This window comes from Rosa rugosa, chromosome 2, assembly GCF_958449725.1.
Source record: "Rosa rugosa chromosome 2, drRosRugo1.1, whole genome shotgun sequence".
NCBI classification, from domain to species: Eukaryota; Viridiplantae; Streptophyta; class Magnoliopsida; order Rosales; family Rosaceae; genus Rosa; species Rosa rugosa.
In genome coordinates, this window is record NC_084821.1 from 14,522,395 (window position 1) to 14,630,039 (window position 107,645).

At 37.4% G+C, this 107,645-nt stretch overlaps 7 protein-coding genes and 3 long non-coding RNA genes across 15 annotated transcripts; 2 read left to right on the forward strand and 8 right to left on the reverse strand.

Annotated features, from left to right (window-relative positions):
* The first annotated feature begins 7,587 nt into the window (after nt 1-7,587).
* Nucleotides 7,588-10,324, forward strand: LOC133731775 (expansin-A6). Its single transcript, XM_062159182.1, has 3 exons — nt 7,588-7,817; nt 7,906-8,224; nt 9,574-10,324. Exons 1-3 carry the CDS (start codon nt 7,667-7,669, stop codon nt 9,881-9,883), a joined length of 780 nt encoding a protein of 259 aa, XP_062015166.1. The 5' UTR covers nt 7,588-7,666; the 3' UTR covers nt 9,884-10,324.
* A 792-nt stretch (nt 10,325-11,116) lies between these two features.
* On the reverse strand, nt 11,117-14,500 carry LOC133732092 (uncharacterized). Its single transcript, XM_062159556.1, has 4 exons — nt 14,192-14,500; nt 13,966-14,030; nt 13,556-13,713; nt 11,117-11,807 (listed from the first exon to the last, which is right to left on the reverse strand). Exons 2-4 carry the CDS (start codon nt 14,021-14,023, stop codon nt 11,313-11,315), a joined length of 711 nt encoding a protein of 236 aa, XP_062015540.1. The 5' UTR covers nt 14,024-14,030; nt 14,192-14,500; the 3' UTR covers nt 11,117-11,312.
* A 20,856-nt stretch (nt 14,501-35,356) lies between these two features.
* LOC133732295 (uncharacterized) lies at nt 35,357-39,160 on the reverse strand. Of its 3 annotated transcripts, XR_009857035.1 has the most exons (7): nt 39,044-39,160; nt 38,737-38,768; nt 37,860-38,536; nt 37,321-37,437; nt 37,130-37,219; nt 36,056-36,188; nt 35,357-35,606 (listed from the first exon to the last, which is right to left on the reverse strand). XR_009857035.1 is itself a non-coding variant. In XM_062159818.1 (6 exons), exons 2-6 carry the CDS (start codon nt 38,759-38,761, stop codon nt 36,111-36,113), a joined length of 987 nt encoding a protein of 328 aa, XP_062015802.1. In that variant the 5' UTR covers nt 38,762-38,768; nt 39,044-39,160; the 3' UTR covers nt 35,829-36,110. The 3 variants fall into 3 exon arrangements, 1 of the variants encoding a protein (XP_062015802.1); XR_009857036.1 differs by lacking the exon at nt 37,321-37,437; XM_062159818.1 differs by lacking the exon at nt 35,357-35,606 and having other exon boundaries at nt 35,829-36,188.
* A 636-nt stretch (nt 39,161-39,796) lies between these two features.
* LOC133730868 (uncharacterized) lies at nt 39,797-42,012 on the reverse strand. Its single transcript, XM_062158378.1, has 7 exons — nt 41,963-42,012; nt 41,724-41,761; nt 41,355-41,479; nt 40,970-41,038; nt 40,722-40,871; nt 40,180-40,403; nt 39,797-40,080 (listed from the first exon to the last, which is right to left on the reverse strand). Exons 2-6 carry the CDS (start codon nt 41,752-41,754, stop codon nt 40,260-40,262), a joined length of 519 nt encoding a protein of 172 aa, XP_062014362.1. The 5' UTR covers nt 41,755-41,761; nt 41,963-42,012; the 3' UTR covers nt 39,797-40,080; nt 40,180-40,259.
* A 14,067-nt stretch (nt 42,013-56,079) lies between these two features.
* On the reverse strand, nt 56,080-57,355 carry LOC133730403 (factor of DNA methylation 2-like). Its single transcript, XM_062158002.1, has 4 exons — nt 57,264-57,355; nt 56,833-56,972; nt 56,748-56,761; nt 56,080-56,548 (listed from the first exon to the last, which is right to left on the reverse strand). The coding sequence occupies exons 1-4, from the start codon at nt 57,264-57,266 to the stop codon at nt 56,286-56,288; spliced, it is 420 nt and encodes a 139-aa protein (XP_062013986.1). The 5' UTR covers nt 57,267-57,355; the 3' UTR covers nt 56,080-56,285.
* Nucleotides 57,356-64,154: 6,799 nt separating this feature from the next.
* Nucleotides 64,155-67,404, forward strand: LOC133733764 (uncharacterized). 2 transcript variants are annotated; one of them, XR_009857885.1, is made up of 5 exons: nt 64,155-64,779; nt 65,059-65,147; nt 65,246-65,481; nt 65,809-65,972; nt 67,082-67,404. It is a non-coding gene; the product is annotated as an uncharacterized LOC133733764 (long non-coding RNA). The 2 variants fall into 2 exon arrangements; XR_009857884.1 differs by having other exon boundaries at nt 65,059-65,127.
* A 1,649-nt stretch (nt 67,405-69,053) lies between these two features.
* LOC133730404 (WEB family protein At4g27595, chloroplastic-like) lies at nt 69,054-72,810 on the reverse strand. Its single transcript, XM_062158003.1, has 6 exons — nt 72,441-72,810; nt 71,435-72,314; nt 70,956-70,987; nt 69,756-70,048; nt 69,393-69,461; nt 69,054-69,311 (listed from the first exon to the last, which is right to left on the reverse strand). Exons 3-6 carry the CDS (start codon nt 70,978-70,980, stop codon nt 69,054-69,056), a joined length of 645 nt encoding a protein of 214 aa, XP_062013987.1. The 5' UTR covers nt 70,981-70,987; nt 71,435-72,314; nt 72,441-72,810.
* Nucleotides 72,811-80,927: 8,117 nt separating this feature from the next.
* LOC133733765 (uncharacterized) lies at nt 80,928-83,241 on the reverse strand. The gene is made up of 3 exons (XR_009857886.1): nt 82,785-83,241; nt 82,075-82,150; nt 80,928-81,196 (listed from the first exon to the last, which is right to left on the reverse strand). It is a non-coding gene; the product is annotated as an uncharacterized LOC133733765 (long non-coding RNA).
* A 2,552-nt stretch (nt 83,242-85,793) lies between these two features.
* Nucleotides 85,794-89,454, reverse strand: LOC133733763 (factor of DNA methylation 4-like). 3 transcript variants are annotated; one of them, XM_062161402.1, is made up of 7 exons: nt 89,229-89,454; nt 88,509-88,573; nt 88,207-88,415; nt 87,407-87,463; nt 87,039-87,311; nt 86,487-86,693; nt 85,794-86,225 (listed from the first exon to the last, which is right to left on the reverse strand). In XM_062161402.1, exons 2-7 carry the CDS (start codon nt 88,564-88,566, stop codon nt 85,998-86,000), a joined length of 1,032 nt encoding a protein of 343 aa, XP_062017386.1. In that variant the 5' UTR covers nt 88,567-88,573; nt 89,229-89,454; the 3' UTR covers nt 85,794-85,997. The 3 variants fall into 3 exon arrangements, with proteins under 3 accessions (XP_062017386.1, XP_062017387.1, XP_062017388.1); XM_062161403.1 differs by having other exon boundaries at nt 88,509-88,581; XM_062161404.1 differs by having other exon boundaries at nt 86,165-86,303.
* Nucleotides 89,455-94,169: 4,715 nt separating this feature from the next.
* LOC133728272 (uncharacterized) lies at nt 94,170-95,738 on the reverse strand. Its single transcript, XR_009855763.1, has 3 exons — nt 95,536-95,738; nt 94,853-94,925; nt 94,170-94,506 (listed from the first exon to the last, which is right to left on the reverse strand). It is a non-coding gene; the product is annotated as an uncharacterized LOC133728272 (long non-coding RNA).
* Between the last annotated feature and the right edge of the window lie 11,907 nt (nt 95,739-107,645).

Consider the following 107,645-nt stretch of genomic DNA (forward strand, 5'->3'; position numbering starts at 1 on the left):
AGAAAGTGTATTTGAGAAATCCAATGAAGACAATTACCTCACTCTACTCGAAGGTGCCATGGCACCATACTAGGAGAGCCAAGGAAGATGGGAACAAGAGATGAATCAACTACTAACCACACATGCTGCCAACCTAGATTTGTTGATGTTCTTGTGACTGAACTTTCTGTTTTTAAAATCGCTTTCTGATAATGAAGTTTAAAATTTTTCCTCATATATCAGTATAAAAAGAGATTTTAAGTTGTTAATAGTTATTCATGTATAGTGTCACATTTTATAGAACACTGAATTTATAGTATGAAATATTTAAGTTCTCACTACTTATTGAATTTTCCCATATTTTCTTCAACCATTTGTTTAGAAAAACAAAAATTTTAGCCGACTTGCTTTTTTGCCCGTTCTTTACACTCATGTTCTTCATGGCACCATTTGTTGCCTTTGTCTCTCGGTATTTTTCAGTTTGATCGGTTAGGATCTAGTTGTTTTAGGCTTTTATTTGCAATTTACTTTACATTATCAAAAGACAAAATAAAAATAGTTCATTTTTCAAAACAATTTGCAACCTTACATGGGTTAGAGACCAGACCAATGGTTTAGAGGGTCAGGTCAATCCTGTACAAGTTGGCTCTTCTGACTCCTTTTTTTTCTTTCAGGGAATTTCAAGATTGTACCTTTGACTCTTTGAGTAAGAAAGAATGTAGACCAAACAACTGCAATATTAATTTGTCTCAACAAATTGCAGTTTGCAAGTCATGGTCTGCATTTATGGCAAATCCAACAATCAAGGCTGGATTGAAGTTAGAATTGTCCATATTGATCACCTGCACAATTCTCCCATAATCAATGTTTGAAAAACCATCTAACATGGATTGTGGGTCTTTCCACCAAGTTTCTAGATAAGTCTACCAAAAAATGGGAAAGTTGATTAAGAATTTTGCACCAACCATATAATCTTTGCTCATGAATAAAGATTGTCCTTAAGAAACAAACAGGATGTCTAACGATGCATACGTACTGCATTTTATTTAAAGGTACTGATTGTGCTGACATAAATAATCTATTTAAATTTTTTTAAAAATAATACAGTGACACTGTAATACGATTCAAATATACCTAAGCAATATGTGATTTTTTTTTTTTTTTTTTTGAGAAAGAAGCAATATGTGATTATGCTAATATTATTAAAGCATGTTATGTCGATGAGGGTGATGAGTAAAATGTTGATAGAGACCCTAATGCGCATATATATATTGGCGGTGTATGAGGACGATGGATTTTTAAAATTTAAACGATAAGTAATGAAAACAAGTTTATTAATTAATAAAGCAATTTGACAAATCCCCACATAAAAAACAAGAGGGAACTACATTGTTACACATACAAGAACTTAATATGCTCCGGCCTATTATAGCCAAATCGAAACGTTCCAATAGCACAGGTCAAACACTTTATTAGTTAGTTATAGAGCCATTTATATATAATAAAACCCTTCATATTATAAGATCAAACTAATTAGAAGCGACCTCCATAATATATGATGACAAAAAATAAAATGGGATTAAGCATGCATAGTGGGTTGTAATTAAAGAACCAAGCTATGAAGATGTCAACCCATTTTTAATTGGGGATCAATTTGAACAATGCAATCTTAATTATAGTTGACCTAATAAGATCGTGCTCTGATTACTAGCATTTCATTATATTATCGACTTAGGATAATATAATTGCATTATAAAAGTATGGTTTTGTTGAATTTGTTAAGCTTCATTCATGCATGAACGAAAGCATTTCAGTTGAACGATACTAAATCCAGGGCCGGTTTTGAGGGTATCCTAATGAGGCAATCACCTTATCCTTCAATTTTGATTTCAGAACAAGATCCCAACTACCACAGATTTCAAATATGAAATCTCAAATAAGCTTTTCTAAATTATGAAAGAGGGTCTAAATATTTTATTTTTATTTTTTAAAAATCCTTAGCCCACTGCACTCTTACATAGTCAGTAAGAATCAAACACATGACCTTTACAATGTTAGAATTATAATGTACCAACGGATTATAGTTCACCGACAGAGGTTCTAAATATTTAGATTTAACTATTTAAGTCATACATCAATCAACTATTTCATCATAGACCTACATCACAAAAGTATAGTGTAACTTGAGACGGACAAAAGCAATTCCTTCAAAATGAAGCATAGTTCCAAGTCAATAAAATCTTTGTACGGATCGTATACGCCTCATTGTAATTGTTTGACTCTAAACCCGAAAGTTTAAACATCAATTTTATACTAAGCGGGTTTTATTTAACATCACTTTCATTGTTATAAAATGAGTATAAGATACTTGCCTCCTTCATGATCTAATAATTACTTTTATAATTGCTCTTAATAAGATTATTGTAAGTAATGCGCGTTTGTTTTGTTTTTGGATGAGAGGGGGTTTGATAATGAGAAAAATGTTCTTTTAAATATTTCATTAAAAAAATTTAAAAAAAAAAGAGAGAGAAAAATTCTGTTGCATGAATTTATGAAAGAAAAGATTTTCAAAAACAATAAAACCGAAACTCTTCAATCTCATTACATTTGATTTTCTTGCTATTAGATAATTTTCATTTCGCGATTAAACGAGACAATACGTGACTAAACAATGCTCCAACTGTTGTATTGGATGCAAATATCTATGAATGTATGATTACAATCATCTTGCTTGATCAATACAATTCATTTTTACTTAAAAAAAAAGCCAAACCAATTCGTACTCATTATAGTTTAATCTCCACTCCACTAAGTGGCAAGAAAAAACAACAATAAACATCTTCAGATTCCACTAGAACCAAATGCATATGTTAAACTAGATGAGCAATCAGAGTTTAAGCTTGTATCGAAAAAATCAGGGTTTAAGCTTAGTTTTACTAAAGATCCAAATCCCTTCCTTCCCAAGAAAAGAAAGTTAAAAAAAAAAAAAAAAAAAAACCTTTTGGGAGACAATAGCAAAGTGCCAAACACTGAGGTTCACGTGGACGGCTATTGTTGACTTGCAGGGGCTACAAATCAGGCAACAATAATTAAGGTCACATGGTTGCGAGTGACGTGCACGCTCTAATCAGAGCACATCATCAACCCAATGTCAGGCTGGTCCCGCATGCATCAAATCCTTACCCCCACAACGTCATGTAAGATGCCTGACGTGGAAGATACCTATTGGCCGCCCCTTTAGGTCCGCGCCCGAAATAAAATTTCTAGTGTTGTGTTGGAAGCACATGGAGCTAAAGATTCGTGGATGTGACTACCCAATACAAATTTTCATCTTACAATTAGTGATGTATGATTTGATACCATTCTGTTGTGATTTCAGGTTAGGGTTTATAGACGTGTTTAGTAACGTTTTGACTAAAAAAAATGCAATGATCAAGAGAAAGAATAAGATCTTAGTTTATATACCAATTATACAAACGAATACTCTAATGTTATCATCAATTAAAACCTACACTACTGGATTGTGGCATGCGCATTACTAATCTACGGGGGATACATTGATTTTCATTGGTGGATTTTGTTAGGGAGTTTCCTTTGTACCTTTCATTCATTAATCTTAGGTTTTACGTACTTGGAAGTGTGGCAATAACTTCAAGGTTCAAATTCTCCCACCTTCATTTCTTAACCTCTTTTCCACCAAAATTTGGACTACTGTAATTATGCGATTCGAATTTTCCTGCAACATACATGCATGCCAAGTCTACCACAAAATCCATCGTTCCCCATCTTTTGATGTAGATGCTAGACAGTTGCGATATGGTGACAAACACAGAAGGTTCCTGGAAAAATGAAGAAAAGGGTAAAAAGAAAATGAGAAAACCGAGAGAGGTAATCATAATCATCATCACCATTTACATTCTAGTTTCTATATGGTATCCAATGTAATTATAACTGTAAACTAGATAGACAGAAATGACATAAGGTAGGGTTTTCTTTCCTTCAAGCCGTTGCCCTTTGTAGATTTGTATGTTTAGTGGAGGATTTATGATTTATTAATCTTTTTTTGAATTATTTGAGTACATTAACTTGGGACTACTATTTTGCCCGTGATTTTTCTCATTATTTACTTGTAAAGTTTATGTTATATATTTCTATAAGCACGTTATACTCGGTTCATAATTTTATAAATCATAAAATGTAACGGTTTTTTCATAAAATTCGACTTGAACAATTTCATAAGTCGCAACTTAGGATTTTATAACTTAATTATCTAAATGAACAAACAAGCAAACCATTTCAGCTAATCAAGGAAGATTCTTGTGTAATGACAAAGCCCACCAAGACTCCGTCTTTGATCGAGTTCAACGTTGAGAACTTGAGATCATTTACAAGAATGCAAAGCGTTTATGTTGTACATACAAGATTCAAACATTTTTGTTTAGAACTCACATTGAAATTTTTAAAATTAATGCTAAATACATTGACGAATCTAGACTAGGGTGGTGATAGATACGGATATCTACTCTCTAAACCTTAGCTGAATGATTGATACTTTCTTTTATAATGTAAATTTTAATAATTAGACAAACAATTTTAGTTGTATAATTTAAATGATTACCATTTTTTTATGTAATTGATATCTTGAAGCTAGAAATTATAAGAATAAATGCCCCAAGGGGCCAAGACTACAACCCCAACTCTTGAATGTTCTTGCACTTGTGCGGATCGGAAACTGGGAACCTATTGCATTTGAATTTTACGAACCTTCCGAAGTTCACTGTCACTAGTGCGCAGTCCGTGGAAGTGCAGAGATTGCATGCAGCTAAAGAAAGTGGGACAAAACGTGACAGAAATTACATGCATAATTATGTAAATATATATGGTGGCAAAAGTAATAATAATAATAATAATAATAACAATAATAATGGAGTTTGGTCTACGAACTCTACTGAGCACTGTCACTGTGGGGGTGGGCTCGAGATTAACAAAGGTTACACTATTAAATTAACTTGTTATACTTGTACCCCACTGGTTAGTTAAAGCCAGGCAAGCAAGGCGGGGTATATGGAGTTATGGACCGATGATTACGGGATTAAGTGGCTCTCTGTACTCCAGCTGGATGCTTATTCGGATTACTCAAATACCAAATACATTACGTGACAATTTTTCAATATTGTACTTTATAAATATGAGCAATGCTACCGCCACCAAAAAATTATACCAAAAAGCAATACCAAATGACATAGTGTTTGAGTTGACATCTTACGTGTCATGACATTCAATTTAATAATTTCCAGCAAATTTCATTGATTTTATCTAGAAAACTAATTAATCAGCAAAAAAGAATAACGTGATTCACCAAACAACCAAATCTGCTACCACCCTTCCTCAAACAAAACAACCACATTTGCAAAATCAAAAGAGCAAGAAATCAAGTGAATAGCGCAAAGAAATTACATCAAATCTGGGAGACTCTATATATAATAGTACAACTATTTCTTTCTCCCTCTAACAATATGAGAATTCATATTAAATTCATTTAAAACTCATTTGAAACCCAGTAGAGATGGATCTGGCCATCAATTAAAAATTACCATTTCTCATTTACTCCATCACTATATATCTCTATTTCCAGCAGGATGAAACCCATCACCACTAATAGTAAATAATAGATCATTATTCAATTGTCAATGAACTAATGAATTAAGCCATACACAACTTTGTATTCTATTTACTCTATTTTGGTTGATGGCCTTTTCTTATAGTTGCATGTTAAAGTCTCCATGATTTAAGGGAACGTTTAGGTTCTTCATTCCGTTTGTTGTTGTTTATCATATACATTTTTTTTCTAATTAAACAACAATAACTTTTACTTATTGATCTTTCCATTTTAAAGAATAAAAATAAAATATAAGAATACATGCTAAAAATAGTTTGATGATATGGCACCTGCCACATCATTTGGTATTGACATTTGGTATAATTATTTGGGATCTCAAACATTTTTGTATAAATATTTAGGGTTTATCTCAAAACTTTCATTCGATTACTTATTGATTGGAATTTAATATAGAGATTTCGGGTACAACTTGAAACTTGGGCTACATTCTAAATTTGTCTTGAACGTTTTTTAACAATCTTTTATTGTAATGAACGAATAATATGTTAAATATATCATCAAACACGATCACATTTGAGATTGTTTGACCTAGTATATGAGCATGATAATTTATGAGGGTGAGATTGATCCTTTTTTATTTACAAGCCACACCCTCCTTCATGCATGACAGCACATGTTTTTTGAAAAATTACTTGTAGAGGATAGTGTGATTTGTATTAAAAAAAGAAAAAACTAAAAAAGGTAGCAATTTCAATTCTCTAATATATTTTCGTTTGGACACTTCTCCACCCACTATTAATTTTGTTGTACGCCTCATTCAGCGGGGCTTTTTTTTTTTCATTAGATTGTATTGCACAATTTTCTTTTGTAAAAAGTGTATTGCACAATATTCGTATCCCTGTCTGAAGCCCCCATGAAATCTTTTGTAGGGTCCCTCCCTGGAGGAATGTCATCAAATCCCAGCCGCATATCACGGCTCAACTCAAGAATGACTCAAAGTTACTCTTTCTAGAGAGCCTAGATCTATCATTCCCGCCCCACTTTATTATCACTAATTAAGGATTCAAGATTCTATTTATCACTTTGCAAGTTTGCATTGGCCTAATCAACTTTCGAGACTTTATTTTATGACCTCATAATATGAAAAATATGATATCACAGATCAGGTGTAAAAAGGTTTAACAATTTATAAATTTATACTAAATTGCGTATTCAATGAAGTATTTCACATGTTATGTTGTGTCATAATTAGTATCATAGTGTTATTTGCACGAAAACTATTTTTCAGTTTCTTGGTTTTTTAATTTTTCTACTTGTCGCTTCATGTGAAAAATTGAAATTGTATTTTCTGACAGCTTAAGCATTCATAGAATGGAAAAAACAATTAATGATTATGTACATTTATGTCTAGAATTGTAAACGCAAACCAACGGGGATAGTATTTTGAATCGATCTGATACACATGGGTTGTTCATCATCGATTATGAGTCATGATTTCATTTTTCCATTTTTGCAGGCAAGCTGTTCATTGTTTCCGGTTACGTTTGAAAAATCATGTGCTCTGCGCCAATGTGCTTTGACAAAGGACAAAGCCCTAAACGAGTTTTAGGTGTGATTGGAAGAAAAATTTAACGACCAAAAATCTTCCAATAGCAAAAAGGGGAAAAAAAACACGACCCTAAAAAAAGAGAAAGAAGAATATAAAACCACCTTGATCACTCGCCCTTTAAGAGCGTGCGAAACAAAACATCCCACCAACTGGTTTATAAAAGACTTGCATGGGCGTGGACCCACACTTATCCGTACAAAGGGTATTCTAATTGGTCGGTGATGTTACGCGCTAGAGATAGACAGATAGTGCAGAGGGAAAACAAGAAAAATATTTCTCCTAGGGGTATCGTTAATGTCTGAAAATTCCAAGCTTTGCCACTAAGGGCCAACCTCGACTCCTCGAGCTACCTCCATAAGTAGTCCCCAACCTCCAGCTTTAATCCCTCACCTTCTGAGCAGCTCACCTCTCTCTTTCCTTTTAGTGTTGAAACAAAGAAAAAAGAGTGAGCAAGCAAAATGGCTATGGCAAGTTTGGCTTGCATTGCTTCCCTGCTCATCTCACTAACATGGATAGCTGAGGCTAGAATCCCTGGTGTCTACTCCGGTGGTGCTTGGCAAGGTGCTCATGCCACCTTCTATGGAGGCTCTGATGCCTCAGGCACCATGGGTATGTTAACCGATACTCGCCTTTTGGCATTTGCGAATTTGACGACAATACTCTAACCAACTGAGCTGTTTAACTGTATTGTTTACAGGAGGTGCTTGTGGATACGGTAATCTTTACAGCCAGGGCTACGGAGTGAGCACTGCTGCGCTGAGCACGGCTCTGTTCAACAATGGCCTCAGCTGCGGTTCCTGCTTTGAAATCAAGTGCGCAAGCGACCCGAAATGGTGTCACTCTGGAAGTCCATCTATCTTCATCACTGCCACTAACTTTTGCCCACCCAACTTTGCTCAGCCAAGCGACAATGGCGGATGGTGCAACCCTCCCAGGCCTCACTTTGACCTTGCCATGCCCATGTTTCTTAAGATCGCTGAGTACCGCGCTGGGATTGTCCCTGTTTCCTACCGTAGGTTAGTAAAGCTCGCTTCTCTGTTTTTACTCTGTTTACTGCTCTGTTTTGGTTTTTATTAATGCTCTGCCTTGGCGCTTTTAAAGTGGTTAAATGATGAACCACCTTTTTTTGTTGTGGGGTAAATTAATTGTGGGCTGTTTTCACATCCAAATTTAACCCCAAGTGAAAAATGTGGAAGCTTTAAAATCTCTGTTTTTACCCAATGCTCTGTTTTCACTCTGTTTTGCCACTTTGGAACTCAATTTTGGTCATAGAGTGAACTAATACATGCTTTGCTGCGTAAAAATGTTGTTGTAAAGGCTAAATTTACTCAAAATACATTTTGATTCGTTTTTTCTTAAATGGTAAATGCTAAAGGGTGTATAGCATAGCGCACCATAGTATTGAGACTTATTAATTAGAAGCCAGTAAATGCGGTTCCATGGTGGCCAATCAGACCATTTTGTGAAGCGTTTTGTGTGAACTTTCTTTATCTTGTGGGTCAGACTCGTTCTGGAAATGTGCTGGATTCGGTTTCTGGGTAGTCATTGCTTTTGCAGAAGGTACCACTCTTGAGATTGACACGATCATCCATGGCCCAGATGGGTCTAAGCTTTCTCTCCAAAGCTAATTACTCATTTTGCAACTGTAACTGACCTCATTTGCCTTTAGTTAATGTCGAGTCATTTGGAAGTTTATTGGACACTTTCGGTTTTTTGTCTTTAAACCCATTTGGTCCCAAAACACTCAAAATCAAATCAACAAATACTTTAAATCTAGTTTTATCATAAGTTGTTTAGATTCCATGAAAATGTACCAGCCGTCATGTGTCAGCATTTTCCGTAATTTTGCACCTTTTGGTTTAGCCAATACAAACAGCATGCGCGCTTTCTTGATTATGACTTCTAGCCTTAAACGTTTAGAGTAAACACTCTTAACTATTACAGTTACGGGTCATAAATTTGCGAGTCTAGTCACTCATTTAGACTTTAGTGTCAAAAAAAGAAAAGAAAAAAAAAACTATAAATTATATCATTAGATAGAATTTGACTTATAGTCCACCAACTTACATTAGCGGTTCCAACCTGGCTTCTTTCCTTGATTGGTGTTGGGACTTCTCGTAAAATCTGTACCGTACGAAGTTTTGACCAGGGAATCTGACGGTACAAATTACGATACGGCACGGCATGTAGTTGTTTTGACCATACTAAAGCACAGTCTCCAAAAGTCCGAGACTCGTTGATTAATGTGAAAAGGGGCTCTTGATTTAGCCACGCCCACCTAGAAACACGGTCCGCGATCCACGTTATACTAACTGCACTCAAAATTACCATATTGTCCTCACTTTGTTTTGTCTTATTTCCTCAGGGTGCCATGCCGCAAGCGCGGAGGGATCAGGTTCACCATCAACGGCTTCCGTTACTTCAACTTGGTTCTGGTCTCCAACGTCGCGGGTGCAGGGGATATCGTGAGGGTGAGCGTGAAAGGGTCCAGGACTGGCTGGATGAGCCTGAGCCGTAACTGGGGTCAGAACTGGCAGTCGAACTCGGTTCTGGTTGGTCAGTCACTCTCCTTCAGGGTCACAGGCAGTGACCGACGCTCCTCCACCTCGTGGAACATAGTCCCAGCTAACTGGCAGTTCGGTCAGACTTTCACCGGAAAGAATTTCCGTGTTTGATTCCGGCGACATTTTTAATGGTTTTCCCGCCTTAAATGTGTTGTTTTCCATTTTTACCCTTTCTTGGCGCCATTTTGTTGGATGGTGCCTTTTGACTGGGCGTTGGAGAATGTGAAAGTGTTTCAGGGGACAAGTTTGACTTTTTGATTTGTGGGTTTTGGTGTGTACTTATGAGAGTGTGGTGTAGTAGGGTTAAGCCGTTAAGAAGGGAAATTACACTAAAGCCCAAAATTGTAGGGGGTGGTTGAGGCGGTTGCAAAAGATTGTAGCCCGCAGCCGTATAATACTAGTACAACCAAAAGCTGTAGTATATGTCTTATATACGTTTGCCATTTGTAGTAGTAACTTATTTTGTTGTTCAAGTATTTGGCTTGTTTCAATTGGCACTATACTTAATTTTGAGTACTTGCACGAGCAATGAAAAACTTGGTTTGTGTTCGATTCGAGACTTTCTATTATACACTGTTTATATTATAAATTGTTATTTTATCAGCGTAGTATATGCTTTTTATATCATGTACATGAAGCCTTCTCAACCGTGTGGCAATTACATACAACGTGTACATAGTTTTATTTTTGATGAAGGTAATGAAACAAAATTTTGAATCAGACAAATAATAAACTGAACTAAGAAATTTCCGATTCATTTCCAAAGAGTTTGGAGAAAGCTGGGAGAAAGTTTGCCGAAGAGAGCAGTTTCCAGTTCCTTTCCAATTTCAACTACTTCCATTTTTTTTTTTGAAAGGGGACTACTTTCAATTTTTGTACAACTTAGAATTTGACATTTGAAACCGAAGAAATACGACAAACTTTGAAGGAACGTGTATTTGACATTTGTATTTTTCTCAAATTTTTCAATGATCTATCTTACTTGAGCTTTATCATACAACTATTCACTTTAATATATCTTAATAGATTTCACACTTTAGCTACCAAATGGGTACTCATTGGAGTGTAATGAATGGATATATGGATTGACCAAACCTGCACATGGGTGGGGTTGGGTTTGTTGCTCTGTTGAGAATGCTGGTGGTTGGTTAAGTTCTTCAGAATTCCTGCACTAAAAGAAGAAAAAAAGGTTCTTCAGCAGTAGTATGCTTTGGATACCTCTTATGCAAACATCTTTGGATTCCTACAACCCTAAAAAGTAAAATCATAGACTTTGGGTACCACCTCCAAGTTTCATTATCATCAAGGAACACCTTTGGTCTTTTTTTGTTTTCCAATCAAAAGTCAAAAGGAACAGAAACTGTTTATTAAGATCCCCAGAGTTCTCACATGATATATAAACAGAATACAGAAACATACATCCCTAAAATAAATAAAATTAGAAACACACAGCCTCACTATATGGAAAGATGTCAATTGTTTGAATGAGCAAAGCTGGTTCACCTGTGTACAACTACTGCAATTACAAATTATTCTCACCCTAATTTCTTATTCTCAGCTGGCTGTAGCTACTCGTCCCAGCTCCATTACTTATCAATGCAGCAGCATCTCTATGTCGCTGTCCAGCAAGATGTTTATAGAAATCTGTTGCACTAATACTGACCACGTTACATATAGTACAAGTCCTTAAAGTATGGGGTGCTGCACCACCTTCAATAACCCTCCGTTTCTTAGTCTGCAAATCGTCTTCAGGTGGATAAACTGCCTTCTTCTTACTCGTTTGTCCAGTAACAATTTTGCCTTTCAATTTCCCCAGGTTCATCTGGTGCTTCTTTCCCATTTTATGCTTATCAAGTACCATCTTAGTGTCGCAAAAAATTTTGCATATGTCACAAAAAAGTTTCGTTGTGCTATCTCTAGGAGGAAGAGGGGTATTGGTGTCACTCCATCGAGGAGTAGTACTGTTACTCCTCAAGGTGGGATTCTGACTTGCAGGAGGGAAGTGCTGTGTCCCAGTTAAAGGTACTAAGATTCCCTGAAAGAGAAATGGTGGTTAGCAATGAAATTAATAAATAGATCACATGGCACTTCATTCTAGATGACGTCAATCATTTTATTTGACTACTAATAACACTTGGATATTCAGGAATGTAGACAACACACTAGATATCTGTTATGTAAATGATATGGATACACAAGTGTCTTCACAACCGTCGAGAGATTATTGGGTGACAGTAACACTATGCGGCAAGTTTACGTGGTGTTATGGTCTAATGAGATTCTCACATTTCGTGTAATGTTAAATTGGACAACTAATACACAGGTCTGCAATATTAGACCTTTGCCAGTACAACTCTGTAACTACAGTTATCCTAAAGACAAATACACGCTGTTGTCTTTCACTTGAACAATGAAATCTGCAATAGTTTTCTCTTCTAATCTCTTTAATAATAAGTGATCAAAGGATGTGATCAGAGAAAACCAACATACAGAGCCATCCACACATGTTCAACGTTAGGACCACAAAAGCATCAGCTGAAAGGTTAAAATTGAAACTGAAAAGCAAAGACACAAGAAGCAAAATAACTCTGAGAATAGACTGTTCTCCACAAAATCTTGAACCAACCAGTTGCTTGTTCTAAATTCGTTGAATGGCAAATGAACCCCATTCTAATCTTGAATATTAGGTTGCAACAGGTTTTGGGAAAGACCTGAACATGTACATGTGGAAATGGCAACCTGAGACTAGAACTCTAACTAGAGAGAATGGAGGCTGATCCACCCATTCGGAGAGGGGGAGCCGGGGGGGGGGGGGGGGGGGGGGAGTTGTTGGTAACTCAGGCACACTTTTCTATCCTTGAAACATGTATATGCAGTAGGTAACGTGGCAAAATCCACTTGATGATTTTGAGAGAGCTAAAGGATTGCATAGTTGTGCATTCTCTACCATGGTTCTGGGAGATTTTCCCGTTTGTAACGTCGGTTCAAACTGGAAATTTGGTTCATAACTTCAACATAAGCCAAATGCCAAAATCTCGTTAGATCATAACACCACGCCAGAATTCCATGTGTGCTACCAACACAACCAACTATATTGTGCTCCATAACAGTCCACACACATGAAAAGTGGCATGAATACAACCTATTAAACATCCTTGTATCCCATACAGGCCAATTATGGTGAAGCACCTCTAGACATTCAATAATGTCTTTTCTTTAGAACGCTCAAGTGTAGATATTGGTATTTTTCACAAAGGACAACATTCTAATCCTTTAACCAGAACCAAATAAGCCACAAGTGTAGATATTCAAGTCTTTTCTATAGAACATTTTAAAAAGAATCTTGAACTGAGACGTCCGGTCATCTCTAGGTTTCTATGTAAAACTTCAGAAACAACTCACAAGTAGGTTCCAAAATATTCAGCTAGCACATATGTAGAAAGAGGTTTCATGACAACGTTCTGATCCTAATGTCACTAACTTCCATATCACATTCAAAAAATGTTCTACCATAGAGGAACGATAATATGAGGAACATAAATTGAGTAACTGTGAGCCACCACTGCATTAAAGATTGGATTTTCTTTATCAGGTCAGTTGTCTCAACGATTACGCCAAGTCTGACAGTTGAATGCACTGGTTGCTCATAGTTGCTGAATTTAGGTACACTCATATAAGGACTTAGCATGCAGAATTTAGGGTGGAATTCTCAGCAGAGATTAAGTAATTGATCCAAACAAAGACAAAGTACAATTCATCACAAGTTGAGAACAAGAAGAATACCCTTTGTTGCAGTTGCAGACCACGCTGCTCAAGCTCTCTCGTATGTCCCGTCTTAAGATCTTTCCATTGAGCTTCAAATCTCAATAACGCTCTACCCTGCTCTAAAAATGCCTTCTCAAGGTTGTTCCGCAGCTCCTGAAAATTTTGTTGCAATTTTGCTATTTAACAACATAAAATGAAAAAAAGAAAAAAAAAAATACAGTAAGCTACAACAGCAAAGAAACAGAAAAAAAAAAAAAAAAACACACACACACACACACCAAAATTTAAAGCACCTACATTACATAAAATAAGCAACACAACCAATGCTACTAAGTGAACCCAATACATGAAATTTAACTTTCAAAAAGGCAAAAGGCAAGAGTTTTCCGCTTCGATTAAACCAGAAATCATGAGACTCAGTGACTCACCAATCGCAACGTCCATTTCTTCAGAGCACCGAGACATCTCAACTAAGGGCCGAGACATCTCAAATCTGCAATACACAAATCGAAAGAAAAAAAAACGCATGATCAAAATTCAACATATCCAAAAATCAACAAAGCAGTGAACTTCAACAGAGTTCGTCTAAAATTCTAATTGGGGTAATCTACAAAGCAGCGAACTTCAACAGAATTCTGAGCTGAATTTACTTACTACAATCGTCGTGTACATGTATACACTTCCAGAATTGCTAATACCCATTTGATTTTCTGAACTGCGAAGTCACGTTTCGCATTCCGGAGCTGAAACTCCGAAATCCCCAACTCAAAATCTGAATGATGAGGGAGCAAAGTAAATTGTTACTTGGCAGATTCTGAATTTGGAGATATCTGAAATTGAAGGTGGCAAAGTGGCTTGCATGCAATGAAGCTCTTTAGTCTTTAATCCAGTACAGCTCTGATTTGAGCTCTTTATTTGAAGCAGCCAAAAATAAAATAAAATGTAAATGCAGTGAAGGAAGGTGAGATTAGTGGTCGATACAAGCAAGACGAAGTAAAACAGTGGCGTCAACCATGTATGGGAAATTGAAAACAGTAACTTTTTGTTGGGCCATGGGCCTCTACTGGATAAGTAATGAGTCAGTGGTGGAGGAGATTTTACCAAGAGCCGATATTATTTCTCTTTACATCCTCCACCACTGTTTTACCGTCTCAAGTTCAAATTACTTATGGGTTAGATTTTTTATTTTACTTTTTATTTATTTATTTTTAAAGATTCTTAATCAGTTAATTATGTGTAATACCATGAAAACTCATTTTTGAATTGAATTGATTTTTCGATTACGCATAGTTGTGAACTATAGTTAGTATTAGTGATATTTTTAAGAGGATAACTGTGTGTGTATGTGTGTATTTACGTGAAAATATATGTATCTTTGTGGAATTGTTGTTATTTGTGGTGAAAATAGAATATTGGTGATTATGATCATATTATGATTGATGACTTGAATTCCTTTGGAAAATAATTTATTGCAGAAAGAATAATTGTCTTGCTACTTATGTATATTTGAGCAATGTGTTTATCTTTTTTTTTTGAAAGGATGTGTTTATCTTTTATTGGTGAATGTTGTTGAGTGATAACGTTAATTGTATAGTTTTCAATTGTGCAATTATGTTATTGAGTTTTTAATGAGATATTATGGGTCTAATATGATCTCTTTGTTTGTGTAGTTGGTGATGTGATTGGTTCGTTATGGGAGTGCCAGTGTGGTAACCAGTGTAGTGAGTGTAAAACGTAAAACAAGATTGTACTCAAACTAAGAATAGAAAACATAATTAAGATTAACACAAGCATAACATTAAGATGAACAAAATATAAATCATGTATACCAACTTAAATTAGTCATGATAGATCTTTTCCTCTATCCAATCCTTTATGCAAACTTTTATGGGGCAAAGTTTATGAATAGCGTGGTGATTGATAGAGCAGGGATCTAAAAGTTTTATAGGCATCAAGGACTAGGTACCTCCCAGAAAGGATTCTTAGTCCAAATTGATGTAGACTTTTGTCAAACTATTTCATGTTCATTTAGAATTACTCTATAATTAAGTAATCAACAATATATACCGTATTCAGTACTAATTATACATGAAGGGGTCATAGACTTGAATAATTATAGCGTTGTCTAATTACATATTCTGCAAATAAGGTAGCTAACTTGTTGTGGTCAATAGTGAACATTGATAAGTCCATATTAATTCTTACAGTGAGTGGTCATGGCAATATTAACTAGTTTGGTGACCTATGTAGTGAGTTGTCATGGCAATAACACTGTGGGGTGATCAGTGTGGTGAATATTGTGTGAAAGATTTTGGTTTTGTTGTTGATATAATAATGATTGTGATTGTTGCTATGGTGACTCGTTTTCTTTTAGATGAAAGAATATTGATTTGTAGATGAAAGAATATTGATTTTGGGATTATTGTGAGTGTGTGAGATGTTTGATTTTAGGGTCCTTGACCCAAAACACTAAAATTGGCCAAAATTATCTCACTTACCCCAATAACAGATTTTTATTCCTACTAACCCAATTGAAAGAAAAATGACAAATATACCCTCCGCCTAATTAATAAACTACATCTATGCCACTCACACACTCTCTCTCATCCCTCTCACTGGATCTGCTTCGGCGTACTCGTTGAAATTCTCTCTCTCTCATCCCTCTCACTGGATCTGCTTCGGAGTACTCGTTGAAATCATGTCTCGGAAAACGGAAAGTCAACAACCGCAAAGTGAGGGACTATGGTGGCCGGAGCGCGGTACCTCACGACCTCATTTGCGTGCGATCGTTGGCCGGTGACCGGACTCTTGCGAAGTCTCCTATAGCTTTTCTCTCTTCTACTCTCTCTCTCTCTCTATGTAACAAAGGGGTGAGGGTAAAATAGTCCAAAAAAAAACATAATTGGATATTAGAGTCTTCATGGGTGGGAATTAAGAAAACTTAATGGGGTAAGTAGGATAAATGACCCTAGAATTAGGGTAAAATGGACAAAATCTCTTGATTTTATTGTAACCTCCGGAACTAAAATCATATGCAGGGATTACTGTATATTTAAATTGTTTGATTTTATTGTAATCTCTTGAACTATAATTATATTCAGGAATTACTGTATGTTTAAATTGTTTGATTTTATTGTAATCACTTGAACTAAGAATTATGGCAAATTTCATTTTACCTCCTTGACCTTTATATCCTAAATCACTTGTGCCCTTGCACTTTTAATTTCATCACGGGTGCCCCTGTACTTACCAATTTCAATCAAACTGGTCCCATCTTTAGTTTTTTTTGCCAACTTTATTGTGTAATATATTTTGAAATTCATGTCATTTATGCTATAATTTTGCATTCCACATTAGTGAATCATCATCTTGCAAAGGATTCCAATAGTGCCACATTTTCAATTTACAAAATAATTGATGAAAAAATTAATAATTGGACAAAATTGATTAAATTGGAGAGCATAAGGGTACATGTGATGAAATTAGAAGTATAAGGGCACCATTGATTTAAGGTGTAAATGTCAAGGAGGTAAAATGAAATTTATCCAAATTAAATGCAGGGATTTTTTTTTTTTTTTAAAAAGGGTTGGTGCGGCTGCCCTCACGCCTTGATTAATGTAACTGTTGAATACATTGTGGGGGACATAAGACCTAAACCCCATATCAAAATAAGCGATGAGAGAGCATCCCGAATAATAACAGGAGTCAAGATAACCCATATCCAAATTTTTATACTTCTTTAAACCCTAAAATACCCCTACCTATTAAAAAAATACAGACCTCATTGACGTTATCAACAACATCCATGGACGTAGTAGGGTAGAAGGGTCAATTGACTCTCCTCAATGTTATAAGAAATCTTAAGTAGTATTAATTACTAAATATTGAATATACAGTTGTCTTAATTAGTCATAATCAGTCTTATTTATCCTTAAGCATTTGGAAAGGAATTAAAAAAAAAATTTACTATGTTAATTAGCTCAATCCAATTTATACACATTTTCGAAAATTTTTTCTTACATTGTTAATACCGTAATTTTAATTTTCTTTTTCTGTTAAGTGTGATCAATAAAATTAATACATATTCTTTCTCAAATTCCAAAAAAGTATTGAACATAATTTCAATTCAAAACATAGCACTCTCAGTTTAGCATAATATTAATGGTCATTCAATTTTCATATTAGTAAAAGAAATACAACAATGGTTATTCCTAATGGATGACTTTGAAGAAAAGGAGTCTAATATGTTAGTTGATTAAATTTGACCCCCATAGATATCTTTTCTAACTATGTCACTGATTGTATCCCTCCTTACAGCATCTCCAACCATTTAGTCATAAGCCAAAGCCATATGCAAAATTTGACTCCCCTAGAGTCATCACTATTCATTCAATTTTTCCATCTCCAACCATGTTTAGTCAAAAGCCAAAGTCATGTAATAAATTAATCATTTTAGAGAATTAATTAACTACAATATGAATTTATATATCATACATATTTTAGAACCAATTAATCTCAGCCTTTCATTTTAAATTGAATTAATGATGCATGAATCTCAACCGTTGATTTTCAGGACCGTTGGAAGCCCCAACGGCTTCTGTCACTGGAGGGGCCCAGTGTCGGTCATGTTATTGCGCGTGTGAGGCGCGTATAATTCCAACCGATCGTTTTTTTGTCCTTATGCGCGTTTGCAGGATTCAGTCTCCAGTTTGCGCGTTGCTTCTATCTGCAAAATCAATCCCATGTGCAGCTGGGGCCCACCATCTTCCGCCCTTCTCCAAAATGGCTTTCGTTCCAGCGAGTTTCGTCAAAATGACTCCCCTTTTGACTAATAAGTCAAAATGACTAAGGTAAGTGAATGGTTGGAGGTGCTGTCTTGAAAAGCCAAAGCCATTTTGGCTTTTGACTACAACCGTTGGAGATGCCCTTATGTAACAACTGATGTGACACAACCACGTCATTTACTGAAAGGGTTCTCTAATATGTTGGATTTGTGCTACATCAACTTCCACATAATTAGGTAGGATGCAAGTGGTACAAAAAAAAATAAATTCATCTAATATTAGTCTAATGAATTGCCCCTTCAAATTCTTCCATTTCTAACATGAAGTACTATATCATTTTTTTTTAAAACTTTATATAGCAAAAAGAAAAAAGAAATTAGAGACTTTTAGAAGTCAAAAACACTTGGCCTTCGATTCTTGTCAACCATCATGGTTTTTTTTTTTTTTTTTTTTTTTTTTTTTTTGAGAATAACAACATTTAGAAATATAAATTTATTCAAACAAAGAAGAGTCCATATCCAATGTAAATAGCATTGAAAGATCATCAAGAGGGGGAAAGGAAGCAAAGCAAAAGAGGGAAAATTGAAAAAATATGTTAATCATATGGATGGAATATGGTTTAGGAAGTGCAGAACATTAATTTGTTTTACATTATTCAACAAGACTGGAGGAGCTCCTTGATGTTCAGTGTTCAGATGCATGCAGTGACAGAAGAGAAGAAACAATTGATGGAGAATTTGCAGTGGCTTCTTTCACAAGAAGAGAGCTTTTGGAAACAACGCTCTAAAGTACAGTGGTTAAAGGAAGGGGATAGGAACATAGGCTATTTCCACCGGAAGACTGCTAATTGGAGATGGAAAAATACCCTATGTGGGTTATATGATGAAAATTGTGAATGGTGTGATGATGAAAGAGGTATGAAAAATGTAATTACCTCTTATTTCTCTTCTATGTTCACTGCATCTGACATTGACAATGAAGCCATGAATACTACCTTGGAAGCAATTCATCCTTGCGTTTCGCATGAAATGAATGAACAATAGTGCGCATAGTATTCTCAGGAGGAGGTGAAGTGTGCTCTTTTTCATATGTATCCAACCAAATCACCGGGGCCGGATGAAATGCTTCCCATATTTTTTCAGCATTACTGGGACACCATTGGGGAGACATAACTGAGGTGGTGAAGAGTTTTTTATATACAGGTCAGTTACTGAGGCATATCAATTTTACTCATATCTGCCTTATTCTAAAAGTGGCTACTCCTGAACATATGTCTGATTTACGGCCTATTGCTTTATGCAATGTGATTTATAAGATATGTTCAAAGGTCATTGCCAACAGATTGAAGCTTATTCTCCGTGCTTTGATATCTCTGTTTCAAAGTGCTTTTGTTCCTGGAAGATTGATAACTGATAACATTCTGGTTGCTAATGAAGTGGCTCATTTTGTGCATAACAAAAGAGATGGAAATGAGAGTTTTATGGCTCTGAAACTTGACCTTAGCAAGGCTTATGACAGAATGGAGTGGATTTTTCTCCATAGGGTGATGGAGAGGTTTGGTTTTGCTTCTAGTTGGATTAACATGGTGATGCAGTGTTTCAGCTCTGTACAGTACTCTTTCTTGGTTCGTGGGAAACGTTTGGTCACACCTAGTAGGAGATTGAGACAAGGTGATCCTTTATCACCTTATTTGTTTCTTATTGGTGTAGAGGGCTTTTTACCATTGTTGCAACAGAAGCAGGAGGTAGGATTTCTTGCCGGTATTGAAGTTTGTAATGAAGCCTCAACTGTTAATCATCTATTGTTTGCAGATGATAACATGATTTATGCTAATGCTTTGTTGGAGGATTGCTATCAGATCCAAGATGTACTTGAGACATATGGTACAGCTTCAGGTCGGTTAGTTAACTTTACCAAGAGTTCTGTTGTTTTTAGTAAAAATGTTCCAGAGTTTATGAGAGAAGAAATTACTAGTTTTCAGCAGGTGGAGGAAATGGAATCTCATGAGAAATATTTAGGATTGCCAACTTATGTTGGAAGGAAGAAATCTTCTACTTTCCAATACATATATTAAAGATAATTTGGCGAAGAAACTAGCAAATTGGCAAGGAAAGTTGTTAAGTGGTGCTGGAAAAGATATTCTCATTAGGGTGGTTGCTCAAGCATTGCCTACTTAAGCAATAAGTGTTTTCCAACTCACTAAATTTTTTTGTGATGATCTTGAGCAAATGTGTACTCGTTTTTGGTGGGGGCGTACTCTTGATAAGAGAAAAATTCATTGGAAAACTTGGAAGGCTTTGTGTAACCCAAAGGAGGAGGGTAGTATAGGGTTTCGTAGTTTGTCAAATTTCAATACTGCAATGTTGGCAAAACAAGCTTGGCGTGTGGTGAACAATTCGACTTCTTTAGTGGCTCGGATCTATAAAGCAAAATACTATCCGGATACTACCTTTTGGTTAACTGAGGTTTCTGCTTCTCCTTCTTTTTCTTGGAGAAGCCTATTTTCTACAAGAGTATTTTGAGACAAAGCTCGTATTGGCAGATCGGTAATGGTTTGTCTGTTGATATTTGGTCGGATTGTTGGGTGCCTGGAGTCCCAGATTACAAGCCGGTTGATAATGGCATAGCTTCGTTAGAGGTTAGACAAGTTAGTGAGCTGTTGAATCAAGTAGGGAGGTGGAATGAACTACTAGTTAGACGAATTTTTCCAATGGAGGAAGCTGAAGCTATACTGACTATACCTCTAAGGTCTAGACCTGTTGAGGATAGAGTGGTGTGGAGAATGGAAAAGAGTGGTAAATTTACAGTTAAGTTGGCATATTGTCGTGATTTTTCTATGTCACATTCTAGAAGTCCTTTTCAAGTTTTAGTGGGGGTAAATTTTTGGAAGAAGATTTGGAAGGTTGTCATCCCTAATTCTGCTAAGGTTCATACATGGAGGGCTTGCCATAATATTTACCTTCTCTTGAAAGACTTGCATCAAAAAGGGTGGTGTTGGAAACACAAGTGTGTGTTCTATGCTCTTCTGAATTAGAGTCCACGTTATATTTATGTCAGTATTGCTCATTCACAAAACAACTGCTTCAAACCAATGGAGTGTTATCTCAAGTGTGTTACAATCCTCATGCTGCTCACTTGGATATTCTTGGTTGGTTGAGTTTTTGTGTTGATGCACTTTTAGTTAAAGATTTGGGTGATTTGATTTATCTCTTGTGGGTAATTTGGAAGGAGAGTAACTGTCTGATTTGGGATAATAGAAGTGTTACAACTTCTGAAGTGCTTCTTATGTCCATGACTAGGCTGCATGCTTTTAGGTTTCACAATTCAAAACCTCATATTAGAGGTACTGTGAGGATGTCACGTTGGTCTTCTCCTCATTTGGGATGGTACAAGATTAATGTGGATGGTTCCTATAATCATACCACAAAATGTGGAGGAGTGGGTTTTGTAGTAAGGGATAACTTGGGCAACTTTATCGCTGGGGGAGGTAGGCCATTGCAGGGGTTATTATGCCCAAAGCATGCTGAGGTGTTGGGCTGCAGATTGGCAGCGAACTTTGCTGTGGGGCAGGGGTTTGTTCCTGCTTTACTGGAGCTTGATGCTCAGGTGGTATAGCGGCAATTGTTGCAGCGAGATGACCCTAATACTTCGGTGTTGGGGCAAATTTATGATGATCTAAGGTTACTACTTGAGAGTCATCTAAACTTGAACGTTGTGTACGTGAATAGGGGTGCTAACAAGGTGGCTCACCTTATGGCAGCACAAGCTAGTTCTAAAGCATAGGAACATTATTATTTTTCTTCTTCTCCTTCATTTGTGCTTGTTGCGTTAGCAGCAGATGCTACTTCTATGTAATTTATTCCAAAGTTCAATAAAATTTTGACCTCCTTTTTCTTTAAAAAAAAAAAAAAAACAAGACTGATCTATTTGTTATGTTAAATAAATAATTCGAATCAATGTATAGAACATATGCATTAGTATTGAATTAAGAAAAAGAAAACATTGCCTAGTACCATTTGGTCTAGTGACATAATTCTCCCTTTTGTACGTGGGAGGTCATGAGTTTTCGACTCACAATAGGCTAGTTGCTGTATATGAGTTGTTAATTTGATAAAAAAAAAAAAACATTTATTTTGTAGAATTGTTGGAATGATATGAAAAATTATTGGTGACTCTGATGTTGGAATGGAAGCAGTTCAAGTTATTGAGACTGTGGATGAAGCCTCTTATTCTTTGGAGGCTATGAATCTTGCTTCATTGGGGTCTGTGAGGTTCAGGGTATGCTAGGATTTGCGGAGAGCAGCACCTTACGATGTTTATGACCAGTTGGATGTATGTTTATCTTCTATTACTTTCATATACGATTATATATTGACCAGCTAAGCTCCACAACTACATACACCCTAAACGGAAATGCATTGGCGGGTCTAGAACATTTGCATTTAACATTAATTTAATTGCATCCATTTACAATTGAAAGTTAATCTTAAAAGATGAGAATTTAAAAAAGTGGATAGTTTTTTTTTTTTTTTTAATTTATTAATTTTTTTTTATTAATAGAGTGATGAGATTCGAACTTAGAAGGTGTACCAACATTTTCTTGAAAATAAATGCCAAATTCACTAAATCAACTGTTAGTTGACGTGCATAAAGTTGACATTTAAATTGATGGGTTAAATACTGTTTACTCCCTGAACTTTCAGGGAAAAAACAGTTCAGTCCCTCCCTTTTTAATTTCACACATTTACTCCCTCATCTCTCAATTTTGGACCAATAGGTCCATCCGTTAAGATTTGACGTTAAATCAAGGGTAAAAATGTCTTTTTCCTCTCTTCTCTCTCTCTATAAACAAATTCCCAATTTTTTTTTTCTTAGTCTGATCCCACCTCGGTGAGTTCGATGGTGGCGGAGTTGTGCTCTTCATCATCTTCCTCAGCCTCTTATGGCACATAAGACTTGTAAGCTCTTTATCTGCTGCAACAAAGAAGCCGCCCTCTACACCCGCCACTCCATCTACTCCAACTACCGCCCCACCATCTACACTGTCAACTCCGTCCTCGCCGCCCAGCTCCGCCAATCCAAGTACTCCGACCTCCTCTCCCTCCACCGTTAATCTAGGGTTTAGAAGCTTAAGCATGGTGGCTGAATTGTGAAGGCAATGTTGGTTGTCGTTTTTGAGCTATGAATTGGTCTCGGTGAATTGACTAGTGGAGAAAAGAGAGAGAGAGAGAGATGAAGATAAATGTTGCTCTTTATTTTTTTTCTCTCTGTAGAACTTGTTATGAGCTTGAGGCAATGAGGCTAATTTTGTTTGAGTGATGATGGGTTGCTTAGTAGTGAATTGCAGAAATAGAGGAGTATAGAATTGGATGGGAAAATGAGTAGGAAGAGAGTGAGGGGAGTAATGAAATCGAAATTGAAAATTGGGAGCTACAGAATCTGAAATTGATTTGACGGCAACGGTGTTGGCTGAAATGGAGTCAAGGGGTTGGATCCTGGGTCGAATGAGGGAGGTCAGAGATGGAGATTGGAGAGAGTTGTGGGGATGGGTTACTGGAGTTATATATGGGTTTTGGTAGAAAGAGAGAAAGGTAAGAAAGGGGGGGGGGGGGGGGGTACAGGAAGTGTTGGAGGTAGTGGCGGCGAGGGGAGTGTCGGAGGGGAACAGGCTTCGCCAGACAGACCCGCCGATGCCAGCGCCGACAATGCAGACTGTGTCATGAGCTTGGGAAAGTGCGGAGAGGAGCAAGAGAGATTAGGGTGAGGACAGGAATTGACGAGGACGACATGTTGTTGAGATTGGACAAGTCTCAGACTTGAAGGAGAAGGGGAAGGTTGCGGAGGAGATGGGAGGGAGGTATATGGAGTAGAGATAGCTGAAAGAAGGAAGAAGAAGAGATAAAAAAAATATATAAAAAAATAAAAAGAACTAAAAAAAATGGTGAGGGTATAATAGACTTTTTGACTCGGAAGGATTGCCACGTCACCAATTTAACAGAGTTTTTGGACGGAAAGTTAACGGATGGACCTATTGGTCTAAAATTGAGAGATGAGGGAGCAAACGTGTGAAATTAAAAAGAGAGGGACTGAACTGTTTTTTCCCTGAAAGTTTAGGGAGTAAACAGTATTTAATCCTAAATTGATTGTTTAGGTTTGTAAGTCTCTAAAATTTGGTAGGAAGGGACCCTGTCAAATGGGGAATGTGTTCAAGGAGGGTGTTTCCTCAACTATTTGTCAAAAGGAAGCTTGCTATAACAGTTAAAATAAATGAAATAGAAACTGTGCAATGAAATATTCCTTAAATATATTGATGGAAACTTTAGATATATTATTTGAATTATTTAGAAGGAAATATTAGAAATGTTATTTGAATTATTCAGATGGAAACTTTTGAGACAAACTAACATAGTAAGATACGATAGGTTTGGGTTGGTAGCTCTGTGCCAGAGCTAGCCCAAATTATTCTCTGTAACATATCAATGTAGCTTCTTCTCCAGCATTTAGCAGCCTTCACTTTCACTACTAGAGCCCAAAAACTCCAACCTCAAGTGCTCAACGACAGCTGCTGGTCCTTGATAGCTATCAACCTTAGTTTGTGAAAACAACCAAAAGCAAAATGTCAAACGTTAAGCACTCAACCTCAATATTCTCTCAGGCAAGTAAACAAATCTTCTTTTTCAAAAAAAAAAAAAAAACTACAAAACTTACATTTGCTTAAGCCTTTTTGAAATTGCTCTCTCGCATTCCTGAAGATCTTCAAACTTTGTACCAAAACAACCCTTTAGTTTTCAAACAAACTCATTCATGCATTTACATAATTGATTCAACCAAATGTCCTATATATATTTCAACATTAATGGAAAACAAACCTGTTCTTTTGCCCATAGTAATTTCTCTTCATTTCGCCTCTCAAGCTGAAACAATGATGTAGAGGAAAAATCAAAATAAAACAATTACTTCCACGATCCAGTTAGCCAATTAACCTATTTGTGGTCGACCAAAAAGATCCCATTTGGCCAATTAACCCTAAAACATATTACCATTTAGTTTTCCCATTTTTTTCTTTATTAAATTGAAGAGTGGATCATATAAAGATCAGAAGAATATTGTTACCTTTTGCAGCGCCACCAATTCTAGTGTCGCTAATTCATCGTCCTCCATCAATAACTTGTTGCGGCGCTCTTCAAACTCTTGTGCTTCCAGCAGCATAGCTAACAACGTGAAGTGAAGATCATAAATTGGTGTAGCTACCACAAAAAAAAAAAAGTAGAAAGAGAAAAATACCAACTTTAAAAGGCAAAAATTTGGGCTTGCCTTCTTCCATAGCTTTTTTTTTTTTTTGACGAAACTTCTTCTTCTTCTTCTTCTTCTTCCATAGCTTTGATCACCATCTTCTGCTCTTTCATGCTATTCCTTAACTTGGTGTACTTTTGAAGGATCTTAGATAAACTTTGCAGTACCTCCATGAGACTGTTCAATTACTGCACTCTACTTCTAGGCAACAAGTCAACAACCAGTTGTTAGATGACTGGGTAGGAAATGAATATTTTGGTTTTACAAAAACATGCAAACTCTTTGGTTCCTCCCTCACCCCACCAACCCTAAAGTAGTGCACATATTATATTTATGTATTAACTAGCAGGTTGTACGCGCGCTAACACGAGTTTATAAATAAGTTTTTTACATAAAAATACCATACATAAATAAATTTCTTGTTGACTGAATAAATTTATAGAATGAACTTGATTGGTAGTTTTACAAAAAAGATAATGCATAGGGGTAACAAAAGAAATAGATCAATATGGTATCAAATTAGCAAACTACATGTCTGATAAATCGTATATCAGTTAAAAACCAACTCATCATTGTAGGCATTACTTTAACCCCCTACATCGTTAAAGTTCAACATGTTGCCCTAAATATTGTTGAAATTCTGTGTCATTGTTACATGTGACATATACACCATTATACTGGTTGAATTAAAACTAGTTGATTTGTGACGCTTTAATTCACTCTGAAACGTGCCTATAAAAAACTGCCACCAAATAAGGCACAACTGGTCCGCCGAAGTGAAGCCAACCGAACCCTAACCAAAATGATGGCATGTTAAATGGAGATCAACCACCCTGAAATTTACTAGTATATTTGACATTCAGGAATTTTAAAGGAATCCAAAACTAGAGAAAAGAAAATGAAATATGTTTTCTGCTCAGAGTTTCAATAGCTAAAATAACTAACATATGGACCTAGCTTTGCTAGGGTTTACTTGACGGCGGCAGCCTTCGATAAATTTCTCCAGCATGGCCGACGGTGGTGAACCTCCGACTGGGCAAGTGGGGATTTGCTCTCTTCTTGCCTTTAGTTGTATTGAGGATTGCGGTGGCGGGGGAGTTCTTCGACGTATCTCTCTGAGTATTGTTTCCTATTGCCTTCTCGTTCCAATGGTTTGGTTGTTCGTTTGGGAATGATTTGGGTGTCGCTGAGGTTAAGCGACGGTTTGGTGATGAAAGACTTTGTCTCTGGAACCGACGGAGTTCTGGTGTTGAAGTCGGGTTTTGGGAGACTGATGGCGAGCACGATTATGAAGCGAGTTGCTGGATTACCGCCGGACAGGGTCGTTGACTCATGTTATTTGGCGGAGAAGGACGACGTCGGTGATTATGGGGGCTTTTTCTGGTCTGACTGCCGGCGGTCATGGTGATGAGGTCGAGAGTCCATGGGTCAGATGCGGCATCGGCGTCTTCCAGATTGGAATGTCTCTGACCGTGGGCGTCGACGGTGGCGTCACAAGTGGCAGGTACAGCCTCGGTGGTAGCTTTTGCGCCGGTGCTGATGCTGACACTTGGGTATGCTGCGTCTTAGTTGCTAGGGCGTCAAGGCTGAGTGGTTGGGCTCTAAACAGCAAGTTGGGCCTGATGGTGGATGTTTGCAATGTTCGCATTGATGTTGGATGTGGTGGTTCGCTGCAACGCGAAATTGGGCAATTTGTGGAGGCTGCTACTGCGGAGGGTGATGTGGAAGGTGCTTTGTCACATTCCACTATTAGTTTAATTTAATTATTGCTTGGGTCGCAAAAATCAGAGCCTTAGTTGTTTCCCTTTTATGTCTGCTTCGAGGTTTCTTGGTTTTTGTTAGAATAATTGTGCGTGGATTTCCTAAAAGGTGGGTGTATTCGGGATTTTTTGGGATTTTATTCTTCTAGAATAGGGTTTCATGAGGTTCTAAGGAACGATTGCTTTCTGTCGACCCCATAGGGGTGTTTCGTTTTTGTACTGCTTGCTGAATCTAATGAAAGGGCTGACCTTTTTTCGTAAAAAAAAAAAAGGAATCCAAAACTAAAAAAATTAGGGCACAAAAGAAAAAATCTTCTAAATAGAAGCATTAGAAATGCATTTGTCTAAAACATCCGCAATTTTAATTGTTCCTCCAACTGTAATTCAATGATGATATTTCTAATTTCCTATTTCAAAAAGTCCAGAATTTAGCGGAAAGAACAAAAACTTAGAATCTGGAGCTTATTTTGCCTAATTCCTTATTGGATTAAATTCTGCTTACTACCTTGTACTTTCAAGGGTTCATCAGTTCAGTCCCTGCACTTCTAATTTAATCAGAAAAGTCCTTGCACTCTCCAATTTCATCAAATAGATCCAATCTGTCACTATTTCGTCAATTTTCACTGCTAAAATGCTGACGTGGGATCTTCTCACGGGGAAAATCCCCAAACTATCCATCGCTAGGCAGCCCGCTGACGCGTCAGTGTTGTGAATGCAGATGGATAGTTTGGAAATTTTCCCTGAAAATTGACGGAGTGGTGACGGATTGGATCGATTTGATGAAATTGGAGAGTGCAAGGACTTTTCTGATTAAATTAAAAGTGCACGGACTGAACTGATGAATCCTTGAAAGTACAGGGTAGTAAGCAGAATTTAGTCCTTCCTTATTTTATTAAAGAAAAACTCACAACCTAGAAAAATTAAAATATCAAAGAACTTCACTCTCCACTGGTAGCGCACAATTCAATATCTATAAGAGCAACTCCAACAGCTTCCCCATATTTTGATTTTTCCTCTATTTTAGGGAAAAATGAGCCTCTTTTGCTCTAACAGATTCCTTATAATTATTCCCATTTTAGGGATAGTGAGGAAAAATAAAATCAAATTATGTAAATTTACAGTAATTTCCAAAATTTTGAGGAAGAATTATAGAGATTACTGTAAAATAGGGAATCTGTTGGAGTTGGAGAAGAAAAAGTGGCTAAAGTTTTGACTTTTGCTTCTCTATAATACAGAAATTATAGGGAACCTGTTGGAGTTGCTCTAAACACAGTTTAACCCAGTAAAATACCACAACAATCTCATGCTTCGGAATTCTAGAAAACCATAGAAACTAAAACACAAAAGAAAAATTCGGGTACCAACCTTGAGAAAAGTGCAGAAATCCGATTCTTCAAGAAGATCACACCCAAGTCAAAGAAATGTACAAAGTGCAAAGGCCACTTTTCAATAATCCAATCTTCGCAAGTAGGGGTCGTCAACAGGCCAGGCCGGGCCGGGCTTTATTATAAATGGCAAGATCCAAGCCTGGCCCTATAAGGAGGGCCTTGCGGGCTTTTTCGGGCAGGCCGGGTAGCCCTCGTATTTACGGGCCGGGCCGGGCTTTATTAACAAAAGAAGTTTTAAAGATATGATATTTTTTTTTAAGGGGTTTGGAACCCAACCTAGTTGGGAGGCTCATCCCCACGCCCGATTTAATGTATTGAAATAAAAAGACGGAGAATACAAAGTATAGGAACATTCCCAATTACAACTTAGAACAAAAGCAAATTATTAATACAACTTATATGCAGCGAACTTGGACTTCAATGCTTCTCTAAATGCAATGAAAGCTTCTTTACTCTTCCCTTTTATCATGTGCTTGCAGCCCTGCATAATTGGTATAGGAAGTTAAAAATTGTCCCTTGGTTATCAAACATAAATAGAGTAAGATACTCTCCAATCAAACATCTAATTTCCACCAAAAATGTATGTCAAAGCACATAAAAATAGTACCAGTTACTAAGAACTGGTACCAGTTATTAGAGATCACAATTCCTTGGTTTTCTCTTCCTCGTCCTACAATATTAGAGATCACAATCAAAACAAGAAAAAAAATAGCATACAGCAACTAGATTGTTACTAAGAACTAGTACCAGTTATTCATTGTGACAATAAGAGCTCAAAACATGCATAAAACAACATCTAATCATTCTGACCCCAACATCTAATCAAAGGAACAACTGGGTTCTTCAAAACGCATAAAAAAAATTAACTTTCAACTCCTGTCCAATAAATCAAAACACCAACTTCAAAAGAAAAATAAAAGGAACAAATAAGCCATAACCTTGATTCAAAAGCCATCGTTTCAAACTTTCAGTCCCTGCTAGATTGCAGATCTGGAGATGTGTTCAGGGTATCCTTGTAGAAAAGGGGAAGCCCCCGAATAACACTCGAACCTGCACATTACGATGATCAAAAAGTCAAACATAGAAATGGGTTCTTAGTCTGAGATTCGAACCGATCTATTTCAAGACAAACAGAAAATTGAAGAAACGGGTTCTTAGTCTGAGATTCGAACCTTGATCTGAGAGAAGAGGCCGCGGTAGTCGCCGGATTTGAGGTGATCGATGGCGTCGTTGACTCGTTGGGATTGCCGTAGAATCGTAGATCTACCAAAGCAGCGGAAGAGGGATGGAGCAGACTGGACTACTGGAGGGATGGAGGATGAAGGCATGAAGCGACGAGTTACAGGGAAATCGCCATATTGGGGAACGGCGGAGAGAACGAGAGAGAAGAGTTGTTTTTGAAATAGGTCAATTGTGATTTGTGAGTCGAGTGAGAGTGTGAGAGACTGAGAGTGACTGACCTAGTGGGTAAGTGGGGACGTGGGGTTGTCAGTTGTGGTCTCCACTTTCCAAATCCAACGGTAAGAAACACTCATTCTAGCCTAGGATTCTCTTTATTTTGAAATAACGGTAGGATTCACCGTTTCTTGAAATTTGTATTATATATATATATATATATATAATTTTATATAATATATATTTATTTGAGGGCTTTTACGGGCCAGGCCTAGCGGGCTTTTGGCGGGCCGGATCTAGCGGGCTTTTGGCTGGCCCGGCCTATAGGCGGGGCCGGGTTTCTAACCCCTAAACCAAGCCCGGCCCTCTACCCACCGGGCCGGGCCTATGGCGGGCTTTTTGGCGGGCCGGCGGGCTTCCATCGGCCCACTAGGCCCACGGGCTAAATGATGACCCCTATTCGCAAGCAAAGCTTTCAGTTTATCCAATTTTAAACAAGTTCACTGTTTGCAAAATTGTTGCAGCTGACGACTTTTCCCCCTATATTCAATCTTAGACCCATCTCCAGCCGTTGAATGAAAAGAAACCAGGCTGAGATCTAACCACGTGTTCTTTTGCTACCCTAAATGTGCAGTTCGACCAAAGGCCACCTCGTCGAAAATAATTGCAATAAATGCACTATTTCAAAAACTGAAGCAACCACAACTGCTCGGTTGCCAACCATTCATGACATGCCACAATTGGAATAAATATATTATATTTGACAAGTGACAACCAAGACCATACATATACATCTTGCCCTACGTTGTATTATGTTTCTACCCGTATAGGTATAGGCATAAGCAAGTAAATAGTGAACATATGTTCAATCTCTAACATATTGATTGGAGTCGGGTGTTTCCTTTTTGGTTATTATTTTGAGCTTGCTACATAAACTGAGAAAGAATGAAATAGAAGCTTGCATGCTATTATTAATCGCTTAAGCATTTGGATTACAATTACTTGATGATAGATTGTAAATTTTGAATCAAACTAACACAGTAAGATAAGATAGGCCTGACTCCTGAGTATGGCTCAGTACAAGAGCTATCTAGTCCAAACTCCAAAATCTTCTTTAACAGACAGACTCAGAATACTACCAATGTGATATCTGAAGTCTTAATTTGCCATCAATGATGTACTTCCGTCAATTTCAATCATGACTCTGTTAAAAAATTGACTCGGTAAGAACATGAAGATAAAAAAAAGAGTAAAGGACCAAAATAATCTCTTTGTTTTTTAATATTTTAATTCTATCTTCTTCTGCCCCATTTCTCTTTTAATATTCCCTTTCCAATCTGATCATCTCTTCTTCTTTTTTGGATTAAATACTTGTTACTCCTCAAACTTTTCCCTGAAAAACAGTTTAGTTTCTCGCCTTTTAAATTAAACAGGATAGTCCTTAATCTCTCAGTTCTTACACTTAGCATCCATGTCATCCAATCTCCGTAAAAAAATTATGTTAAGTTGCCAAAGTGGCAAATTCTACCTTGCCAGCTCAGGTCGATGCCTGCCACGTCAGTTTGAAATGTCCAATTTACCCCTGGATTAATTTCACCCTTCTTCATCCCAAATTCCTGCCAGAACGCCCCTAAGTTGTAAAATGTTAGTATGCCACGTGTCATTTCATGATTGGTTAAAAAAATAAAATTGAACTAGATAAATATAGGAGAACATATATGGTGGCAACATAAATGAAACCAAAAATTCAAGCCAAAGAAAAATATGGACAGTATGAAGCAAAAGAAAGTTTCTATTGGGACCTCCAAATCTGCTCACTTGACCTCACTCTATTATGAATTATTAAATGACATATATAACCTACTATAAAATGACTATTAAGGACAATAATTATACCAATTCAATAATATTATATTTATTTTATATAGACTTTCCAATTCAATAATATATATATTTTTTTGATCAAGTGAAATATCATTCATTAAAACTGCAATTACAACAATGCCGCAATTACAGCACCCAAACACGGGTTTACAATCGAGTAAAGCTGCAAGTGACTAGTACTACGCATACTTACTCTTAAGACACTACACTGATATGTCAATGATTTCAACGAGGAATGCTAAGTTGGATGGATTTCAATAATATTAGATTGTATTCCTTATTATTTTTCTTATCTATTTTCATTTTCCAATTTCACTACATAGTCATTAAAGCATTCATATATATTTAATAAGAATTAAAAATATGATTAAGATCATGTGACATAAAAAATGTATGATATATATGTTGAACGCATATTGGTGAGAGAAAACAAAATAAATCCTCTTATGATTTATGACCTAAATCTAAGTCAATCCATTATATTTGAAAAAAAAAAACTAAAAATATTTAAATAATTAATCATGTGGTACAAAAAATACAGAAAAAAAAATAAACATTAAAAAACAAGTGATTTTTTTTTTTTGAGAATAAAAACAAATTTTTTTTTTCATTTTTTTTTTGCACAGCCAAAATAGAAAAAAAAAAAACAGAATAGTTCATGACATTTTCTTATTGATTAGACATTAATTTTTAAAACTCAAGTTTGATTAAGAAATGTATATTTAGTTAAGATTTATAGAGTGATTAAATCATTGAAATGACTAAATTTTTTATTTTAAAGATAATAATTTGTTTGCAAATTATATGAGTGAGGTTATTTGAGGAAGTTTAGTGAGTAAATTTAGTATTTGAAAATTTGATAAGAGGTGTAAAAAGCGTAGAGGTCAAGTGAGTAAATTTGGAGGTTCCAATAGAAAAACTCGAATCAAAAATACTGATAAGATTCAATATAATCCCAAAAATACATATAAAACTAGTAACTTTACTTCATTCATAATGATCCCAAAAGTACAAATATTAGCAGCATAATCCAGCCCTAGAACAAAGCTCTAATTTACCAAAAAAAAAAAAAAATCAGAGCATTTCATCCTCAACCATTGTTCTGAAAACTAACGTAGTCCTAATCATCTTATCAAAATATTAGTGCTAGCAACCCAAGTGACACAACACAAGGTTGCCCCAAAAAAGAGGATATCTAATTCATTTGTTGGGTAGGCTAACTAGTTTTCCATTTCAACAACTAATTTCCATCTCCTTTACTTGAATTTTGCCTGATCCTTTGTGAAGACTTTGTTGGTGTTGCAGCCTTATTGCTTGATGCCCTAGAAGGTTGTGCAGGCCTTGAACTTATGCTGGCAGATGTAGCTTGTACATGGCTTGAGCTTGTAGAGGCATTTGGGGCATTTGGAGGCCTTGCTCTTGTCGGGGCACTTGTAGGTTGTGGAGGCCTTCCTCTTACAGGTCTGTTTGCATCAAGCCTCACTGCCTTCAAGGTAGCCATCTTTTTCTGGACACACATTCATTACCTTGCATATTAGTCAACACAGCCCATTACAACAAACAAATTCAAAACAATTAGACAATAAAGTGGAATGTTACCCTTTGATACTCAACCCTCTCCTTGGCTTTTTGCCTAAACTCATGTGCAGTCATAGGTGCTTTTTTCCCTTTCTTAGATTGCAGCAAGCAACAACCATATTAAATGACAAAAATTTGCACTTGAAATGATAAAACACATTACAAAGCAGAATCTTACAACTTACCAAATTTTGGGAACTTTATCCTTCATTAGTGTTGAGCTTCCTCTCCTTATTACCACCAGCAGCAATCTTCTTTCCCTTACTTGGCAAATGCCTCTGACAGGTTTTCACACCGTGACCTTCTTGGCCACAATTGCCACACGTAAGGGATCTTTGTATCCTTTCAATTTTGCCAGCACCATTGATGACCACCTCTGAAGCATTCTTAATCATTTTTGTCTTTGGCCTATTAGGATGCCTTGTATATTGTGCATGTAGAATACTTGGACCATCACCTCTTGAATACATGTCCATGCTATTAACAAGCTGTATGAGGTTATTGTAGATACTTATATATGTCTTCTTGAGATAGCAAGGTGCAACACAATCATCTGGTTCATGCATCATGCCGTTAATTGCCCAAATGGCATGCTTGCATGCGATTCCAGTTAAGTCACATCTTCGGCAAGTGCATGTCCTTAAGCCAATGTCCACAACATTCTTGGTGCCTTCAATATTTTTAATCTCAGCTTGGCCACCACAATTGAATGTTGTGATGCAGTCCTCGACAACCTTCACTTTATTCTTCTCAATGATATTCCTTACTTTGGGGTGTACATTTCCATGGTAAAGCCTCCATTTTGTCCCTTCTCATACAAATCCTCCTCATTAGGTTCAGACTTATATCTTCCAACATAGTCACAAGGGGCTTACTCCTTGCACCAAGATATTGTCATTGAAACTCTCACAACCATTGTTTATGAGCACGTCACAATCATAACCAAAACATAGAGAACGCGAATCTGTGTGAGAGAGATATATTGAATCTGAGTGGTAAGTTGTAGTTTAATAATTGAGTTGAGGCTAAAAGCGACATATACAACTTAAATTGGGTGAGTGAGAATTAAAATCTCTTATTGGATTAAGTGAGAGTATCATAATCCAACTTTGGGCATTGGGTCAAAGCCACATTGAGAAATACTTGTCAAATGATTTCTCGTTTAACCAAAGCGCTTTTAGACATTTCAAAAGCAGTTCCAAACAAACCCATCGTATGATAGAAGTGTCTGATTAATCGGATATGAACTAAGCAAACTAGTGTAAAAAACTTTGGTAATCCCCGTCCCAATGCAGTAAACTAAAATCTAAATCACATTCAAACTGAAGTAAAACATGCACTTGTAACTTTATAACTGAGACCAATTACAACTATAGGTTTAACTTTTCCAATGTCGGACAAACACTTCGAATTCTCATATGTTCAATGACACGTTAATTACACAACATATAGATACAAATTTTGTGGCCTTGAAGAATCAAATTGATTTCTAAATTGGAACATTGCGCCATTCATCTTGCTTCATCTTTCTTTTACCTTTGATTTGATTATGTACAATATCAGAAGGTAATTTCTCAAGACCCTTTCAGTATGTACATAAGTGGATAGCATATTTGAACTTAGCATCGATGATATATAGTTCTTAGATTCACTTTTAGCTTCAACAGTTCCCGACGAATAGTTAAAAAAATAAAATAATAAAACAATAATAATAATAATAATAATAAAGTTGTGCGAGGAGTAACTGCCAAATCACTAGAAGTATAAAGGATGACAAAACTTCAGAAGATCCAGAAAAGGAGGCAAAGTTAGATATGCCATCTTAAGCTTAACCCTATCTATTTACAAATATGAAAATGCATGCACATCAGGCTGGGTGTGCAAGTCAGTACAAGAGCTACTTGCTAAGTTTTCCTATCAAAGCAACTACAACTACTAGTGGTACTTCACCATTTAGCCACCTCCACTCTCACTGCTATCCGATACTCTGAAATGTAAGATACAGGCAGCTATTAGTATTTTACGATACACATGAACTTTGGAACCAAGGAAAGTCGAGGTGAATTTCAGAATCAGTGGTCAGCAATGAAACACAGAAATACACTTCCCCAAACAGTGTTGATACAAAAACTAGTACTGCTTTGGACCACTAAACAGCAATCCAATACTGGCCATTAGGAGTTTAGGACTACAATGGAAGATCAGAGGAGAATCCAATAGACTTTTCCAGGCCCTAAGGTATTATGTAATGCTATCACATGTAAACAATGCAAAAGATTTGTAATTAAAAAAAAAAAAAAACAAAAAAAAGATACATAAATATTACACACTTGAACAGAATTCTAGTACGAAGTTAAGAATTATCACTCAGATAAAGAGTTGTATATATGCAATTCACCATCCATTTGCCACAGGAAGTCAAATTCTAAAGCATACCTTCAGCTTATATCGCTTTCCTGCCGTTTTACACTGGTTGAGTACTTGAGTGTATTCAATACCCCTTGTAAACTTCGACACCCAACTCGTCTTTCAAACTTCTCAACCGTTCATCTTCTTCATCAACGCTTTGCTGCAACCACATCCAATAATTCCGACTTATCAAGGCAGATGGAAAGTGAGAAGTGGTTTATATATATTATGTTTGGTGGGCCAAAAGAAAGACAATTTCAATTTTGGTTCCTTGTGATACACAACTAGTACATAAGAGAAACACACTCTCCCTAGTTGCGGCTGCATAAAAATGATAAAGAAGTGGAAATCTTATAATAGAAAGGTTGGAATAAGTTGATGACTGGGAGAGGTGAATGAAGTTGACCAGATGAGCAGAAAAGGAAAGATGAAGCATGGATGTCTTGTATAAAACAATGCTCGTATCTGTAGGAATGATGACATGAATCTATTTTCAATTGAAGATGATACTGGTATTTGCATAACTAGCTAGCTAATGGTATTCTATTGATGGTATGATGGTGCTTACTAGTTAAATATGTACCTTACAATTCCAACATAAAATTATCTCCAAGTTAAATATACCATAATTTCAAGATATCACCCAACTATAGTCTGGCAACTAGATTAGGACAGTACTGAACATTGAAAGAAAACGAAGTTAGGATGTATACCAAAAAAAATAGAAAGAAATGCAAGGTAGAATTACTAAATGTTTGAACTTCAACATTAGGTAACCTCTATACCACCTCAAAGTATAGAACCAAGAAGAACAAGAGTCCCTGATTAATCTATGTTATTCTAATTGATAATCAAAGAACTGGAACAACAAACATGTAAGGCGAAACTTCATGGCAATGTTCTAATTGTCTGATCACACCCTCTTAGTTCTCTTCTGCTGAAATTCAAGTTCCAATGTCAACACACAAACTTATAATCCAGATCATATTTCCTTCTTTCAAATACCATATACAAGCCAGAAACAAATGCAAGTCACAAATAACTACAATATCTAAAAAGAGCCCAAGTCCATTGATTTTAGAATTGGAACAAGATATTTACCATTTGTTGCAGTTTCTTCTCCTGCTGCTCAAGCTTTTTTTCCAATTCATTGTTTTTCCGATGAAGGTCTTCCTTTTCTTTATGGCATAGCTAGTCAATCATAAACAACATTCAAAAGGTTATTATGAGTAGAAGATTGTTTCACCTATTCAAATTAATCTCCAAGTTAAAATAAATTATAGAAGACCAACCATTAGGTCTTCTGCCAAAAGTGGCATCAATTTATCAGCCAAAAGTGGCATCAATTTATCAACCAAAAGTGGCAACAATTTATCAGCTGTCTCTTTAACCAGGGAAACCCTCTCATTCTGAAGAAAAAAAGCATTGAATCAGCTTAGATTAAATGATAATTACAAACAGTATACCAATGAATAAAATTCTGTCAACAGATAGTTTGCAAGGAAGAGACGCTAAATGTCTTTTTTTTCCTTTCTATGGTCAGAAAAGATGCTAAATGTCAAGATTTTGAAGACACCACTGAGAGGCTATTAACCAGAACCAAGGAGGAAAGAGTTTCTGATAATCTGTGCTATATATTACATTGAAGTGTGAACAGGTAAAATGCAAAATGAAAATTCAAGAGAGGGTTTTGATTCTAATGTTGATGCACTGAGTTGAAATCCAGATCATGGTTACACTATCAATACAAAGTGGAAGTTTATGCCCGCCATAAACTGTTGTTTAATCCAAACAAGGTCCATAGATTTTAAGTTGAGAAGAGCACACATACCATTTTTTGCAGTTCCATCTCTTGCTGCTCGAGCTCCCTCTTCCGCTCATTTGCCTCTAGTTCTTTCTTAAGCTCTTTGTTTCGAGCTTCACTGTGTTCAAGCTCTTCTATGAAATCCTTCACTTTAGCTTCAGATTTTGACAAGTCTACATGCTGCTCTAAGATTACTGCTTTAAAGTGGTCACGTAGGTTAAGTAGCTGCTCAACTTCTTTCTTAAGATCTTTGCATTGAGCTTCAGTTTGCTCAAGAAATTTCTTACGATCCTTCATTTGTTGTTCATATTTTAACAGTGCTGTTTTCTGCTCTAAGAGTACTTCCTTAAGCTCTTCATTCTGAGCCTCCTTCTGCTTAAGTTCTTTGCTAAGCTCTTCTTTCTGAGCTTCACTCTTCTGGAGCTCTCTTTTTAGCTCTTGTTTTTGAGCTTCACTGTGGTCTAGTTCTTTCTCAAGATATTCCGTTTGAGCTTGTCTCTGCTCAAGAACTTTCCAAAGTTCATTCTTTTGAGTTTCATTCTCCACAAGTTGTTTCTCAAGCTCTTTCTTTCGAGCATCACTTTGCTCAAGCTCTTGCCTAAGAACTTTCTTTTGTTCTACAGATTTTAACAGAGCGGTTTGCTGCTCAAAGACTACCTTCTCAACATGGACGCGCAGGTCAAGTACAGTTTGATCGATCTTTCCTATTAATCAACATAAAGCAAAAGCACCTATTCAAGCTAGTACATTATAAAACAGAACAAAATATGTTAATCAAGTAAAATGCAAGAAGTAAACATGGCCCCCTTTTGAGTGCCTCAATAAAGGAACACATTTGGGCTTCTAATCAAAGTTGAATTAGAAATTCAAACTATAATTTAGAAAAAAAAAACCTCATACTCACCAAGATGCTGTTCTCCTGGAAACATCGCAAACCTGAAAGGGGAAGAGAAAAAGAAAAACCCAAGATTCAAAATTCAAAGCAACCAAACTAGGAAAGAAGGTACAAAAACAGAGAAAAAAGAATGAATCTTTACTGTTTTGGGCATTCTAAATACAATACCAAGAACACCCATTTGTTCAGTTTCTTATTTTCCTCGCTTTTTTCTCAGCATCCAAACACCAAAATCCACAACACAAAAGTCATATTTCTCAGCAAACCAAAATATGCAAAACCAGAAAGAAAGCGGTGTCTTTCAAAACTATCTTACCCAGAAAACACAGCGGCAAAAGAACTCTGTTTCCTTGAGAAAAATTCTCTCTACTGGAGTATTTGGGTTTCAAGGTCTTATGTCTGAGCTTTGTTTTGGTCTATATATTGATTTCAGACACCAGCCAATTAAGGAAATGTTGGTCACAGCAAATAGTGCCAGTGGTCAGTGTGGACGTATGGTCCACAGAAGACACGTGGAAGCTATCAGACAATGTGCCAATAGGCACGGGTGAAGAAGCTTTTGGACCGAGTAAAAAACCAAAACTGACATCATTCATGCTCAACACATCATAGCTCTTATATAGTGCTCCGGATTATTGATGTTTTGGTTAGATTAATTCAATGTATGAGTCGTAAAATGGAGAGCACTATGAAATCTTCGCACAACTCAAACCATATCATATATACATGTAAGATTAATGTTGCAGACACTGTGAGTTACCAAATGTTGTTCAAAAAAATTGTGTGATAATCTGTTATATTTTTGACGTGTTTTGCACATGGTGTAGTATAAATTAAGAAAAACATATTGCAAAACAAAAGTTTAGGATTCATCAAATCGAATTCTCGTTGTGACTGAGGTTAGAGCCGAACCATTTCAGTTATAAAGGAAATGCTAAATTCAATGAAGATCCGAACAGAGGAGAAAATCAAAGTAACAGCGACACTGGATAGAAAATTTACCTACTGCTAATCTGTTTGATTCAATTACAAAACTTAAAGAGGCTTTACAGTAGCAATTCTTACAAACTTGACTATGTTTTCCAGTCGGACCGCTTATTCTGCCCGTTGGAGCATTGATCAGTACTCCGTTTCCTTGGTTTCCAATGGTTCACAATGTAGGATACTCCCTCTGCTAATGATGCCTTTCTCCCGTCTTTGAAATTCCACAGCTCTAGCATTGGATACCTACTAGTGGGATTGTACTCACTCAATTCTGCCAAGGCAGTTGTCACAGCCTCATATACTTCATCACCAAAGGCCGTCTTCATTCTTCAAGGTCTTCAGTTTCTCATCTTCTTCATCAATAACTTCCTATATATGCAACCGCATCACTCAGTGTGACATGAAACCTATGTATAAAACTATGACATCAATTGAAGTATGAATTCTGCTTGATATTTATATGTATACCTTTGTCTTTCCTTCTTCGTCCATGATAATTTTGAATGGATGCCAACTCGGATCTCTGAGATTTTCCTCCCAGAGAGAACCTACCTCCATGGCCTTATCTGATATACTCTTTCAGAAAAGTTTATTGAAGTCATTCTCTGCGTTGCATCAATAAATGGTTTGGTGTCAAGGTCTGCCATTATCTTCATCCCAATAGAAGCATCGCTTGCTGATTCTTTCAAGCCCTGCACAGAAATTATTGGAACCATTTATTCTTGGCATTTCAATCTCTGAGAGTTAAACCAATTATATATATCGAGTAAAATGATCAAACAAGGAATTTGCCATAGCCTTTTGGTAAGAAATTAAAACATACATAAACCAAGTTGGCATTCAATCCTTCATTACTTTTTCAAAACAATCTTGTATAAATATATAGCCCAGAAAGGTGAATAGACATTACTTCATCGCAGCAGAAGCTTTACAGCCAATCAGAACCACACTGAAGGTAAATAATTCAAGATTCATGACACAGTCGAACCGGAAAAGACAAATATACCAACCATGATTAACGAATGACGAGCCTTGTGCATTTCAGCATTATGTTCATTCAGCTTCACAATAAGTACTTGGTTAAATGCTTGACTAGAGGCCAATTCTTCTTCCTTTTCCTTCAATCTTTCTTGAAGTTTATGCTTCTCCCTTTCCCATTTCTGGTCAATCATAAGAAAGAAACAACAGTTCAAAGGTTCATTCATATAATATGATTTGAGTACTCGTCTAAACAAACCTCCAATAACGGAATACAAACCTTTCTTTCTTCTGTCAACCATGACGCCAATTCATTGGCCTTATTTGTCTCTATGGCAGCTTTCTCATTCTGGAAGCATATGGCATTACATCAGACTCCCTTGAAATAAAGAAATTCCCAAAGTACTCAACAAATCAAATTCTGGCCAGTAAATTCATCATTAGCAGAAGGAGAAAACTAAACAACCAAAAGATTGTATATTGTAAATATTGTGCATTAGTCTTGCTAAGAGTTAATAAATCATCAATATAAACATTGAACAACCTTTGTCGACCTTAGTCACCTTACTGCAATGAATAATGGAATATCAATTTTAATAAGTCAAACAGAACCATAAGTTATTTGAAATTTAGTAATTGAGACCATCAATAAGAATAGTTAATACCAAGATTTGCAGTTGCATCTCACTCTGCTCAAGATTTTTCTTAAGCTCCTTCTTCTGAGCTTCACTCTGCTCAAGCTCTAAGAACACCTTCTCAATGTGGACATGTGCATTGTGTCGCAATTTTCCTGTATAACAGAATAACATGAAATCAGATAAGAGACAGAAAAAATTAAGTATGAAGTACCAGTCACGTACTATATAAGGAAAGAATCCAGCACCGGCAGATACAAGAAGCATGATTCAAACAGTCCTACATGATCAGTTGGTGCTATTCATACTCTTTTCAAGGGCAAAGACAACATTCATGGGTTGGCTAGCTCGAAAATTTAACCTTTAATTGAGACCAAAGTGTCATACTGTGTGACTTACCAATATCTATACCTTCTGAATAGGCAGACATATCAAACCTGAAACACACGATCGAATTGAATAATAAAAAAGGGAATAAGACTCACGAAAAGGAAAAGAATTGCTTATCTTTCTACCTAATTAATTTCTAGACGCATTTCAGGGGACCAAATGATAAAGAAAATAAGTCGCAGAAGACTAGTTTCAATTTACTCACTTTACTGTTTCTTCAGCCAAACAATCAAAAAACAACAACTTACAAGCACTAGAGAAGATATGCAAACCAGAATGTCCTTGGCGATTCCTCAATATATGCTCGTGCTCAGTGGCGGATCCAGGATTGGAACCTTGGACGGGCTGGATTTCTTAAACAAATATATATATATATATATATATATATATATATATATATATATATATATATTATGGAGAATCTCGACGGTGCGAGAGAATTTTATTAATTTAAAAAAAAAATGTACACCTAGTCAGGGGGGGGGGGGGGGGGGACGTAGTGAGCCTTACCCCTCAAATGTATATCTATACAAAACTAAAAAACAGAATAATCAACAACAAATAAACGTGCAATGCAATACAAGAGCCTAAACTAACTAAATCTAACTCTACGAGTTCCACAAGCTTCAAAGTCTTTGATCACCGATTCATTGTCAATAGATTCAGCATATTCCTTCTCAATGTGAAGGACCATACAATCACCAAGAAACTCATATTCCATCTTGTTTCTAAGTTTATTCTTAATGATGTTCATAGTTGAAAATGTTCTTTCAATGGTCGCCGTAGAAACAGGAATAGTCAAAACTAGACAAATCAATCTATAAAGCATAGGGAAAAATTCTGACTTCCTTGTTTGAACCAACATTCTGCACAAATCAGAAATGGATTCCAAATTCTGGAACTTTGGATCACTACGCATATCTTTCTCATAATATGCACACTCTAATTCTAGAGCAAAATTTCACTATCAACAAAATCTTCAGGATAAAACTTCTTTGCAAGATTGCATGCATCTTCAGTTTTAAAATTCCTGAAGTTATCACGAGGATCCAAGGTTGAACTAAGTATAAGAAGTTCTGATGTTTGGTCTGAGAATCTTCTATTCAACTCACTCAACTGAAAATCAACTAAAGCATTGAAGACATCTATATGGTAATGATGCCCAACTGTAATGAAACCTCTTTGTTGGCAACCACGACCTGTACCATCCTTATAACGAGCATTCATATCAGGCATATCAATATCATGCTTTTCACAAAAAGATTCTACATTTCTTACCAAGTCATCCCAACCTTCTTCTCTCATCTCTTGAAGAAGTGATTTTGTATGTCCAACAAACTTCATAGCATGTACGAAGTCAAGAGATTTTTGCTGCAATGTCTGACAAAGAACTTCAGTAATTTTCATCAATTTGTGCATTAGAAGCAAGCAGAACACAAAATCAAAAGACCTCAAAGCTTTAAGAATAGACAAAGCTTGTCCTTGCAATTCCAAGGGTGGTTGCTCAATCATATCATCAAGAGTTTTTTTTGTTGAACTAAACAATTCAATCAAACTCTTAATTGAACGAAAATGTGAGCTCCAACGTGTAGCAGCAGCTCGTTGCAAAGTACAAACTTGATTAGCACCAGTACCTGTTTGAAGTTGGCCACAAGCTACCAAATCTGCAATTTCTTCATTTCTCACAGCTTTTAATGCAGAATGCCGCTTAGCAGAAGAATAAACAAAATTCACAATTAAACTTAAAGTTGAAAAAAATTGCCAAATTTCATGCACCCCTTTAGCTGTAGCATTCAATGTCAATTGCAAGCAGTGAGCAAAACAATGCACATAATAAGCATAAGGACACTCTTCAAGAAACAATGCTTGTAACCCATTATAAATACCTCTCATATTGCTAGCACCATCATATCCTTGACCACACATATTTCTCACTTGAAGATTGTACATAGTAAGTACTTTAGAAATCTCATCTTTAAGAGTTTGTGAGGTAGTGTTAGGAACACTCACAATCTTAAAAAATCGTTCTCGAATAATACCTTGACAATCAACAAACCTCAAAATAATGGCCATTTGTTCCTTACTAGATGTATCTACTGCTTCATCAACAAGAACACAATATTTGGAATCTCCAACTTCTTCACGTATCTTGTTCCTCACTTTATTACCAAGAATATTTAGAAGTTGCTTTTGAATTGATGGACTAATGTACTTGGCATTTCCGGGAGCATTTCCCAAAACAACTCTCTCAACCTCTACACTCATTCTTGAAAAGGATTTTATGACCTCTCTAAAATGTCCCGCATTCAATGAGTCTTCAGTTTCATCATGGCCTCTAAAAGCAACTCCTTGATTAGCTAGCAATCTTACACTTTCTATTGAAGCCTTAAGCCTCAATCGATTGTCCTCTATATCTTTCACAGATTTTGACTGAAAAACCGTTTCAATTTGTTTGGTAGGATTTCTTATTAAATCCCATTTTTGCATTGCAGCGTGATGGGGAGAATTAAGGCCTCCTACATGCTTCATCAACACATTATCACTACCAGAAACCCTCTTCCAAGCCTTAAACCCATCAATGGTGAATGCTGGATGGTGATAAACTTCAGTGTCAAATAGAAAACAAGGGAAGCAATACGCCCTATCAAGAGCAATTGAATATTCAAGCCATGGATACGACTTGAACCAAGAAAACTGAAATCTACGTTGTTGACTCCCTTGTTCAGTAAATGGAAATTCTAACTCGGGTTGAAAAGGACCCAACAAAACATAAGTTTTTCGAATACTATCACGCTCATTATTCACTGGATATTTCCATATGGCACAACATAATCCAGGATCACGTTCAAGAGCGTTGATATTATTTTGTGGTTCAGGAATGGAAGGTTGAGGTTCAACATCAATATTTGGAGAGGATATGGAAGGTTCAGAAACCACATTTGAACTTGAAGACTCAACATTTGTTCTTTTAAACCATGTGTCAATGAATTTTGATCGCTTCGGTTTTGGCTCATGATTTGACATTTTACTCTAAGTCTCTAACACCTATAAATTAAGAAATTAACTTTGAATTAACTACTTTTCATAATAACTAATTTAACAAAAACAAAAGCCACAATATAAGCCACAATTTTATATGCACAAATGCACAATGAAAAGAAAAGAAACAAGTACCTTGGAAAACTTTCACAGATTGTAGCTACTGTAATAATGCAGTCCAGAAGTACTTCCATCCTGCACAACAGCACAAGATCACATACATTAATACATAGATGATAGATGCACTGATGCACACATGAACAACAAATTAAAACAAAGAAACCCCGAATCAGCCCACAGCCTACCTGATTTCCTCATTTCCAGTCTGCAACCTTCATTCTTCAATCCCCAATTTCCAGTTCAGAGCCCTAATTTCAACAAAATCCCCAATTTCCAGTTCAGAGCCCTAATTCAACAAAATCCCCAATTTCCAGTTCAGACTTCAGAGCCCTAATTTCAACCCCCAATTTTACTAAATCAAATCAGTAACGAATTGGTTTGATTAAGAAAGAGTACCTGGTGTAGTCGGAGATGGAGAGTTGGAGACGACGAAGTCTAGTGGTGAACTGGTGAAACTTCGAATAGGCCGTAGATCCGTAGTCGATGAGTGATTGACTGGACTAGTGGAGTAGGGAGAGCCGGCTGAGCCGCAGGCGGCGAGAGGAGGAGGAAGACCGAGAGAGTCCGTCGCCTAGTCTCGATGAGTGAGAGTCCGTCGCCGGAGAGAGTGACTGAGTAGCGATGTCCGTCGCGGGAGAGAGTGATTCTGTGACTGAGTAGCGTCTTAGGCTCGTAGCGTCGCTGCGTCGGTAGCGATGTCTCGATGAGACCGAGGTTTTGCAGCGAGACTGGGCTTTGTCTGGACAAACCCCTATTAAAAAAAAAGAAAAAAAAGAAGAGCATATATCTAATTTTTTTTTGGGCCTCAAAATCTCGGACGGGCTCAAGCCCGTCCTAGTCTATGAATGGATCCGCCCCTGCTCGTGCTTGCCCTCCAGCGTTAAATCTTCATCGAGTTATTAATCGCTGAATTGGGATTCTCCGCTCTATGTTTATGTTTAAAACTACGTCGTTTTATTATAACTTTATTTTTTTAATTTTTTTATTCCTACTACATCAATTTCTATAAACGTATAACCTCGACACCTCGACAATATTAATTTAAACAAACCAATAACTCACAGAGTCACAGCTGACAGCTCAGCTTCAGGCTTTATAGTTGACGAGATTCTCTAATTATTTTTTATTATATATATAACAATTTTTTTTTTTTCAATTGTCACTTTCATGCTTTTTTTTTTTTTTTTTTTTTTTTTGAGGTGGGGTGCCAATCAAATATAAAACCAAATGTAGGTAATATTATACAATGATTCATCTCAGAGGGGCTACGTCAGAATTGAATCATTGCCTAGGAGACCCTACGATACCCTAACATAACATCACTATAGGATAAAACTCTAAGTAACAAAGTAACCTGACAGTACTATGACTAAAAACCGACCAATTCAAGTCATAGTCCTAAATTATTCGTAATTGTAAAGATTCACCCTACGCAGAGGGGTTAACCCCGAGATTGTCTACATGCCTAGCTGCCTAAACTAAAACAAAGAGAGAAAAGGCCCAAGTGCAAAGCCCTAAGCCCAAAGCCCAGATCCACCAGACACTGATCCAGACCCGAATCATCACTAGCATCCTTGATCCGTGCAGCACTGTCTGTGCCACCACCAACGACGAAGTTGCTTGCGTCGACACCACCATTAGCAATCACACACCGCCAAGCTAGCATTGCCAGAATGGCAAAATCCACCCTGTTGGCCTCTAAACTCAGTGCAATCCCCAACAATCCCCCGCCGCCTCCATCCCCAAAAAGAATGAAGATGATTTTTAATATACCAACAACTAAATTTTCAATCATTTTTCACCGTCACGCTTTATAAATTAATGATTATTCTCTACTTTTTTTCTTTTTTTTTGAGTCAGGGAAAAATATATTCATCGCAAGCCAGAATAGACCGTTACATACCCTTCTGCTGTCGTTAAACATAGACAGACAAGAAGCTAGTGGTAGTACCCACAAGTGGTACGTACATATAGTCCTACTCATTATACAATCAAATACGTAGAGGTAGCAGAGACCTTCCTTTGGTACTACTCTAGAGGTGCTAGAGATATATAGAGTGCACACCAGTGCTTAGTGTCCTAAAAACAAGGACTTTATTGTAATTAGACAAGCTAAAAACACAAATAGAAGCCCAATAGGCCCAGAAAAAGTCAACCCAAGGCCCAAAGAAGTTTGTCAAGCCCAGTTCTCCATCCTTCCTCTTCACTGCTCCTTGTGCCGCAACCTTCCACCTCCGCAAAGCAGTCCATCGCCGGACGACCCACTATAGCAGCCAGCCGCCATGACCCGCCAAACACTACCGCCCCACCGTAAACACCTGGTTCACCGCCACGAAGCCACAACGTGACGGATTGGAAGTGCCCAGTCCGACCCCAAACGAAGTCGGAGCCCAGCCCGCAATCCACCAGCGAATCTTGATGTCGGCATCACCACCGTCAGCCTGCCCGAAAACTGGTGTCCTTGGTTGCCCCTCAACAGAGCGTCTATCCGGAGAACTGAGTCAACCAAACTCACTCAAAACCTCAAGTCGACAATCCCACAGGGCTATGGACTATATTGCATTATCATTCGTCCGGCAACATCACGACGTCGACGAGGCGACGCCAGAATGTCACCGGACGAGAACGAAATTTTAGAGATTGACTGCCGCTGCAACTAGGGTTTTGTCCGCTCCCAGCAGTCGAGAGCTATACAGAAATAATATACTCTTAATTTTTTTTTTTTTTTTTTGTATATAACAATTGAAAAAAAAAACAAAACAAAGATATTCTAACTCACTGCTTTCAATTTATAAAAATTAAAAAGAAGACAAAGATAGTCTAACTCATTCCTGTCTAGCTAGTTCTAACTAATCCCGAAAACCCTCTTCAAAGTTGAAGTATAAAGGTTTGTTCAACGCATAAAAATTTCTTGGTAGAATAAACTCTTGTTTTATATTTTTGCAAGATTTTAATTTCGATTTATGTGGCTGCAGTTTTTTTTTTTTTTTTTTTTTTTTTTTTTTTTTTTTTGAGTTGAAGGAGGTTAGAATTTATTGATAATCAAAGAACTTTAGGGTACAAATTTCTCTTCACCTATTACATCTTGTATAAAGAAAGGAGCATGAGCTACTAGAAGATGGGATACTTTATTGGCTTTCCTCCTAGCATGAACCAACCAAGAGTTTCGAATAGAGTCCAAATCTTCCCTGATATCGTCATACAACCTACCAATTAAGAGCTGAAATGTTCTGTATCCTAGCTTGACACAATTGTTGCTTCAAAGTCAAACAGTCTGTTTCAAAAATAACAGGATGAAGAGAATGAGTAATAACAAAACTAACTGCCTCTCTACAAGCCACCAACTCTGCATGTTCTGCTGAAACAATATGAGAGATAGCTTTCCCAACAGCACTCATGTATGTACCAGTATCGTCTCGCATAAAGAAGCCCACTGCTGCCCTGCCAGTACCACTATCAAATGCGCCATCAAAGTTAATCTTCAACCACCCTTGTGGAGGAGCTCTCCACTTAAGGACCATTCTCTTACTCTGCACTTTCTGAAGCTTAGAATTGTGAAAAATGAAGCTGCTTAGCGTTGTTGATGACATAAGAGCAACAACACTTGATGAAGTGAACTTATTCTCCCAAACCCTCACATTCCTCTCTTTCCAGATACCCTAAATGAAGAATAGAAGTTGAGCAAAAGCTGTTTTCGACAATTTTTCTGAGCAAAAGTTAAGCCAACTAAGGGCATCTAGATGATCAGAGTCCATACCAAAACAGTTTCCACTCAGACTATGATTTGTAGCCATCACTTCTCTAGTAAAGGAGCAATTGCGACACAAATGGATAATTGTTTCATTCTCAGTATTGCAAAGTACACAAACCTGAGATTCCACAGGAACATGCCTAGTAGCAAGTCGGTCCAGTGTTGGAAGAATATTCTGCCCAATTTTCCAAGCATTCACTTTTGCCGAATTGGGCATCTTAGCTTGCCAGATCTTTTTCCATACTCTTTGGTTTGTTACCACAGAAGGAGGAAGAGTAGAAGCTATTTTTGAAAATGCAAAACAATAGGCAGATTTTACCCTAAATATACCTCTTCTAGCTTTCTAGATGCCATGAAAGCCTGTCTTCAGGACCTCTAGTGCTCAGAGGGATTGAAAGAATAGCCTCAGCCTCATGATTGACAAAAGAGTCGCACACTTTTTGCTCATTCCACAAGTTAGGAGGTACAATCAATTCACTAACTAGTTCCACATCATGTTGCAAAACAGCAATAGCTTGTGGTTTATGCGAAGGCAGTGTAGGGATCCAAGAGTCATTCCAAATTGACACACTAGCACCATTACCAATCTTCCAGAATGCACCCTCCTTAAGTAAATCCCGAGTAGCAAAGATACTATGCCAAGAGAAAGAAGGAGTTGCATGTTCAGTTGCAGTCCAAAAATTCCCATTCGGAAAGTAATGTGCTTTGTATAATTGAGCTATCAAAGAAATCAGATGTAAAGCTACACGCCAAGCTTGTTTTGAGAGCATCGACATATTGAATTCAGCCAAACTTCTGAAACCCAATCATCTCACTTCTTTAGCATGACACATATCATCCCACTTCTTCCAATGAATCTTCTTCTTATTTGTGGTACTACCCCACCAAAACCTTGTACAAATCTATTCAAGGTCCTCACAAAAATTCTTTGTAATCTGAAAAACGCTCATTACGTAGTTAGGAAGTGCTTGGGCCACAACACAGATTAAAATATCCTTGCCTGCACCACTAAGTAATTTTCCTTGCCAATGCCTTAATTTTTCAGCTAATCGCTCCCTGATAAACTCAAAGGTAGAAGTTTTCTTATGCCCCATGTAAGTTGGAAGTCACTTTTCATAAGACTCAACTATTTCAACACCCAACAGATTAGCCACAACCTCTTGATCTGCCTCCACAACATTTTTACTGAAAGCAACCGAGCTTTTGTGAAAATTCATAACTTTACCAAATGCTCTACCATACACTTCAATGACCTCTTTTATCTGAAAGCAAGCTTCTGTGCTAGCCTGAGCAAACAACATACTATCATTTGCAAACAATAGATGATTAATATAAGGAGCATCCTGCATCCCGGCAAAAAGCTATCCCAGTTAATAACATCTGTTGTTTATGTTGAAGCAAAGCAGAAAAGCCCTGGGCCCCAATAAAGAAAAGATAAGGTCAGAGTGGATCACCCTCAGTCCTCTTGATGGGACTACATAGCCTCTAGGTTTCCCTCGAACAAGAAATGAATATCTGATAGAACAGACACATTGCATAACAATTTCAATCCAAGCTCGATCAAAACCAAACCTTAGCATTATACGGTCATAGGCTTTGCTAAGTTCCAACTTCAATGCCATGTAACCATTCTGACATTCTCTCTTGTTGTGAATAAAATGTGCAACTTCATTTGCCACTAGAATATTGTTGGTAATGAGCCTCCCTGGTACAAATGCACTCTAGAAGGGTGATATAATATCAGGAGGAATAGTTTTCAGTCTATTGGCAATTATCTTTGAACAGAGTCTATAGGTCTCAAATCTCCCATTGTTTCTGGTTGCTTCACCTTCAAGATCAAGTAGATATGTGTAAAATTTATTTGCTTCAGAAGTGAACCTATGTGTAAAAAAATTTGCACAGCTGCAATAACATCTGCCCCTATGGTATCCCAATAATGTTGAAAAAATAGGGGAGGCATTCCATCAGACCCTGGAGACTTTGTCGGATACATATGAAACAAAGCCTCCCGCACTCTTCCTCAGAATATTGAGCACACAACCTTTGATTCATTACACTATCCACACAAGGCTAAATTGCCGCAAGAGTCCTATCAACTGCCTCCACATCTAAGGCATTAGCCATGAACATATTTGAAAAATATATAGGAAGTAACCACCTGCTCCATCCCATCATCATCATATCTCCATTTCCCCTCCGAGTCAAATAAACCTAAGAGAGCATTTTTCCTCTTCATATTCGCCGCCTTCCTATGGAAGAAACCAGAATTGTGATCACCCTCTTTCAACCATGTGACCTTAGCTCTCTGCTTCCAAAAAGCTTCCTCCTGAGACAATAAGTTCTGTAAGGATGTCATCAGGTTCTTTTTCTCCTCATGGTAAGCCGGAGTTAAGGGTTCATTCATGAGAAATTCCAATCGCCCTCTAACCTCAATCATTTACTGCTGCCTCAAACGAAATGTATTCCGCTGCCATGCCTCCAAAGCATGACTCGTACACATAATCTTTCTAGTAAGATTAAACATGGGAACTTCCTGGAACTGAGACTGCCAGTTCGTCACTACCAAAGGGTCACATTCTTCATGTTGCAGCCAAAAGGATTCAAACTCGAATCTATGATGCCTAGGCCTCTTCAGCAATGGCATAGAGCTTGCTTGCAGCATAATTGGTGTATGATAAGAATCGTTAGGGGCCAAATGTTTTACCCTAGAGCACCCTAAGATATCACTCCAGGTTGAAGTCCCAACAGCTCTGTCAAATTCAACTGCGTTTCTGAATTCCACCAGGTCATCTTTGCTCCTTGAAAACCCAAATCGATCATATTGTTGTACCCTAGTGCATCCCTAAAGCCTCTCATCTATCTTTTAGGCCGTAGAGGACCATTCGTTTGCTCGCTGTTATTCAATATTTCATTGAAATCGCCAATGATAACCCAAGGCAGTGAGTCCATATCACAAAGTTCACGTATCAGTTGCCATGATTTGTCACGCTCACAAGTACGTGCAAATCCGTAGAATCCAGTCAATCTTCAGCGAGGATCTCCCGGGCCAGACTTGATTTCCATATCAATATGATGAGCCGACGACGTGCGCACACGCACATCAACATCCTCCGACCAAAATAGTCCCAAACCACCAGACTATCCAACGCTGAGAACCTCCTTTGAATAAGCAAAACCTAGTTCTCGCTGCAGATCTTGAAACTCCTTCAAGTCGCTGATTTTTGTTTCAATCAGAAATACGATCTGAGGCCTATTTTGAACCACCAGATCCCTCAAAGCTCTCATCGTCGTTGCATTACCTATACCCCGACAATTCCAACTCAAAATATCCAAATTCATGGATGCAAAATTGCTCTCTTTAGGAAGAAAGTAAACCCTAGTCGGCTCCTCCACAACACGTTGAGCAATGGCATCCAGCTCCTCCATAACCGCCTCTTCATTAAAAGGTGGGCTTGGGTTATGGTGGTTTCTGCTGCATGGTTGCTGATGAACTATAGGTGTGTTCCATATATGTGGTTGCTGCGTGGTCACATATATATGCATGGTTATTGCATGTCCTTCTTCTATCCATCAGTTTGTAACTATTTCTTAGTGCTCACTTTGAGTACTTTACTTTATTTTGTTCTCAGAGAGGTTTTGGTTCATGTCCCCCTCTCTCTTCTTGTATTTTCTTTTCTTTTATTAATAACATAAAATAGAGGGATGAGCGGTGGGTTCCCGGTTGCGATGGCCCCATTTCTTACGAGATTGTGGGTGGGTGTCAATCACTCCAAACCGGCTATCGCAGAGGAACTAATATCGCTTAATCCTCTATTTAATTTATAAAAAAAATAATAATAAATAAATTAAAAAAAAACCTAGTCGGCACGGCTAGGTGAGAGGAAAACGTTTTTTAGAAATATATGTGGCTGTAGTTGTTAAACAACATTACATGGGAATTTGGCGATAAAAAGTTAAAAACAGAGTTGCTTGGAAAGCAATCCACCACCTCAATTTCTTTCTGATTCAATTTGGTAAATGGAAACCTTTCTCCCACTTTCGTAAGGAGTTCTATTTCCAAAAGAAAAGGAAACTCGCCGACTATAGACCTGTATATATAGAGGCATTAGTACGTCTTCTAAAAAATTATCCCTTTATTTCCTCGATCTTGGTTCATACGTACTTTTGGTCTAGGTTTCATATCAAGACTAGTGGGAGGCCTTGAATCTGAAGGTAAAAAGATGGCAGGGATATCAGTACCAATCCCGTTAAAGATGAAACCCAGAGGTAAAGAAAGCAATGACGGAAAAGAGGCCTTTACGTTCCCTGCAGCTTCAAGAAACTGCTCACCTCCTCCTAGAAGCGTCTTGAACAAAGATAATGAGTTCTCTATCAAGTATGATGATCTGAAACCCGCTTTCAAACACTTCTTCGAGAGAGAATGTGGCAAAGAGATAGAGACTGAAGAAGATGACTGGGATTAAGCGCGAGGAACCGATGGACCGGCTAGTTTTTCATATTTTCTTTACTTGATCTGTAATTGTTAGTTCATTGCTACGTATTTACATATCTATCGATCTTTCATTTATCTGATATGTATCAACCTTAGCATGGCGAGCTAGCTAGCTTTGTTTCCTTGAAATTTTGTATATTATTCATTGGAATCAGATTTTTTTGATGTGAAGTTTAGTGATTCTTTGAGTATTCTCTTCTTTCTTGATCAATCTTTTGCATATGTTTTGCTACAAATTAACCTGAAAAAAAGAAGAAGCATTGTTTAAGAAAGAAAATTTGATAACGAATTCACAGAACCTACAAGTAATACCATAGAATTTAATTATAAACTTATAACCAAATAAAGATAAATTGTCACAAGGCATGCTTCCTGCCCACTTCGCAGGTTCAGTATGCGTTTGGAAGAAGATTATGGCGCCCTTGATTCTTTGGTCAGCAGATTTTATCCGTGTAAAGAAAACAAGAACTTAAATATAGTCAAAATCCGAGGAGAGTTTTATCATATCAAACAAGATGTCCAAGATGGTGTATGCAGTAAATTCCTCTTTTAACATCCCAACATTCGTAAAATATTAGGGTCGTCAGTATCTATGTCATATTTAAAACCAAATAAAGATGAACTGTGACAAGAATAAGGAAGAAAACAGATCGTAGTTGATCAAGTTCTGATGATTATTATTGAGCAACAGATGATGATCACTACAAGTGACAATGGATGATGGTCACTACAAGAGATCTACATCTTTCTTGCAAGTTGATCACTTGTTATTGACGCCCTAGAATTGGATCCCTAAACCGTGGAATTATTGACACCCTAGCTTGGAATTGGAACCCTCAACATGAGCTAGGATTAAGGTTTGACTTTTTTGACTACTCAGATTGTAATATATATTGGACGTTTTATATTCATTTTCCTCGGAGAGGAAACACATTTGCGTGAGCAACGACCGACCGCTTCAATGTTTGGACAATGGAAGCCTTTCTCCCACTTTCATAAGGAGTTATATATATATATATATATATATATATATATATATATATATATATATATATATATATATATATATATATATATATTAACGAAAGAAAAGGAAACTTGCCGAAAACGTTAGCACACCTATATATACAGGCCTTGATATATCTTAATTCTCAACATCTTTTCTTTGATTCCTTGACCTTTGTTCACACTTCCTTGACCTTTGTTCACACTCTTGGCCCCTGCTTTTTGATAAAGTAATCTGGGGTTCACATCCAAAACCAATTGGCAATAGATGGAGACCCACTAGCAAGGTCCAATTTTTCCCATGTGGGATGTATATACTCTCAACACGCCCCCGCACGTGTGGCGAATTTTCAAGCCATACACGTGGACAACTTTGGGTGACGTGGAGCCCGTGTGGCCGTGAGGCATGCACACGTGGGATAACCCGCTCTGATACCATGATAAAGTAATCTGGGGTTCACATCCAAAACCAATTGGCAATGGATGGAGTGGCCCAAACCCTTATAAACCCACTAGCAAGGTCCTATTTTTCCCATGTGGGATGTATATACTCTCAACACTTTTGTTCTGTTTCTTATCAAGATCATGGATTTTTCAAACAAGTCACAGCTAGATGGAGACCTTAAATCTGAAGACCAGAAAATGGCAGCAATATCTGTATCAACCCTGTTAAAGACGACGCCCACACATAAAGAAAGCAAAGAGGCCTTTACGTTCCCGGCAGCCCCAAGAAACTGCTCACCTCCTCCTAGAAGAGTCTTGAACAAAACTAATGAGTTCTTTATCAAGTATGATGATCTGAAACCCGCTTTCAAACTCTACTTCGAGAGAGAATTAATGTGGCAAAGACACAGAGGCTGAAGAAGATGACTGGGATTAATTAGCGGAATCATTGGGCTTGTTTTGCAAAATTCCTATTACATGTTGTTTATTCAGTCATTTGCATGTTTGTATATAGCTATGCATATGTGATTATTTGGTTATCTGATTGAATTATCAAGCTAAGCATGGCCAGCTAAGCTAGCTTTGTTTATTGAAATCCATTTTATGTATTATTTAGTATCAGAGTCTTTTGAGTTTGAGTTTACAGATTCTTTGAGTTTTCTCTTTCGTTCCTTGATATTCCTTTTGAGTTATAGAAGAAGCATGCAAGAATCAAATCCAGCTAAAGATATAATTCTTTTGAACCAAAACCGAAAACAAGAACCATGCATAAAACCTACAGTACTGATGTAAAAGTTAATTATAACCAAATAAAGATGTGGATATTTATGACAAGAAAAATATTGTCCCCACTAATTGGTTTGATTACTCGAGTTGCATTATCCAAACATGGCTCGTAAGGGAAAGCCGATAAGTGGTATCGGAGAAATGTGGCATCGGAATTCTCAGTGTTGTCGACTCTAGCTTCCATGGATGCTTAATTAATTTTCTAAACAAGTCGCTGTCAAATTTGATCCAAAACCTGCTATCTATACGAGATTTAACCACTTGTCTAGATGGAGTGCGCATAGAGTATCTAGTTTTGTCATTTCGTATGAACACGCCAAGAGTTCAAACCTGAAATCTGTAGGAATCAATAAGAGTCAGATTCCTGCTTGAAGCTGCTATTACAATCTAAAGAATTAGCACTCCGAAGCTAAAAAAAGTCTGCTTCTCTGTCACTTGGCCTTTAACCTCTGCACCACATTAGCAAATCCTGAAAGTAGAATCCCAACATTAAGAATTCAAAATTTTGAATATCTGAGTCCTTCACCTTGTTTGACCAAAAAAAAAAGTCCTTAGACCATGCACATTAGCAACTCTTTACTCGCACTAAACATCAAAGTTAAATGCACACACCTTGAAGCATTCATAAATATGAAGCAGATAATTAATTCAAGTTGTGTATCAATGCAAGATCTCATGCAAGAAAAAGGGGAAAAACTATGCATAAACAAGTTTACCAACCATAGTAGTTAATTATAAATTCTAGATATTCCGATCAACAGATATTGAAGTTTATGACAAAAACCAATAAAAAAGTACTGATGATCAAAGTTGCCAAAAACAAAAAGTCGATTCACAGATGAAGCATGCCTATGAATCTACGATCTATAGACTGCAGACTTTGGAGCTGCATGTCCCTATCAAATGAAGTTGATGATCAGAAAAGGGAGAACATTCAAGTTGGCTTCCAGGCAGAGGTTGGACGAACACTTCTCCGCTTATTAGGTTTCATATGGTTCAGTAGATGGGATACACCCTCTGCTAACGTCGCCTTCCTGTTTTCCATGAAATTCCAAAGCTCTAGTACTGGATATCTGCCACTTGGATTATACTCGTTCAATTCAGCCAGGGCAGTTTTCACAGCTTCAAAAACTTCATCACCAAATTCTGTCTTCAAGTCGTCCAATTTTTCATCATCTTCATCAATGACTTCCTGTACTGTTAAACAGTGACAAGCGTGGCCCGTGGCCCACCATTGTACCGATACTGTCCCAACTTAACCACCCTTTAGGTGTTGGGTTTTAATCACAAAAGGCCTCGGTACAATTGGACATGCAATAAGCAATATTATCAAGTCATATAGAAACTAGAAAGTGACGATAAATTGACTTGTTTGGTTGATTAGTTATATGTGTACCAGTGTCCTTCCATCTTTATCAGTGATAATTTTGAATGGATGCCAACTCGGATCTCTAAGATATTGCTCCCAAAGAGATCATAGCTGTGCAGCCATATTATCAGCAGCTCTCTTTCTATATTTTCTAGAATTGTTGATTCTCTTGGTTGCAGCAACAAATGGCTGTTTCTCAAGATCTCCCATTATCTTCACACCAATAGTGTTGCTTGCTGATTCCTTCAATCCCTGAAAAGAAATTATTTGAGTCAATTCCATGTAGATCTCCAATATATTAACGAGAGTAAAATGATCATCACAGGTACTTATTCATCAGAAAGAAAGTTTAATCAATTCGAAATATAAGCATTAATCCTTTGTTACGTTCAAACCAATTTCATAGAATATTTAGCAGTTAGTTATAAAAGCATTGAAGTTAAACTATGCATAGGAGGGATATTATTGAAATCATTAAGCAAACACTAAAAACAACGCTACATATGAACCTAGGTAAAATTTTTGAAACCTAATTAAACATACCATAATCAACGCATGACGAGCCTCCTGTAGTTCAGCATTCTTGTTATTCCCCTCGACAATAAGTACTTGGTTAAGTGCTTCAATATCCTCCAATTCATTTCCTTTTCCTTCATTAACTTTTCTTTTATTTCATTGGTCTTAGCTTCCAACTCATCAATGTAGCTCTTTTTCACCTCTAGCTGTTTCTCCAACTCAGTTACTTTCCTGTGAAGTATATTCTTTTCTTTCTCCCATTTCTAGAAAATCATAAAAAAAGAAGTAAATGTTAAATAAAAGTAACAGTTCAGATGTTGATTTAGAAATATATGATTGGACTTATTAATTGATTCAAAACTCTGATAATTCATTACAACCTTTCGTTCTTCACCCAACCATAACACCAGTTCATCAGCCTTCTGTCTCTAAGCCAGCCTTTTCATTCTGGAAGAATAGAAATTAAACTGCATCAGTTGCAATTTAATAACAAACTACGGGAGCATTCTTTTGAGGGATCAGTTGGCCACAACAATCTCCAATTACAATCTTAACCAAGATTTATAGAGTGACTTGCAGCCAATTAATCCCGGTTAATAAGTGCAAAAGAAAAACTGTAAATCAAAGTTAACAAATCAACCTGTGACAGCATTCAAACCAACACAAAACATTTACCACATATTAACTGATATCAGTTAGTTGAGATTAACAATAAGTTATGGTAGATACAACTTTTTGCAGTTGCATCTCAATCTGCTCAATATCATTCTCAAACTCTTTTTTTTTTTCAAACTCTCTCTTCTCGTTTTCTCTTTGCACTAGCTTTATCTTCAGCTCTTTCTTCTGAGCCTCGCTCTGGTGAAGCACTTTCTTAAGATCCAGTTTTTGGGCTTCAGATTTCAACAAGGCTACATCCTGTTCTATAAACACTTTCTCAAGGTGGTCACGTGCAATTTGCAGTAATTGTCCTATTTAATGACATCAAAAGAAAAAGAATCTAAGTTGCCAAAGAAAAAGTGTGATATATACAAAACAAATATAACTTTGACTCTGCCCTGCTAGAAATATGAAATTATAGTTGAATCAGAATTTTGGCCTGAACTAGAAAGAAAAACAGATCAGACTTACCAATAGATTCATTTCTTCTGATCTATGAGACATTTCAAACCTGGAACACAATAGGGATCGGAAGAAAATCTAATTCAAATTCAATTCCATCTCTTGACAGAAACTAAAGAAGGAAACCGGGATAATATATAGTACATACTACATACACATTACAAACAAAAGAGAATTCCTCATGAAAAGAAAAGATTAGGTTGCATAATTAAGTAGAGCTAAAGTTAGATTCAACATCCACCAAAATAATATCATTTTTTGTTTCTCTCTATATGCCGAAGTACTTTTATATGTATATATATATCTGTGTGTGCGCGCGCGTAATTCAAACAATTATAGGATCACTGGAGTCAATGCCATCCTCATGGGATTGTATATGTCGTCATTACTACAGGGTTGCCTCCGTTTATATGATTCATGTATGTAGCTGCCCCAAAGTTAACACACAACTATAGTTGTCATTACTTCCTCAAATGAAAAAAAAAAAATTACAAAGAAATGTAAAGTAGATCTACTTACTGAAATATAAAGAGAGACGGTGGTACAATGAGATCGAGTAGAAAGTGGAACTGACGGGCAGAAGATCGTTAACCCTCAAATCAAAAGATCATATCAGAAAAGAAAAATCAATTGAATCCTACAATTAGTTTATCCTACTCCAAATACAAAAACAAAACAAAAACCGAGTCAAATGGTTGACAGATAACCTTTAACATAACCAGGGCCCAAGTTTTGAAGGGTAACGGCCTAGGGTCCAAATTGAAGCAGTAGATGGGTAAAAAAAAAAAAAAAAAAGTATTTCTGTTAGGAATATGAGAAAAGGAACAGCAAGAGTGCGATCTTTGGGCCCCAAAGTATGCATTGATGGGCAATTGTTTACAAATATATAAAAGTTGACGAAATCATTTTAGATGAGATTTGATTGATATAAAGTGATGTAATGTTTATTTTTTGGGGTATTGATTTTATGTCCCCCCATTGTATCATATTTTTTTTATCAATATAAAATATTTTTAATTTTTTTTTTATATAAATGGCCCAATTTTATTTTTCGCCCCGGGCCTTGAATTTCTCAGGGCCGGGCCTGAACATAACCCTAGATTCAAATACTCTGATGAATTTGGGCCAGAGAATCTGCTGTTGATGACAAAGAAGAGAAGAGAAAATGACTTTTTGATGAAGGATGGATCGCTCCAGACAAAAACAAATAAGTGATTTTGGGAGGAAGAAGGGTGAGGGAATTGCTATGAGTGGTTGGTGGAAGAAGGAAGATGAAGAGATAATTAACCATGCAGAGATTATTGCTCTTCACGAAGTAGTTTGTGAATGTTTATGGATTGGATCCATAATTACGCATGTTCGAACAATTGTGGTTTGAAGTCTACCACAAATGAGCCTACATGATAATGCTGCTTGTTTTGAAGGCTACATCAAAACCTACAACACCAAGTATAATTAGCAACAACAGACTCTCCTCAAGATCAAAGTGAACTCGGTTCGATCTGAGGACAGTGTGGCAGACTTGCTCACTAAGTCATTGCCTAAATTTCACTTTCGAGAAACGTGTTGGTAGCATCGTTTGCGGAAGTTATCCGAACTCCCATGACTGCAGCCATCAGGGGGATATGCAGACATTAGGGGAAGATGTCTACACGTATGGTCTCGAAACGTGAAGGGTGTGTTGTGCTCTTTTTTCCCTTCGACCGAGGTTATTTTTGTCCCACAGGATTTTTGTTACTCGGCAAGGTTTTTAATGAGGCAATGAGAGGAGCACCACATTTGGGCGACACAAGGGGGAGTGTTCAAGTAAATCCAGAATATGTGTCTGGCCCAAACTCTAGGTTACTTGACCTAGTGGTAATAGGGTTTTAATTAGAGATAATCTCAGAAAATATCTTAGAGATATCCATTCATTGTATGATTATCTTTCCTTGTACGATTCAGATTCTATGCATTGTAATCCTCTATATAAAGAGGCCCCTATTATCAATTAGAAAACACAGCAATTCTCTCTCAAATATCGTTTCCCTAAAACAGTTTTAAATTTATTTGTTGTAGATTTTGATTTTAAAAAATGCAATATGAGAAAAAAATTATTTTATTTATTAAATTCTTGTTGGGGATTTGGGGCAGGTTTGGAAGCTTAGTCCCAGTAGGGATGGGGACGGGGAATCCCCAATATATTTTTATTGGGGATTGGGGCGGGGATGGGAATGGGGTAGAGAATGACCCCGGGGATGGGGATGGTACTGTGATCCCCATCCCCAACTCGCCCCATTGCCATCCCTACCACCAAGACCGCCTTCCCACCACTAACGTTGGGCCACCCTCACGCCTCTGTCGCTGTCCAACCAACGGCGGACGATTGCAAGTATCTCAGACCACCCAACACCAGCCGGTACCTGGAACTTCTGCAATTATCAGCAAAAGTTATTGTAAAACAAGAAAGAGACTACTTTCCCCTTTTCAAAAAAGAAAGAAAGAGACGAATTTTAGTGACAACCTAATAATCGGGAAAAGTTATTGTAAATTAGCACCTCTTTAACACCCTTTGTCAACGAAAATAAGTGACAAAAAAAAACCCTAAGGCCTACGTCTGTCTGAATTCTAGGTTAAGTAATCTAAAGTTTGGGCCAGAATTTTCTGAAACCTACACATTCATGTTTTCTCTCTCACCTTGGGAAAACCCTAAGGCCTACGTCCGTCTGAATTCGTATTCTCGTCCGGCGGCGCCCGGACGTCGGGGCTGGCATCCGGCCTCTCCGCCGTCATGGGGTTTGCTGCCGGACAGGAGATCTAATGCCCGTAGGACTCGGTCGGAGGATTTGCTCGGGTTTTGTCAAAAGGTTCGGCTGGGAAGGTGGCAAAGGAGGCGTTCGTGCGTTATGGTCTAGCGGCGATCCTTGCTGCTAGGTTCTGGGATCGGCGATGCCATGGATATTGATCGATGGTGGAAGGGGTTTCAAGGCTTGGATCCGGATTGTGTTCTGTGCTGATACGCGTCACGGCAGCTTGTTTTGGATCGCCGGGATGATGGTGTGGCGGGGAGGATCAAAGCGACGCTGGTTGGAGCCGTGGGTCGGCCAGAACTTGGCCGGACGGTGATGTACGACGGGTGAGGGGAGGAGATGGTGGACTGGACCGTGCCTGATTGATGGGCCTGGAGCATTTCTTGGTGAACTACCCTATTGGGCCACAAACTGTTGGGCTGGAGTTCTGCCCTAGTCCATTGCTATTTTGGGCTAGGGTTTAGGCCCTTGGCCCAACCCTATGTTTTTAGCTTTTGTCTAATTACAATAATGTTTCTTGTATTAGGAACCTAGATCTCTAGCGCCTCCGGCGTAGTACCAATGGAGGATCCCCGCTACTCTACGTATTTGATTGTACAATGAGTAGGTCTATTTCTATGTACCGCTGTGGGTACTACCACTATCTTCTTGTCTACCTATGTCCTTAAATGGCAGCGGAAGGGTATGTAACGGCCTATTCTGGCTTGTGATGAATGATATTATTGCCCAAGTGCATAGTCACCCAGCCCAGACCTCGACGAGCCCAGCAAGCGAAGAACCCAACGACACAGCCCAGAAGGAAAAGCAAAGCGCAGGATTTGGACTCAAACGGGGTTTTGTGGATCTAGCTCGCTCTAAGTTGGATTAGATTGACAGTGCACAGGATTTGGACTACTTGTGGCTTAGTGGTAGCGACGGTGTTTATCGCTGGTGTCTCTGGGATGGTTATCATGGCGGCATCAATTTCTGGTTTCAAGGAGTACGTATTGTGGGAGGCTGATGTTACCTAAACTTTTTTCTAACAATGAGTTTGGCAGAGGCTAACGTCGGTAGTGGCGGTGACGCTAGGCAGGAAGATGACCTTCATACCCAGGCTTTTCTTAGTTGGGCCATATTGGCCTTTCCTTGGCTTGCTTGATCCAAACTAGGCTGTTGGGTTTAGTTGTTTTGGGCTCAAGTGATCTTTAGGGTGTTAATTTTTGTTTGGTTTTGGCCTTCATCCTTTATTTTTAAAGGGTGTATGGGCGCTTAATTATTATTATTATTATTATTATTATTATAGAGTGAGGAGGTTGCAAAGATAACAGAAGTTTTGATATACAATTTATTTCTCTTCCGGGTGTAGTAGGTGTGTGCTTAAATTGAGAGCATTTTAAGTGGTGATTCTTTCTGGCGGCCCCTTAGAGGCGGATTATTATTGTACTGCATGCTGAAGTGCATAATGGATTACTTATTTAACTAAAAAAGTAGAATTGCTGTGTGACAAGGTCGAAAGAACTAAAGACCTCACAGAGGAATAAAAAAAAAAAAATTAAGTGGTTTAATACTTTGATAGCAAAAGTTCTTCAGTGCACTTGATATATTGACGCTCCATCTTAGTCGTCCGTACGTGTTATCTTAAGACTATAATTTTTAATCATGTTATTTAAGCTCTAACTAATATATAATATATAATATTAAATATAAGATGTTCATTTATTATAAAGAAAAAATTAATATTTAAAATTTAGGCCTATCAACTGGGAGAACTCCATATTTGTTTCAGTCATATCAGAGGAAGCCCTTAATATGTTTGTTCAAAAAGACTTCAAGGCGAAAAAGTGGATTGAGAATAAGATGCATGGTTGTTCCTAGCTTCAACTTTCTAACGGACTACCTAGCCTGTTAGGAAATTACAATCTCTCCCGTCAAGGCTCACACAGTATGATGGGCTCTCAGAGTATACTGGTTGAAAAGTAAACAAACCACAAGACAAGAAACAAGAGAACACCGAGGTTTAACAAGGTTCAACACAAATCTATGCCACCTTGACAAAAAAAAAAACACAAATCTATGCATGCGTCATCTCGAGAGATATTTGTTCTTTATTATGAAAATAATTACAGTACAAGATACAATTGAGCTAAATCGCCATAAACCAAACTCGTAACCCTTGTACACCCACACTCATAGGGTTTCTCAAGAACCCATTCTCTCACCCAAGAGCTGTACTCATTCTTGAGATCTCTCCTCCCTTACCCAAGAGATATACACTTTCTTGACGATGATCACATCAACCACACCAACATACCTTGATTTACTATCCATGCCTCCTATGTATAGGCACCCCAAACACGATCCAATTGGTCGTAGGGAAAAACCAAAAGCCTCTCATACAGGAGAAAAAGAAACTATTCATAAAAGAGGAATAAACTTTAACATCAACCGTATCCAATTAGGTAGTCCAACTAGGACTTACCTTCCCTAATTTAATTTAAATTTTAACATATAGTAAAGGTTAATCCACTGTATTACTGTTCACACCATTCTGTTCACAACTCTGTTCATAAGCCTACTACGAAATGACTGTCTTGCCCTTTTCTTTCCATCAATTACGGGCTGCCGCTCGCTGTGAGTGAGGGTTAAGACTTAAGGTGGTCCTAGCTTTTCCCAATCGATATCTAAGAAGGATCTCCATCAAGGTCAATACCTGCTTTTAGCCGACAACAGGGCTTTACCCATCAAGATCAATCATTTTCATACATATACATACTGATTTCGTTCACTTAATTACCACATCATTCAGCTAGATTACCCGATTTCAGTTTGAGTTAACTATTTTTATGATTCTGTTTATTAGGCTATTGAGCTTCATATATACATCTGCTTTGACTAATCGATTATTCAATTCAATCCAAAATCAATAAACATGCATGTTCTTATTTTTTCCGTTTTCTTAGTTGAAATGAACTCAATTCAATTCTTTTTCTATTGAATTATATACTGTATGATATAATCTTTATTTCTCAAAGAAGAAAATACAACAGTTTTGATCTTCAACATAAATGTTTCTTTGCTATATTCAATTATTTGTTGTTTTTAGTTTTCAAGTGATATTTGTTTTTATGCTGTGCAGACTCTGTTTAATCTGTAGTATATTAAATTTCTCCTGTCGATCTGTATGTACTATATATTGTCCCTGGTTTCCTTCTGTAGTTTCCTTTAAGAGATGGAATTGAATTTGAATTAGATTTTCTTCCGATATATCCCTATTGTGTTTCAGGTTTGAAATGTCTCATAGATCAGAAGAAATGAATCTATTGGTAAGTCTGGATCAGTTTTTGTTCCTAGTTCAGGTCAAAATTCTGATTCAACTATAATTTCTTTTATCTAGCAGGGCAGAGTCAAAGTTATATTCGGTTTTATATGTAGTTTCTTTTTCTTTTGATGTCATTAAATAGGACAATTACGGCAAATTGCCCGTGACCACCTTGAGAAAGTGTTTGTAGAACAGGATCAAGCCTTGTTGAAATCTGACTCCCAAAAGCTTGATCTTAAGATCGAAAGTGCTTGACCAGAGCGAGGCTCAGAAGAAAGAGCTCAAGAGAGAGCTTGAGAATGATCTTAAGCAGATTGAGTTGCAACTGCAAAAAGTGGTATCTACCATATCTTATTGTTAATCTCAACTAACTGAAATCAGTGAATATATGGTAAATGTTTTGTGTTGGTTTGAATGCTGACATAGGTTGATTTGTTAACTTTGATTTACAGTTTTTCTTTTGCACTTATTATTAACAAGGATTAATTGGCTGCAAGTCACTCTATAAATCCTGGTTAAGATTGTAATTGGAGATCGCCAACTGATCCCTCAAAAGAATGCTCCCGTAGTTTGCTATTAAATTGCAACTGATGCAGTTTAATTTCTATTCTTCCAGAATGAAAAGGCTGGCTTAGAGGCAAAGAAGGCTGATGAACTGGTGTTATGGTTGGGTGAAGAACGAAAGGTTGTAATGAATTATCAGAGGTTTGAATCAATTAATAAGTCCAATCATATATTTCTGAATCAACATCTGAACTATTACTTTTATTTAACTTCTACTTCTTGTTTTTATGATTTTCTAGAAATGGGAGAAAGAAAATAATATACTTCACAGGAAAGTTACCGAGTTGGAGAAACAACTAGAGGTGAAAAAGAGCTACATTGATGAGTTGGAAGTTAAAACCAATGAAATAAAAGAAAAATTAATGAAGGAAAAGGAAGATGAATTGGAGGATATTGAAGCACTAACCAAGTACTTATTGTCGAGGGGAATAACAAGAATGCTGAACTACAGGAGGCTCGTCATGCGTTGATTATGGTATGTTTAATAGGTTTCAAAAATTTTATGTAGGTTCATATGTAGTGTTGTTTCTAGTGTTTGCTTAATGATTTCAATAATATCCCTCCTATGCATAGTTTAACTTCAATGCTTTTATAACTAACTGCTAAATATTCTATGAAATTGGTTTGAACGTAGCAAAGGATTAATGCTTATATTTCAAATTGTGTAAACTTTCTTTCTAAATAAGTACCTGTGGGCTGTGGCATGTTCTTGTTTGATGATCATTTTACTCATTAATATATTGGAGATCTACATGGAATTGACTCGATCTACATGGAATTGACTCAAATAATTTCTTTTCAGGGATTGAAGGAATCAGCAAGCAACACTATTGAAGATAATGGGAGATCTTGAGAAACAGCCATTTGTCGCTGCAACCAAGAGAATCAACAATTCTAGAAAATATATAGAAAGAGAGCTGCTGATAATACGGCTAAATTATCACTGATAAAGATGGAAAGACACTGGTACACATATAACTAATCAACCACACAAGTCAATTTATCGTCACTTTCTAATTTCTATATGACTTGATTTAGGAAAATGATTTGTGGCCTCAATGAGGCCTAAGATTTGTGGCCTCAATCTTAGGTGTCATGCCATGTCATCCACACACATCACCTATTTGTCAAATCATGCTATGTAATTCTTGATAAAAAGACCATCTTATCCTTCCAAAATCTAATGACTCTAAATTATTTTGGCTTTCTTCTAAAGAAAAAGAATTTTGGCTTTCTTTCATTTTTTTTCTTTTCATTACACTCATGCTTAGATTTAAACAACAATTTTTTTTTCTTCAATCAAGACGTCAAGAGTACCAAAAATTTCATGTAATTCAGTTAATAGATTTGCACATACGTTCGATTAATAGATTTGCATAACACATGTATATGAATTCAACTTTTGTTGGGTTCCTGTAAATTTTGCAAAAATAATGTGAAAAATACATATTCATATGATTGTCTATATTCTTTTGTTCATTGTTTTCTCTTTATGTAGCTAGGGTTTAAAAATTAGATTTGAATTTATTTATTTTTGTTTGTTTTTCCCTTATATCTAGATTGTAGATGTTAATTAATGGCTGCTAATGTGGGAATTTTTTCTTACCTCTTAATTTAGACATAAGTATTTCCCAAATTCAATTTATTAATGTTATTTTTTTTTTTGGATGAAATTAATCAATATTTGGAAAGAAAAGTTAACGTCTATTTCTTGGCGCACAATTCAATATAATAATTATACCATTTGGAAAGAAAAATTAAAGGAAATAATTTAACTAAATGAAGAAAAATATTGGTCAAAAAATCTGTAGACATATCTCTTAAATTAATACATAATTAATAGCTGATATTTTTTTTCGTCACCTAATTAAATTCATTAATATAATAACATCTAAAAGGAAATGTAAAAGGGTAAAGTTGGTGTTGCAATAGTATGATGTGGTAAGATATATTATGTGGAATTGAAAATAAAATTTGTATTTGCTTACATGGCATGACACCTAGGATTTGAGGCCACAAATCTTAGGCCTCATTGAGGCCCCATATCATTGCCCTATTGCTTATTGCATGTACAGGAAGTTATTGAAGAAGATGATGAAAAATTGGACGACTTGAAGACAGAATTTGGTGATGAAGTTTTTGAAGCTGTGAAAACTGCCCTGGCTGAATTGAACGAGTATAATCCAACTGGCAGATATCCAGTAAGCTTTGGAATTTCAGGGAAAACAGGAAGGCGACGTTAGCAGAGGGTGTATCCCATCTACTGAACCAGATGAAACCTAATAAGCGGAGAAATGTTCGTCCAACCTCTGGTTGGAAGCCAACTTAAATGTTCTCCCTTTGCTGACCATCAACTGCATTTGATAGGGACATGCAGCTCTAAAGTCTGCAGTCTAAAGATCGTGAAGGACTCGGAGTGTGAATTTGCAGTGTGAAGGACTTTTTTTTTTTTGGTCAAACATTGTGAAGGACTCGGACATTGAAAATTCTGAATTCTTAAAAGTTGGGAATCTGCTTTCTGGATTTCATAATGTGGTGCAGAGGTTAAAGGCCAACTGACTGAGAACACAGAATTTTTTTTAGCTTCGGAGTGCTAATTCTTGAGATTGTTATTGCAGTAATCTATGCGCACTCCATCCAGACAAATGGTTAAATCTCGTAGAAATAGCAGGTTTTCGATCAAATTTGGCGCATGACAGCAGGTTAAGCATCCATGGAAGCTATAGTCCACAACTGAGAATTCCCAAACCACATTTCTCTGATACCACTTATTGGCTTTCCCTGACGAGGCTTGTTTGGAAAATGCAACTCGAGTAATCAAAACAACTAGAGGGGACAATATTTTTCTTTTCATAAATATCCACATCTTTATTTGGTTATAATTAGGTTTTACAGACTGCACATAATCACATAATCTCTGGCGTTATTGTCTGCAAAAGTTGGTGTATAATTTTTTATATAACTTAATAAAAATAAATCATTATCATTATTTGGATATACCCTTTGGCCATGTTTGTTTCCCAGAAAGTGGGTATTGGGAAAGGAAAATGTTTCCTTTCCTGCGTTTGGGACAGCCAGGGAAGGGAAACATTTTCCCAAAAGAAAGAAAAAAGTGAGGGAAATTAGTTCCCTCCCCTCCCCCTCTGGAAACACTTTCCCAAAGGAAAGGATATTGATTCCTTTCCTTTCTGGTTACCAAACATGGCCTTTGGGTATCAGGCTCACGGATACAACGCACCCATTTACACCTTGCGAAATCAGACATATTCCTTTAGGATCACAAGCTATGTATGGTCTGATCTCATGCCCTAGTCCCATAGATACACGAGGCATTCATTTTAAGTAAATAGTAACATCTTTTATAAACGTTGTGGAGACAAACGATATTCCAAATTCTAAGGTGATTTTTAACGCTACTCACTGCCACCCGGCACAACCTTGCTGATGTTCCTTCCCTCCCTTGGATGGTGGCAGGGGATTTTAACGAGCTTTGCCTATCTACCGAAAAGTCTGGTGGTAGGCCTCAATCTCATAGAGTAACATGATGGATAGGCCTTGAAAGAGCTTAGCAAAGGGAGGTTCAAATTTTTTAAGGTCAGCCATATTAGCAGAAGAGGGCTTAACCTTCAATTAGACATCAAAGTTGGCGTTCATAGTTATGGTGGTACAAAATTACAAATCATATCCATATAATGCAAAATTACAATGATTCAACTAGCATTACCATAACTTTTTCAATAGTGCAAAATAACAAAAGTGCCAGTCATCTACTAATCATCTTAACAAAAGGGGTAGAGAAACTCTCTTGTAAGCATAAAAGAGTGTGAGCATGCATAAACATAAAAATTTGAGCCATTGAATTGCCAAACACGTTTAAGAGCATGCATAAACATAAAAATTTGAGCCATTAGATTGCCAAGACTTGAATCTTAAACGTGTTTGGCAATTCAATGGCTCAAATTTTTATTCTTATATATGCTCACCTCTTTTATGCATATTCCTACAAGAGAACAATACAAACCTCCTATAGATCCTGCAGTTCCACATTCACTTCATTTGTTTTGACAAGAGGCATGAGGTTGAATGCTTCATGATCTGCAGTTCCACATTCACTTCATTTGTTTTGACAAGAGGCATGAGGTTTAATGCTTCACGATCTGCCAATTCCTCTTCCATTTTCCTCAACTGTGCTCGAAAATAATTAGTGCTAACCTTCAATTCAACTATGCGCTTCTTCTTTGCATCAAGCTGCTTCTCCAACTCAATGTTTATCCAGTGAAATTTTTCATTCTCCTCCAGACATTTCTATTCAAGCATAAAAGCAAAGGTTCATGAAATCTGGTTGAGATTAACCCAAATTGAAACGAATCATGGAAATGAACAAACCTTGTACTCTTCTGCTAACCATGACACCAATGCATTGGCCTTCTTTTTCTCTAGGCCAGCCCCATCATTCTGAAAGACAAATTAAAGCAATACATGATCATCAGCTATAAGAATATTGCCAATGGTCAAAGCGAATTACAGCTAATGATGTAGCAAAAGGATAACTTAAGAAATGAGAAGGGTATTTCAAAGGGAAGAAATGATAAATCTTCAATCAGAATATTGCAGTACCAGAATGACACAAAATAAGTGGAAAATTATGTATTCTAACTCCAACGGCAATGCACCTAACTTGAAATCATTATCACATTAGAAATATTTGTAGAACCAAATTTCATTGTTGAAAAACAAAAGGATTAATACCAGCTGTTGCAGTTGCATCTCACGCTGCTCTAGAACTTTGAGCTGCACTTTCATTTGAGCTTCAGTCAGCTCAAGATTCTTCTTGAGCCCATCCTTCTCAGCTTCAGTCCGCTCAAGCTCTTTCTTGAGATCGTTCTTTTGAGCCTCACTTTGCTCGAGCTGTTTCTTAACCTTTTTCTTTTCAGCTTCACTCTGCCCAAGCTTTTCCTTAAGATCCTTCCTTTGAGATTCAGACTCCGAGAAGTCTCTTGTGAGCTTGAAGAATAGTTGAAGTATATCTTGCCTCATTTTTTCTAATTTACAACATAAAATGTAAAATAAAGTAAGCTGATATGAAAACAAAAAGGGTAACCAAATTTTCTGTTTGGTGATTGTAAAATTTGGAGAGAACCAGATTTTACTGCTATCTTCACTCAAGTTGCATCTTGCAGCAATTCAGAGGAGTTAAAATTGTTCAATTTAGTGGCCTGGTGATTGTGAAAGTGACTTGGTTAATGGTTCCCAATTATGTTGGTAAGTTTGCTCAAGTGGAGGAGGATTATTCATCACATTAGCTTCCGGGGAAACCCAACTTCCTGAAGTTATACGTAGATGGTGCGTGTGATGTGAAGAAGGGAAAGGTAGGGACTTATAAGCTGTAATTCGCAATGAGGTAGGTATGATGAAAGAGGTGTAGTGTGATGAAAGAGGTGTAGTGGTTCCAACAGTGGATTTCCATCTCCCTTGGCAACAGAGGCACTTGCTTTAGTGGAAGGATTCAAGCTTTTGTGATGTATTGAGGCCCAAGCAATTGAAGTACAGGGTGATGCAATTGTTGTCATTGATGCACTATCAACAAGGGGGATTGATTTGAACGTGACCGGAGGTATATCCCCAGGAAATGCAATGTCATGGCACATTCTATAGCAAGAAATGCTACTTGCCATGAGCAGAGACATGTTTGCATGGTCTGAACTTGGCCCTCCTTGGGTGGACACTATGATTGAAGCACATACTTTACTTCTCCTTTAGTTAAATGTATTCCAGAGGTGTGATCTAATTCTATGAGATCATATTAGTCCTAATTATGTAAGAATTTAATCAAGTAATGCAAGCTTCATTTTATCAAAAAACCAAAAAGAAAAAGAAAACTGTAGAGTAACTAAGAAAACATGGGCATCTTAAAATTGAATCAGATATTAAAACAGAACTCAAACTCACCAGCATCCATTTCTTCTGATGACATTTCAAGCCTGAAATTTCAATACAAGCAAAAGATAAATAAGAAAGTAAGACTTAAAATCAACCCTACCTCTTCAAAACAACAAAATATGATAAAAATTATTACTTTAAAAGGGATGGAAACCTCATGCTTAACTGTTCTGGGACTTCACTAGTACAGAAGCAGAAGGGTTTACACTACTCTTTTAATGGCAGATACAAAAACATAAATAAATATAAAAATTTCTGCTTTCTTTCCTCAGCAATTACGTAAATAATACCATGGATTTCACTCTAACCCCAATAGAGCAATAAGGAAATACAACACATTTCATTTTCTGACCATACAACCCCATACACAAAATCACCAAAAACTATAAGTGGTCTTCTTTTTATCCCCAAAAAGAAAAAGGTGGTCTTTTATTGATTTCTTAGTTGGAAAATACAAGCCAAGAAGCTTTTTTATTTAGTACACTTACCACCAAGGCACCAATACTTTGGTTTTGCAGAGCAGTATACAGAAGCAATCACCAAGGCTGAGCAAGATTAAAGCTTTTTTGAGTGAAGAAGAGGATGATGAAAGAAGTTGAACGGGTAGCCAAAACAAGTGGTAAAAGGAAGAAGATAACAAAGGTGAGAGAGAGGGGGTACAAGAGAGGAATGTTAACCGTGTAGATAAATCTGATTAGTAGAAATTAATTAAGCGTTAAGCTGACGAATTAAATTCTAAGTTAAGATGGAAAAGCAATAATCATCATTGAGGTTGAAGTTTGAGCACACGTGTAGTGTCTTGAGCGGGCCGTGCTGTCATGTCCAGCCATCCAGGCAAACAAGGACAAGTTTCTTTTTGGAGCTGGAAAGGTTTCAGACGAGAAATGAAACAGAGTTTTTGCTGTAGTAAAAGTTCACTGTTCTGAGCTAGAAATAGAGCATTGCACCACAAACGAGAACAACAGGTCCTAAGGACAAAAAGCCTATGGTTCCGTCGGATTTTAAGGGAAACCAATTGTGGTAAGCAACCAAATTTTGTCCAGTTTTACAACATTAGTTCAAGAATTATTTTAAGCTTAGAAAGTTTTTGTTCTTTATTTCTTTTTCTTTTCAAAATATCTTAACCAGCCGTCCCCATTCCCATTGTCAACCTCAAAACCACAACAGATCAGCTCAGCTCTCCACCAACCCAAACCCTAAACCCTAAATTCCTGGTCATATGAAAATCAAGTTAGATACTGCTTGGATTAATGAGACAAAAGTAACTTACTAGGATTGGTGATGTAGCAAGACCTTTGCTGGATGGCACTTCATTATTGTGTTGGTCTGGTTCTCCTCTTGAGGCGGCCATGACGGCAGTTACCTTAACTGATCGATCGTTATCGAACCCGATTCAAAGGAGTTAGTGGATGAGTACATATACCAAACAATAAAAACAACGCATGCAACTAAAAACTCTGCCCCTATCATCTCAAAAATGAATCAGTCAACTACCTTGGATGACGGCCTTCCCTGCCCACCAGATTTTCGACCTGCATGTTGGCCTCGCCGAGGTCCGAGTTTTCATCGGCATTTTTCATTTCCAGTGGCGGGCCTGTATTCTTGTCGATCGTTCTTTTCTGGTTTTTTCTGTTTCTTGTTAATCTGGTTTTCGTACTTCTTTGTTTTCGGTCGAGTGGTTTCCCTAGTTTTATTCCTTTTGGTTTTGTACCGTGTGGACCTTGGGCTTCTGAGCTTTGGGGAACGTGTCGGCTGTTTGTATCTCCCAACATGAGCATTTCAAATTTTGGCAAACAAGAAGGTAAAATGAAAAACCACAAGCACAAATCAGAGAGAGGATTAGATTATCTCATGGCAAATATGGCACAGGTTTATTGTTGCATATAGTGTGCAGAGGATTTCAGGGTCCCACGGATGTTCTCCAACCTCCTCGATCTAGCAGATAACCCGGATTTTTTTGTTGTTAACCTAAAAGAAAGAAATAATTAACTAAAACAAAGTTGACTAGGTAGTAGCTGAAGGTAGACTAGTACCAAGTCTCTGCGGCAGATAATTACTATAAAATCTTCCAGGATATCTTGCGTGAAATGAAATAGTTGTGCTGAAGTGACAGAAAGGTGCCTTATTGTCAAACTTGGGTGACTTGTAATGATGATATCACTGTTGAGTCTCCTCTCGGTAGGACAACAAGGAGCTGGTCAAGAATGGGTGTGAGGTCCGTGTGGATGAACTTTTATTTTAAATTTTTTTTATGGATTTAAATAAAGTAAATTCATCCGTAGAAGAAAACGTTACGAGTACTGACTAGAATCAATGAACGTTACAAATAATGACTTGCTAATGGATTACTCTGTCTATTTATAATATAACATTAGATCACCGGTTGAAAGGCTAGTTTTTTATGTCCGAGTGAACAATAAGGCCATGTTTGTTTTCTGGAAAGTGGGTATTGGGAAAGGAAAATGTTTCCTTTCCTGCGTTTGGGACAGCCAGGGAAGGGAAACATTTTCCCAAAGGAAAGGAAAAAGTGAGGGAAATTGGTTCCCTCCCCTCCCTCTCTGGAAACACTTTCCCAAAGGAAAGGAATCACTTTCCTTTCCTTTCTGGTTACCAAACATGGCCTAAGGATCTACGTACTCCCTAGTACACCATGAGGTTGCAAGAAGTCAAGAATGGTCATACTGATCATGAAGACTCTAACGTTAGCATACCAACCAGGTAATGGCTCCGAATATGAGAAGGATGTAGATGTGCTCGATTCAACTCCATCTCTTGTTAAGTAAATACACATGATAAGAGTAAATTCTGACATCACTCATTAGCGGCGGATGAAATAAGTTACCAAAGCTTTTGTGGTGGGAGGGGGAGGGTTTAATGGTCACTCTATTCAGGCCTTGTTTGTTTCACGAATTTTAAGCTTGGGAATAGGATAGTACTTATTTTGTCATGTTTGGTAAGTGAAAGGTTAGGAAAATGGCTCTTCTTGCTAGGGAAAATAGGAAGGAAAATAAATCTTTCCATTCTCCTTGTTCTAGTTGGATGATATTTAAACCTCAATTTTTTTCATTTGTTAAAAGAAAATAAGGACAAAGAGAGAGAGGAAAAAAAAAAATACTCTTCTTACTCATTTCCTAACATTAATTACACATTTTTAACATTTGTTACAATATTTGTATGACTAAATAATTTTGTAAACAAATAAATATCAATTTTTTCCATTATATTATTAGTTATTGATTTCATTCCTTACTGTTACCAAGTACATTAGTATGAATTAATTTATATTTCCAGTGCAAATACAAATGAACCACTTTCCTAAAAAATCTATTCCTTGAACCAAACGAGGCCTTAAAGTAAAGCCTTTGTTATGAAACTAAAATACATCATATATTTGTAGGCACGGAGTTTGGTCACTAGCAACTGTAGACTTATCCCGCTATTGATATATCGACTAGGTAGTAGATCCATGCTCTGCCCCGTACTCTAGATATTTAATTGGGATAATGCTCATACACCCTGAATCTACCAAAATACCTCCCAAGAACCCCAACAAATTATTTTTATTCCTCTTCACCCAGACTTCTGTCCCTTTCTTTCCTACCTACCCAACTTATCTATTTTTCTTCCATCAGTACCCTTCTGTTGGTTCTTTGCATTTTTAACATTTGCTTTACATTTGATGAAACGTGGTGGGCCCATTCTAAAAGTTATTTGTTTAAACAAGAAGTGCTAGAATTCATCCTCTATTCTAAAGGTAAACAGTACGTTTTACTATTAATTATTTCGATTGTCGACAGACTTAAGCTAAATGCTATCTGCAAAAATACTAGCAAAGAATTACGTAAGGAGAGAGAAAAATTGAGAAAATTGAAAGAATATAGAAAAGGTCTTAGTAGAGAAACTCCTAACTACTGGGATATTATCTATAGACTTCAAACCAGAATTTATAAATTAGAAGAAGATATTGAGAATCTTTTATATATTCTGGAAGAGGAACAAAAACCTCTTGATTATCTGAGCAATGGTTAGATCCGCAAATCACTGGTATCAGAGCTTGTAAAGAGCTCAGCAGGGGAATCCCCTATGAGGACAATGTCTGATTTAATAATAGAGAGACTGAATTCTCTATTAAAATGCTCTGATGAAAAATATCAGAACCTGCAGAATGAAATATCTAGATATCAAGAACATCTAGAAAAAATTCTTGTTATAATCCACCAATTAGAAAAATTGGAAAACAAACTGGATTATATCAAAGAACTTCCAAAAACGGAAGAAGAAAAGCTAACAAGTGTTAGTAGAAAAATCAATGAACAGCAAAAAACGCTGGATTCTATGAAGAATATACTGAAGGACAAGAAAGTGTCTACAGTAAAAACAAAGAAAGCTAATGGATTCAAACCATTAGAAAGACCGGAAAAGAATCCTGTTCCAAACATGATTTTTCTGGATCCTTCAACTAGTTCTACTAGTATTCGGTATGAAAAGCCGAAGGAAACTCGAGATGTCAAAATGATGAGCATCTTCGGGAAAAAGAAAGGAGTACAACTCCTAAATGCTGAAGAATTTGAATCAACGAAATCGAGCATGAGGTAAAAAACGCCGCAATTCCAAAGCTAGATTTCAAACAAATCTACAAAATGGGAACATTTGACCTGATGGATAGCCATCATTTCAAATTACTTTAATTTACAACCCCCTCTACAACAGGAGAAACAGATCTACTACTGATCACTCCTGCTGAAGTTGCCAGAGCAAAAGCAAAAAATTATCAATTTATGCACATTGGAGCAGTCCAAGTAGGCATAAAACTTCTTGCTCGAGAAGGCATAAACTGTTCAGTTCTATGTGTCTTACAAGACAATAGACTAACAGATTTTCAAGCTAGTCTTTTGGGAACCCTTGAAGCATCTTTATGCAATCAAGTGGCTTATTTCAACTACTTCCCAAACTTTTCAACCAGCTTGAAAGATGCAGCTCACTGTCTAAGACTGAGAGTCAAGACAGATGACATATCTATGAAAAATGATATGCAAGAACTGGCAATAGTATACAGGATATACTATAAACTGATGAGTACCACAGTAGAGCCAAAGACAAGGATATCAAATATCTCAGGTCTTACTACTGGATTCCTCACCAGTCAGAAAAACCATTCACAACAGATCCATAAGGTTAATTGGAATGAAGTAACTTTTCCTATTGAATGGAAATTATCTGGTCCGAAGCTACCAGCAGAAAGTGCAAAAGCTAAAATTTATGAAAGTAGAAAGACTAGAGAAATCAGTCTAAATTTTGAAAATCACAGAAAAAGTGATGCCTGTCCTGAGAATATCAGGATAAACAAAAATCTTCTCAGAAGAAGCTACAGCACTAGAGAAACTAGTGTTAGTGGTACAAAAAACTCTGAAGAACCATCAGAGTCCATCACTGAAGAAGAATTAGAAGCTGATCTAAATAGACCAGTTAATATGCTTAGAGCACAAAAGCTCTATGACCTCTATGAAGAAGCATAGTCTTGCGAAAATCCTGAACGATTAGAAAAACTAATCGAAGAGATGAAAAATTTCAAACCAGGAAAGGAAAGAAAACTCCTTCCCTACCAAGATGTTGAAATGGAAGAAGGAGAGAGCTCCAAAACTTTCATCACTAGAGAAAAGGGAAAAGTGAAACTCCCTATACAGAAAGCCCCTACGGGTAGAAATGGAGAAAGAAATTCTCAGAGATTTGTCCCAGATGACAAGATACGTCCAGAGTACCAATTTCCAACTATGGTATCTGGCTAGATCTAGACAAAGCTCTAGACAAGAGAAAAACTCTTGACCAATGGGTAGACAGCCTGATGATGGCATCTGCTCTTACCCTTAGAAAATTTGAAGCTCCTGATCTTCAAATGTACTTTGAAACTACTCTTACTGAGTAGCTAAAAAGTATTATTTCTCTTTCAAAGAAACAGCCAGAGGAAAAGAATGGCTGGAAGAGATCAGAACTTCTAAATCTCCGTATGATTTTGCAGTACCCATGTATGATCAGTTCTGTGGAGATCTTTCAAATCTGAGTGAAAAGGCTAAAGAAACGGCCAAATCAAATATCTATGCTCTCAAAATCTGTGACATGAGATATTTTGAAGAATACTTGAATGAATTTCAAGAATATTACTGTACGATTGGTGAACTAGAGAATATTGATCTAGTCAACCTGTTGCACAGGAAACTCCCTGAACCATGGAGAACAGCTGTGCGAGAAAGCATAGCAGAAAAACCAATTGAAAGATTTTCAGTTGGAGGAATTGCCGACAGAATCCGGCAATTACTGAAAGAACAATGCAAAGCCAATCTTAGAGCTAAGATGGCCAAGAAACAACTCAAAGGAGTTAAGAATTTCTGTTACGGAATACTGGATATGCCAACAAATTGGAGATGTCACGAATCCAAGTTCTACAGAAAGAAGAAAGGAAAATATTACTCTAAAAAATTCAAAAAGAGTAATCAAAGAAAAAATTGGAAATTCAAGAAAAGTTCCAATTACAAGAAACAACAGGATGAAGATCCAAAAAAGAAACTCTTCAAGAAAAAGAAGAATACCCATCTACATAAACAACCAAGCAAGAAAGCTTGCAGATGTTGGTTATGCAAAGCTGAAGGGCACTATGCCAATGAATGCCCAGAAAAGGGTAAAAAATCTACTAAGGCTCTTTTTGAAGAATATGAGCATATAGTAGAATCAGCAAATATGAAAGGCTACGAAATAGCCTATTCTGATGATGAAGAAGATGATAGGTCAGTTTACTCTGCCTGGTCTGAAGAAGAAGATTCATCTGAGTCTGAGACAGATTCTGAAGTAGAGTACTTAGAATCTAGACAAATAAATGTTTTGAAAATAAAAAACTAGGAAGAAAGTAAGACAAAATCTTTTATGTCTTCTTATCAGGTAAACCCTGGTACATTCGTTTGTGACTACTGTTTATGTCACGAAAAGGATGGTCTCCCTATGTTTTGTGAAGAGTCAAAAAAGACTTATCACAAAGAATGCTTCATAGCTGAAGCTAGAAGAAAAACCAAGAATGGCCTTGTCAGCTAATTGGTTGAACAAGAATATGAAGAATATTTCTCTGAACAAAAAGAGAAAAAGGTAGAAACCTTGTTCCAGGAAATCATGGAACCGTCTTCCTCAAAAATAAAGGAAGAACTCATCGATGAAGAAAAAACCGATGAAAATTTAAATTTTGAACTGGTTGAACCACCAGAAATTGTTCCAGAAGAATGTAAACCGTTCATTCCAAAGGAACAAGCTCAAGAAAATGAGCTTCAACAATCGAAGGTCGTCGTTACTAGTAGATACAGCAACTACATAGAGATTGGACTAAAATTCCCTGATCACAAAAAATATCATCTACATGCCTTTGTAGATAATGGATCAGGATTTACAGTTGCAAAAAGATTTGCAATTCCAGAAGAACTCTGGAAAGAAGATAAGAAAAGAACTGCTACTGGTGTCATATTTGATGGAAGTCATCTCACCATGAATAAAGTAGCAAAAGATGTTCACATCACCATTGGTGGAGGAACATTTATCATCCATAACGTCTGGCAATCTGAAGGCCAAGGCGCAGATTTCTTGTTGGGTAATGATTTCATTCTCCAACAAAGATTTATCCAGGATGAAGAAGTAATAGACTTCAGAAAAGGAGAACGAGTGTTCTGGGCAGATAGGCTTACTCAAGCCAAAAGTGTAGTAGGTCCTCACTTTACTACCCAATATCAGAGATCGCAACAGAATAGTGGTGGTCTCACCTACAAACCCAAATTTGAACCCATACTCCAAATTAAACAACAAGAAGAATTACTTGTTGAAGAATCTTCTAAAGAAGAAAAAGAAGAAACTAGTGAAGAAGAAGAAGCTAGTTTCATCCACGAGCATAACCTCAAGCACTTTCAGAATAAGCTTGAGTCTCAGAAAATTCCCACTCTTGACAAAATCAAGAAACTACTTGAACAGAATATTGATGTAGATCCTCAGAAGTTTTGGGAAAAAAACCTAGTGGTCTGTGAATTAAGATTGCATGACATGAATGCTATCTGTCATGTCAAAGCCATTCCTCAGTACAAAGAGGAAGATCAAAAAGAATTCAGAAAAGATATTGAAGATCTCCTGAACAAGAGATTAATTCAACCTTCCACTAGCCCTCATCATGCTCCAGCATTCTACGTGAGAAATCATGCAGAAAACCTAAGAGGAAAAGCTAGAATGGTGATTGACTACAGAGATGTCAACAAGAAGACTGTCAAAGACGGTTATCAAATTGCTCAAGTAAGAGTACTGATCAACCAGCTCAGAGGAGCTAAAGTCTTTTCAAAATTCGATGCAAAGTCGGGTTTTTGGCAGGTCAAAATGCATCCTGAGAGTGTACCTCTCAATGCATTTGGAACACCACAAGGACATTACGAATGGTTAGTAATGTCTTTTGGTCTAAAGCAAGCTCCCTCAATCTTCCAGAGAAAAATGGATAATATCTTCAAACATGTTGCGGAGTTTTGCGTCGTCTACATAGATGACATTCTGGTCTTCTCCAAAAACAGAAAAGAACACATGAAACACCTCCATGAGGTTGTAAAGCTGATAGTTCAGCATGGAATTATCCTAGGAGAAAAGAAAATCTTCTTTATCCTTGATGAAGTTGATTTCCTAGGAATAAATATCAAAAATGGAGTGATAAAACTTCAACCTCATATACTTGAGAAGATCTGGAAATTCCCAGATAGAATTCCTGATGCTAAGAGTCTAGAGGGATTCCTTGGTGTCATAAATTATGGGAGAGATTTCATTCCCAAAATCTCAGGGTTAACAGCGATGTTATCTCCTAAGACAAGTTCCAAAAGAAAATGGAACTTCACAGAAGATGATGTAAAAACTGTGAAGCAGATAAAAAATCTCTGCAAAAACCTCCCTCCTCTTCAACAACCAGAAGAGAATGATGAGATTATCCTCCAAACAGATGCGAGTGATAATTATTGGTCCGGTGTTGTTCTGGCAAGAACGCCTGGAACTAACATTGAAAAGATCTGTAAATTTTGTAGTGGCAAGTTCAGCCCTGCAGAACTAAATTATCCCACAGGGGAAAAAGAAATTTTGGCTGTTAAGAAAACAATCTTAAATTCTCCAGCTTTTCTTGGAAAACCCTTTACTGTTCACACCGATTGTGCCAGAGTAAAGAATTTCAAAAATTTCAAACTTGATAAAGCTGCTGATAGAGGAAAATTAGCCAACTGGCAATTATTTCTTAACCAATACGATTATGTTGTTGAATTAATTGCAGGAAACAAGAATTATCTTCCAGACGCCTTAACAAAAGAATTAGCCATGTTCACTCGAAGAAATGACGACGAAGGTCGCAATCGCAGAAGCAGAAGATCTGGGAAAGATCATGAAACTACAGAACATGAAACTGCTGAGGATCCAAAAAAAGAAGTCCTCAAAAGATTCCTGCTAAGTTTAAAAGACTTAGCTACAACTGATCAATCCTAGGGTAAAGGATTGGCTAGCCCGTGTTAAACGGCAGACGGTAAAGGCTCATCAAGACCGTTGACGGCTATTGCTTTGCCAAAAAGCAAACCTACTCCAACTGGAGTAATAAATGTTTTCAATTATGAACTTTGAACTTTCGATACTCCTGTATTCAGAACTGGCAGGAGACTAGCTTACCACCAGAACTTTCGATACTCCTGTATTTAGAACTGGCAGAAGACAATTCTGGATAACCTTTTATTTGCCTTTCAGGAAAGAAGCAGTGGTCTGATGTTTCCAGCTCTCTTTGCATTAGCTGAAGAACTTTATGAAAATGCAAGGCCACAGTTTGAAGAACTACAGCAGAGTGCTGTCAAGAAAGAAAAAATTCACTTCCTAGAAGATCCAGAAAGTGCTAGGGTCCCTATCATAGCACTCAAAGAATCAGACGGGCATGAATTCCTGTCACGCCCCGAAATTTTAAATAACAAATTAAAATCCGAAACGTGAATTACACAACTTACTTAAATATCAACTAGAATTTTTTTCATAATCCCACACCTCACACCACTCAATATTACATAACCAAATTCTCAAGGAGATTATTTATTACAGTACACTCTCTCCAAATATAATGTAAGCTCAGATGAGCATAACAACCTCACAATAGCAGGGAATAAAATAATGCTGCAACCCTTAACTAGCTCGACCTCCGTCACGATTTGCCTGACCTGCAGGATTATCCGCTACACCGTTTGAATAGTGTACCGGGATTGCAACAACACAAAACCCGGTAAGCTTTTTGCAAAGCTCGTGAGTAAATAAGAAATGAACGGTTGATTTATTAAATCACATTTCCTTTAACTCAAATAAACAACCAACAATCTCAACATCCACAAGGGAAACGTCAAACCAACTCACGGGAAACAACAAGGAATACATCCCCACAACCCCCTAATCACAATATCACCTATATGGTCTTTCCTACAATTATTCCCATTGCATGTGGTCCTTCCCACAACCTGCAATTATCCTCACTGCATGTAGTCATTCCCACAACCTACAGTTAATTCCACTGTATGTGGTCCTTCCCACAACCTACAGTCATTCCCATTGCATGTGATCTTTCCCACAACCTCAAACACATACACTCCGGTTTATCGTTAAACCGAAGGACCTTAGACCATTTGGTCTTCAGAACCCTACATCATTTGACCTCTATACAACCCACCAAATCAACTATGATTTCCAAACATGATTTAATCCATCAAAATCATAATATATAAGTATGGCACAATACATTTCAAACCATATTATATCTAAAATCATCACAATTCCACACTCCTCAATGTCACACAATTCCATATATAATCACGTAAATATATATATACGTAATTATCCACTCAGGGATAATTACTAATACCAACTATAGTTCACACGCAATAAAACCGAGAAATTCATTTTGTATAATTAAAATCATTTTACTTACCTATGGACCGTAGTTGATCAAGTCCATATGATTTAAAACAAATATTTATTTCACAAATATTTTCACACGATTACGACAAAATAAAGTAATTAAATGTACTCGGTTCGTAATATGAACCACGTGAGGTTTACTCACCTCGATATTCCCGCTGCGTCTTCAATTTAACACAATACACACCGAAATCGCTCACCCAAGGGAGACCGTCAATCACCTAATCACACATGACCTTAACTTAGCCAATAACTTAAAACGAAATCAAACGACAATCCAACGGTCGGATCGAAATTAAATGATGATCCAACGGTCGGATCCTCACGGATCACCTTTAGGATCACCCTCCAAAAATCATCACGAAGATCCAACGGTCGGATCTTCCTGAATCGTCCTTACTAACATCTCCACAAAATTATACTATAATCCGACGGTCAGATTCTCACGAATCGCCTCCCAAATCACTACTTCACAATTATACGAAGATCCAACGGTCGGATCTTCGCCCGTGACCACACAAAGTCATCGGGACAGTCATACGATCAACATATCCAAATTTGAAGTAAAACCGACGGCCAGATCTTCGCAGATCGTAAACCGAAAGTAATGCATAAAAACCGAAACCCTAGCATGCATCAACTTTCTCCAAAATGACCTTATAATATATCCAAACGACCGTATCGATGCGTAGATGAATGAACTGAAAACAGAACACCAAAATATGGCTGGACGCGCCACCACGCGCCGCCACAAGCTACTGGTCAACCGGCGGTCAACGCCGGGTCAACCACCTCCGATGGCAAAGTGACCAACTACAAACTGGTTCAAAATGAAGGGTTGATCAACTTTCATACCTGGAGCTAAGTCTGGTTCGGCCTAGATCGTCCTAGATCATGCTTGGAAGTTGGATTAATCTGACCCGTCTGATCAGATTTCCAGATTGAATCAGGGACGTCGAATCTTCAATTCGTGATCCTTCACTCTACACTCAAAATCGTCGTGCAAGGAGGATATGAGGATGATCAGGGGGAGGAGGAGATCACGAAAATGGGAAGGATCGGCCGAGGTGATGCCGGAAAACTGGAAATCCGGTCGGGTCGAGTTTTAGCTTCGGGGGGCTTCGATCTAGGTCTGGGGACGACGGCGGTGCAAGGCAGCGGCACCAGGCGACTGGGCGGCTTGCGGCGATCACAAGGAGGGTCGGGTCGTGGCCGGAGGACGCCGGAGGCCGGAGATGGGTCCGGGTCGGGTCGAGCGGTTCGGCCGCGTAGGGAGGAGAGAGAACAGAGGATTCCGGGGGCCAAAACGCAATTTTTCTGATTTTTCTGTCCTTAATGACAGAATCAGAAATTTTTCCATATTTATAGAAAATTCCCAATTTTCAAATATTCATAACTTATTCATACGAACTCCGAATATTGCATTCCACATATGCACGAGATCGTATCGACAAGCTCTACAACTTTCATGAAGGAAGTTTTCCCAAATTCCCAATGTATAAAAAGTCAACTCCTTTGACCCCCCTAAAACGTTCAGTTTTCGAAATAAAATCGTTCGAACTAATTCCACACTCCTCCAAGCTTCGTACTCGTGTCCACGACCACGAAATCATTTCCAAAACGTCATCGGAAATTAACTTGAATTTTTCGGGTATTACAATTCCATTGTCTGATAGGAAGTCATAATTCTGAAGATCGTATTCCTCCAACCCTCTTAATCATTGCAGGACCCTATGTTGGAAGATACCTGGTAAATGTTCAGAGTGAACATCCTCAAGAACACAAGCTTTGGCTTGTTGAAAATGGTTTTGTCCATAATCTATGGACTAAAACAAATGATCATCTCAAAGGCTTGCCCCTTATCATTGTCAACACAGTCAAAAATATTAGAAAAAATGACTGTACGCTTCGTCTGAAGTTCAGATCCACTCCCCCAGAATGGATCCAGAAGGCAAATGGTTGAATACATTTCTCCATATCACTATGTGAGAATTATTCAAAGACAATATCTGCAACCTGCCTGTGTCGGGTACAATGGCCAACCAAATTCAAGCATTCCCTGGATGAAAGCCATGACCCTAGAATATATCAAGAAGATCATCTCTAAAGACATCAGCAACACCTTCCTGGCAGCAGGAGAAAAAACGATTATCACTGCTTACGATCATCCTGACGTAGTCAGCAGTGACCTATTTTTATCTCTCACCAGAAAAGAGATAGATTCGACAATGGCATGCATGCAGTGGGTGGAAAAGCTTGAAAATGACAACCACTATAAGATGTATGTTGATACATATGTCGAAGACAATGCAACAACAGTACGCATGGCCCAGACAGACAACAACTCCTTTGTCTTTGGCCACCATTCAGAAACAGATGAGAATATGTGAAAGAATCACAGGTGAAGAAGAATAGCACCAAATCAGCAACTGTTGCCCTTAAGACTTCTGTTTAAAGCAACCTTTTGCTTTTTCAAAAAGAAAAGTAAGAAACATTTCACCCCTCACCTACCTAACCTTTTGGCTTTTCCTTGTACGACCTTCACCAGCAGGAGCGCTCAGAAAAGCAGAAGTTCACGGAGTTGTTCTGTACATTTTTATGTTTTGAATTCTAGTTTCAGTTCCGCTCCCTATATAAGGAGCTTTAAGTTCCATTTGTAAGGCATCAGAAAATTGAGTAGAAGAGTCTTCTCTCAAGAAGTAAGAAAGCCATAATAGCAGTGTGCTTTTTCTGTTCGGTGTGCAATAGCAGGCACTCATTTCAAGTAAGTAGTGGCTCTCATGAACAGCTAAACAGCCTTGTGCTTTTTACCTGAGAATGAGGCTCTGGATTTCCAGCATGTATTTCTATTTGAATAAATAAAATAAGAATTACCCACCCATTTTGTCAAAAGTAGCAAAATTAAATATCTTTAGCTATCTCTATCTGTTTCTCATTCTTGCTTTCTATCAATAGCTATCACTATCCGTTTCCTATATGCAGTCTGAAGTTTTAATGCTTTGCTTACCAGAAAAAAACAGTTTAAAAACTAAGATTAAGACAAGCAGCAGTGATTCCGCCTGTTAAAGTAACCGTTAGGCAGGGAGCCGTTAGGTGAAAAACTTAGGCATGTTGAAGACTAGTCTTGTTTTCGTCTTTTTTTTTCTTACAAAGTTTCTAAGGTAGACAAAAGATTCAAATCTCAGGACAGCATAGGATCCTACCCCTTTTAGTCTTTTCCTAAGCAAATAGTAAGATACGAAAAGGTTGGTGCATTTGGACACAATACGTGGAATTTTTGGGCATACGGGAAATATCCCTATTTAATTACTACAATTATTGTAATAATATACTTTAAGAGAGGCCCACTCACTGAAATGATAGTTTTTTAGAGACTGCGGAGGATAAGTAAATCTGACTGCTGAAAATAAAATGCATAGTTTTAAGTTATTATAATTTTATCTTTTAAATTTAATAAATGTGGTTGACATAGATTTATTCCTCATCAACCCTTAAAACTGTCATAACTGTCATTTAAGTGAACAAGACTGTACTTTAAGATCATACTGGTTTACCTCTTCTGATAATCAACCGGTTAACTCTTCAATGCCCTCAACCAAGAGAAATGCCGACCAAATACAAAATCTGCAAGTCTTTTTTTTTTTGGTAATTCTGCAAGTTTGGTTTTCATACCGATTGATAGCATTTTGAGCAGATCTGAGCATTCCACGCACAATGGGAGCTTCAAACAGAGGAAGTTCAAGACGAAGGAAAGAACAATCTATGGTGATCGATCAAGCAATGAAACACTAGTCATTTGTAGGGAACCACATTTGAGTGACATTCAACAATATAAATAAACTACCACAATGTAGTTAAAACAAGTTCATTCAGAAGATGTCATCCTCATTACCATATCAGATTTTATAGCAAAGGACCGACTGGTTCTAAAGTTTTGCTACAATTCATTCCGAAAGATGTCCGAAAGATTACAACCGCATAGAAACATGAAATTAAGAACTCAAACAACGAATTCTCTTGATTTGGAAACTCTAAAGTTCAAGATAAATTTACCATATTCTTCTCACTTTATGCTTTGTTCCACCAATCCACCGCTTTCAAATATACATCTCTAACTGTAGCTCTCCTCCCTGTCTTACAGTTCCACATCACGGGTCTTATATGATTATAACTGGGATCATTCTTGTTCTCATTCTCGTTCACTTTGACCAAGGCAGTTGTGACAAACTTGTAAAATTCTTCATCAAACTCGTTCATTATAAATTTCAATGTGGCATCCTTCTCATCAATAATTTCCTGTATAGCAACATCCAATATAACCTAGTCAGCATGATAGAAGCTGGAAAGAAGGTAACAAGGATGTAAACTTGGATCCTGCAGTGATCCAAGGACAGTCCATTAACAAAAGAACAAGAAGCCTAATGAAGTCTATATATAAGATCAAACACAATCTCCCTCCTTTGTATCTGACGATTGCCAGTTCATAGAATACTCACAAAGCAATGGTTTTAGTTAAAGGACTTGAAGCAAAATTTGTTGAATCACTTGAATGTGTACCTTTGCATTTCCTACTTTATCCACAATAACTTTGAATGGGTGCCAGCTCTCGTCCCTAGTATAATCGGCCCATAAAGACCACAACTCCAACAATTCAATATTTGCTTCTTTGAAAAAATTTCTGCTGGTTGCAGTTTGAAATGGATTGATGTCAACTCCCACTCTCTTCACATGAATAAAAGCCTGCTTTGATGAATCCCACAGTCCCTGCAGAGAACAAAAACTTATACTCAAACAACATGAGAAGAGCAGTAACACATGATAAGCAAGGAGCTCAACAAGGATTATTAAGCCACAAATTGAAATGAAAAAATATGCATGCCTTTGAGACTTCCAAAACCAGCATCCTTTAAAGGTTGTAACGATTTGGCCTTCAGAAAAAAAAAAAAAAAAAAAAAAAAGGCTCTTTCTTTCAATGTGCTTTTTAATTAAAAAATATGGGAGATTCTCATCAATCAAAGCATGCAAATTAGTTTAATCATACAGTTCATACTTATCAGGAGATTTGTTATATCGTTTTAACCACAAAACAGAAAGAACAAATAAACATACAACGATCAACTCCTTCTGAGCTTCCTGAATTTCATCATTACTTATCCACTCCTTGACGATAAGTTCGACCATGGTCAAGTCCTCTTCCTTCTTCTTTAACAGTTCCTCAATCTTATTCATCTTATTTCGCCCTTGCAAATCCCCATCTTCATGCATTTGTTTGATTAACAATAAAGCACCTCTTATACGCTCAATCTCTAGCGCCAATGCAGTTTTGACGTCAAGCTGCTTTTCCAATTCAATGATTGTTTTAAACAATTCATTCTTTTCTCTCTGCAATTGCCAGTCAATCAACAGATCCAGAATTGCAAAGATAAATTCATTTGAATCTCAAAGGTGCAAAAAAGAAAAATTCTTGAAACTCACACCTTATGTTCTTCTGAAAGCTGTAACTCCTTTAGATATTCCAACCTAATGCTGTTATTCTGAAAGACAAATACACTAAATTAGCTCATACTGAATAATATATAATGGATAAGAGGACCTCAACCTGTCAGATTTAGACATTAGACTAGCTATAGAAAAGAATTAAACAGTCCACACATAGCCACTTGAGTCTACATTCAGATTCAATCGACGGACAACCTTGATTGACTTCAAGGTGTCTATGAGAACTTGAATTACAGGCTGAGATTCAAGTTTTATTAGTATACCAGAATCAATCAACAGACAGCCATGCGCCCCTTGCTTGACTTCAAGGAATCAATGAATAATTGGATAACAAGCAAGTGTTTATCAATCATTAACCTTGGTATTGTTATCTGACTGATTTAGAAACTCTACCTTGTATTTAATTCCCTATGGGAAATAGTCATTAAAGGTAACCCAAAAAAATAAAAAATTGGTCACCAGATGATCAGCTGCCACCAAATAATAATAGCCAGAGTACATTAAGGAATCAACATGGCCAAGAGATTATATCAACGGCTACAGTAGAAGTATAGGACACAGTTTACAATTTTGCGGTTCAGCATTACTCAGAAATACAGAAAGAAATTTCACAACTAAAAGACGGTTTTCATCACAATGTCTACATTAAACTTAAATACAAACAGTTTCAAAATGGCGTCAGAAGTACACCATATAGAATGTATTAGTTCATTGCACAGGTGAAAGATATAGAATAGAAACAAAAATTGATATTCAGTAGAGAGGAACAAGTATATACCCTTTGTTGTAGCACTTTATTCCGAGAAACACTCTGCTCAAGCTGTTTCTTAAGCACTTCGTTCTGAGCTTCACTCTCCTCAAGCTGTTTCTTCAAATCTTTCTTCTGAGCTTCGGATACTTTCAAGGCTTCATCCTGCTCTAAGAATGCCTTTTCCTGCTCCGACAATGCCTTTTCAAGGTAGCCACGTGCGTTGGTTTGCAGCATTCCTATTATCAGTATTATGTGAATATTATACAACAAGGCGACCTAGTTAAACTTGAATTAACTTTTAAATTAACCAAGACAAAACTTAGACTCACTAATATTCATTATTTCTGAACCGTGACACACCGCTCTCAACCCTGAATCTTGAGACATCTCGAACCTGCAATACTGAAAAGAACAGGAGAAAAAAAGAGATCTACGATTCAGATCAGACACCTCGAAATATAGTACAGATAAAAGAAATGAGCCCTCTTGTCTACATGGTTTGCTGTTTTAGACACAGAAGCAAAATGACCAGTAGCCAAAAAAAAAAAAAAAGTCCAGAATCTCAGCATACGCACTAAACTCATTCTACCCAACTCAAGAACATTAGCATTAAACTTCCAATTTTTCCGACTTCCAAATAATGTAGTTCATTCTTTTTTTATCAATAAATCAGAGCATACGCACTCACAATCATCAATATGCAAACCAAAGCATCCTTACTCCTTAATCTTCTATAGGATTCCTAGAAACAGAACGTACGACCTCCCTTGAGGGTCTAAAAGATGAAAAGATTACTAAAATACAAACCGCCAAGTCTATAAATTAAGGTTCTTTGAATTTTCTGATTCTTTTTCTTTTCAGAAAACCAAACAACTGATAAAGGATTGCACAATGGACTAGATTTTATTTTCTATCAATGGAACCAAATATGATTTTATGCAAACCAAAAGAATGAAAATACAAACAAAGTGGTGTTTCAGTATGTAACAAACAAACAAAAAAATTGGTGTTTCAGTAGAACCCAAAACTCCGTTATTTAGTTCACTTACCACCGTGTCTATGACTTTTGCAGAAGTAATCCAACCAATGGAATCACCAAATAGGAGAAAGATTAGAACTTGTTTTAGTTTTGAACTTCGGAAGCGGTGTGGGAAAATAAAGCAGCTATTGATGAGAGAGAGAGAGAGAGAGATGCGGAGACAAGAGTATTTGAAGATATAACCCGATTGTTAAATCATAATCATAAAAGAGATAGGGGGTTTCTTCTCCCTTGAGTTTTTTAATTTTGGTCAGATTCTTCTCCCTTAAGTTAGATATCAGTAAAGCATATGATAGATTGGAGTGGACTTTTTTAAATGCTCTTTTATCTAAGATGGGTTTTGCACAAAAGTGGATTGATACTGTTCTTTGTTCCATTAGAACAGTGCGTTATTCTATTCTGCTGCAAGGTATACCTACAGATTACATTATTCCATCCTATGTAAGGTTTTAAATTTCTTCGAAACTGCCGAAATTTCCGTAAATTTAAAATACTGAAATGAAATTCATATGCTATATCATTTCCGTTAGGAGTTTCCCAAAATTTTCCAAAATTTTCCGTACTCTACTAAATTCTTAATTTCTGAAATATCTACATACACAAAATATATTTAACAATTCACACCAAAATTTTGTCCGAAATTTCTGTGAAATTCATATGTCACCAACAAAATATGAAGTTCTGATTTTTTTTAATTTTTTTTCAATTAAGTTGAAACTGAATACAACAAAACTCTCTTTACTTTTATCTGCTACCAAAGTACACATGCTCCAAGTCTCCAACCACATCATGATTCTATTTGCAATCAAGGCTGGATACACCCCAAAACCTATCAAATCATGTTTGTTCACACTTCATAATAATTCTAAATCTACCTATATCTATCAATCTCTCCTAACTTCTTATCACTAAATTCACAAAGCAAGCCAACAAAAATAGAGAAAGCAAAGACTGTGAAGAATCGAAAGAGATGCGAGCTGGAGCAAAGAAAAAGAGTTGAAGACTCGATACAATAACAAGCTCGGTTAATTTTCAGCTCTAAAATGTATGTTAAAATATATATATATATATATAGGGTCCGGATCAAGGGACACCAAATTTTACACATATTTTAACACACCTTGTGAGCCATTAGATTTTAAAATGTTCAATGGTTCAAATTTATTCTTTGAATGATGTCAATACAACACCAAGTGATGTGAAAATTACATGGCATTACATATTTCTTAAAATTAAACTTTTCATCATTAAAAGAAAAAAACAAAATTAAAATTTAGAAAATCAAAATCAACAAAAACTAAAAAGAGAAAAAGAAGAAGAACGAGCAGAAGAACAAGAATTTCCAGTTCCCATCAAAATTCGGTTCAATTATATTCCTCCTTATTCCAATCCCAAGTCCCTTGTAACGTGTGCAGACCTTCAATTATACTCCTCCTTATTTCAATCCCAAGTCCCTTGTAATGTGAGCTGATTTGCTGAGGGGTTATACTGTGTGGTCATGCCCTGTAGACCCATGAGAAAAATGTCATAATTGGGAAGAGATAGCCATGGAACAAATAATAGAAAAAGCTTGCTGCAAACTTGCAAAGGCAAACAGGAAAATTTTCATCTGTGTCATGTCTTTTGCTGGCTTTGGTCAGCTTTATCTTTTGGAAGAAGAAAGAAACAACGAACAGCGATGAAGAACCTATTGGTGATGCCATTGACGATGAATTTGAACAAGGGACTGGCCCCATAAAGTTTTTGTACGGCGATCTAGTTCGGGCAACTAGTAACTTTCAAGAGGAAGAAAAGCTTGGCCAGGGAGGATTTGGTGGGGTTTATAAGGGATTCATAAAGGACTTGAACTCATATGTAGCTGCGAAGAGGATATCCAAAGGAGGAATATAATTGAAGGCCTGCAGAATTTTTCATAGGAACTGAGAATTCTTGTTCTTCTTCTTTTTCTCTTTTTAGTTTTTGTTGATTTTGATCTTTTAAATTTAAATTTTGTTTTTATCTTTTAATGAAGAAAAGTTTAATTTGAAGAAATATGTAATGCCATGTAATTTCCACATCACTTGGTGTTGTGTTGACATCATTCAAAGAATAAATTTGAACCATTGACCATTTTAAAATCTAATGGCTCACAAGGTGTGTCAAAATTTGTGTAAAATTTGATGTCCCTTGATCCGTATATATATATATATATATTTATTTATTTATTTATTGTTGGTTGCATAATTTATATATATATATTTTTGAATAGGAATTGATTTCATTAGTAATCAAGCCATGAAACAGGCCAGAGTCTAACAGAACTTATATAAGAAATCCCGGGACAAACCGAGTAACTTATCTAAGCCACAACTAAACTCATTAAAATCTAAAGGGACGTTCACTGAACAGCAAGCCTAATCTATGCAAGAATAATCTCGCTCTCTAAAGAAAAAATATTCATCTAGTCTAATTTGCCAAGCACGCAATTGTGGTACAAATATCAACTAGAAACATCTTCGAAAAGCTTATAGAAATTACCCCTACTTCAAAAGGCTTGAGTCCAGAATGTCTAGAGGCTTAGGGCACTTAAGAAAGCGCGAGTGCCTTCCCCGTAGGGTTGGAACCAGCACCATCTGCAGCCCCCTTAGTAGCCAACAACCTCGGCATCAGGTTGCTCCTTGGGCTCTTCTTGAGGGTCTGTAGTATATAGCCCCCATTTTCAGATTTTAGCCAAATAGGCCCAATCCCTGGCTTCGGCCCAGAAGCTAGCCCAGTCAAACTAACGTAAACCTAGTTCAAAACTAGGGTTTCCCGCCGATTTTTCTGGACCGTCTTCTACCCCGTGATCTTTCGCCGCACTAATCTCCAACATACCAGTCCCAACCACCGGCCCTCCTGTCGCCTCCACGAAGCGCGGCACAGCCGCATAGCCCAACGCCATTGAAACTAGCATCTTCAGCAGCCCCGACTTGAGCCCAATCTTGGCCAGCTGACGCCGCCACAATGACGCAGATTCCAGTCACCCCGAAACCTGCCGGCGTCGACACCAACGGCGCGACTCCGACCCAATCCGGCAATCCACTTTCACAGAACCACCCTCAGCCGAGAATTGACTCAACCGGTGCCTTCGAAAAACTTGGTCCAGATTCCAACGCCGTTGCAGAAGAGGCCACGACCTCTCCAAACCCACACCGCCGTCCACTAGCCTCTGTCTTGTCTGGAGAGCACGACGCTCCCCGCTGCCATCACGAAACCTAGGTTTTGCATGTCTGGGTCGCTCCGCAAGTTTTGGAGGCCCTCCCATCAGAAAACTGCATAATTTATATATAAGAAAGGGTAATTATATTTTAAATTGTTCCTTTATTATGAGATTTATTATTTATGAAAATGTCTAGTAATCATGTTTTTGTTATTTATGAAACTATTTAGTATCACTCAATAGATAAAATATTGTAGTCAGTACTCAGTAGATAATTTAACAGATGTAGAAAGTTAGAAACAATCAAAGATCTTAATCTTATTTAGTGCCTACCTATATTCCATACATAAATTGTCAAGATGTGTTCTTTAATTAGTTTCAATAGGTAACTACAATATGAATACAAGTGTAAGATAATAATTTTAAACGTAATGAGAACACTTTAGTATAAATAATTTGTTCATAAATTTTAGATTGTTTTTGTAGTTGTCTAGTTTTCTACATAATGGCAAGTTCTTACCCTAATTTGGGGAGCAAAAAAGACCAAACTTGGAATTATGCTTTCCCATATCAATCCGATAGGGGGAGTGGCAAAATCATGGCACTACAACCAATATAGTAGTGATGATCATACTACTTATCTTAGTGCAAATCGTGAATACAATTCTGGAGCTAGGGATACACAAGGAAGACACGATAGCCATTTGTCTCTAAATAAGTTTGAATCACTTTCTTCGATCAAGTCTTGGCTCAATGGACACAGGAACTCAATATAGTGATAACCCTAATTCATTCCATTCTCATTATCCTCATCATGAAATGAGTTCAACCTCAGAAAGTACTTACAAAATTGAATTAAGCTCACAAGGTAGAAGCACATATGGCCTTTTTTATCATTCTTCATCCCAAATGTCGTATGCTTCATTTCATACAATGAAACACCATATTGGGTAATTCCACAATTTCCGATATATGGATTGCATGTGGGAAGAGATCAACACACATACAATCACTATGCCAATAATGCCTTCAGATGACAGATGATATCTGTCGTCTGATATGCAAATTTTCTGTTGTGTATCCGGTTGCCGTCTCTTACGGCATCAGACAACAGACATCCTCTGTCGTCTCACCTCCTTCACACAACAGAAATTTCGCAAGGTTCCACTAGGCCAAAAAAGCTAACAGACAACGGACCAAAATCGTTGTGTGATTTGGACGATCTCCGTTGTGTATCGGAGCGTTGTGTGATGAAAAATAGTAGGACGATCTCCGTTGTGTAACGGTGGAAAGCCGTTGTATGAAACACAAACAGTCGACAGTTTCTTTGTTAAATGCGTTGTACCTTCCCTCGGCAGATGCCAGGCACAGTTGCCGCGCAGCCGTGCTGTGTGTGGCATGTGCATCCTTCATACAACAGAACTTGTTTCCAAGTTGTTGTTGGAAAGCCTAGTCAGACAATATTTTTTTTAATTTCACCGTCGTCTGATATACCATCACACTGCAGTTGTACAGTATGATTGTTGTGTGAATTAGTTTTGGACAACCGAGTTCAGTTTTTACCGTTGTGTGATTGTAAAGAATGCATTGAGTGAATGACCCAATTTTGTGTATTCAGATGACGTTGAATTGCCACACTATAAAACTGTTGTACAATCATTTTCATTTCCTATATTTTGTGCACAAAAATGCTTCATTTTACCTAATGAACGCGATCAATTGGAAAGAAAACACATTACAAACCATCAAATGAGTAATCCAACCCATTCTATATACATCAAATGTTAAAAGGGAGCATTTCCTAATAATCATCCAAGCCAACATTAAAAGAAAATAAGTATTCTAATACATGCCCATCTACTTGGGATATCCAAAACTGATACAAATTATTCCAAAACAAGATAGCGTTCTAGTGCCATGCCATTATCAATATACATAAACCATCAAAAACTAATATGATTATTGAAAAAAACATGAGTAGCTGTTGCATGTGAATATTATATGCCAGCAGAAGCAGAAAATGGTGCGCCCATAGGATCAATATTTTTCCTCTCTTTTGCAGAATCCAGAATGAGTATGTCCTTCTTACTAGCTTGAGGATCTCAGTTATCTGCAAAAGCCAGAGGATAGGCTGGATTAATATAGAACTTTAATTTGTACTATGTTAACATAGCATATGCTATCTGTGAAAGGAAGAGAAAAGATTGGATTAATAGAGAGTTGTAAAATCAATTCCAGTTAGTTGTGTATTTCAATTTCTAGGTTTCTTTCAAAACAAACATATTTAGATCGTCAAGGTCTCAAGTATTTTCCCAAAGTCACAACATCAGTCAATAAAAACAAATGAGAAAACCTAGAAATAATGAAAGGCTCACTGAATCAAACAAAAAAAAATACAAGTTATTGAAATTGATCAGATTCAAAATTGCAAAGTATCATAGATCCAGAAAAATTACCAAGCAACAAATGTTTTCACTCTTTATCAACTACAATTAAGTTTCTTCTCACCAGCTCCAAGCTCTCAGCTACCTGCAAAAGCAAGAGCATGTCTAAGGTATAGCACCAAGCAAGAGAAAAGAGGTAGTATTCGGCACTTCTATTAAAAAGAGCATGAAACGTACTACAATTTGGAGCAATTAAAGTGAAGCAAGTAATACAAGTAATGTAATCCAGGACAAAAGTAGTTTTTAGGGAGGACAGGTTCCATTTACCTCACTGCATGCATTGCTTTAGTAGTTTTTAGTCGACGCAAGAGAACATCAAATTGAACTTCTTATAAAAGATTCACATTAAGTAGAAAAATCATACATAAAAATCTCACTATATCAAAATCTCATTATGTTTCCACAGTGTCAACAATATTACTATGAGAACAGAACATCATCAGCTAGAAAGTTCGTAACGTAAAGTATGAAGTCTAACTGGGAGTATAAAGTCTGTAACTTGTTAAGAATAGAAGCCTTAGGTCTCATAAATACTATTTCTTTATCAATTGCTGATTCACCGCAAAAAAAATAACATAGATCTCATACCTTAAAAACACTACAGCCCAACACATATCTCAGACCTCTGCTTCTCAAGCTATATGGCAGTAATTCCTGATAAATGAAAATCAAAATTAAACCTACTACGTACTGACCTTAAAGTATACACATAGGTGTGAAGAAAAGAGCAGCATGTTTGATCCATGAGCTTCACACCACTTTGCTAATACCATCACTGATAATTAGGAAGTCACCTAATCATGGCATATTACATTCAATTAATGTTATATAACCCAAAGAAAATTTCAAAATATAATTGACAATTCTTGCTATTATGTCCCTCTCAATCTCACTTGCATCTTAGCTTTGGAGGTATGGAGCACTCAACACCTAAATCCATTAACAAGAAAGTCAAATCTCTTACCATTCACACAGTAGGTATTGAAGACACGCTTCACAAAGTAAAATAATAACTCATTTTAAAATGCAAACCCTATCGTACTACATATAGTTACAGCCAAACACTGCAAATAACACAAAATTGAAGTTACTCTCATCTTAATTGTTTTTACTTTTGACTTATGAATCAAGCAATCTATATAAAGAGGACATGTCTTAGCATATATACCACCATGTAATCAACCATATGGAGTTATGTATCTATATATGTTCACATTGTGCAGAAGTAGCACAGCAAGTGAAGACGTGTAAAAATCATTCATTGTGATTTCTGGCAGATATGAAGCTATAGCAGCAATCAATCCGGCAAATTTTAGACTCATGATATGGTGTTATGCATTAGAAACAAAGGCAAAATCCAATTGACTTAACTGCTCAACCCCAAATTTTCTTTTGAACACTTCCCTTCCACTTTGTTTGCTTCATCTCTTCTCCCACCTCCATAGCTTTCTCTGCTGCAAAAGATCAAATTATTCCTAAATTTGAATCAAATCTAAACCAATTATATCCTTTTTGAGAAAATGAAACCCAACACATCTAAGAAAATGATACCCAACACAACCTATTAGAAGATTTGATAGGTCAATCCTTTTATAAAATAGAGTCGATTGCCGGACAACCATGTATACTTGAACCCATTAACTTATAACATAAGCAAATAGAGTAACATTTATATAGACACACCCCTGCAATTTCTGGAAGAGTCCTATCAGATATTTTAAGAGGTAATCCAAAGCATCTGAAACAATCACAAGGGAGAAAGACTTTGCAAACTATTTTGCAACCCCCAAAGGCACCTAAACGTCAAGAACAAACATTTCAATCACTTTCTTTAAACCAAAGAATAACCCACAGATTTAAACATTCAAAAATGAACAGATCGAAAAGAGAGGTTACCAGTGAGGCCAAGAGGAGGACTTGGTGATTGAAAAGAGAGGTTCTGCTACCCATACCCATGCTCGTTAACAATGGAGGAGAGAGAAATCCCAGATCTGTTTTCTCTCTCCTCGAATTCTTTCTCATCTGTGTGCTTTCTTTCTCCTCTATGGCAGTTATAGAGGTGAAGAAGGTGAGAAACGATGATTGTTATAGAGAAGAAGACAAGTTGTTGGTGTCGCGCCGGAGAATACGAGCTAGAAAGAGAGAGTGACTTAATCGGGTTTCCAATTGAAGAACCCTAACCTACTAATCCAAATTGAAGACCCGGATTCCCAATCGAAGATTTCCCTTTTAGTTTTGGGTGATTCAAATAGACTGATTTTCGTATTGGGTGAGTGATGGCTGTTTGGCTGGAAGAAAATTCTGAATAGGGAGAGTTTGGGTGCTGGCTCGAAGAAAACAGAGAGTTTTTGTCAAAGTGTTGAAACAACCTTAAGCCCTTAAGTGGGAGTGAGAGAATACTCAAAATAGAGATGGTACGATAGCTAGCTAGCCCTGATTAATTTGTCAAAGGCACGCTTTTGATTCTTTTTTTTTATGCCAGTGACTCAAACAACACATAAATCAAGTTATGTTGTCTGATTATCTACATTTTAAATTTGAACTGAGGTAGCAAAGAGGGAAAATTCCCGCTTATGTGCAATTAAAGTATCACTTTTGGCGCTAGAGATATGTGTTGTTCATTCAGACAACACAAATAAGTAATTATGTTGTAGGAGTACATATATGTGACCTACATTTCAATCAAAATTTATTCGCTTTGGGGGGAATGAATGCCATTCTGGGGCACATCCACGCCTTCCCAATATATCTTCCTCATTTGGACAACACAAAGTAAAAAACTGTTGTATGACATTTTGCAAGTTACACTCATACAACAGATATAAGTAGACTGTTGTACTATACAAGAGGGAAGTTTGAGCAGAAGTAGGAGGGAAATGTGCCGCTTATTTTTTTTTCCATTCACACAACCAACTTTTCTTGTAAGTGTTGTGCAATGAGTTTCTAGCTAAAAACTTTTGAATTTTAACAGCCTTATACGACGAAAATTTTTTAGACGTGTTGTATGATTCACTTTCCTTCATCGCACAACCAAAAAAAAAAAATCGTTGTGTAAAAAGTGTTGTATATTAACGTTATTGGCCTAGTGTTCTGTTGTCTGAACAACCCAACTTTGAAGGATTTGTGACCTTTTGTCGTCTTTAACAAGAAGAAACAACAAATAAATGTTGTTCCAGAAGCATTATGGACAACAGACTTAGACATATATCTGTGGTTTTAATGCTTCTTAATTGGCTGGGAAACTGATAGGAGCATAAATGCGACAAATATAGTGTGAAATCCCTTATTGTTGAAGGAAAATCAGTTTTATGTGTGCCTTATCAAACTAGGAGTAGTAATAGGAGAGAAGGTTCTAGATTTCTCAATCCTACACGGATTAGTATTCCATGTAACATTAGAACTAGTACTATGTAATCCCTATATAAAGGGCTCCTATTCTCAATAATATGATTACATTCTCCCTACAATTCTCTCTACATTCTCTCTCGAATCTATTTTACTTAAACACGTTATCAGCACGAGCTTTAACCACAAACCAAAAACCAAAAACCCAAAAATCTTCTTCATCACCGCAGCTCCTAGCCCACTCTAGCCTCACCTACGTGCCCCTGCGCACATATCCCTGCTGCCCCTACAGCACCGTTGCACGTCTGCTGCCCCTGCAGCACCAACGTACACCAACTGCATCCTTCTCCTTTCCTGTGCACGTCAGTCTGCTTGCAATCCCCGAAACGTCTAGTTCGGAACCTCAGATCAAAATCCTTTCTTCATCAAAGTTGTTCGTATCTGTCTCTTCCATCTAACCTCCGAATTTCAGCCTTATCGGAGTTGTTTTGAGACCTGTACACCAATCGAAGGGCAAGCTGTTCAGAACAGAATCTGTTCCGAATTTCAACAAGTAAGTATTTACATTAAAGTTCCCGCTTTCAGAGTTTAATTTCTCATTCTTTTCTTCGGGGACTTGCAACCTCCCTTCTTCTACATCCCACCTTTCTTATAACGTGGGTTCGATTCTTGAGAAAGCGGAATCGTGGGGATTCACGCAATTAACGAACTAAGAGCGTTCGTAAGACTTCGGACTAAGAGCGTCCGTAAGCATCGAATTAACGAACTAAGAGCGTTCGTAAGCTACGGACTAAGAGCGTTCGTGAGCATCGATTTTGACCATTCAAACATCATTGTTTCGGTCTAATCCAATTATTCTTGGAAATTGATTTCTTGGTAGCATTAAGGCTCAGAAATCTTATATTAGTTTGCGTGGCAGCATTGACTCCGAAACTAATACGTTCTTGCTTTCCTCTTCAGGATGTAAGACTTGAACGAGCTCGATTTTACTCCATTGGATTCTACGGGCACGGGATATTTATTTGCCTACAATCCAAGAGCCCTGTTCTAAAGGAACCGCTCAAGACTCACAAACTGAGATAAAAAATTCCAGGGCATTTACCCTGATGAAGCGCCACATGAAGATGGCCCTCAAGTTTGAGTACATGAATGAGGATAACGCTAACAACCTTTGGGTTGCGCCTAGTGAATGTTTTAGTAACATTCACAACTTTCCGAACATAGAAGCAAGATGGAATAATATATGCTTCACTAAAACTTTGAAAGAGTTATGAAATATTGTTCGGAGGCTCTCTGCATCATATTATTTATGCATGCTTGTGGAAAAACACAAAAGAACAAATTGATTGAGAAAACCCTAACATGACCATAGGAGTCATGACGTTGAGGGAATAGGGTTGGACACCATGGCGCCACTTTTGGCCATGATTGCACTACTCCAACGCCATTGGTCCTAGAGACCATTTGTATTGTGTCAATACACCTCAATCAAGAGAGCATCATCTTCATGGTATTTTATGGAGTACCTGATCAATGGTAATCAAGATATCGAGCCATAAAAGACTTCAAATCTGGCGATGAAGAAAGAATGCCGCAGATTTTTTATAGCATAGTCTTTTAATTTCCAAGAATTATGTAATGGAAATTATGCCTTAATCAATAAAATGACTTATTGGATTATCTCTTTTCCTCTAGGCGTACTCAATTAAGTATGATGTCTAGGAAAGTAATTGAGATTAGTGGTATTTAAGAGAGCTTCGCTCCACCGACATCTCTCTCTACTTCCCTGGTCATATTTAATTGGAATTACCGAACGAATTGAGTGACTACAATTTGTCTAAAGTTTGATTTTTATATTGGATTAGATTATGGTCACGAAACTTTGATGTAATCATTGGCTATTATTAATAAAGTATCGATCTATTTTATCTCATGTCGTAGACATATTTTTCGAACTTTATTACTTCAAATATATAAGAGCCAATGGTTTTCACGTGGAAACACATTGTGAGAATGGACAAGTGTTCCTTTGCATCACCTCTAATGACTACGGATATAAAAGAGTCTTAGAGAAACTTATGTGTCGATCTAGTGGGTTGTATGCAACCACTATTCGAGTAATTGAATCCAATCATGTTATGAGAGATGATTTATGGGATTCTGACACATATAGGCTTTGGCATGACCGTTTTGGACACCCAGGTCGTGACATGATGATCCGTATATTAAAGACTTCACACGGACATCTATTTTTCAGAACGAAAAGAAGTAAAACTCGGTTTTTGGACACCGAAGGAGCCCCTGCGCCTCACGGCGCCATTCACCCCGAAATCCGGCCATTCTTGGCCGGCGCTGCCATCCCCCTGCGGCCTCAGGGTGGCATTGACGCCACCAAGGCTCCTTTGTCTCCAAAATTTACTTCTAACGTCTATTGTGACTTCATGGCTCAACCAAAATCCTCATTGGTTGTTTCTAAAACCCATCATTCGTTCTGCAAAGCCTGCTCTTTAGCAAAATTAGGATCGAGACCATCCTATGCAAAGGACACTAAAGAAAATATTCCATTCTTGCAAAGAATCCAAGGTGATATTTGTGGACCTATTCAACCACCATGCGGACCATTTAGATATTTTATGGTGTTGGTTGATGCGTCGACACGCTGGTCACATGTCATGCTATTGTCCACTAGGAACGCTGCATTTGCTAAACTCCTAGCACAAATTATTAAGTTAAGGGCTCACCACCCTGATCATCCTATTAAGTCTATAAGGGTAGACAATGCTAGGGAGTTTACATCAAAAACTTTTGATGATTATTGCATGTCCATTGGGATTGAAGTTGAACATCCAGTTCCTCATGTTCACACCCAAAATGGTCTCGCAGAAGCCGCCATTAAACGACTACAAATGGTCGCTAGGGCATTGGTAATGCGCACCAATCTTCCTATTTCTGCTTGGGGCTATGCAATATTGCATGCAGCCGTGCTTATTTGTCTGAGACCCACTGCCACTCAACCCTTTTCTGCGTCCCAGATGGTGACTGGGTATGAGCCTAATGTCTCACACTTACGCATATTTGGGTGTGCAGTTTATGTGCCAATTGCGTCGCCACAGCGCACCAAAATGGGTCCTCAACGACGATTAGGCGTCTACGTTGGATATGATTCTCCAACAATTGTCCGCTACTTAGAACCCTTGACAGGCGATCTCTTTACCGCAAGATTTGCGGATTGTCACTTCGATGAGACAGTCTTCCCGTCGTTAGGGGGAGATAAGAACATGAATGTTCAACAGGAACGACAGGAATTGTCGTGGTCTGTCCCCACTCTATCTCATCTTGATCCCCGAACCGCACAGTCCGAAATTGAAGTGCGGAGAATTCTCGATCTTCAGAACGTAGCAGAATCGATGCCTGATGCGTTTTCTGATATCGTTAAAGTGACGAGATCACACATACCTGCTGCAAACGTGCCTGCAAGGATTGATGTCCCTAAAATTAGAGGGCATGACGCCATCTCAAGGATATCTGAGCATGGCGCCAACGTCCCTACTCACAGTGATGGTGACGTTGTGGCTAGGCCCATGGCTCCTGCCAGGAAGCGCGGGAGGCCTATAGGTTCGATGGATTCTCGCCCAAGAAAGAAAAGCGAGTTTGGCACAAAATAATCCATTAATCATCGATGTAAATAATCCATCTCATGAGAATATTCTGGATTATGGTTATGTTCAAGAGACATCATTGGGGGACGCTCCAATGTCAGAACCAACTCCAGTGAATAGAGAGATCTCCATAAATTACACTAGTGTACATGAGATGATGGATAGAAATTCTATGGCAATTGATGATGCATTTGCATATCATGTTGCAAAAGGAATCATAGAATATGATGATATCGAACCTTGCTCTGTCGAAGAATGTCAACGAAGAGCGGATTGGCCTAAATGGAAAGATGCGATCCAGGTTGAATTGGATTCACTAACAAAGAGACAGGTATTTGGGCCCATAACGCAGACACCCCCAGATGTAAAACCTGTTGGCCACAAATGGGTCTTTGTTAGAAAGCGTAATGAGAAAAACGAGGTGGTTAGATATAAAGCCCGTCTCGTGGCGCAAGGTTTCTCACAACGCCCTGGAATCGACTACGAGGAGACATATTCTCCCGTAATGGACGTTATAACGTTCCGCTACCTTGTCAGTTTGGTAGTTTCCGAAAAACTTGACATGCAGCTTATGGATGTGGTTACAGCATATCTTTATGGAGATCTAGATTCAGAGATATATATGAAGGTTCCAGATGGACTTCAATTACCCAAATCAAGTGGCTCTAAACCACGGAGCGCGTTTTCAATAAGATTAAAACGCTCACTATATGGATTAAAACAATCCGGACGGATGTGGTATAACCGTCTAAGTGACTACTTGATTGGGAAGGGATATATTAACAACGAAATATGCCCATGCGTGTTCATTAAGAGAACAAGTTCCGGATTTGCAATCGTAGCAGTTTATGTCGATGACATGAACCTAATTGGAACTCTAGATGAGTTGAAGGAAACTGCTAAATACTTGAAATCCGAATTTGAGATGAAAGATCTTGGGAAAACACTGTTTTGTCTCGGTTTAGAACTCGAGCACCGTAGTGATGGGATTTTGATCCATCAGTCTGCATATACTCAGAAAATCCTAAGGCGCTTTAATGAAGATAAAGCAAAGCCTGTAAGTACTCCCATGATCGGTCGTAGTCTTGAGCCCGGAAAAGATCCGTTTCGTCCATAGGATGAGGACGAAGAATAATTAGAGGCCGAAGTGCCCTATTTAAGTGCAATAGGCGCATTATTGTACTTAGCTCAATGCACAAGACCAGATATCTCATTCGCAGTGAACTTGTTAGCTCCACATAGCTCTGCGCCAACACGCCACCATTGGATTGGTGTAAAGACAATCTTTCGATACCTAAGAGGTACGATTGATATGGGCCTATTTTATCCCTACAGAGAGAAGAGGAATGACGGAAGAATGGGATCGGACCCCATTAGGCTTGGTGCCACCGTCCAACATGATAACTTGGCCGGCCATATTGCCGCCAACGCCGCCGCCACCACCAAGGGTGGCCGGCCTCACTCTATTCCCCTCCATCAAAACGACAGTGATGTTTTGATGGGATTTGCTGATGCAGGGTACCTCTCTGACCCTCACAAAGGTCGCTCCCAAACTGGTTATGTCTTTACCATGGGAAACATTGCGATATCTTGGAGGTCTACAAAACGGACCCTTGTTGCTACTTCCTCAAATTATGCAGAGATTATTGCTCTACATGAAGCCGTTCGTGAATGCATATGGCTAAGGTCTGTAATTAGACATATTCAAGGAAGTTGTGGTTTGAAGTCTACCACAGATGAACCTACATGCATTTATGAGGATAATGCAGCTTGTATTGAACAAATGAAGTTAGGTTTCATCAAAGGCGACAACACCAAGCATATATCGCCTAAGTTCTTCTATAATCAGCAACAACAATCACTTCTAAAGATTGAAGTGAATCAAATCCGATCAGAGGATAATGTAGCGGACTTATTCACTAAGTCGTTACCTAAATCCACCTTCGAGAAACATGTGAAGAGCATCGGATTGAGAAAGTTATCCGAACTCCCACGATTGTAGCAATCAGGGGGAGATATCGACATCAGGGGGAGTTATGATGTCTACATGTTCGATCTCGAAGAGTGAAGGACGTGTTGTGCTCTTTTTGTCCTTCGACCAGGGTTATTTTTATCCCACAGGGTTTTTGTTACCTGGCAAGGTTTTTAACGAGGCAACGGATGAAGCGTCACCACCAAGTTTGAGCGGCACAAGGGGGAGTGTTGAAGGAAAATCAGTTTTATGTGTGCCTTATCAAACTAGGAGTAGTAATAGGAGAGAAGGTTCTAGATTTCTCAATCCTACACGGATTAGTATTCCATGTAACATTAGAACTAGTACTATGTAATCCCTATATAAAGGGCTCCTATTCTCAATAATATGATTACATTCTCCCTACAATTCTCTCTACATTCTCTCTCGAATCTATTTTACTTAAACACTTATACTTTTCTTAGTTATTTCCTTGTAAAAGTCAGTTTTAACTCTATTTTCTTTTTAGGTAGTTCGTGAAGTAGTTCAAGAGAAATAAGAGCTTAAAGGGAGAAACGAAGCCATGGAACATGAAGTACTGATGCAAAGGACCAATATTGATTAACCTTTTGGCTGGAAATTACAAGGGAAGTCCACGAAAATCATTGTGCAAAACAGTTGCTGCAAAGCAGAAAACTGCAGTTTCAGAATCAGCTTTCTGGGAACGGTTTTGAGGAGCAATTCTTGCATTATTCTAGCTTCATCTTTGTAGAAAGGGCCAGCGATCCTTGAAGACATAATGTTATAATTCAACAAGAGCCAAAGAACTGGTCAGAATCGTCGACGAGACAGCAGGTTATCAAATTCAAAGTAAGCTTCCCGATAAGGCAGAAACTGTCAGCTTTTCACAAAGCTTTTTGGGAGATCTTTTCCGGCGATTTTCTTGGAGTTTTTCCAGAAGGTTGTTGATCATTCTAGAATATATGATGTCATATAACACGTGAGAGTCAATAACCATCCAGAATTGTGTCAAGACGAAGTCGTTCCTTGCCCAAGAAGTAAGCTTCAGAGACAAAAATTGAATCCTAGTCAAAACAGGACAGTTTGGCAGAAATCTTCTTTGGACGGATTTTGGGTGCATTTTTGAAAGGTTATTGCTGCTACAAATATTAAGGAGAGTCCTAGAATAATTTTACAAGATTATGACAAGATTACCAAGGTTTGAAAATCATTTAATTGAGCACCAATTAAAGGAATCCTCAAGCAACTAGGGAAGGTTTTCAAAGCACTGTTAAAGAAGGCAACTAGGGCTGCACTTCTAGCTCCTATATATATTGAGCTTCTGCACACGCTGCAAAGGACGACCACGCCTTTCACCTTCTCTTCTATCTCTCTTTCTTATTCATCCGCCATCATCTTTTTCTTCTTGTTCTCTATTTGTTTTATTTTGGTTTTCAAAACAATGTGTAACTAATATTCTTTTTGTTAGGGGCAAGGTTTGAAGCCCCAATTATGTAGAACATATGTTTGTTTAAATCTAGTTTCTTGATCTTTGGTGTGAATTGGTTGTTTATTTCTGCTTGATTGAAAACTTTTGCATGTGTTTGTTTTATGGTCGCGAACATAGGATTTAGGCATGTAATTGGAGCTAGGTTTAGAAAATAATTCACCTAATCGTCTTGTTTTCTAATCCACAAGTATGCAAGGCTTTGGACAAAAGCTGATGTTTTAAACAACTAGAAGAGCATGCTAGGTAGGCGTTCCACACTAGACTGCAACTCTATAATCAATAGTTTCCATGAGATCTTAATGCTTCAAATATGTTGACACTATATGTGTTGTTGATAGGATAGCGTTCTATACCTTGATTGCATATTTGATAGGCTTAGCTATTGTGCGTTCACGTAGACTAAGTAATTAGGGAAACATTAATAAGGGACATGATCTGCTCCTTGTTTCTTGGTTGGTTTCTGTTTCATACCTTAGTAATTGAAACTAGGTTAACTTAACATTGTTCGAAAGTAATTGGTGGTGGATTTCCAAGTCTCTAACATGTTCTCCATCTTATTTTCTCAAACCCTAAAATCAAATTCGTTTTCCTTTTGTTTTCTCTTTTATTTTCGTTAAAAACCAAAAACCCCAAAATATTGTTCTTGCTTAGGATTGCAGAGCCCCTTTCTATCCCCTTCTGACCCTCCATCTTTCTTTCTTCTTTTCTAGTGTTTGACGTTTTCTTTAGTTTAGTTCAGATTTTTGTTATTCTTTTTTTTTATGTGTTAGTTTAGTTTAGTTTAGTTTTCTTTTGTGTGAATTATAAAGTTACCCTCAATCCCCTGCTTGAACGATCCCTGCTTACTTTATATTGCTAACGACTACATCTTGCAGGGTTAAATTGCGCGCCTATTTTGGGCGTATCAATTTTTGGCACCGTTGCTGGGGATTGAAAAATACTTATTTTTCACATTGTTTGGTTTTATTTTTATTTTTTTTGTATATATTACTAACTTTAATTTTTGTTTTGTTTTTCAATGTGGCATCAATCTTATGAGGTGTGTTCCATATGCTCCATGGTTGGTCATTCAATGGAGACATGTCCAAGCAACCAATATCAAGGATACTATGATCAAAATACCATGCTTGGAGGATTTCATGACAACCAAGGGCATTGGAATAATTATTATTCACCTCCATACAATCCGGCATGGGATAATCCTCCTTACTCTTTGTGGAATAACGATCCAAACATGCAACAAGGATCTTTCAATGAGTTCGAAGCTTCTCCATATTCATACCATGACTATTGGCCACAAGCTCCACCTCCTCAAAACTCAGGTATGTCTAATAATGATGATGAGATTATTAAGGAACTAAATGCTGCTACTCAAGCTTTGATTCAGGGACAACAAGCTTCAGATGTTTCTTTTCAAGCTTGGATTCAGGAAAAGCAAGCTCTTGATGATGATTTGGCAGAAAAACTAAAGCGTTTGGAGAACTTAATATCTCAGGAGCACCCTTCTAAACTGATGGCAACTTTAGGGGAGCTCCCAACAACTACGGCTTTGTGTCAACCTCATGATGCAGTCCATGATTCAACATTTGATGAGGATGAAGTAATGGATTTGGAGGAGTCATATAAAGAGCAACTCAATGTTGAGACTTGTGAGGACTATGAACTATGCTACATAACCGAGCTTGAAAAGTGGGAAATGGAAGATCCGTTTGATGATGATGAATCCTATAATGAAGGAAGTAAGGATGAGCTTCATGCAAATGTGCCCCAAGTGCCTAAAACAATCATGGTATCACATGAAGATCCAAAAGGTTATGAGACCAAGAGGGAGGATTGCTTAAAAGAAGATTCCATCATAGCTCCTACATTTGGACCTTTGTTGCTAGCACATGGAAGACCATCTGATCCTACAACGCCTTATTCAACCTCTGCACATGTTCTCCCCATCCACGCAACGGTTGAGTTTGTTGATCATGTGGAGATGGGCATAAGTGAATATCTCAAATCAGATAAGGAGATAATTCTTGCCGTGATTGTTAAAGTTAAGAAAAGAAGGAGACAATGGAAGAAGAGAAAGAAAAAGAGAAGCATCAAATCCTATATTTCCATTGCTCCCAAGTTACCCAAGTTGCTATCAAGGGATCATGAAACATCTTTGAAGAGGCTTAAGCATTTGATCGAACCGCGCCTAAACCTCCTAATTACTCTAGATGAAGAGCTGCTATGTCAGGCTGAAATACTTTAAACCAAGCGCTTTTTGGGAGGCAACCCAAATGTTTCTTTCTTTCTTTCTTCGTTTTCTATTTAGTTGCCTTTCATGTTTCTAGTTTGTGTGCAGGT

Bases quoted from the DNA above. Each gene is read 5' to 3' on its own strand.
- LOC133731775 (XM_062159182.1), top strand. From the start codon at position 7,667: ATGGCTATGGCAAGTTTGGCTTGCATTGCTTCCCTGCTCATCTCACTA. The intron at 7,818-7,905 runs GTATGTTAACCG...TATTGTTTACAG, and splicing joins TGATGCCTCAGGCACCATGG to GAGGTGCTTGTGGATACGGT. The intron at 8,225-9,573 runs GTTAGTAAAGCT...TTATTTCCTCAG, and splicing joins GTCCCTGTTTCCTACCGTAG to GGTGCCATGCCGCAAGCGCG.
- LOC133730868 (XM_062158378.1), bottom strand. From the start codon at position 41,754: ATGTCTGCCTATTCAGAAGGTATAGATATTG. The intron at 41,039-41,354 runs GTATTAACTATT...ATATGCTTCCAG, and splicing joins AGATGCAACTGCAAATCTTG to AATGAGAAAGCTGCCATAGA. The intron at 40,404-40,721 runs GTTGGTATATTT...ATTTCTGTGCAG, and splicing joins CTCGTCATTCGTTAATCATG to GGCTTGAAAGAATCAGCAAG.
- LOC133733763 (XM_062161402.1), bottom strand. From the start codon at position 88,566: ATGTCTCAAGATTCAGGGTTGAGAGCGGTGTGTCACGGTTCAGAAATA. The intron at 87,464-88,206 runs GTATATACTTGT...TTTGTCTTTCAG, and splicing joins ATAAAGTGCTACAACAAAGG to AATAACAGCATTAGGTTGGA. The intron at 87,312-87,406 runs GTGTGAGTTTCA...TGGCAATTGCAG, and splicing joins AGCTTTCAGAAGAACATAAG to AGAGAAAAGAATGAATTGTT.
- LOC133732092 (XM_062159556.1), bottom strand. From the start codon at position 14,023: ATGTCTCGGCCCTTAGTTGAGATGTCTCGGTGCTCTGAAGAAATGGAC. The intron at 13,714-13,965 runs GTGAGTCACTGA...GTTGTTAAATAG, and splicing joins AGAAATGGACGTTGCGATTG to CAAAATTGCAACAAAATTTT. The intron at 11,808-13,555 runs GTATTCTTCTTG...TTTCTCTTTCAG, and splicing joins GTCTGCAACTGCAACAAAGG to GGAATCTTAGTACCTTTAAC.
- LOC133732295 (XM_062159818.1), bottom strand. From the start codon at position 38,761: ATGTTTCCAGGAGAACAGCATCTTG. The intron at 37,220-37,320 runs GTTGGTCTTCTA...ATGATTGACTAG, and splicing joins TTTTGGCAGAAGACCTAATG to CTATGCCATAAAGAAAAGGA. The intron at 36,189-37,129 runs GTAAATATCTTG...ATGTGGTTGCAG, and splicing joins AGAAGAAACTGCAACAAATG to CAAAGCGTTGATGAAGAAGA.
- LOC133730404 (XM_062158003.1), bottom strand. From the start codon at position 70,980: ATGTCATCAGAAGAAATGGATGCTG. The intron at 69,462-69,755 runs GTATTAATCCTT...TTTGTCTTTCAG, and splicing joins AGATGCAACTGCAACAGCTG to AATGATGGGGCTGGCCTAGA. The intron at 69,312-69,392 runs GTTTGTTCATTT...ATGCTTGAATAG, and splicing joins GGTTAGCAGAAGAGTACAAG to AAATGTCTGGAGGAGAATGA.